The following is a 144179-nucleotide window of genomic DNA, read 5'->3' as shown; positions in this document are numbered from 1 at the left end:
CACATACAAACTACTACGAGTCCATTTGAGGCTCCAACTACTCCGGACTCCTGCTACAATTCTACTACAAAGCTGCTGTGTCCGACGACTGCTCCGAGGACTTCCGATTGTGACCAACAAATTGACTTCGACACACGAGTGCCTTCACATAAATTCCTAAAGTGTCGGTAACGAGATTTCTATTTGTACTTAAATTCTACAAACGGAAAGTGTAGTCGGTTACACTTCTCCGAACTCTCTTTGTACTCGATTCCCTCTTCCGGAGGTACCGAAAGAGGCTTTTAGTGGATTACCCATCAATAGGTCCGCGGGACCTGGGTCTTGGAATAGGAGTCGTCGAAGACTCCGAACCAAGTAAAATCGCCTGCGTTTTCTGGTGATTGGATTTTCATTTTTTAAGTTTTTCGCTGCGTACTTTACTTTGATTTCAAAACACGGAAAGAATGAGTTTTTGAAAACCACGTGATCCACCCCCCCCCCCCCCCCCCCCCCCCCCCTCTCACGTGCATAATCGATCTAACAAGTGATATCAGAGCAGGTTATGCTCTGAATTGGTGCAACCACTAATCAAGCTGAGAGAATCATTTTTAGATTTTTTTTATTATTTTCGCATTCCATTTTAATCGTTTTAAATATATCTCAAACACTGCTAATCCAAGACCAAGTCTTGGTACTCCGTTTTAGTTTTTCTTCTACAGTTGTCAAATGGCACAACTTGAAGGGTACATCACCGTTCGTCCTCCCCTATTCAACGGTGATGACTTCCCGTACTAGAAGAAGCAGATGGAAGTACATCTGAAGATCGACTTTGACCAGTGGTTCAACATCACCAGAGGTTACAAGGCTCCAGTCAATAACACTAGAATCCCAATAGACCCTGAACATTGGAATCCGAAAATGAAGAAAAAAGCGCAGATCGACTTCAAGGCTCTCAACACAATTCAGTGTGGGCTAACAAAAGAAGAGTTGAACCACGTCAGTCCACATGAAAACACAAAGGAGCTTTGGGACAAGCTAATAGAACTACACTACGGAACCAACGACGCCAAGGTAACAAAGAGAGATTTATTTTTAAATAAATTATTTATTGTAAAAATGTAGGAAGGTGAGATTGCTAGTCAGCTGTACACGAGGATAAAGGACATCCTCAACTGACTCCACACAATCAACCACCAATTAGAGAACCGGGACCTAATAAGGTATGCCTTAAACGCATTTTCTCGAACTAGATGAATTATTCTATGAACTAGAACTGCACGAATAGACTAACATCAAATCCAAGAAAGGTCTTGCTCTTATTGCAGGATCATCAAAAGACAAGTCCAAATCCAACCCGGAACCTGAAGATGAATCTGACCCAGACTCAGATGATGAAGAACACCTGGTGAACTTGATAAGAAAAATGTTCACTGGAAGAAAGAAGAACTTCACCAGTAATGACTTGCAGAAGATCAACACCACCTCCAACTCTAATAATAAGAACGTGACCTGCTTCGGATGCAACAAGAAAGGGCATTACAAGACTGACTGCCCGAATCTAAAAAAGAAGAAGGTCCTCAAAGCGACGTAGGACGAATTGTCCAGAGATGAATCAAACGGCAGAGAATTGAAGCACTCCAATTACCTCGCACTGATGGTGCACGAACCTAAATTGGAAAGTGAATCGAAAGACAGGTCCGAACCTGAATCGAGCCACGAGTCTGCACTTGTTTTCGAAGGTTCCGATGAGATATATTTTAGCTTAAATAAAAAAAATTTTAAAATCATTGTATGCTTAAATAGGAAATTAACTGCTTATGAAAATCAAATAAATGAACTAACAAAAGAAAATAATAAACTTAATGAACAATTAGAATTGAACTCGACAACTGAACCAATTCAAACTGAAATCTCAACTCAAGATGCAAAATTTGAGGAGGATAATTTCAAATTGAAAAATGAAATAGTTAAACTAAAGGAATTACTTGAAAATTTCACATTTAAATCCAAGTACCTCGACATGATACTTGGATCACAACGAGTTGTGTACAACAAGTTCAAACTCAGATATAAGCCCAGCTCAACCAACAAATCCTTTATATCTTTAGTTAACTAAAATAAAAATAAAAATAAAGCTTAGGTTCTGAAAGTGTGTCTAACCATGCAAGTAAGACTCAATCAATATTACATACCTAAAAATAAAATTTATTATATAAATCATAATAAGCCATCTCCCTTAAACTCTAACGTTAAATCTTCAAAAATAAATACAAAACAAAAGAAAAACCTTAAGTTATTCAAACTAACTTAAACAAATACAATATAAACAAAATTATAATCAAGTATACTATAATTATAAAAGTAATCGACATAAACCCAAAACTTAAACTCAAAATGTTCAATAATTTAGGGGGAGACTCCAAATTAGTTGACACCTTGATACGGGCTCTCGTGTCTTACTACGGGAGTTTATCAAATTATAATTAAAGTTATCGAACCCCTCTACACTCGGGTAGTATAGAGATAACTCGGATCGTCTCCCAATGAATGTTACGATAAGAGATAAACTTAGGATCGTATGTTAGTGCATAAGGTTTTTGATATGAAACTGGGGGTTTGGGTTTTAATTGTAAAGCTAACAAATGAAAAGCGAAGCAAGTAGGAAACTAATTTAATGCTAGAATGAAATCTAACTAAGTGCCAACAATTAATCCACAACGCATTGTCACTCTACGTTATGGTTTAACCATCAACACAATTAAACTAAGGAAAGAAATAACAAAGCATTAAATGAAATCTAATCTAGTAAATGAAAGGCAATGCAAGTAAAGGAAAGCTAACCTAATCTAAATTACAATTGCATTAGAATTACAGAAAACATAAAGTGAACAAATAACGAACTAAGCATAGAATGAAACCTAGAGTATGTACGAAACCTAAGCTAATCTATCCTAATTACATTCAATCAAAGGACAACTATCACTAACATTTAACCAAACAAAGCATTGAAATAAATTAAGGAACTAAAATGCATTAATAAAGCTATCAAAGTGTTTAGGGCATTACATCGAACAACTTGTGAGCAACATTCAACTTAAGCCTAATCTAGATGATCTAGAACATGAGAACTTGAATTTAATTACAATCAACAATCAAGAACTCATTCAAAACATAAAAACTAAAGAAGCAATCACAATCAAAGAAATAGACCAATCTTGGTGACAAAGAAGTTGCTGTTGGATGCTTGAAGGGTTGATCGGAACTATAGAGGAACTCGAATGAAGAAGAATGGGAAGTAGCGTGAATTAAGAATGCGGATCTTATCAGAAATCGGAACTTGGTCTGCCCAGATCTAGTCTGGATGAAGGAAGTGGCAGCATCTTCGGTCGTGACGAGCAGGTTGGCATCGGTGCATGGGCGTCGGGTCCGATCATGCGAAGAAGAGATGGAGAGGAGATGACCGGCTGACGACGGTGGAGTGAAGGTGGACAATCGACCCCTTTGGTGGAGTGATGGCGAAGGAGGAAGAAGTGGCGTTTCGACCTTCGGAGCGTGAGAAGCCGAGCAAAGCAGAAGATGCGTGCTTTATGGATTTTATTTCCCCATATCTGATCCAACAATCCTGATCAATTTAGATCTGATAAAGTGGTTGAGATCAAATCTAAATGAATGGTCGAGATCAACTGGAACCCATTTAATGGTCAGGATGGCTAGATCAAGATGAGCGACTCAAATCATGCCAAATCTACACAGATAGACCAGAATCAACCAGATCTTGATGAACGGCTAGAATTAATCAGATCTGAATCATTCATTTATTTTGCTTCCTCAATCCCTAAAAAATAAAAATGCACAATTATAAATAGAAATCCATAAAAATAGGAAGAATTATAACAAACCCCATAATATGAATCCAACTCAATAAACATGACAAGAATCAACAATTAATCATATGAAAGAATTAAAACATGAACATTAACGGCAGAAATAATGCATCAAAATGCCAGTTATCAAACTCCTCCACACTTATTCTTGCACGTCTCGGGCAAGTGAAATAAAACTATGAAGCAACCAAAAGTTCATCTCCCTATCAATTCCTTAGCAATACTCTGAAAACAGTAAAGGAAAGTTACTTAGGATGACCAAGTTTTAAGAATCAAGGTATTCATGGTTCCAATTCTCACATAAGTCAACAAGCATGGTAATTTTAATCAACTTAAATAGACTAAGCATGATAAAGCCTCACAAGGTGAATATATGCACTTATGCTCATATAAATAATAGACATGAAAGTGGAGAGCTCTCTAAAGCAACTCATGACATTGCACTACCATATGTTTGCTTATTTTCTACTTCTCCACTACTGTAAACATAAGTACACATAAATCAATAGGACTTATCATGAATAATAATGAAACCACACATGTAAACAATAGGACAAGTAGGATAGACAACAAAGGAATTCAAAGAGAATATGAGAGCATTGGGGTAATCAACATGAAGAATACAATCAAATACTATACTCAAAAACTCATTCAAACATCCAACATTCAACTCTCCTTGAACATTCTCAATGCGATATACATCAACCACTATTAACATCTCCAAAATACATGTATATATTAACAACTTAACTCATGAGAATCTCTCAATAATAATGACAAATGAGTATACATCAATCTTTTCATGGAGATGTTCCTTATTCATCATTAACAAAACAACAAATGCTTGGGAAATTTTTTTTCCCTCTTTTTTTATTCTTTTTCAACTTTTTTTTCTTCTTTGTTTTTTTTATTTTTTTTTTGTGAGTACATAGAGAGATTTTCTTTCGATAAACATTCGTCCATACAAATTTGCCTCCCCCCACGTTTAAACTTGTTTGTCTCGGATAATATAAATAATCATTTAAAACTTATAACAATAGGGAGCTAAAAGTAAATCAATAAAGATGTGATAAAGAAAATATAACTCATCATACAATCACCCAATGCTCTCATCACATGACTAAGGAAAGAATGAATCGATAAAGATATGATAGTGAAAATATAATGACAATGAAAAGATATGACAAGGGAGGTATAATGAAACATGGAAGCAATAAATGGAATGTTTACTAGTAATAACAACAAAGTTTTGTTGAGGAACAACTAAGAGATCAACAAGAAAATTTGCCTTTATCATATTCATGCAAGCTTATGTTACTGTAATTTCAAAAAGAATCAAAGCAAGTTCTAGAGTGTCAAGTATCACAAGTGCTATCATACACAAGAGGATTAAGGATAAGCATGGCAACAACCTCACCAGGTGAATAACAAAATATCATGCATAATTTAACAAGATAGAGTCCATCACCATAACAAATGACTACATGCAATTAATGTACCCAACTATACCAAGGAAACCAAAACTTGATAGTCCAACTTAACTATTTTTATGATTCTCAAAGCATTATAAAGGGATATGTAGGGAGATATGACTCAAAATCAAGCAAGGTATAAACAAGACCAAAGAAAATGCAAATTAAGAAAGTAAAATATGAAAGCAAAGTATAGAAGCAAACAAACATGCAAGTATAAAGATAAAGGAAAGCAAGAAAAGGAAAAGAAAGGAACGAACTCCCCTTTATTCCTGGCGGCTGAAGATGATTCAGAAGTAGAAGCCATGTCGGTAGTAGGGTGGTACGAGTAGAGGTGAGGACCTTCTTTATGTGATCAGTGTAATGAAGCATCCCTCCCACACTTTGAACTCCCATCAATGACACTCCCAAGTGGTTGGAGACGGTTTAGGTGCAGAATCCACTTTGGAAGTGGAATTACCTGAGTTGGGGTCAACACTTCTCCTACCACCACTTGCTTTTTAAAAATTCTTCCGGGAGGTCGAAGACGGTTCAAATGGAGCAACCAATTTGGAAGCCTACGACGACCTACAAAGTCAAAGAAAGAGAGCACCTCCCACACGCAAGTGGAGTAAGAAACAGATGAAATAATACCAGTCCCTACAAAGCATGTATCGAAAAATACATCACATCCAATAAAATCAATAATAGATACCTAAATGAAATTTTCTAAAAGATCACAAAACTTACTAACCTTGAAATGCTGAAAGATACCTGAAGGTTTAAGAAGAGTGGATGTGACTTCCTCTTTAGGTTCTGGCTCTAGTGATTTTGTTACCAAAGGAAGTGATTCTTGGGGCTCTGCTTCTACAGCACCAATCCCTACACTCTAATCATCAGGTGGTCGTGCAATAAAACTAGGTGATTCTTGGGGCATTGCTTCCACCATGCAAGTCCCTACACTTTCCTCATCAATAGATGTGTAATCAAGCTCAGTTGGCTCCTCAACATCACCAACAACACCTGCATCAACAATATCTACAACAATAATATCATCATAGTTAGGATCAACTACAACTATATCATCACAACACATAAAATCAGAGGAGTCATGTAGAGCTTTAGGATTAGGATCAAGGTTGTCACAAGCTCTATAATCCATCTCCTCACTAGATAGTTGTGTTTGTCGCTAGCTGATGGATGTTGCAATTTGATCTAGATACATCTGGCAATTCTGTAGTGATGCTTCATTTCTTTGTTGAGACTGGATATATGCCTCTTATTGTTGCTGCATTTGCTGCATTAACTCCTTCAGATCTTGAAATCCTGATTGACTAGGGGCATGAACTTCTTCAGTGAACCCTTGAAATGTTCCCCAAGGTACTGGATCAATCTGTTGGACCAAATGTGACCATGTGGGCATAAAATCATCATGAAATCCTTGTGGCCTCTGATATGATAGAAAAGATTAATCCAATTATTATTGCTCATTCCCATACATGAAATTTTTATGGTCCATCCAGTCTGAATTGTAACACTGAGGATGATCAATAGTCTGTTGATGTGTATTCCCATACAGCTCAGGAATGATTGATTGAAAGTATCCATGCTGTTCTAGAATCTGGAGTTGAAAGTACTGAGTCAAATAATTGCCCCAGTCATGACTATAGGTACTAGGAGCTAGATCATATGCCTCTTGATATTGATGTTGAAAATACTGGAGTTCCATAGGAAATCTAGCAGTCTTTTGAATGAGATGACATATAGCAACTAGATGCGATGGACTGCCACAATTAGTGCATATGTGTCTCACTTGTCCAGTATCCAAATTATGATATTCATTGAAACCCCCCATATTGCTAAGAATAAAGATTCATGTTGAACTGAAAGAATTATCTTGGTCTTACACTAAAACACTAACAGACAAGATTAGAAACATAGGAGTATATGATATCAAATACATTGATATATGAACATTAAAACTGTAAAATACGGTACCAATTAATAATTAAATAATAAGGTTATTTAAGGGATAACCTTAAGAGAATTTTTAGGAATTTTTAGAAATTTCCTGGGATTTTATCGAAGCTCGTATGCAACGTTTTAAAGGGATCAATTAATGGACTGCGAGAAAGCCTGTTTGGAATACCTATTTAGTTAGGAGTTGATTGAGAAAAGAACTTAGGCCTTAATTAAACAAACCTAAGTCTAAAGCTATTTATTTTAATCCTCCTCGTGCCCTGGCCAACACCACCGCCCGAACTCCCCTCCCGATTCCTCCTTGCTCCGACGTCGGTTCTTCTCCCGAGCCCTCACCTCGCAACGCCGCCCTCTCCATCCTTGGCCCTCAGCACGGGATCACGCCGGCGTTACTCATCTCGGCGTCGGCCGAGTCTTCTTCTCTCCTCCTCGCGCGCAAGCACCATAGCCGTCGTTGGTATCCTCTTGTCGAGCTTCACCCTAACGGTTTCGGTAGGTGGATCTTCCCTTGTAGGTATGAGATAGGGTTTTCATTAGGTAGACTAGAATAAGGGTTTGGATGTTCTCCTATTCGGCGCTAGAAATTTCTGATCATTTTTTTCTATGCTTTGCTCCGAATTTATCTTGTTTCTTCATAAAGGATTTGTTTCAGATCTTGTTGAATAGATTGGGGATTCGATTCAATGTCATTCTTGCTACTCTATGTTGTGTTCGGATGTTAGAACAGGTTGAAGCATATTGAGAGTTGATTTGGTGTTATTTGTTTTCCTATTTTCCATAAACTAGCTGTGGTTGCGGGGATAGATTTAGGGGGTAGGTAGCAAGAACCCAATGTGGGTTTGCTTTATGTGATGACTGTAGTTGGTTTGAATAGATTGAAGATGGTGAACTTTTGTTTACATGTTCTTGCTTATTGTAATAATTTCGGATCTGGACGAAGTTAAGGTTGTGTTTAAAATGGTTTTTCATTGTGCTTTTGGTTGGGATCTGTGGAGATTTAGGTTCTCCAAGCTATCTATAATATTGTGGGCATAATAAAAAGGTTGATCGTATTAGGACTAGGCGATGATCGTGTTCCGAATGGGGCTAGCATAATTGGTTTAGAGATTGGTTTAGTTACTTGATTCATATGAGAGTAACTAAATAATATCGATTGATGCAGGACTCTGATTTGGGGTGAGCAGTACGACGTGGATTTTATTCTGATATGATCAACAAGTAAAGGCGGGTACTTCTTGCTTTATTTTTTTAGTTATTTGAACTTAGTGCATGAGTTAATTTGGATAAGAACTGTTTTACCTTGACTCCACTCATAATTTTTTCCTGTGCTTGATACTTCCACTCAAAACCTTCGAGACATTCATTTTTGTATCCATACAGTCTCTTGTTGCTATCAATGATATTTAGCAGATACTAGATATCAATCTTGTATGTTTTGTTTGTTGTTTACTTATGTACTGTATAGAGCATGCTGGCTTCATGTAGTATACCTTATATATGATTTTTTTTTTCTTATGTTTATATGATAACTGATGCATTGTACGCATCATGTCATTGCATGCATGCAGGCGACCACTTCTTCCTTGTGGGGGAGTGAGCCGTCGGGCCGCGCCGCACACTCGGCTACTCATGGGTAGTGGTAGCTAGAGGAGATGTCGCTTGTCCTGTCGTACCGCACTCGGCCACTCTTGGGTAGTGGTAGCTGGAGTTGTGAGTAGCAGGGATTCCCCCTTCGCTTGGTAGCTAGATAGCTACTTAGCACCTGTCCATCCGGTCACTCGAGAGGAGTGGCGGCTTTTGGGTGGTACAGTTGTCATCGATCTGGCCTCTCGACCATACAAGGGTCATGGACCAGAGAGGTGGGCGGGATGACCATCCGTACATACGTTGTTATTGTTATACCTGCTGTTATTGTTGCTTATCTATGTTTACTGCTATTAGCTTATGTTGTTGTTGCTAGTTTATACTGCTGTTGTTTCTTATGCTGATAGGCTTATAGCAGTACTGTAGCGGGCTTATGCCACCTCTGACCTTCTATTGTTAGCCTAGGATATGACTTCAGGTATGGACATTTATGTTGACACCATGGTAGTATCTGCTAGCTTTTCCTTATGAGACTGTATTTCTTTTGGCATTCTCTATTTGTTTATATATGTTCATACACTATCTTTCCTTACCCGCTGAGTTCCAATACTCACCACCCCACAAATGATTTTTCTTTGCCCAGGTAACAGGTAGATGAGTCATGGATGCTTGGAGGGATGTCGGCTGCCAGTCCTAGGTCCCGCGTTACATCGGTTTTATTTCTACTTTACTTGTATTTTTAATATACAGCAATTTTGGTATTCTATGAATTGGTCTGTGTTTGGAATTTGATTCATAGTGTTTTGTTTTCGTGCTCTTGTAGTTGTGTAAGCTTAATTGGCTAGTAAATTTTGGTTGTGGATTGTGTAAGCTTAATATATTCCAGCCAAATGTGGTTGATGTATATTTTGTATGTAGAAATGTTTCAGATTGTCACCCGAACAGGGGAGATGTTGTCAAAATTTCTTCGGGCAGAGACTCCTCTAGGGGCGTGACAATTTTATGATATCAGAGCCTGTTTCAATTTATGGGATTTTGGTGTTTTGGGATTTCGACCTTGTTTCGATTTATGGTTTTTCAAGTTAATTTTGTGTTTTGGGTTTTACGTTTTTGAGATTTCGATTTTGGTTTCAATTCCTTGATGTGACTTTCGAGTTTTGGGACCAGGCAGTGGCGGAACCTCTCCAAGTTATAGGATGTAAGTTTTATAAGCATAATTATATGTATTGATAGTATTTATTAGTTGTTTATAGCAGGTATGAGACACGGTCGATCAGCTGCTAGTTATCACCGTGGTCCGGGACGACCACAGAAACAACCTAATGAGACAGAGGCACCGGAAGAGGTTGTTCAGGAAGCGGATTCCTCCAAGGATCCTACTAACGTCGAGACTATTAGCCGAGGGCAAACCCATCAAACTCCTAGTAGAGATCAAGGACGTCAGCCGGGGATTCCTCCTATGGTACCACCGGTGCTGGATCCGGGATTCCAGCCGCAGAGGACCCCTTCTGCGATACCGACTGTAGTACCAGCACCTACCACTACTGGGTGGGTGATGGATTGAGCTCGTATACTATTGTTGGCGAGGTCGGTGAAGGACAGATTTACTCTATTCTAGGGAGGTGCGGATCCTTGGGTGGCTCGTAGTTGGTTATAGAATCTGGAGGGCACATTCGGGTACATGAATTGTACGGATGAGGAGAAAGTGGAACTGGCGGCATATCATCTCAGGGATCAAGCCATTACTTGGTGGGACATGCAGAAGATGATTTTTGGGGAGCAGCACGTCACTTGGCCGATGTTTCGATATGCTTTCGAGAGGCAGTATTTTCCTGCTACATTTTGTCTAGCTTGACGCCAGGAATTTCTGAACCTCAAGCAGGGCGACCGTTCCGTGATGGAGTACAACGCAGAATTTAGTAGACTGGCTGAATTTTATCCTCATCTGGTGGTTCAGGATTATGATCGGATGCAGCAGTTTACTCAGGGCCTTGCGACATATATATGGATCAGGATGTCACGATTTCCAGGCAGTTCATATCGAGAGGTACTGGATCGGGCATTATTCATTGAGATGACTCAACAGCAAGTGACTCAGGAGAAAAGTAATGATAAGCAGTTGTCACGAACGAGAGAGAATAAGGGTCAAGACTTGCAGGCTACTTCTGGAGGATCTTCTCAGCCTCAGAAATCAAGGCGAACAACGGATGGGTCTTCTTATTCCCCTCAGCGAGACCGGAAGAGTGACATTAGTGAAACTAGGTGTTTTCAGTGTGGCTCGAAAAGTCATCTCAAACCCAATTGTCCATTGGATCACTCTATATGCTTTTATTGTAAGCTTCCAGGCCATGGTAGTCTAGATTGTGCCCTGAAGGCTCAGTTGGAGACGACTAAAGGTACCACCCATCCACGTCAGCAGAAAGAACCACAGAGGACACAGAATGCTTCACGTCAGTCGCAACCGCTGGCCCCCCAGGGAAAGGTATGTCATATCCAGAGTCAGGAGTATCCAGTCATGCCCGCGGCCACACAGTTCTCTACAACAGCATCTTTCCATCAGGCGTACCCTATACAACAAAACCTTTCTCCTCCATCTCAGCCTTACTCAGCAATTCAGCCACACCTTCAGTACCAGCATCAGCAGTTAATTGTCACACCTCCAGTTCCACCTCAGACTGTTCCAGCAATGCCACCACTGCGCCCAGATGTGGGACATGCTTATGCAGGCACACGGGAAGAGGCGCAGCGGGCCGAGGAATCAGTTTTCCGGGATAAGATCTCAGTTTATATCTTTATTACACACTTATTGATACATACGGGTAATTCTTACATAGTTATATCTATAGTATTGTGGAGTAGAATTAGTAGACTACCTGTGCACCGAACGCATGGGTTAGTAGTATCGTTACCATTTAGAAGGTACTCGCATGTACCGGGATTTGAAACGATTTTACTGTGGGGGTAGCGGAAGCATGGTGAGCTCATAACCCATAGAGTCGTCTCTTACGGTTGGAGGTTTGATCATGATAATTGGATGGGACGGTATATGAGTATGTAATTGGGTTGTGATCCTTGGATGAGGATTCCTGAGTTGAGCAGTAAATTTGGGGATCAAATTTTTATTAGTGGGGGAGAATGTAAAATACAGTACCAATTAATAATTAAATAATAAGGTTATTTGAGGGATAACCTTAAGGGAATTTTTAGAAATTTTCTGGGATTTTATCGGAGCTCGTATAACACGTTTTAAAGGGATCAATTGATGGGCTGCGAGAAAGCCTGTTTGGAATACCTATTTTAGTTAGGAGTTGATTGAGAAAAGAACTTAGGCCTTAATTAAACAAACCTAAGTCTAAAGCTGTTTATTTTAATCCTCCTCGTGCCCTAGCCAACACCGCCGCCCGAACTCCCCTCCCGATTCCTCCTTGCTCCGACGTCGATTCTTCTCCCGAGCCCTCACCTCGCAACGCCGCCCTCTCCATCCTTGGCCCTCAGCATGGGATCATGCCGGCGTTACTCATCTCGGCGTCGGCCGAGTCTTCTTCTCCTCCTCGCGCGCAAGAACCATAGCCGTCGCCAGTCTCCTCTTGTCGAGCTTCACCCTAACGGTTCCGGTAGGTGGATCTTCCCTTGTAGGTATGAGATAGGGTTTTCATTAGGTAGACAAGAATAAGGGTTTGGATGTTCTCCTATTCGGCGCTAGAAATTTCTGATCATTTTTTTCTATGCTTTTCTCCGAATTTATCTTGTTTCTTCATAAAGGATTTGTTTCAGATCTTGTTGAATAGATTGGGGATTCGATTCAATCTCATTTTTGCTACTCTATGTTGTGTTCGGATGTTAGAACAGGTTGAAGCATATTGAGAGTTGATTTGGTGTTATTTGTTTTCCTATTTTCCATAAGCTAGCTGTGATTGCGGGGATAGATTTAGGGGGTAGGTAGCAAGAACCCAATGTGGGTTTGCTTTAAGTGATGACTGCAGTTGGTTTGAATAGATTGAAGATGGTGAACTTTTGTTTATGTGTTCTTGCTTATTGTAATAATTTCGGATCTGGACGAAGTTAAGGTTGTGTTTAAAATGGTTTTTCATTGTGCTTTTGGTTGGGCTCTGTGGAGATTAAGGTTCTCCAAGCTATCTATAATATTGTGGGCATAATAAAAAGGTTGATCGTATTAGGACTAGGCGATGATCGTGTTCCGAATGGGGCTAGCCTAATTGGTTTAGAGATTGGTTTAGTTACTTGATTCATATGAGAGTAACTAAATAATATCGATTGATGCAGGACTCTGATTTGGGGTGAGCAGTACGACGTGGATTTTATTCTGATATGATCAACAAGTAAAGGCGGGTACTTCTTGCTTTGTTTTTTTAGTTCTTTGAACTAGTGCATGAGTTAATTTGGATAAGAACTGCTTTACCTTGACTCCACTCATAATTTTTTCCTGTGCTTGATACTTCCACTCAAAACCTTCGAGACATTCGTTTTTGTATCCATACAGTCTCTTGTTGCTATCAATGATATTTAGCAGATACTAGATACCAATCTTGTATGTTTTGTTTGTTGTTTACTTATGTACCGTATGGAGCATACTAGCTTCATGTAGTATACCTTATATATGATTTTTGCTTATGTTTATATGATGACTGATGCATTGTACGCATCATGTCATTGCATGCATGCAGGCAACCACTTCTTCCTTGTGGGGGAGTGAGCCGTCGGGCCGCGCCGCACACTCAATCACTCATGGGTAGTGGTAGCTGGAGGAGATGCCGCTTGTCCTGTCGTGCCACACTCGGCCACTCTTGGATAGTGGTAGCTGGAGTTGAGAGTAGCAGGGACCCCCCCCCCCTTTCGCTTGCTAGCTAGATAGCTACTTAGCACCTGTCCATCCTGTCACTCGAGAGGAGTGGCGTGTTTTGGATGGTACAGTTGTCATCGATCTGGCCTTTCGACCATACAGGGGTCATGGACCAGAGAGGTGGGCGGGATGACCATCCGTACATACGTTGTTATTGTTATACCTGCTGTTATTGTTGCTTATCTATATTTGCTGCTATTAGCTTATGTTGTTGTTGCTAGTTTATACTGTTGTTGTTTCTTATGCTGATATGCTTATAGCAGTACTGTAGCGGGCTTGTGCCACCTCTGACCTTCTATTGTTAGCCTAGGATATGATTTTAGGTATGGACATTTATGTTGACACCATGGTAGTATCTGCTAGCTTTTCCTTATGAGACTGTATTCCTTTTGGCATTCTCTATTTGTTTATATATGTTCATCCACTATCTTTCCTTATCCGCTGAGTTCCAATACTCACCACCCCACAAATGGTTTTTCTTATGCCAGGTAACAGGTAGATGATTGAGAAGTTTTTTGGAGAGTCCCGGCTGCCGGTCCCACGTCACACTCGAGGACCGTCCCTTTTTGGTTTTTACTTCTGTTTAGTGGTATAGTGACTTTGCGTACTTGTTTTCCAATAAGCTAATGTGGATTTTGGAGTCTGGTCTGGTTGTTACAAATATTTTAGCTAGTGACTTTGTGGATTTTACATTTGTATTATTTTATGGTTTTCCACTACGTTACTTTTAGCCGTGTGGGCTACTTTTTATACTGCGTGGTTGTGTTTTATCTCATTATTGTCCAGCCAAGTATGCTGAGTATATTAAATTACATGGTTATGTTGTTTCTATTATGTATATATTCCAGCCGTATGTGGCTGTGTATATTTTGTATGTAGTAATGCTTCAGATCGTCCCCCATACAGGGGAGATACTGTCGGATTTTTGTTTGGCAAGGACTCCTCTGGGGCGTGACAAAAACACTTGACAATTTTTTTTTTAATTTTTATAGAAATATAAGAAGCAAACCTAAAATTATCAAACACCACTACGATTCCTGATAACGACGCCAAAATTTGATAATTGGCTCTCGTGTCTTACTACGGGAGTTTATCAAATTATAATTAAAGTTATCGAACCCCTCTACACTCGGGTAGTATAGAGATAATTCGGATCGTCTCCCAACGAATGTAACGATAAGAGATAAACTTAGGATCATATGTTATTGCATAAGGTTTTTGATATGAAACTGGGGGTTTGGGTTTTAATTGTAAAACTAACAAATGAAAAGCGAAGCAAATAGGAAACTAATTTAATGCTAGAATGAAATCTAACTAAGTGTCAACAATTAATCCACAACGCATTATCACTCTACGTTATGGTTTAACCATCAACACAATTAAACTAAGGAAAGAAATAACAAAGCATTAAATGAAATCTAATCTAGTAAATGAAAGGCAATACAAGTAAAGGAAAGCTAACCTAATCTAAATTACAATTGCATTAGAATTACAGAAAACATAAAGTGAACAAATAACGAACTAAGCATAGAATGAAACCTAGAGTATGTACGAAACCTAAGCTAATCTATCCTAATTACATTCAATCAAAGGACAACTATCACTAACATTTAACCAAACAAAGCATTGAAATAAATTAAGGAACTAAAATGCATTAATAAAGCTATCAAAGTGTTTAGGGCATTACATCGAACAACTTGTGAGCAACATTCAACTTAAGCCTAATCTAGATGACTAGAACATGAGAACTTGAATTTAATTACAATCAACAATCAAGAACTCATTCAAAACATAAAAACTAAAGAAGCAATCACAATCAAAGAAATAGACCAATCTTGGTGACAAAGAAGTTGCTGTTGGATGCTTGAAGGGTTGATCGGAACTATAGAGGAACTCGAATGAAGAAGAATGGGCAGTAGCGTGAATTAAGAATATGGATCTGATCAAAATTCGGAACTTGGTATGCCCAGATCTGGTCCGGATGAAGGAAGTGGCAGCATCTTCGGCCATGACGAGCCGGTTGGCGTCGATGCATGGGCGTCGGATCCGATCACGCGAAGAAGAGATGAAGAGGAGATGACCGATCTACGGCGGTGGAGTGGAGGTGGACCGCCGACCCCTTTGGTGAGAGATGGCGAAGGAGGAAGAAGTGGCGTACCGACCTTCGGAGCGTGAGCAACCGAGCAAAGCAGAAGATGTGTGTTTTTTTGGATTTTATTTCCCCATATTTAATCCGATGGTCCTGATTAATCCAGATCTGATGAAGCGGCTGAGATCAAATCTGAATGAATGGTTGAGATCACTGGAACCCATTGAATGGTCAGGATGGCTATGTCAAGATGAGCGACTCAGATCATGCCAAATCTACATAGATTGACCAGAATCAACTAGATCTTGATGAACGGCTAGAATTAATCAGATCTGAATCTTTCATTTAATTTGCTTCAGATTGGACTTCTCATTAACTCAAGCCTTTAGGTTCAATTTGGTTCAACTTGAACTCAAACCCTAAAAAATAAAAGTGTACAATTATAAGTAGAAATCCATAAAAATATGAATAATTATAACAAAACCCATAATATGAATCCAACTAAATAAACATGACAAGAATCAACAATTAATCATATGAAAGGACTAAAACATGAACATTAACGGCATAAATAATGCATCAAAATGCTAGTTATCTCACCTCCAAGATAATAACTTACTCGGCAGGGTAATTAGGACTAGCTAAAATAGGTACAACAGTTTAACTTGACAAAAGTACTGGTGAAGTTTTGGATAATAGTAGGTTAGGAAAACTATGTCTATGTATGTCTAGAAAAATATAGGTTCGATTTGGTGCATTTGATTTAGTGGAACTAACTGAAGCTACCCCTTACGGATTTTAACTAATTAGACCAAGATTTTGTACTAAGTTAAATGAATATGGCTATTTGGAAAATCTCAAAGGCATGGTTACTCTAATAATGTATAAGTAACTCACCATAGCCCAGAAGTTTATCCAAAAAATACATGTTTGTTGAACCCAAAGCTAAACCTGAATTTAACACAAAGTTAAATCCAACCCTGAAATTGAACTTAACTCATCTTACAAAATTATATGATTCCTTGATTAAAACGTAGATCAAGTGAGATGACTAAAAATTTAAAATTTAAATTTTAAAATTAAAAATTAAAAATTAAAAATTAAAAATTAAAATTAAAATTTAAAATTAAAATTTAAAATTAAAATTCTAAAATTTAAAATAAAAATTAAATTTAAAATTAAAATTTTAAAATTAAAATTAAAATTAAAATTTAAACTTAAAGATTTAAATTTAAAATTAAAATTAAAATTTAAACTTTGGAATTTAAAATTAAATTTAAACTTATAGATTTAAAAATTAAATTTAAAACTTAAAATTTAAATTAAAATTTAAACTTAAAAATTTTAAATTAAAATTTAACTTAAAAATCTAAAATTAAAATTAAAATTAAAATTTAAACTTAAGAATTTTCAAAATTAAACTAAAAATAAGGCACCTCCAACACCATCGGAGGCGCCCTCAGAAGAGGTGGGAAAATTCCTGCCTAAGCGCTGGAAGGCGCTTTCAGTCGCTTGAAGGCACTTTCCATAACCCATTGAAGGCGCCTTCGATGAAGCTGGAAGGCACCTTCCACCGCTCCTTTTTCAACGAATAGAATCGAGTTCTGTTCGCAAACTCGACAGCAACAAGGCGCCTTCCAGCCCGGATTTCTCAACCTTCTCATCCCCAAAATCTTAAAGATGCCTCCTAGGTATATTTTACTTCAATATATCTCTTCAATCCTTAGTTTATATGTCTTTTTATGCTTATATATGTGTCTAAAATTAGGAAAAGACAACATATTATCCCTAGGCCTAGGAATACTCCACCTACTAATGCTAGATTCCCTACTGAGCAGCTTAGGGTGTCCTTTCTACAGCATACATATATTCCATTGAAATCTAGGTACTTGAATAGGACATTTTTTTACCCAGTATTGCACCCCTATCACACATGTCATTGAGCATTATCAGTTGGATAAACTGATTTACTATAGTCATGCAGTAAATCTCGATTTGTGTGCTCAGTTCTATAACAACTTAGAAAAGCTAGATGACATGACCTACTCCACCAGAGTTGGTGGAAAGGACTTTCGCTTTTCCCCTACCTTATTAGAGCATCCCCAATGGAGTGTTAAATGGACATTATAATGCTCATTTAATATCCCTTCTTCATTGTGAGTGGGCATTATAATGCCCCTCCCACAAGAGAGGGGAGAGAGGGTGTTCAAAGGTTTGAACACCTATTAACACCCTCTCTCTCAATTTTTTTTATTTTCTTTTTTTTAATTGTAAAATTTTTAATATTATTTAAAAAGTAGTAAAATTATTTTTTTATGAGTAAGATTATTATTAAAAAATAATAATAATAATTTAAATATTTTAAAATATATTTATTTAATATGATATAATTTTAAGATGAGAGAGCGGATCGTGGGGCCCATAAATAATGATTGTTAATATTAAAAGAGATGTGAGTGAAAGAGATATGTTGTTATAATAAGTATGTGGCAGTGAACCACATGCTTTTGATGAGGTGATGAGTGTTATAATGGCGATGCATTGTGGATGCTCTTATATGATAGTTTAGGATTTAGGAGTTCAGCATGCTCATGTTTGTGTTATCCTAGTAGGATCTGCCATTTGGCGATCCCTACTCCCATATTACATTAGATATTATCTATATGTATTTTTTTTATGGAGGAGAGACTACCTACAGTAACTAACTTTATGTTACTCTCTCTCAGGGTCCAGGACTATATTCTATATCGAGTCCTGATCACATGCATTTTGTCGATCACATCTCGCGATGTTGTGATGATGCAACCTTCCCACTAGTTTTTGTATGCCCTCTGTCAGCGTCTAGATATTGACATTACATTACATTTGTTTCATAATGTCATGCATGCATCCAGTCTCATCACTAGGCCTTAAGTTCATATGCCCTATTATCACATTTTTTACATACATATTTTCGACCATAGGAGTAGATATGATCGAGGGTACATCCAACTCCCTTAGCACATATGACGAGTTTGCTTAGCGTCAGCTAACCCTAGTGCATATCGACATCACTACTCAGGGGGTTCTAGCCTGGAGAGGTGGGTCGCAGCTAGCTATACCAGTTGAGGTCGGGGATGTCTTTCCTATTCCGGCCGAGGGAGAGGAGTGGCCAGAGTTCACGAATGAGGAGATATTTAGGCATGCTCCGACTTCGGACCAGCCTTCGACCTTGACTTAGCCCACGAATTCTCTATCCATCGAGGATCGATTCGCTAGACTTGAGGAGTCATCCGTGCAGTTTCGACAATCTGTCTCGGATGGATTCAGCACACTCCGGAGGGAGATAACCACTAGATTTAGCTCCCTCCGAGACGACATGACCACCAGATTCGAGCAGATTCTTCAGGCCCTGCGCTCCTGAGCAACCCCTACCACCACCTGCTGACGATGTTATGCATGACCATCAAATCTGATCATGTCACATTATTATGCATTGTATATGACTTGACTTACTATTTTTAGTTAGTTGTTTTTCAGTCTGATTGCTAAAATTAGAAATGTGTTTGATAGACTAGGATCAAAATTTTTAAGATTTTAAAATTCTAGGGCAAAATTCTTTATTTTTCTCAAAATTTCCTTATTTTTAAACTTTTCAAAATCAATTTTAACCTTAGTCTAGATCAAACCCATAGAAAATATGTTCCTATAGAGCTAGGACTTGAGAATCTCACCAACACATTAGGGTTACCTTGTTTGTAATTGTCAAACTTAGAAAGGGGTGAGATGTATAGGCAGATTGTCTGGACTTAAGATGTTTATATCAGTGCATCAAAATAAGTCTGGACATTAAATACCAAACTCATATTAATCAGGCTAAGTAATTTAAGTTAGCCAAACACTAACTGGAAAAAATAACTTAACCTGACTAACCAAGTGAACACTGTTATCTTCTGATAGCCAATTAGTAACTAACAGTTAGACAGTTAAGGACAAGTTATAGCTGATTAGATTATTTTAAAGTAGTCTCAGGTTCAGGAGGAAGACACAATTTTAAAAACATTCCATTTTTTATTTTTAAAATTATTACATGTCTTAAAAAATTATTTTAATTTTGTTAAACTACTTTAAAACAATTTCAAATATTGCAGCACTTAGCATTTTAACCTTTTGTTTTTAAACTTTTAAAGTTTTTTTTTATGGAAAAACTTAGCAAACCTTAAAGTTTCAAAGTTAGTAAATTTTAAAAGTATTTTCAACTTTATCTCTCTTGTAAAAAATACTAACATACAGTGTTTTAAAATTCATTTTGAAAAATATCTTTAAAATATTTTTACTTTTCAAAATAAGTTGAAACAAATTCGTTTTGAACCAGTTCTTTTCAAAACTCATTGCTTTACTTTGAAATTTTTAATACGTTATTTTCTTTATCATTTTGAAAGACTGAGTGGTTTCAAAACTAACTTTAAACATATTTTGTAACATATTTTTTACAAGTTTGTATGGTTATACATTTTTTTCCTCCCTCAAAATACTCCTGAGATGTTTTGTCAAAAAAAAATGTTTTCTTACTTTTCCTAGCAAACCTTTTTCTGTATATTCATGTTTTTTTTATGGATGTCAAAGGGGGTGGGTTATAGGGTTAAGTTGAAACAAATCGAAATCCAAATAACTTAAACCAAATCATGTGTCTATTCATACTTGTATTTTTCCCCTAACTTAACCCAAGTTGTCATTGCATCAAAAATGGAGAGATTGTTGGTGCGGTTCGCACTAACGGTCTATCCAAGTTTTGATGAATGACAAGTAAGTTAGGTTCCGTCGTGATCTAACCACTTGATTGAGTGTGCAGAAAATTCAACTAGGTCGACGGGATGACCGAATAGCTGGTACGAAATCCAGCTAGGTCGACGGGCCGATCGGATAGCTGGTACGAAGTTCAGCTAGGTCAATGGATCGACCGGATAGCTGGCACGAAGTCCAGACAATTCGACAGGCTAACCAGATGTTTGGCAAACTAGTAAGTTAAGGTAAGTCACTGGAAGAGAGTGACCAAGTGAGGACGCGTTCTGGTTGAAGGGACAGTAGGCGTCAGTCTAGTTTAGGTCCATTTGGGATTCCTAAGCTGACCTTAACTAGTTCCTGGTCCTGGGAGGACAGGAACTAATTACTACTTTGTATTATCATTAAAATTGTCGTAACACTTGTTTTGCAGGGTATTTTGGACTAACATTATTTTGCAAAGCTAAGAGAAGAAATTTACCTTCGAATGAACAGTATCCGAAGGCGTCTTCAAGCTTGATGGAAGGCGTCTTCCACGAGATAAAGTTGGCTGAAGTCGTGGATAAGCATCGGGCTGTTCGGGATCGAACTTGTCCCATTGGAGGCGCCTTCCATGCCCTTTATAAGACTATCTCGAGAAGACATTCAACAACAACACACATACGAACTACTACACGTCCATTTGAGCCTCCAACTGCTCCGGGTTTTTGCTACGACTCTGCTGTGAAGCTATTGTGTCCGACGGCTACTCCGAGGACTTCTGATCGTGATCAGCAGACCGACTCCAACACATGAGCGCCTTCACATAAATTCCTAAAGGGTTGGTAACAAGATTTATATTTGTACTTAAATTCTGCAAGCGGAAAGTGTAATCTGTTACACTTCTCTAAACTCTCTCTCTGTACTCGATTCCCTCTTCCGGAGGTACCGAAAGAGGCTTTTAGTGGATTACCCATTGATAGGTCCGCGAGACCTAGGTCTTGAAGTAGAAGTCGTCGAAGGCTCCGAACCAAGTAAAACCGCCTGCGTTTTATGGTGATTGGATTTTCGTTTTTTAAATTTTCCACTGCGTACTTTACTTTGATTTCAAAATACGAAAAAACAAGTTTTTGAAAACCACATGATTCACTTCCCCCCCCCCCCTTAGGTGCGTAATTGATCCAACAATCTTTACATCCATCTAATATTTCTATATTCTATAGAACGGTGATAGCCAGCAATACTCTAATAGATATTATTTTTTACACTGGAGAATACGTATCAAAGACTATAATATACCATATATATATATATATATATATATATATAAGAAATGCTAAAATGGTTAAAATTTGACCTAATTGAATTTATAGATGAAAATATGGATAAAATAATTAATAATAAATAAATAAATATGAAAGTATATATGTAAATTTTAAGAATTTATTGAGATTTTTTTAAATTTAATTAGAATTTAAATTATATTTTTGTGAGGATAAATTGGTTGTGCTATGAAAAAGTCGGTTTAAAATACTCATTTAAAGTGAGAGGTTAACCTAAGTTTCAATTACAAAACCTAAGTTTATCTTACCACACGCATCGCCATCGTCGCGCGCCAGCTGGCTGTGGGTTCTAGCACCTCCGCCTCCTTGTTGCTGGAGCATTACGAAGGAGACAGCGACAACCGCCCCTAAGACCCCGTCGTGAGAAACTAAGGCCTAATGGGTCACTATCGCCACAACTATGGCGCCGTCTCTCGCGAGCGTCTACCACTGCCAACATCGCTGCATCGATTGTTGCAGCCTGTCGCCACTGCTCTTCATGACATCGCAAGTCCAGACCACCACCCTAAGCCGTCGAAGAGAAGAGGCCGTGAAACCACCGATAGTGCCCGGCTCTCCTACCTTAAGGTGACCACCCTTGCGGTTTCGTTGCTCGCCATCACGTGCTCCACCCCGAACCCCAACAACGCCAATAGGAAGGCTCCAACGTCGACTGCATTCGCGCTGCGTCCTTGCCATCACGATCTCCATCATCCCCAGACACAAATTTGTGTCACGTTGCCATTGGCAAACCCCCTCGATCAGAATCCCTAATTAAGTACCCAACTGTAACAAGCTTCTGCTACCTGCGTCGCGCAACGTCGTCGTTGTGGGCCACCACTAACTCTCACCTCCCGTCACCGATCGTGTGCCATGGCTAGCTGCCTACCGCTGTGAGTCATCGTCTGGGAAGAAGATCAATCGCCGGTGAATTCAGGTAAAATTTAATTAATGTAATTATACGTTGAATTAATTACAAATTAGTTGATTAATTAAAGTAAAAACTGATTAATTAATTAGAGTTAATTAATTAATTGAGTTAATTTATTTAAAAATAGTAGTTAGTTTTTTTGTGTGTTTAGATGATTAATTAAGATATTAATTTATCAAATTAGAAATTTATGGGTATGCTAATTAATATATAGCTACTTGAATAACTTATCATACTAATAATTGATCAAATTAGTTAACAAGAGATTAATTAACATATGAATTAATTGATAAGTTGATAAATTGATTCGACCTTATGACTAGGATGACTCTAGTACTTAGAATGATAAGTATGTCATTTACATATAAACATAAGATGACATAGTTATTCTATGTAATTTTTATGTAGACGTATTTATCATATTCATTGATCTTGAATTTACATTCCTTCCTGATATTATTAAAATTTTCATATCACTATTTTGGTGCTTATTTCAAGTTATATAATGACTTCACTAATCTACAAATTTTATTTTTTATCTAAAATGGTTAAAATTTGATCTAATGAAATTTATAGATGAAAATGCGGGTAAAATAATTAATAATAAATAAAGAAATAAATATGAAAGAGTATGAATTTTAGGAATTTACTAAGATTTTTCTAAATTTTATTGTAATTTGAATTATATTTTCATGGGGATAAATTAGCTGTGCTTTAAGAAAATCTGTTTAGAATACTCATTTAAAGTGAGAGTTAATATAAAAAATTAACCTAAGTTTCAATTACAAACCGACGTTTATTTTTTCGGCGTTGTCTCTTCTTCGCACACACGCATCATCATCGTTGTGCGCCAGCTAGCCATGGGTTCCAACACCTCCGCCTCCTTATTGCTAGAGCATTATAGAGGAGACAACAGCAACTGCCCCTAAGACCTCGCCGTGAGAAACTGATGCCTAACGGGTCGCTATCACCACAACCATGGCGCAATCTCCCGCAAGCGTCTACCACTGCCAACGTCACCGCATTGATTATCGCAGCCTGTCGCCACTGCTCTTCACAGCATCGTAAGTCTGGACCACCACCCTAAGCCATCGAAGAGAAGAGGTCGTGAAACCGCCAACACTGCCCAACTCTCCTGCCTTGTGGTAACCGCCCTTGCGGTTTCGTTGCTCACCGTTGCGTGCTCCACCCTGGACCCCAACACTGCCAACAGGAAGGCTCCAACATCGACTACATTCGCGCTGCGTCCTTGCCCTCACAATCTCCATCATCCCCGAACACAAACTCATGTCCCATTGCTACCGACGAACCCCCTCGATTAGAATCCCCGATTAAGTACCCAACTTCAACAAGCTTTTGCTGCTAGCGTCGTGCAACTTTGCCATTGTGGGCCACCACCAACTCTCACCTCCTGTTACCGATTGTGTGCCACGACTAGCCACTTGCCGCCATAAGTAACCACCGGGAAGAAGATCAGCCGCTGATGAATTCAGGTAAAATTTAATTAATGCAATTATATGTTAGATTAATTACAAATTGATTGATTAATTAAAATAATAACGGATTAATTAATTAATTGAGTTAATTTATTTAAAAACAATAGCTAGTCTTTTGTGTTTAGATGATTAATTAAGCCATTAATTTATCAAATTAGAAATTTATGGAATCATGCATGAGTTAATTAACATGATAGCTACTTGAATACCTCATCATACTTAGTAATTAATTGATTAGTTGACAGTTTAATTAACAAATTAATTAACAAGAGATTAATTAACATATGAATTATAAGTTGATAAACTGATTCAGCTTTATGACTAGGATTACTCTAGTATTTAGAATTGTCTTTATATCATGTACCTATAGGATTCAAGTTCAATGCAGCCTGGTTGATAGGGCATTCCATAATAGAGGTGAATAGTTCATATTTGTTGTATTTAGATTTTTTTATCTTAATACATTATTATATTTACTTATATATTGATTAGGTAGTATTTACTTTCTTATACTGACTTCACTCTAATTATTTCTTGAGTTAATATTTAGTTGCTTATACTTAGTTTGATTTATTTGATATTCATACAACCTCGTTGTATCCATGTTATTTATGCTATCTAGACTTGTGCCTTTATATAGTGATACCGTAGTACAGGATATCGGGTGTTTTACTAGACCCTTATTTGTTATTTAGACTCATGCCTATATTTTGATAAGATCATACCATAATATAGGATATTGAGTATCATATTAGACCTTTGTTTATTATTTAGATTTGTACCTATATGCTAATGAGATTAAACCGTAGTATAGCTGGTAGATCTTTACTCTTAAATATGGTTATTACTGCATTGCCTAGATTGGTGGATATTTATGCTCATTCCATATGTTAGTGATAACATACCGATGAGTAGTTATAGGGTATTATTATTAGTTGTGATTGTTTATTTTTTTGCTTATCATTACATTGGTATATCCTGTCAACTATTATCTCTCATTTGTAGTTAAGAGAGTCGTCAGTAACTGTTGGTATATCCTATCAACTATTGTCTTTCATTCGTCGTTGAGAGAGTCGTCAATGACTGTTGGTATATTCTATTGATTATTATCTCTCATTCGTGGTTGAGAAAATCATAAGTGACTGTTGGTATATGCTATCGACTATTGTCTATCATTCGTACTTAAGAGAGTCATCAGTGATCATAATACATATGACTACCCATGAGACATTCATAGTAGCGAGTTCATGTGTAGTCCATGTTGGTGCAGGGAGCATCATTCGATTGAACCTGAGTTTTGATTATGACAAAGAGTTTAAAAGTTAAGTTGACTTGTTATCTAACAAGTGTGGATGAGCTTGCAGGAAAGTCCTAAGTGCTCTTAGGCAAAAGTCCTACTGATTCTAGACAGGTGGAAAACCCTAGAGGAAGATAATCCTAGGTCCTAGGGGGTGGTAACCTTAGGTTATGGAAAACCCTAGGGGGAGGTAACCCTAGGTCCTAGGGGGTGGTAACCCCAGGCAAGCGAAGTCCTGGTCTGAGGGACTGGGCGAAATCTTGACGGGTCGAGCACTTTCAGTGAAATCCTAGAGTCGGGGACTCTAGGTGAAAATCCTAGTGGGGTCACGGACTAGGTGAAAGTCTGGACGGATTGTGGAGCGGACGTCCAGCATGAAGATCTGAAGTCTCAAGCGCTGAGCAAAAGACCAGTCGGTTTGGAGGACCAGTCTGGCAAAAGGTAACTCTCGTGAGAGGAGTAGGTAAGGATGTGTTCTTCAAAGAGGGAACAGTAGACGTCGGTTCAACCTAAGGTTTCTGGTGAAATCCGAAAGCCAGAACCAGACAGTCCAGATACTGTCAAAAGTTATCGTTTATATTGCTTTATTATTTTCTATTATTCTAACTTTATTTTGCATGAGACTAACACCTTTTTTAGGGCTAGATTCGACCTTGATCAGTCGATCGAACGTCCGGATCGGTCGATCGAACCTCCAAGCAAGCAGAGTAGATTTCTAGCCAGCTGATCGATCAACAGAACCTCGGGATCGGTTGACCGAACAGTGGATATGCGATGACCGAGATCGGGATGGATTGATTGGATCAAACCAAATAAGTCAGCGAGGATAGCGAGATCGGTCGACCGAACGAAAACTCATCTAAAGCTAAATCTGGACGGGAAGATTGACCGATTCAAGCAGGATCGATCAACCGAATTGTGGGATCGATCGACCGATCAGTGATGAGTCAAACTTGATCCCAAGATCAGTGGATCTGGATCAGGTCTGGGTTGGCTATTTAAGGAGAGCTCGACCAGTTGCTTCAACAACAATTCCAAAATCAAGAACGAACAACTGCTGCTCTCTCTTACACTACTCCGACAATCGACGAACAACTTTTATTTCTAGTATTGTCGGTAACTTTATTATATTGCAATTGTACTTAATATATGTACTTAGGGGTGTAATCAAGCCGAGCCGAGCCGAACTCTTGAATGTTTAAGCTTGGCTCGTTTATAATCGAGCCGAGCTCGAGCTTTATTTAACGAATATATTCATGGCTCACGAGCTTATTCGAGCTTTTATCGAGCCTAAACGAGCTTAATAAATATAAATCATAAATTTAAATATTCATTAAAAACTAAATTATATATTTAAAGAAAATTATAATATTATTATTAAAATTTATAATTTTATTCTAATAAATAAATTTAATATATTTGTCTATATTTTTCATAAGTAGAGTGTAAAATCTATAAATTCAATATCAAAACTATTATTTTTTTATTTAAAAGTTGCTTAATGAGCTTAACGAACGTGTTCACGAGCTAACGAGCCAAATATTGCGAAGCTTGAGCTTGGTTCGTTTATCTTAACGAGCCTCATTAAACGAGCTTAAACGAACTTTTATCGAATCGAGCTTCGAATAGCTCGCGAGCGGCTTGGTTCATTTAGATCCCTATATTCCGTGTGTCCCAGAGCCCAAAGTCAACAGAAGTTGAAGTTGTCGTCCGGGACCTCTTCTCAAGTTCAGTCGTGTTGGCTTTATTTTATTCCATCCGCTCGTTTATCTGTGTTTTTCGAAACGAGTAAATAAACCACAAGTGCTATTCACCCCCCTAACACGTCATCAATCCTACAATCCATAGCTAGATAGCTATGTATATACCTTGTCTGCCCACAATATTATATATGGTAGCGAGTTCATCCGCAGACAATGACTACTTATTTACTCTGACTGCCCATGTGGTCATCCAAGGTAGAGCGCTTCTCTTGTATCAGTGCTTGTTATATGCTTACTATATGTCAGTCATGCATTTATTTGTGCAGGATGAGATATACTGTATGTACTCTCGATTTATTGGTTATACCTAGTTGAGCATGTTGGTGGGTGTTATGTTATTGGTTATGCTTTTAGTTAGTAGATGATTATATTGAAGCTCTTACTTTTGTAGTAAGCATTGTATCTGAGGTTGGTTCCTTTGATCTCCTTATATATAATATTATGCACTATCTTTTTATACCCACTGAGTTATTGTACTCGTTACCCTTTACTTTTCCTTTGTCTTTCAAGTTAACAGATAGAAGATGTATTGTATCGCTCAAAGATCCTGACCGTCGATCCTACTCGAATTTGGATTTCTATTCGAGTTTGAGTTATTTTCTACTGTTTGTATTTATGGTTTTCTTTCTGTATTGAGTGTCTATGTTGGTTCTTAGTTTGTTAAATTAGTAGGTTCACATGTTCATGTATACATACCCACATTGATATTTGTAACTTATTGATATTATATTGCATTAGTGTTTGGGTTGCTTGAATTGATTTGATATCGATCACTTCATATATTGTCACTAGTGGGTACCGTCCAGTTTGACGGACAAATATACCATCGGGGCATGACAATTACCAATCTGACCTTATTATACTTATCAATCGTGTTAATTTTATTTTCTTCTTGAAGATCCACTTGCAACCTAATGGTGTGCCTCCCTAAAAAATATTCATAAGTTTTTACAAGATAAAGTCTATCTCAGATGCAATTCTCTTTCCAATGAAGTCCATCAGAAAAGTTTACTGCTTCTGAGTAACTGTGGGGCTCACTTTTCAACATGAAAATAATAAAATCTATTCCATTGGATTTTTTCACCCGAGCCCTTTTACTTCGTCTGAGCTCAATCTCAATTGGTTCATCATCATCTTCTTCTTATATTTCATATGCCTATTTGTAGGAGTTAACTTCCTCTCGGATCTTATACAGAAACATATGCTCGAAGAACGAAACATTTCTTAATTATATTATCGAGTTTTTATGAATATCCGATATTTGTGACTCATACACAAAGAACAATTACGCACTATTGTTATTGCATATCTAATAAATATACAATCAACAATTTTTGGTCCTATCTTAATCCTTTTCGGATCAGGCACCAAAACTTTGGTAAGGCAACCCTCATATTTGTAAATATTTGTAGGATGGTTGTTTTTCATTCAACAACTCATGAGGACTCTTATCTATATTCATTCGGGACACCTTATTTAAAAAGTAATTAGTTGTTAATACAACTTCCCTCACATGAACTCTGGCAGTCCATATCTCAATAAAAGAACATTCATCATCTACTTTAGAGTTTGATTCTTTCATTCAACAACTCCATTTTGCTGGGGAGTACAAGGAGTTGTTGTTTCGTGTCTGATTCCATGTTCAGCACATAACTCAATGAACGGTGAAACATATTCATCGCCATGATTACTTTGAACCATCTTAATCTTCTTATCAAGTTGGTTTTCAACCTTATTCTTATAAAGACCGAATTTCTCTATAGTTTCATCCTTACTTTTGAGAAGATATACATAACAATATCTTGTGTTATCATAGACAAAAGTGATGAAGTATTTATTTTCACTACGTGTCAATTGTTGGTGCAGCGAGCTGACAAGAGGGGAGGGGTAAATTGCCTGAAATAAAAAAAATATCCTCCTCATTCTTTCAACTCTTAAGGTGCAACAATAATAAATAAAAATAAAAGAACAGAATTAAAGAAGAGACTTAGGGATTAACTTGGTTACAACCTAGGTGATTGTTAATCCAAAACAGTTGAAAAACTCAGTCAGAATCTCTTTCTCTGAAGGCGGAGAAGCCTTTTACACAATAAAAACTTAAGTAGTTGCTAGAAAGTTAGTACAAGAGTTGATGATTAATTCTCTAGCTCCAGGGCCCTTTTTATAGGACCTGGAAACTCTATCTTCGGCTTGAGGGCGTCTCCCATAAGCATAGAGGGTGCATCTAGTGTGACATTTGGATAAAGTTTTATCCAAATGCGAAATGGCCACTTTGACTGGTTTGAGGGCGCCCTCAACGTTATGGAGGGTGCCCTCAATGCTGCAGCATATAAATAGCTCTAGCTTTCCTTTGAATCTTCTTTTTCTTCTTTCGAAGCTCCGATCGCTTGGGTGATTGTGGCCAACCGAAATAGGACTCACCCGAACCCAATTTCCGGTCTTCTCCTTGAGCAAGCTTCTGCTCCGGCTTCTTGTCCCTCGAACGTCGCATGGGTTCTTCTCCCTTCCCGTGTCGTCCTTCTCGCCAGCTGCGTCTTCCGCTCGACTTCCTGTGTTCCTAAGCTTCTGCACACTTAGATACAGGGATTAAAACAAAATAGGACTCAACCTAACTTGGTTGATCACATCAAAACAACCACGGGGTCCAACAATCTCCCCCTTTTTGATATGCATCAACTTAAGTTCAAGTTAGGGTAAAACAAACAAGTAATAATTTAAAGAAATTACCATACTAATAATTTAAGCATAAAATTTCAATAAAAGAAATTGTAACATTTAAATTAAAAAAATTTTAAGCTAAAATAAAAATATTCTCCGAAGTTATAATAATTTTCTCCCCCTAAACTTGTACCTATTTCTCCCCCTTTGATCACATAAAAAATATCAATGTAAAAAATTCCGAATAAAAATTTTCAAGTTAAACAAAATTTGAAATAATTTCCAAGTTAGAAATTTCCAAAAAGAATTTGAAACATTTAAATAGTTGACAAGAATTTAAAAGCATTATCTTAATTGCTTATTAGTTTGTTAATTAAACATTTAATTTGATAATCGACTTCCACGTTGTGACGAGGCACTAGGCCTTCTTGGTTATTAGATCATCAACCACTTCTAGGCAAAGCCTTTTAAGGAATTTAAACATTTAATTTCTTCTAAAAGCCTTGATTAACAGAAGGTTTAATCTAGATATGATTTTAGAACCCAATAGAAGTTTCTTCTTACTGGGTTAGTTAGATATCTAGGGGGTACATATCCTTTAGGTATTCTTCTAAGTTGTCCTTGATGTTTTCTAATGTACCAGTTTAATTTTTCATAAATCTTAAGTTTTGATTTTTGAAAATTATTTGGTTTTTGACAACATATATCTGTTTTCAAATTTCCAATTTATAATTTTAATTTTTCATTTTCTGATTTCAAGTTATCTAACATTCTGTTCAACTCAGCATTCTCTTTTTCTATTTTTACTAAATCTTTTGAAAGTACTTTAATGAACTTAAAAGAGTGCTCAGGTGAAAGAGTATGTACCTCACTTACCGTAAGTGCTAATGCTCCCTCTTCATTGCTGCTTTCTTCCGATGATCCCCCCCTTTCATCTATGCTCATCTCTGAGCTGATCTCATCTTCTTCTTGATGGATTGCCGTTAGGGCTAGTCTGGCGTATTCTTCGATTTCAGATTTGAAGGGTGATGAATCATCTCACATGGCTTTGAGGTTATGTTTGGACCGAGCTGGTTTCTTGTTCTTTTCTTTATCTTTGCTCTTCAATTTTTGGCAATCGTCTTTAATATGCCCTTCTTAATTGCAGTTGTAGCAACGAATGATCCTTTTATTTCGCTGATACCTTCTTGATTGCGATTTAAACTTATTAGATTTAAGAAATTTATTGAACCTTTTTACCAATAGAGTCATTTCGTCTTCATCGATGGATGTCTCAGACTCTTGATCTTCCGTTCTTGCCTTTAGGGCAATGTTGAGGTTTATCTTTTCTATGTCTTTTGAATCTGTGATTCGAGATTCGTGAAGTTCGAAAGTAGAAAATAGATTTTCTAGTGTACTTACCTCAAAGTTCTTAGAGATGTAGTATGCATCTACTAAGGGCGCCCATTCTGAAGTTCTCAGGAAGGCGTTGAGCGCATATCGGATCGAATCTCGGTTTGTTAATGATTTTTCGAGATTGTTTAGCTGAGTTATCAGCTCCTTGATTCGTGCTTGGAGTTGCGCTACCTTTTCTCCATTGTTCATCCGGAGATTTGTTAGCTGAGTTCGGAGGATGTCCCGCCTTGCTAACTTCGCTTCTGAAGTGCCTTCGTGGAGCTCCAGGAACTTCTCCCAGAGATCTTTGGTGGAGACGTAGTTGCCGATTCGGTTGACCTCCTGGAGCGGAAGGACTAAGCAGATGGAACTCTGCTTTACCGTTCGGCACGAAATTGGCTTGCTCTTTCTTCGTCCACTAATGTTCTTCTTTCTCGGCTCCTTGCTGATCCATAGGTGCTACAAAACCGTATTTTATTATTAATAGAATATCAAAATCTGTTTTAAAAAATACCTCCATTCGACGTTTTCATGTTGCAAAGTCTCCATCGAATTTTGGGGGGTGAATACTTGCACCAGTCATTGTCTTGATCTTTATTGCTTCAGACAACGATTAGTCCTTCTGAGGTTGTTGGCCTCTGATACCAATTGTTGGTGCAGCGGACCGGCAAGAGGGGAGGGGTGAATTGCCTGAAACAAAAAAAAAATACCCTTCTCGTTCTTTTAACTCTTAAGGTGCAACAATAATAAATAAAAATAAAAGAACATAATTAAAGAAAAGACTCAGGGATTAACTTGGTTACAACCTAGCTAGGTGGTTGTTAATCCAAAACGGTTGAAAAACTCAGTCAGAATCTCTTTCTCTGAAGGCGGAGAAGCCTTTTACACAATAAAAACTTAAGTAGTTGCTAGAAAGTTAGTACAAGAGTTGATGATTAATTCTCTAGCTCCAGGGCCCTTTTTATAGGGTCTGGAAACTCTATCTTCGGCTTGAGGGCGCCTCCCATAAGCATAGAGGGTGCATCTAGCGTGACATTTGGATAAAGTTTTATCCAAATGCGAAATGGTCACTTTGACTGGTTTGAGGGTTCCTTCAACGCTATGGAGGGTGCCCTCAATGTGGAGGGCACCCTCAATGCTGCAGCGTATAAATAGCTCCAACTTTCCTTTGGATCTTCCTTTTCTTCTTCCGAAGCTCCGATCGCTTGGGTTCCTTTTCTTCTTCCGAAGCTCCGATCGCTTGGGTGATTGCGGTCAACCGAAGTAGGGCTCACCTGAACCCAATTTCCAGCCTTCTCCTCGAGCAAGCTTCCGCTCCGGCTTCTCGTCCCTCGAACGTCACGTACGTCCTTCTCGCCCACCGGTGTACTCTTCCGCAGCTCTTTCGTCCCTCAGATGCACCGAGCCCTTCGGCTCCCTTCCCGTGCCGTCCTTCTCGCCAGTTGCGTCTTCCGCTCGACTTCCTACGTTCCTAAGCTCCTGCACACTTAGACACAGGGATTAAAACAAAACAGGACCCAACCTAACTTGGTTGATCACATCAAAATAACCACAGGGTCCAACATCAGTGTATCTTTTAGGTCACATACGTCGGTGTGAATTAGGTCGAGTGGTTCGTTACTTATTTCAACATGTTGAAAGGATGGCCTTGTCATTTTTGCTTCAACACAAATTTTACACTTATGTTTCAGGTCAAGAAGGGATACAAGTATGCTTTTCATGTTAGTAATCTACGTAGTGGAAGAGTTTGTAATTTTATTAACCTTAGGTGTAATCGTCATTATACTGATCCTAAACAACCCATCAGTTACATAACTCTTTTCTAAAAATATTTCATTTTTAGACAAAACAACTCTGTCTGACTCAAACACAATGTGGAGGTCATGCTTGCTTAACAGTAATCCGGACACTAGATTCTTTCAAATCTTCGGAACATACAACACGTTATTAAGAGTTAACTCCTTGCTCGAGGTCAGCTTTAGCACCACTTTTCTTTGGCCCATAATGTCCGAGGTTGCTGAGTTCCGCATGAACAATTTTTCTTCGTCTTTGATGTGTTTAAAGTTGTGGAGCAACTTCTTGTTGCAGCAAATATGTTTGGTGGCTCTAGTATTGATCCACCATTACAACAGATTTGAACCCACTAGGTTCAATTCAGAGAGTCATCCATTTCTAGTCCCTGATTCAGGTTGACCTCTTGATTCTTGTTCGATTTTTTGTATTCCAAAGATTTGTGACAGACTCAGTCACAGTTGAAGCACTTCCTAGAGAATTTCTTGCTTATGCCTCATCTGGGTTCCATTTTGGAAGTTATAGAGTTCTTCCGTTTTGAGTTTTGGTTGTGCTAAACCACGTTGGCTTTCACAATAGCATGAGAGAACAGTTTTCTCTTTGAACTATTGTTCGAAGTCTAACAATGAATTCTTCGACGTCCATCTCCTTCCGCTTGTGCGTCAAGTAGTTCTTGAAGTCCTTTCAGTTGGCAGACAGCTTCTCAAAGATAGCAGTCACCTGAAAGGTTTTACTCAAAAACATACCTTCCGAGTAGATCTCGTGTAAGATCACCTAAAACTTATGGACTTGGTTGATCACCGTCAAAGAGTTAACTATCTTGTAGTCCAGGAATCAGCCCATAATGAATTTCTTGACATCCGCATCCTCAGTCTTGTACTTATTGTCCAAAGACTCTCACAACTCCTTAGTCGTTCTCTTCGTGCTATACACTACGTATAATGAGTTGGCAAGACAATTGAGGATGTAGTTTCGATAAAGGAACTCAGAATGAGCCTATGCATCCACTGCACTCCTGGTATGAATATCAGCATCCTCAGCATGTTTGGGAGGGTCCTTGGTCAAGAACCGAATCAAATTGAGCATGGTCAAGTAAAAGAGCATCTTCTGCTGCCACCTCTTGAAGTTCAACCCAATGAACTTCTCTAGCCTTTCCTCGTGGTTGATTGGAACATTTCCAGTCGAGGTAGAGGGGGTCTTCACGTGATGAGTTTGTTGCACCTCAACACTTTCTGTGCTCATCTCAACAAAACAGAATATGTTTTAAGATTGTTGGGCAATCTTGCTAGAGATAGAGTAGTCTTAATTAAAATTACAAATCAAATCAGACTTATCTGTTGAGTTGATTTGAATTGATAATCTCAAACTGCCAACCAAAGAAGAAAAAGCTTCTTGGGATAACTGAGTTGGCTGAAAAATTGGACAGCCTTATATGCCAGAGTGTAGAGTCCCAAGTGCATACTCTTAACTATAGAATCTGAGTTCCAAACTCCCAACTCCCGAGTGCAGATTCTCGAATCTGAGTTGCAAAAAAGAAAATGTCAAGGTCTACTTTCAAGTAGTTTCCTTACACTAGATTTATCCTCCTCCGGTTGTGCTTTGAGGTTATGATGGATGTTTGTTTCACAGGATACAACGGCGGAACTATGTACATAACCAAGCACTGATTGTTCGTGGTAAACTGAGAAGGTAATACAACAACCCCTTGTAGTATTCAATGGCTAAATTAAAGTCATTTACTACTCATTAATCCATCTAGCTCAAACGGCTCAACTTGATTCAATGCAATCCAAACCCTAGATTTGCACCCCCCCCCCTTCCCATGCACACCTACCGTGAGAGAGCCTCTACTAAATATTTGATCATATCATCAATGCATGTATAACAATATAAATCAATCATAGCACCTTGAAACTTTCAATGTAGGACTAAATTTATACAAAAAAAAATCTCCTTCCTCATTTTCCATTTATATATATTCTTTCCACAGGAATATGACCTAAAAAATGGGACTTCAATAAGACGGCATATAATAAACCCTTCTCTAAAACTCCGTCAATTCAATAAGACGACATATAATAGATCCTTTTCTGAAGCTATGTATTAACAAGAATTTTGTGTACCGAGTAGCATTCCTTATTATATATTTACACACTTTAAATAAATTTTTTATTTAGTTAAAATCAAGAAACTTCTCTAACAAAAAAAAAACAAACAAACAAAAAAAAATCTGAATAACAAACCTTCAAAATATGACATGATTGAACATAGTGACTGGATGATGCTCTCTATTACAAAATGAGGATTTCTGGGAAAACTCCACCTATCTCTCTTACTCTCTACCCGTCCATTGTACAAGAAACCTACCATTAAGCCACCACATGAATTTGTTTATTACAACGCTCAATTTTATTTGCGGAGAAACAACAATTCTGGAGGTAAAGGATGACAACGACGCGATCTTCTAAAGCTTAAGTATTATTTTGTTATACCAAATAAAATAATATGGACATAAATTCATTAATGTTCAACATTATGAACAATGAATTTGGCAAGTAATGTAATTGAGCCAATGCATAAGATTCTTTACAATTGTACATCAAATCAAACGTCTAAATTTTCATGTTTCTATAAAATTGGCAATCAATGCGGCACCAATAGTAGTTTTCAAAATTTTGGTCAATCCTTGGAGTGGGACCAGCTGGTAGCGAGATCGAATATTTACTGAAAAACTGGGGACACAAAAAATTTTGTCAAGCAATTATTCAGAAAATCTTTGAATCACATAAACCCCTTTTAAAATCAACTCAAATAGGCTAATAATGCCCAACGTGGACGATTGCTTCTAACATAGCAAGTGGCTGATGCAGAAGCATTGAGACAAACGTGGACGAACACAAGTACCCAACAAGAAGGGAAGATTCTGGCCAGATGCAATCTAAGTGAGGTGATAGCTGAGGTTGATAAGCCGTTGGCCAACCACGATCCATGGACGTGTGAGAGGTGGACGGATATAAGTAATGACATCAGATCTTTTGTTGGTCTTGTTCAACAAACAAAATTTATTCATCCTTTTTCTTTTCATTTTGTATGTTTTTCACCTAAATTATAACTTTTTTTATTGATAGAGCCAATATTGATTTTTCTTTTTTTTTTTATGTGAAACCCGGACCAAGATCGGAACAGATTGCAAACTATGTCTGCAAGTTTATATTACAAAAGTCCTAGTAGAAGACATAGCATAGTTTTATTTTTGGCATATACAAATTACATTTCATAAAACCACCAAAGTGATATAAGAGGAAGCTGAAATGAACTTCATTAGCTTCTGAAAATACCTGCCTTGTGAAATGCTATCCATGTGGAGTTAGCACTGGTAAATCAACAAAAAGAAAACAGAATCAGTGATAGAATTTAGTATAATATGCAGAGGGAAAATGCCATGACAATAATAGCCATACAATTCAAAAAGAGAAAACGTTAAAGATTATTAAAGCCAACCCAATCTAGATAACCAGCAGTAATTGACAAGAAAGCCTGGTTGAAGCAATATATTTTCTTTCTTGAACTTTCCTATTTGCAGTGCAGAAACAGAAAGAGGCCAAGCATACTACAGACAACATAACTGCAAAAGTGTTGAAACTGAATCAAGTATTTTGACTAAGGTCAAAAACTTTACAAATAAAATCGATACCAACAATCAGAATTGGCAAATACGGAAGAATTAGTTCTGAGGTGGAAGCTCAAGGGAAGCTCATTCTAACTCAAAATGTCAAACTCGTGAGAGACTTCTTGATATTTAAATATGCCCTAACCATATAGGACCACACAGAGAAGCTTATTCTCTTTCGTGCTTCCCAATCCCATCATCGCAGGAGTAAGGGATGGACTCTGACACCATGGGGAAGCCCAAGGAAGCTCAGTCAATCCAAAATGTCTAGGCTCTTAGGTACCATCTTACTAGCCACGCAGAACTAAAAGGAGGAACTTATTCTAATATTCTCTTCTTTTTTTTTTGATAATTTAGGTATTCAGCTCTTTGAACTAACTAATCCTAGAGATGACCGACCCAGCCTAACCTCACAGAAGTTTCCCACCAGCCACCGATTCCAATATTCTTTCAGCTCATATGTAAGCAGCTCGATCATGTACTAGCTAGCACTATTGAGTATTATCCAAGAATTGGGTTAGTCGCTTTAATGATGTCATGTAATTAGGTATTGGAATGCTTCTAGGAAAAACAAGCAAAATGAAAATGACAAACAATTAATCACCAGACAAAAAAAATTCGATTTTACAGAGGCTGAACCAATTGCATTTAGGCTGAGGATCCTTCACTATTCATACCCCACTGTTCCTCACCCTCATTCCCGTTGACAAGGACAGCAATGTCTGTAGAATCATCTACATCAACTTCAACAGGTTCCTCTTCAATATCCTCTACCCGATCTTCCTGTGTCACCTGCAAATTATATAACAATGGATAATGTAAGAATTAGGTGTAAGCAAATTGACAGCAGTGCAAATAATCAATAATTTTGTTTCCCTGAGAAATCTTTTGAGCTTTTCTTGAGAATTAGAAGGTAACCTTTTTGTCTTATTTTGTACTCATAAAATTGAACTTTTTTTCACTATCCTAATGTCATCTAACGCTAGTCAAAATAGTGATAGTGCTGCAAGATTTAACATCCCATTCTCCTGAAATTTCATTGTCGCTGATTTTAGATCCTTTTTAATTAGCAAGTAAGACATTCTTCTCCGACTAAATTTTTTCTGCATTTGTACATTGCATTCTTATCTTTGTGCTTCTATACCACAGCTTGTCACTTGTAATTTCATTTCAACATGAAGCTAATTCATGTTTCACCTAGTAATCCAAAAATGAACAATTCTATAATTATCTGGTATAATATGAGCTAGAAATTATGGTATGAGAAACAACAAAAAAAGTTATCATGGTGTAGATACCTCATAATCATAACTCCCATTTTCAAGGGGCATACTCTCTTCATCAACTTGCATTCTTCTAAAGGCTTCCACAAGATTGATATTTGACTTGTCCACATAGCCCAAGTATTTCTCAGCAGGAGGATAATTACCCCTGTTTATTGAAAATATCAAACAAACGTTTGAATACAAGATGTGAGGCAACTGCTCAAGCATTCCAAAAAAAAACATTCAACACAACTTATCTTGGTCCAAGAAGTATTAATTCCAACAAACACTTGTTATATAAAACAAACAAACTGTACAAGCATTCAAAAATAACATGCCACAACAACTTAACTGAGTTCAAAGAAGTATTTATTCAAAAACATTCAAGTCTAGCAAGTAAGGTAACTGCAAAAGCATTCAAAACTAATTGATCAAAGACCTGAGAATCACTTCAATATTACCAACTCATGTGATGCAATCTCCACTTTCATCCATTCAAAATAATGCAAAACGAGTAACTGCAAAGTTTAAAATATTGTTTCTGGTATCAGTGCCTGATTGGAGCAATACTGGATGACTGCTGATTTGTATCAGCACACAATATGGATAGGTAGATCAATCGTAATGACGATGAAGGAAGAGAATGAAGAAGGAAAGAAAGAAGGCAAGGAAGAGGATAAAAACAGTAAATAGACACCAGATTTTTTCTCCACAAAGAAGAAAAACAAATAAGTAACATCTCATCCTTGTTGCATTAGAAAATTTTTATAATCAACTTTTTTCTAATTCAAGTTCCAGACTTAACCAGCACAACCTTAGTAAAAATAAGGCTTTGTTTTGCTCCTTAGGATGCAAATTCACATTATCACAATACATACTTAGGATACATTATATGTAATTTAATTGTATGTTTAATCAAATATATTCAAGTCAATAAATAAATGAGCAAACTCATTAGAATACAAATATATAAGCATAGTAGATTGAGCATATAATGAAAAAGGATGCGAGCAAAAGAAGAAAAACAAATTTGTAGCATCCTAGTCTTGCTGATTAGAAAATAATTTTTATAGCCAAACATCATCAACAAAACCTTTAGGATAAACATAACTTTTCTTCTGATAAGTGTGATGCACAAAATTTAGAACCTATGATCTATTAAAAACCTGTTAGGAGCAAGATTTGCTTCAACAGCCAGAGCAATCTGCCAATCCTCAAACAAATTAGGATACCCTTCAGGATCAGCCAAAGAATCTGCAGCTTTTGGATTGACCTTTAAAATTTTAAGAGTTAGGATAAGAATGAGCGAACTTGATAAGAACATTACTAAGTAAACTTATGCAGATCAAGCAATAAACATCTCCAACTTTTTCCTCAAATATAGCTTAAAACTAAAGGAAAAATAACTTGGAAAAAAGAGATTGGTGAAAAAAAGAAGCATACCTTACTAAGATCCTTTTTCCAAATTGAAACAATCTTTGAGACTTGGCTTGGTAGATATGATCTTGCCATTAGTGCTGCTTCTGGAATGCGATTACTACAAAACATGGGTGTTTAATAGTGTGCAAGAAACTATGATGCAGGAAAAAAAATATATACATAGCAGATTGGTTGCTAACAGCTACAAATTAAATTACCTGTCCACCAATAACTGAAGGCAATCTTCCAATTTACCTAAAATGAATAGGGAAAGAAATGCCACATTATTCTTTCCTTGCTCTTTTGCAAGAGATGAAAGTTCAGTTATCCCTTCAGCATCACCAAGAGCAGAATAAAGGAGCAATAATCCACTTAAATCCATAGCATGCAACAGGCATTCTTCAGCCATCTCTAGCTGTGAACCAAGGAAATCTAGTGAACAATTGCACTATAACAAATTGTCCAAAACAATACTAAGCTAACAAAAAACTTCCAAAATTGTTGCTCTACTTTAGTATGCTGGGAGTAGTCAAATACTTCCAAAATAAATGACTATACCACTAAACATGTAATGTGCACAAGCAGGGAGTACCAGCAAATATAACAATCCTATGCTGGGAGTAGTCAAATACTATCATAGTTGAGTTATGCCATGAGATAAAGCATATAACACGAAATCTGACAGAATCCCAATAGTTTTACGGTATTGTCAAAAAGCTCGCCAGCCAATCTTAGTGAGACGTAAAATAAGAATCATTTTAATGTGAAAAATAAGAAGCATTTTAATGTGAACAAGCTTGATCCTAGAGTCCCAAAAGCTCATCTCAGACAGAACAAGTCATATCAAAAGAAACTAACTAATCAAAATATCTTCGCATTCTTCTCGCATTTGCTTTGACTGGTTTCCACCACACCATAGTCTTCAATAAGCCACTCTTCTCTACTTGCACTCATGTTTATTGCTATGTACGAATAAGATATCCAACACAGGGATGAAACTAAGTGTGTGACATACAATTTCTAAAGAAACTGTAAGAGGGGCTTAGAAGGTTTAATGTATCATTGTCAATTTTGACTAATTGGATTATTTAGGATCATTCAACATGATCAACGTATCTGTGAATACAAGGGGGTCCCTATGAGTACCTACCACTACGAAGAGTAGGTGGAGAGAGAAAAAAGGAAGAAGAATAAGAAGTAAAAGAAAGCTTACCCCAACCCATACACTTCATCCAACCTAGGTTTCATTAATATGCACCAATGATGTCCCTCAACAGCCCATCTCATTACATGTTGGAACTTCCACAAGGCTACCCTCCAAGATAGCCACCACATAATCACCATCAGGCATGATTCCACCGCGTCCATGAACGATTGCCTTGTTACCATTTTAATTCTATTTTGATCTCAGTGATATCTTAAAATGCTCTGTTTAATTTCACATTTTAGGAGATATGAAACTATATCCATGCTTAACAAATAGGATAATGCTTTTAAAAAGCAACCACTTGGGATGCATATGTGGCACTTTGGGCAAATTTTGAAGGGGAATAATGCCAGTCCAAGTGGCACGGATATTGCTATGAACTTGCAGAGGACTAGAGAGGATAAAACAGGCTTAAGAACCATTAGGATACTTCTCAGTAATTTTTATTGCATATATTTCTTTTTACCACTATAGCAATGTGTAAGGGTATCCAATTGGCATTCTGCGAATAGAAACTCATGGTGCCAGTGAACTTTAGTCCATTGTCACCCTAATATTTAATATTCATGATTATTTTATTCAGTAACAAATGTTTTTCTTTTTTTATTTTCTTTTCATCCCTGAAGTAGAGGGTAATATTCCCAACCTATTCATTCCCGACTACCCTGTATATTATTGATTATAACTGACAAATTTACAGAAATATGAGTGTCGGCAGGACCATAACCACCCCCACCACAACATGAAACACCATATCCACAGCAAACTAAAATGCCAGGTAACAAAATTTAGCTAAAATTCTAAAGGTTTCATGATACTTTTCCAGTAGACATAGCCAATTCTCCCAACTGCTTCCACTTTGATTCACTTTGTAATTCAATAGCAATCACCTGCAATGAAAGCAGCAATTCTAGTGTGGATAAGAATTATAGCTAAAAGAAACCAGACACTCAAGGACAGTGAATAAAATGAACAAGTAGGTTAGTACCTTTGCAATTTCCAATCTACCAAGTTGAACAGCTAGATCAAATCTGTAATTAGGATCTGTTGCCACCTCAAGAGCATCCTCCAGCATGCCTCGAGATTCCAAGAAATGAGCCACACTAAATCAAAGATTCTAATTAACAATCCAGTGCCAAACTGAAAACAATTACTCTACCATATTAAACTGATAATACATGACTTTTGAATTAATGCAAATATAAGCAAATTCTAGAGAACTGTATTTCCATATTAAGGAAGCTGGCATCAGAAACACACATCCGCAAGAATTTAGAATTAGAATGAGCTATTTGAGAGAATTATATTAATAGGAGAATGGTCAGTGTCTCTGCAACAACTCTACAAGCATTTCATGTTTCCAATACATGTCAAGAAAAAATGGAAATCTTGGAGAGATTCATCTACCTATTATGTTGTTCCCTTGGTATTGATGGCAGAATTCCATTTGCATGTTCTAAATCCCCACGCATAATGAGAGTTTTGTACTCAATCAAACTGAGCAGTAATGTATAGCCCAAGATACTGAAAAGAACAGAAAATTTTAGGCAAAGTAAACAGTAAAAAAACGAAAATATTTCTTGATACTTAAGCCAACTTACTTGAACTCTTTGTCAATAAGATACACCTGGCTTTGACTAGCAATATATCCCAGCAAATACATAGGACGGTCCAAATGAAACATGGTGGTGACCTAAAGATCAAAAATCAATAACCTTGTACCACAGTGTAAACTATCAAATGACATGGAACTAAAGAAAACAGAGTATAAGATTACCTCTCCACCAACACAATAATTGAGTCGCCAAGAAGAATTGTTATAAATAAAACAATCGCCAACCCACATACCAGAACGAACACGTTCATTTACTTCATGAAGAAGCTCAAATGCATCTTCAACCCCTTCATCATCGATTGGCTTACCATTTTCTAGGTAAGAGAACACAACATCTCTCTAAAAGGAAAACACCATAAATTAGCATACAATGATCACATGGTCCACAACAACTAGCAATGAGTATTACATGACATCACATGTGATCAGCTACATGAGTATTTTCTTGTCATTGAACTCTATATGGGAGGGGAGCCTTGGAGCAACGGTAAAGTTGTTGCTTTGTGACCAAAAGGTCACGGGTTCGAATCCTTGAATCAGCCTCTTGCAAAAAACAAGGTAAGGCTACGTACAATGGATCCTTCCCCGGGACCCCGCATAGCGGGAGCTTCGTGCACTGGGCTGCCCTTTTTTTTTTAACTCTATATGGGTTATTTCACAACTACTGTTAAAATCCATGTTGATAAGGTTATAATATTGTTTAATTCTAGTTGTCAAGGCTAGTGCAACTGTCAACCTTTATCATTAAAGCTTGGGACCAGCATTAGTTTTCATTGAGTTTTAGCATAAATTAGCACACAACAGTTTCAATATACTGTGAGGAAATTAATAGAAAGTAAATGCAGGTAAAAAAGTATATTTATATATTTGTAAAATATTTGTGGAAGGGAAAAAACAGGTATGCTAACTTACATTGTACTTTAGGATGTAGAATGATGTATCACTTGCTATGATCAGAAGGTCACCACTATCAGCCCAGTAAAGTTTCTGCAGCAATCAACAAAGCTAAGAGAGAAACCAGATTAAAGGTAGGAAACATACAAGAAGTGAAGCAATGAACTTACTTTAACACTGACATCAATCCGACGTATTAATCTACACTCAGCCCAATCATAAAAACAAATGAAGTCATTGGAGCACATTGCCAATAGAATACCTCCATAAATATGTTCAGCAGAAAATGTTGGCCGTATACTTTTTCTCTCCTAGAAGAGTTGATCACAGTCAAAAAAAAAAAAAAACAGGGAATAAAAAGTTTAAATACTTCATATAACGCTCTACAGCATGAAGAAACAGGACAGAGGAGGTAGTCATGCAAATCTGAATATGGAACAACATCATGACAAGATAACTAAATAAATTAAATTCCAGAATATGAAAATCAGAGAGAACCATTGTTGAAACTGAGTAAAACTGGAAGAATTTACTAAAACGTATTCTTGACTATCCATGGTAATTTGTGCTGTGTATATGTGCAGGTAAATTTATCTAACGAATGGATTTTTAAAATTCTGACTCATAAGATAAAGGTCAAACCTGGAAGGTTTTACTGAAAATTTTAATTTTTGATGAACTTTCTCTGATTGCATACTCCCCATCAGAAGACCAGACAAACTCCAAAGCAGATCCAAAATATCGATTTCTCCAAGCTAATGCAGTATAGATAATATATTCTCCATCTCCACAGACGACAACAAATCTTCCATTTGGGTTATGTTTCAAAATCTGTAGAAATAAGGGAACAAATACATGCATAAATAATAACAGTTACTTATCATACTAAAGCAATTTATTTAGGTAACTCCAGAAGAATATATTGCACTGAAGATCATCAATTTACCAAAAGATTGTTTGATTAAATGGAAGGCCAAAGACAACATCATTTTTAACCTTTTTGTGGAGTACATTATACAATTGGAATAGAAAAAATTGTAGATTACATTTGAAAAGAATTAATTTAATTCGGAAACTGATAGTAAAGATAAAAGCCAAGAAGGCAGATGGTAGCTGAAGCACGGATTTCTATTGATAAATCAGATTGTGTTGAGATGTGAAAGTGAAATGTGGTCAAAGGCAGCAAATTTGTTTGTGTCAACAATCAACTATGAGTCTCAGAAGGTTCGATACAAAGTGACAATGTTATGAATGAAGATAGAATTTGTTACCCCTCTTATGGAATGTGAAGCTATGCCATCAATTTGAGTTAGTTGGCCATAGTATGTAGCAGAAGCTTCCAATATTTGAAAACCAACTATGATCCATGCAGGGTGTTTGAATTTATGGTCCATTATGTGTGAGATATGTCATTTAGAAGTTGGGGATCATGAGGTTTGGTTTGAGATTTTATAGTATCCCGCACAAGTGATCAAGATTTTTCATATCAATTTTGTTTTTCCATCAATATCCACAAATATTGATCGTTAGGGAATTTGGATCGGCTGATTCTCATTTTCACCTAGTTCTGTTTTCTTGGTTGAATGGAGATCAGATATGTAAAATTGGATTTGGTCCATGTGTTGATTAATATTTTATTTGTCCTATGTTGAGTTAGGCATGTATAATATTAGTCAATATGGTACTTGAGTTTATTGGTTGCAGCATTGGTACTGATGGTAAGGCCTGGGTGTGGTGTGTGATGATGGCCTATCTTGTATGGTTTTCATGTTGTTGTTGTTGAAATGGTGAAGGATTGTTGTGCTTATTGGTAGTTTTTTATGTAGCTATACTGCAAGTGTATTGAACTGAATTATACATGTGTCGGATTTTATACATGACTGAAAATGAAAATATGGAAAGATAACTTGAGTTGTTTGATAGACCTAGTTCATCTTTAGGTTAGGGTAAAGTTCAAGTGATTGAGTTGAGTTATGGTTAACAAACCAAACTCCACAAAAATAAACTGTTAATTTCATTTGTCATTGGATTGGTTTGTTCTGCTACTTTGTATACTGTTATGCCCATTGGCCGCCATATCATAATGTCATTGACTATCACTGATTGCATGGATTGGTTGGAATCATATAATCTATGTAGGTTTTAGTAATCAATGTGAATGTTATTGAATCATGTTATGTTGACTCATATGAAAGATTACATTGATCCATGCCTGTAGCTACTATTACATGAGAATTGTCATTTCTGTTGTTGACTGTCATCATGTTACAGATTCATGATTACATTGTTTGCTACTCTGTTGTAGATTCATGTTCACTACAACTTTTCTTATTATGATCAAAATGATACATAAGTTAGATGTTGCTATATGCCATGTTATACGATTCATGCTAAATAGTTGACATATCATGCATGTCGAGTTAGTGTAAGATACCTTGATATAGTTTCACGTCACATTTAGTGTAAGATACTTTGATATAGTTTGACATCACATTGAGCATGTTGCATAATCAGCTGTACTATCAGGGCCTATGACATATAGATTGAATGTTTAGTTCAAAAGAAAAGGTTGTGAGCAACCATACTGGTAGCCACTCAATTGATAACTGATGAGTGTGGTGTGTTGGACACGATATTATCAGGCTATTGAGGTATTAGGTAGTGGTATCTTTGTGGTAAAGTGCAGGAGAAACCCACTGATTCTTCACACACTGATCTACGAGTTTTCAAATTGGAAATTGCATAGCTATTGGTGCAATTATGTATATGTGATTGCATTTGCGGAATAGTGTTGTTGCATGATGGGAACCAAGTTCCCAATGTGGACCAAGTGCTGGATGATGGGTGAAACGTGTTGGATCACGAGGGAAACAAGCCCAAAAAGGGTCTGAACAGAATTAATATATAGTGACAGTTTATGTTTTAGAGTCAGTTATATCTTTGTGGCAGCTATGTTAGTATGTTTTAGAGTATATGTGGTTATAAGTTTGTGGGAAGTTAGAGGGGAGGGGATCTAAGTATTATTGTGAGAAGAAAGCATTGGCTTTGGGCTGGTGGAGAGAGTTTTCTTTACCAGATTGTTTATGTTAACCTTAATACAATTCCGTGTTTTATGTGTTCCTCCATTTTGAATTTTGGGTTCCTAACATTGGTCTGACTTGCCGGATGTAAGAAGGGTTGTATGCTTAGAAGAAATGCCAAAGATGTCAGATAGGGTAAATGTTTTGGAAGAGAGGATGGTGACACAATAAGTATGGAAGAAATCAGAGGTATTATGCAACGATTGTTGTCTGAAGTACAACAACATGGTTCTCTTTTACAAGAGATCAACAAGCAATTAGGAATCAAGGTTGCAACCACACCATTGAAGGGGGCATCCATTTCTGCTAATCAGTCATCTCAATCTGAGCCTCAAGAACATCAAAGTGATCAATTGGAGGAGTACAAGATGTCTGTTAAGAAAGTGGAATTACCAATGTTTAACGGTCAGGATCCAATAGTGTGGATTACTAGGGCTGAGATTTATTTTGAAGTCCAGAATACTTTTGATGAAGTTAAGGTCAAGTTGGCACAAGTATAAAAGACACTACAATTCATTTGTTTAATCTTCTTAAGGAGACTGAAGTTAATCTAACTTGGGAAAAGCTTAAACACGCTCTCATAGCTCATTATGGAAGGCGTAGACACGAGAATCCTTTTGAAGAATTGGCAATATTAAAACATACTGGAAATGTGGAAGAATAGAAGAATTTATTGAAGCTTTTGAGTTGATTTCTTCACAAGTTTCGCGTCTTCCAGAAGAGCAATATATTGGTTATTTCCTGAGTAGATTACTACCTCATATCAGAAGAAGAGTTCGAACGTTGAATCCACTGTTTAGAGGGCAGTTAATGCACGCATGGCAAAGGATGTTGAAGCGGAATTGCTAGAGGAAGAGGTGATCCCACAAAAGGCATTAGGGAAGGAGAGGTTGTGGAGCAATTTCAGCCAAGGTAGCACTAGTTTGGGGAGTTTTATATAGGGCCTAATTCAATTAAGAAAAAATTGGATTAGTCTTTCCAAATGGGTAGAACAAGTACAACAACAAGATGAGGTTCTAATAAAATTCACGACTCTAAGAAAGCTATTAGAGAGTACAATGTACCAGCATATCTACTTAATGGATTGGAGGTAGCACTAGAAGATGATGTGGAACCAGAATATGTAATTGCTAGTAGAGACATTGTTCATAATGGTGAAGTGATTCGTCAATGACTAGTCAAATGGAAGGGCAAGAGCACGATTGACACAACGTAGGTGGATGATTTCACTCTTAGAACTCAATTCTCTTATCTTAGCCTTGAGGACAAGGCTAGAACTGCAGTAGGCGGTAATGATAGGAACCAAGTTCCAAATGTGGACCAAGTGCTGGATCATGGGTGAAACATGTTGGATCATGAGGGAAATAAACCCAAAAAGGGGTCTGAACAGAATTAATATATAATGTTTTAGAGTCAGTTATATCTTTGTGGTAGTTATGTTAGCATGTTTTAGAATATGTGTGATTATAAGTTTGTGGGAAGTTAGAGGGGAGGGGATCTAAGTATTATTGTGAGAAGAAAGCATTGGCTTTGATGAAAGCATTAGCTTTGGGCTGGTAGAGAGAGTTTTCTTTACCCGATTGTTTGTGTTAACCTTAATACAATTCTGTGTTTTATGAGTTCCTCCATTCTAAATTTTGGGTTCCTAACATTGCACTTGATGGTTCTTGTTGTGCTATAATTAACCGTAATGTCATCGTTCCACTTATATTGCTGAGCTGGGAGTATTTTTCAATGTAATGTTGTTGCACTCATGTTGTTGACTAGAATGCATTTACTTGTATTTTATTCAATATTTTCCTATTCCTTTCCTTGTTTTACCCAATGGTGTAAGAGAATCCATATAGCCGACCTCATCTAGTGGGATAAAGCTTGGTTGTTGTTTCTTTGTTTTGCCTCCATTTTCAAATGTGGATGGATAAGCCTTTGTGCTAGATTAATGAAAATCCTTAAGTTATTAGATGTATTGAATTATATTATTCTATTATATTTTGTTATACAACTAGTAGTTTATAGCTATGTAAAGGCTACTTCAAGCATCAAAATTTTGGCTTCTTCGGTGAATACTTCTTCTCATATAAACTGGAGATCACTGAATGAGCAAGTGATGATGAAATGTCTATCTGTAAAATTGTAGCTTTCAGCTAAAACTTACTTGTGGGTAGAGATCACAGCTTCCCAACTCCTTGACAACTAAAGGCAATCTTTCACCGTCTGTAGCCTGTAGACAGAATAAATTCCATGAACTCAGGATCTTCAAATCTTCCATAAGAACATATTAGAACTAACCTCGAAGTCTGCTCCTATTGACTTGATATTAACTGTTTGAATCTCATTATGTTTTGCCCATATGATTTTTCCACTGCTTTCCATGCTTGCAACTGGTACTTCACGGCCAATCTTTACCATAATGGTTCCTTCATCATATCCTATTACAATTCTGAAACACACTCATGAATATAATTAGTGAGAAAATAATTCTACAAAAGAAAAACAGAATTCCTGGAGTAAATTTAGGAGCTCACAAACCAACCATATTTAATAATTTACTAAGAATTAGGAACGTTGATAAAAATGTATTACTCATAATTCATCAGTCGACCTTGTAATAAAACATCTCCAAAAAGCAATGCATAATAGAACGTGAAGCAAATAATCAAGGCATGAGTCAAAATGCATACCTCCTTGATCCTTTCATGTATCCTACAGCCCAAACTCGTTCCAGACCATAGTTTAGTGTATTTTCAAGTCTGTAAAAGAACAGAACTAGAGATATTAAATAAAGATAAGAAACAAATTCAAACTGATGACCAATTACAGAGTGGTAATGAGCTTCTATGTTTGTAGGTATTATTTACACCTAAAATATTCAGGCCTGCAATTACTACTTGTTTTAAATCAGCTATGTTTAGATTTCAGATGCATTGAAAGACACGCCCAAAAAAAACGTGGCAGAAATCTTAAATGTCCAAAAGTCAAATATGATACTTATTCTGAATTATTTGTTAATTTATTGATACCCAACACAATTAGGTAAAATAACTTATTTGATTCTTATCCAAAACTTTGTTCAAGTAATTTCTTGGTATTCATACTGAATAAAAAGTTAATAATTCCATCCATCCAAATACACACAAAGAGAAAGATTATTTCACAATGTTAATTGCATTTTTTTATCATGCATAAAAGCAAATATTATAGCCATGTCTATATTGTAGCAATTGGAAACCTATTTACAGTGTTTATTATGGATGTAAAAAAAAACAAAGGTTAGTTAAATATCAAACCTGGACTTTAAAGTCTTAACAAATAACATTAACTCTGAATTTTAACAAATCTATGCACCTATTTTTCACGTGCAATGAATCAAACCTACAGAACTTTATAAACAAATTTTTAATTAATCATTCAATAGATTAGTACCATGTGACATTGTGAAATCACTTTGCCATGCTACACTTGCAAATGCTCTAATATGTCATATAGTTTGTTTGTTTTTTGTAAACATTAGTAAATTATAATAATTTACATAATTAAAATTATGAAATTGTGTTTAAAAATATTGAACTAGTGTAGGACATAATAGGGCAACTCATCAAAGAGCTTATGTAATTGAGGGGGGTTAGATTAGTTACACGGTTGGAAATACATGCATATATTTGTTAAAAATGAAAATCTATACTAGATTTATTAAAACTATAAAAGTTGATGCTGCATTTTGGAATTAGCACAAAAAAGAAGAATAGCATCTTTATCAACTACATCTCAATTGGTTAATATACCTGACACCATACAAGCATAGTCAAGATTATGATCCAGATGTTAGGATCTCATGATCTTTTTAGGCTAGTTTGAAAGGTCTAGATCCCAAGGATGATCTAAAATGGGCTATAATCTCACAAACCTATAATCCGATACTATGCATGATCTTAGTCCCACATTAGATAGAGAATACATTTTGATTCAACTAAACATTTTAACGATCAACAGTTACTGCAACAAATAATTTATTCTTGAGTGATATCATTTAAGAAAGTTATCAGTTATATAAATTCTATTTTACTCATGCAGAACAATCTTCTAATTATACTCATGTTAATCCGATTTATAATTATCATTCATTTTATACAAGTTACTACTTGCAATTTGCAAATATAATGATGGAAACATTTAAAGATTGAATAGCATTTTTCATGTATTTACTATATGAATATTTCTGTTTTTATTAGAATGAGTGTTATGTTCATAGTAATATTGTATTTTGAAAGGTAATATATTTGATAAATTATAAAAGTCAAATAAAGATCTAAATATTTTCATTAAATAGTAGGGTCTTACAATCCTATGTGTTGATTCTATAATCTAAACCTATGAACATATTCTCATTCTTAGGTACAATCTCGATCTTAACAGCCTTACACAAGAGTTCTATGTATTTGAGGCCAATCCCTTACCTGTGATAACAAATTAATGCAAGAACTTGAGAATGAATAGAATTTCAAGGGCGGTTCAAGACCAGCTACTAATTTACCCATGTTTAGCATGATGAGATCCGCCATTTGCAATTTACCCATGTTATAGTTAAAATGTTTCTAGTAATTTCATAGCACAATTGTTGACAATTCCAAAAACAACCATTTACAATAATTACCCACATTAGGAGGGAAAAAAATTAGCAGCCTATGACACAATTGTTCTGTTCCAGGGTTTAATTAGAGATTAATTGGACTTTAAGGGCTGAATTTATCACACTAAGAGGCATTGCACAAAACATCTTTCCCTCTCCCTCTCTCACCACACAAAGCTGGCTCTCTGCAACCTCCTTTCATTCCCCCTATTTGGCATCGCACACACTCCCAAAGTCCCCTCTTGCTTATGAGTCACCACTCCCCTTCTCGTTGTCCCTCACTCTCCAGCCAACACACAACCAGTGTCAGTTCTTAGAATCAGCATCACTGGCACAAACTCATCGCCTGGCTGCCTGAACAACCTTGTCACACCACCCACCCTCTTGCATCCAAACTTCCAATGTACTCCTCTTAACACTCATCTCTAGTAGTGCATCAAATTTCTCTTTCTATTCTTTCCCTCTACAGAATCAAGCTGCAGCAGATCTGTTCTAACATCTCAAAGTCAGAAGCAATTCCCCGCATCCCTATAGCAACCTTGATGTCTTTCTCCTACAACAGTAATAGTGTCTCCCCATCAGTAAAAGCTTATGTGTCTCCTCATGTGAGACCGTTTTCCTTGCTGTAGGATGGAGTAGTCCATTTAGTATTGTAACTTGGTGTTTCTCATTATTCTTTGTCACTAGCAACTTTGGATGAACTAGGATTGTCGCAGCAGCAAGGAAGTGTTCTCAATCCACCTACAGTGAACTATTTCTTGATATATTTTTAGTGAAGCACAATATTGGAGGTAGGTTCCTCTTCTTATCTTTTCATCAAGTTGGTAAGATTCATTAGGATGAGTAAATGTAGTGTAGTCTTGAAGCACCTAATTCTACAAAGAATCTCAAATACTTAGTGGACGCTTTTACTTGCTTTATTTGAGCTATTCTATAGCCGAGTTAAGTGAAACAATTTAGAGTTAATATTTATACAGAGATTATTTTGAACAATCGTTTTATTGTTGTACGTAGTGGCACCTAGTGGGATAAAAACTTTGTTGTTGTACTTAATGGTAATTTCAAGTAGTTGCATATGCAAAAATGTGGATGAACCTAATTGCCTGTTTTTTATGCAAGACAGATGTATTCCAGTGTTGATATATATTCGCACTGCTATAGTTAGGCTCATGATCTTAGGATAGGGCATGGTGACTAGGTGGTCAACATAACATTAGATGACTTTGTCGTGAATCTTGATATATATATAGCAAATGATGATTTTATGGTAAATGAGGCCCTTGGCCTATTAGGATGATCTATTGAAAATTTTAACAATTATAAAGATCTTACCACCACAATATATTGGCCATGTTGATGAATATGTGTTGGACCCACCATGCTCAGGCTATCATTGGTAGTCGTGTACCTGTTGGAGCAGATACAAGCATTACTCTTTTCCAAAGAATGGGATAGAGAATAGCTTAACACCTAGAGAATGGGTCCAACTACGAGCGTTCAATTGCTAGCATTAACATGTGAATCACAGTTAGTTGTTATTTTTACAATGCCTAGTAGTTGTTATCATAGCATGTTTTTGTTTCCTACCTCATCATATATTACCTTAATATCATTTCATCTGTTGCATGACCTGCTCAACTTTCTTAGCTCATCCTCATCTTGTGATTTCAAGATTAAAATAAGATGTTAAGGATTTTGGTGCGTTGAGGCTAGATCTTTACTAAGCGGATGCTCTGAGGACACTTTGTTGGATAGAGGATTTCAGGCTTTAAGATTTGATCATTTATTTTCTAACAGGGTAGTTAAGGTTGCATATATCCTATTTACTTGTGTTTCTTTTATTTTGTTGCAAGTAGTGAAAAACTTTATGATTACGAAATTTGAATTAATTTATATTTCGTTTTATAGCTTAGTTTCTAATCATAGAAATTTTGAAAATTATTTATTGTGCATTTCTTATAAGTGTTTTTTGTGGCATAATTGATTGTAACTTAGCAGGTACCAAAACAAACGCCCCCTATGCCTTGAGAATTGAGATAATTCATAAGTTTAGGACCAACCATTACAATAACTAACGTAATGGGAAACATTTAATATGAAGGGCCTATGGTTTTGTTGGTCAAAGGCTAAGCACTTCAATTTTGATTCAAGACACGAAAGTCAAATTAACCATCAAAAGAAAAATATGAAATATCAATAGCTCAACTAGGTGAAGGCATTAAGAAGGGGTAGTAGTTCATTTTGAAGACCACCATTTGCAATTTACCAAGCTAGAGACAGTTATTAAGGGAAAAACTTACATCTAGCTAAGGATTAAGTTCATAAAGGAAATCATAATTCAACAACCACCAAGCCTTATTCTACTAGATGAATCTGTTATATGGATCCTTTTTACATCATTGGACTTTATCCTCTACTATATTATCAACGATACTTAAATAAATTTTATCTTGTTTTATTGTTGCTAACCAAGTCTCTTTTGGTCTTCCTCTTCTTCGTTTGATGTGCATATTTATCATAGTTTCACATGGCTTAACTGAAATATTTATTAGTCATTTAAGTACAGTGTCATCTTAAATGTGTCTCTCAAAGTTTTTTCTCAATAGATGCAACTCTGATTTTCTCTCTAATGTTCTTATTTCTTATTCTGTCCATCCTCGTATGTTCACACATCCACCTTAACATCCTCATCTCTGCAACTCTTATCTTCTGCTTATGTGCTAGAGTCATAGCCCAACATTCAATGACATATAACATAACACGTCTAACCACTATTTTGCAGAAGTTCCCTTTAAGTTTTAGAGGTACTTTACGATCACCTAAAACACCAAACGCTCTCCTCCATTTCAACCCTGCTTATATTGTATGTAAGGCATATCTCTCAATCCCTCCATCATTTTACAAAAATAATCCTAAATACTTAAAGCTCTTAGCTTCAACAACTCGCCATCTCTTATCTTAACCACTGTCTCATTATGTCTAATATTGCTAAATTTAAATTCTATATATTCTGTCTTTACTCTACTAAGCCTATAACCTTTAACTTCAAGATTTTGTCTCATCTACCAAAACAATATCATTTGCAAACAACATACACCATAGTACTCTTTTGTCCTAAATATCATGTTAAGTAATTTTGTAAGTCATTCAGTACCTTGTTTCCCAAGACACTTCCATACCTCTATTGGAATATCATCTGGTCTAATGATTTTTCCATTATACATCCTTTTTAAAGTTTGTTCTACATCTGAAGTTTGAATTCTACGATAAAAATTTAAATTTCTATACTCATTTGACCTACTTAAATTAACTAAGTTAAGTTGGTCACTTAAACTTTCATTTAAAAGTTGATGAAAATACCTTTTCCACCACACTTTTATTTCTCCATTGTTTACTAGTACCCTATTACATTCATCTTTAATACATTTTATTTGGATAAGATCTTTTGTCTTTCTTTCTCTCACTTTAGCTATTCTATAAATGTCTCTTTCCCCTTCTTTTATATCCAATTTTCGATATAACCGTTTAAAAGTTTCATTCTTTACTTCATTCACTACTCTGTTAGCCTCTTTCTTGGTTATTGTATATTTGTTTAAATTTTCCTCGTTTTTACAAATATAGAATTCCTTAAAAGTTGTTTCTTCACTTTATTTTGTACTTTCTCATTTCATCCCCAAGATTCCTTACTTGGTGGTGCATGTCCCTTTGACTCGCCGAGTAGAGTCTTAACTACTACTTTCAACTTTAATATTATCTTATCTCATATCGTATTAGAGTCACCATATATTTCACCTAATATTTGTACTCCTACATTCTCCTTAAATATGTTTCGATTTCCATCCTTTAACTTCCACCACTTAATTCTAGAAGTCGTATATATTTTTCTTTTATTGATATTATGCTTGAAGCGTATATCCAACACTACTTACCTATGTTGAGTAGTTAAGCTTTTTCTAGGTACGACTTTACAATCTTTACAAATCTTTCTATCCCTCTTCCTAACCATAAGAAAGACAATTTACGATTTATTATTCCCACTTTTGAACGTGACCAAGTATTCTTCTCTTTTCTTAAAAAATATATTAGCTAATATAAGGTCTTATGCTATCGCAAAATCCAATATAGTTTTTCCTTCATTTCTTGTTCAAGACCCATAATCCTATATACCTCTCATATTCCTCATTTTTCAGTCTGACATGCTCATTTAGATCACCTCCTATTAAAATCATTTCATTTAACGGAATGTTTTATAATACTTCATCTAGGTCGTCCCAAAACCTTGATTTGGTAGCTTCATTTGATCATACTTTTAATCATCACATCTACTACCTCCATTGATGTACCAGTGAGAGGTCCTATGTTCCATGTTCTAAATCTTAGATTATTAGTTTTCCTATAATATTTGTTCTTATCCAACCTATGTGTGAAAACTCTTGCCTATTTAATACGACATCCAAGTGATCTTGTAATGAGAACTCTTGCATATTTAAAACTACACACGAGTTCTGAAAATATAGCGGTCATTGTCGAGACATTACAGTAAGACCCTGCAATACGTTCCTTCTAGGAAACAACGTAGCATTAGCACAATAATTTAATAGATTTATTCATTGAACATTTTCCTTAGTTAAAACATTGGTCGGTTACCTAACGCAACTTTCTTCCTTTATTCAGCCTTGAGACCGGTCATGACTGGTTCATCATGGGCGGAGTTGTTATGAGTAAATAGTTAAGAATATTAGTTAATTAGAATAAACAAGAGTATATAGGTTCAAGAGCCACTATCTACATTTTGCAATGTATAAGTAACCTTATTGGGAAAGACCCCACAATCCAGTCAAGTTTATGGTTTAAGAATTGAAACTTTCATTTACTCATGTTACGAGTAGAAATAATTTACAAGTTCATGAGATTATAGAAAAAGCTTGGTATTGTTAGGTTGCATAATGTATTGGGCAGTATAGCACGGACACTTCCAAAAATATTTTGTTGGAAGTGTCGGACACGGACACGACACGCAAATACGTGTGTCAGACACAGCAGAAACCATGTCATTGACTTTTTACAAGTTTGACTAGTCAAATACAACTAGGACACGGATGAGATACGTTTTCGGACATGTTTGGGCTAAATTGCAAAAAAATTAAAAATTTTGAGGGTAAAATTAAAAAATAATAAAATTATGAGGACTACTTATTCAAATGAAAAAACCCCTAAATTATTCCCTACTCCCGATTCTCTTTTTTCATCGCGAAGCAACCTTTCTTCATCGCGACTATCGCCTGCGCTCTCTGCTGCTCGCCTGCACTCCCCCAGCGCTCTCCGTCTCTCTTTCTGTTAAGTTTACTTTTTTGTTTTTTCGTATGAGATCACAAATTTATTTTTACTTTTGCTAAGTTTCTGGTAAGTTTAACAATAGACCCCCCCCCCCCCTCCGTTGCTTCTTAATTGTTATTTTCAGCCTATTTGCCATAGAAAGTTTTCAAAATGAGAGTGCACAGGAGGATGTTGATGATTATTCTCCTTTGTGGAAATTTGTAACCAAGGTGGAAAAGGAAGTTGGAGGAGGAAATGTCACTCGGTCATGCATTATATGTAGTAAAGTGTGCAAAGGATCATATTCGAAGGTGAAAGAACACCTGTTAAAATAAAAAGGTGCTAGAATTGCAGGTTGTACGGTTGTTACAATGGATCAAATGAAGCGTATGCAACAGCTTATTGATGATGCGAAATTGAGAAAGAAGAATTCTAAACAGAAAGAAGTTTCGTTGCCTTCGTCATCTGCATCATCAAATATGGCTTCAAAATCCTCACTTTGTTCTAGTGGAATTTTGCAAAATGATGATCCAACAATGAAGAGGAAAGGACCACTTGGCTCGGTTGAAAAAACTTTTAACTTGAATGTCAGATATGAGCTCCACTCTGAAATTGCAAGGTTGTTTTACACCAGGGGATTATCTTTCAATATTGCTAGCAATCCTCATTATGTTCGTGCTTTCAGTTAGGCTACTCAACGAACAATTCCAGGTTATCTTCCACCTGGATACAATTTATTAAGAACTTCACTTCTTTAAAAAGAACAAGCTCATATAGGAAAGCTTTTGGAGCCAACAAAAGTTTCTTGAAAACAAAAGGGAGTTAGTATCATGGGTGGTCGGATGTGCAAAGAAGACCGCTAATTAATATCATAGTTGTGTGTGAAAGTGGTCCTATGTTTTTAAAGGCGATAAATTGTGAAGGTGAGTACAAGGATAAAGCTTTCATCTCTAAGTTGCTCATTAATGCCATAAATGAAGTGGGACATCAGAATGTTGTCCAAGTGGTCATCGATAATGCTCCTGTTTGCAAAGCTGGGTTACTCGTTGAGGCAAAGTACCCGCACATATTTTGGACTCCTTGCGTTGTGCACACATTGAATCTTGCTTTAAAGAATATTTGTCCACCGACTGACTCTCTACAAAACAAAGACTCATTTGATGAGTGCGAGTGGATAGCAGAAGTAGCAAATGATGCTTCAATGATCAAGAATTTTATCATGAATCATAATATGAGATTATCGATGTTCAACGATAACTCAAACTTGAAGATGCTATCACTTGCGGATACTCGATTTGCTTCCACGATCATTATGCTTAAAAGGTTTAAACAAATTAAGAAATATCTTGAAAACATGATGATTAGTGAAAGATGAGATTTGTACAAGGAGGATGATGTAGTGAAGGCTAGAGTAGTGAAGTACAAGATATTGGATGATCAATTTTGGAAAAAATTGATTATATACTTGCTTTCGTAAGTCCAATTTGTGAGATACTAAGGAAAGAAGACACTGATCATCCTTGTCTTCATTAGTTGAGTGGTGGGATGAAATGATAGAAAAAATGAGAGTCGCTATCTCAAAGGGGCCACATAGTGGGGATTCAAAGTTTTATGAGGTTGTTCATAATATTCTAGTGGAGCGATGGAATAAAAGCAATACACCTCTTCATTGTTTGGCGCATTCTTTGAATCCAAGGTAAAGCTCTAAAAATTTAACTTTCTAAGTTTTAGCAAATTAGAAATATTAGTTCATGAATGATGCTAAACTATCAATCTTTTTATGTAGGTATTATAGCCACGAGTGGCTCCAAGAATCTCCCAATCATCTTCCTCCTCATAGGGGCATTGAAATTTCAAGGAAAAGGTGCATTGAAAGATATTACTCCAATTCATCCGAACGAAAAAATGTTAATGAGGACTTTGCCTCTTTTTCAGCTGTCATTGATGATTTTTCTGATAATGATTCAATGTGTGATCGAAGTTTGATGTCTCCAACTAAGTGGTGGGTTATCCATGGTGTTTCTACACCAACTCTTCAAAGTTTAGCTTTAAAGCTACTTGGGCATCCATCTTCTTCTTCTAGTTGTGAGAGAAATTGGAGCACCTACAATTTCATACACTCATTAAAGAGGAACAAGATAACACCACAAAATGCTGAAGATTTGGTATATGTTCACTATAATCTTCGTCTTTTATCTAGGAGGAGTCCACATTATAATGAAGGAGAAAGTAAGATGTGGGATGTTGGAGCAGATAGATTTGATTCCATGGACATAGAGGATGCTGTTATCCTTGAAATTGTCAATTTGTCTCTTGATAAACCTAAATTGGAGTCAGTCTTATTTACTGACGAAGGCGGTGTTGGTGATGAGACCGATTGGATGTTTAATTTTTTTTACTTGTTTATTTAAATGTATTTGGTGTGTTGCATTTTGATATGTTTACTTTTTGTTTGTAATGGATATTATGGTTGATGTAATATGAACATGGCTTTCTATTCTACGATTTTTAATTTTTAATATGATATATATATATATATAATATTATTTTTATTTTTTAATAATCGTCGTATCCTAGCTATATCGTGTCTTATATTTCCAAAAAATTTTGTATCGTCGTATCTAATACGATACCCGTATCCGTATCCATGCAACATAGGTCTTGGGTCACCATTTGTGCAAAAAGGGGAAAAAACATTCATAAACAAATCATTAGTCAATCAATCATTATATATCTAACTGAAAATCAGTTCCAATATAATGTTAGTTTGCTTAGCAGTTTTGTTACCTATCATTGACTTAATTCAGGACCCAATGGATAGGACATATGTGTTGTGCCTCACAGTACTCTCCTCCTCGAGATAGACACCTCATGTGTATGAATAAAATATCAAAGAGAAAGTCCAACAATTCACTTAATTAGCAAACATTTTCATTATTAAGTGTAAGAAATCAGCCTTTCCTCCAAAATCTCCCAGCCTTACTAACCCCACATATGCCAATTCTGTAAGTACCTCGTGTTGATTATAATGTGATCAACCAAGTCAAGTTAAGCTCTGCATTATTTGATGTCTTGCGTCTGAGTGTGCAGAGACTTAAGAATGCAAGAAGTCGAGCAAAAGATGCGACAGATGAGAAGGACGGCACAGGAATTGAGTCGACGGGCTCGGTGCATCCGAGGGATGAAAAGCCGCGGAAGAGTACGCCGGTGGAGTGAGATGGACGCGCGCGGCGCTTTTGAGAGACGAGAAGTCAGAACGGAAGTCTGTTCGAGGAGAAGATCGGAGTTAGGTTCGGGTGAGCTCAACATTGGAAGGCCTGAGCATCACCCAAACAACCGGAGACGAAGACAGTAACCGGAGAAGGCGTCGGGCAGTCAGCACAACACTAATTGATCCAAGCGCCCGGACAAGCTGGTTCAAGCGCCCGTACCATCCGAGTGCCCGGGCCAGCTGGTTCGGGTACCCGTACCGTTCGAGCGCTCAGACCACCAGGGTGCTCGAAAGGTGCCTTATCGCTGCGGATCAAATTTTGGGTCCACATTAGCAACAATTCGGGCGCTCAGAGTGAGTCTAGGCGCCCGGAGATGGATAAAACTTTATCACTTGGCCGTTGCACAACCGTTGCGTGGAGATAGAGTTTTACCATGCTGGGGGTGCTCGGATCATGCCACATTAGCAAACAGTCATATTCGACCAGCAGGCTATAAATAGAGCTCTGGTCATAGTGGTTTTGAGCAACACACTTCTGTACTTCGAATTTCATTCTACTTTCCATTTCTGAGCTTTATTTTCGTGTACGAGGCTTCTCCGCCTCCGACGTTTTGTTCGAGAAGGAGATCTTCATAGTGAGCCTACTTTCCTTGAGTAGAAATCTTCTGATTATAAACCAAATAAATTTATGTGTCTCGTACTCTTCTTATTTTTATTATCTTTTTGTTAAGTGTGTAATTGTTTAAAGCCCAATAGTTTGACAAAGGTATACTTGTTTTTTTGTGCAGGGCAATTCACCCTTTCTTGTCGGCCGCACGGGACTTATAATTGGGATCAAAGTTCAACTACTTCAGAAGGATTAACCGCCGACCGAAGCACAGAAGACGATGGTCGAAACAAGTATCCACCCGCCTAAGTTCGAGGGAGACTTCACCCACTGGAAGAAGAAAATGGGAGTATACTTCAAAACATATTTCGATATTTTTCTAATTTTGAAAAATGATTTTGCAGTACCTACTGACAACAACAGCAAACTAAAGAAAGAGGAGAATTGGATAAAGAAGGAACAAGCCAAATTTGTGGCCAACAGAAAAGCAGAATTACATCGAGTGCGCTGCCACCACAAGAGGTCAACAGGATCGGAGTCTACAAGTCTGCAAAATATCTCTAGAAAAAATTCCTAGAGCTTCACGAAGGATCCTCCGAAGCCAAGCTCGCAAAAAGAAATCTACTTCGGAATCAATTGAAAAATCTTCGACTAAAGAAAGGTGAAATGGTCCCTCAACTGGACGCCAAGCTAAAGGAGCTACTCACCGAACTTACGAATCTCGGAGAAAAGGTAACTAACCGAGATTCGCTAAGGTATGCGCTTAACGCTTTTCCAAGCCTTAGTAGATGCATACTACATCTCTAGGAACTTAGAGGTAAGTAATCTAAAGAATTATTTTCTACCTTGAAATTCATAAATCTAAATGTGCAGATTTAAAATAGCTGAATCAGAACATTGCCTTAAAGGCAAAAATGGACGAACCAGATTCTGAAACATCCCTCGACGACGACGAAACGACATATATGGTAAGAAAATTAAAAAAATAATTAGATATACTAAATTCAATGAAGTGCGGGCCAAGACAAGAAGAAAAAAGAAAGTGAGATGCTATCACTACAATGAAAAAGGGCACCTCAAAGACAACTGTCCAAAACTGAAAAACAAGGACAAGGACAAAAGATCGACCCAGAAAAAACACAAAAACCTAAAGGCGACGTGGCCCGAAATGTCGTCATTAGAGTCGGAGATTGAAGCATACGCTGGACTTATGCTGATGGCAAGTCACCAAAAAGATGACGAAACAAGCTCATCCGAAATGAGCATTGAGAGCATCGATGAAGGGGGAGCAACGTCAAAGGGAAGCAGCACTACAGGGAGCATTAGATAACGAGATCGACAAGGTAAGTCAAGTACGATCTCTACCTCCTGACCAGTTATACAGATTTATTAAAATGCTATCTAAGAATTCCTGTCAATTAGAAAATGAAAATAAAAAATTATTAAAAGAAAACATAGAACTAAAAGGAGCTTTAGCAAAATCTTGTCGATTAGAAGATTTCGACAAGATGAAAATTGAAAATGAAAAATTGAAAGAACAAATAAAAAATTTGAAGAACTTTGTATGTTCGAATTTTGCTACTTTAAATTTAAGAGTTTATCAAGAACTAAATTGGTATTTAAAATATCATAAGGGTCAAATTAGAAAATTGTCAAAAAAAAATCAATTCCTAGAATGTATATGATTAATCCAGTAGGAATAAACCTATATTGGGTTACAAAATTATGCTTGGATTTAAATCTTTATGCATGTTTTAATTTTAATTTGCTTTAATATTTTTTGCATGTTTAAATTTGTCAATTTTTTCAGATAAATTGTTTTGTATGCGTTCTGTTTAAAATTAATTAAATTTTAATTTTTCCGTAAAAAAGGATTTTATTACTTATATGTAGGAAAAATTTTGAAAGTTTTTTACCACTATATTATTTTTTATGAATTTTTCAACAAAAATCATATTTTTAAAATTAAAATTATTTCGCATTGTTTTTGAAGATTTTATTTTTTTTTGTGATGAAACATCATATTCTCTATCAAACAAAATATTTTCGAAATTTTTTGACTGTTATTTAATTTTCTACGAATTTTTTATCAAAATATTAATTTTTAATATTAAAATTCTTGAACATTCAATTTTTGAAAATGTATTTTTTCTGTAAATATACTTCTTATTATACATACTCAGAAAATTTGCAAATATTTTTGAGCTCAAAATTTTTTTTTTTAAACATTTTTTTAAAAAATATATCTATATGTATAGAATAATTAATTCCTGCTTAATTTAATTTTGTTTATTTGTGGAAATTTTCTGCCTGTTTTGGATAAGCATGTTTAAACGTTACAAAAATTTCCAAAATTTTAAAACGATTAAAACTAATTTTAAAATTATTTCTTCTAAAACTGGTTTTTTACATCACAAAAATTCAGTTTTTTGAAAAATAATTCTCAAAATTTTTCTAAGTATAAGTCAGTATTTGCGTAACCCTTAGAATATTTTTACTCCTATTTTTAACGTAATCAAAGGAGGAGATTTATAGATTAAGTCTAGGGGGAGGTAACATTTTTGCATATTAATTGTTTTAATATTGCATATTTATTAATTGCATTGCATGTTTATTAATTGCAATTATTTCACTATTATTTTACTATTTTTTTTAAATTAACTTAACTTGGGTTGATCACATCAAAAGAGGGGAGATTGTAAGTATCCCGTGTTGGTTTTGATGTGATCAACCAAGTCAAGTTAGGCTCTGTGTTATTTGATGTCTTGTGTCTGAGTGTGCAGAGACTTAGGAACGCAAGAAGTCAAGAGAAAGATGCAATGGACGAGAAGGATGGCACAAGAATCAAGTCGACAGGCTCGATGCATCCGAAGGATGAGAAGCTGCGGAAGAGTACGCCGGTGGAGCAAGAAGGACACGCGCAATGCTTCTGAGAAACGAGAAGCCAGAGCAGAAGTCTGCTCGAGGAGAAGACCGAAGTTGGGTTCGGGTGAGCTCAACTCTAGAAGGCTGGAGCATCACCCAAGCGACCGGAGACGAACAGCAAACGAAGAAGGCGCCGGATAGACAACACAACGCTAACTGATTTGAGCGCCCGGACCAGCTGGTCTGGGCGCCCGAACAAGATAGTCTGAGCGCTCGGACCACCAAGGTGCCCGAAGGGCGTCTAGTCGCTACGGATCACCTTTTGGGTCCACATCAACAGCAATACGGGACTCCGAAGATGGATAAAACTTTGGTCTGGGCGCTCGAACAAGATGGTCTGAGCGCCCGGACCACCAAGGTGCCCGAAGGGCGTCTAGTCGCTACGGATCAACTTTTGGGTCCACATCAACGGCAATCTGGGAGTCCGGATAGATAAAACTTTATCACTTGGCCATTACGTAGCTGTTATGTGGAGATAGAGTTTTGTCATGCTAGAGGGGGCGCCCGGAGAGGGTCCGAGCGCCCGGATCATGCCACGTCAGCAAATGGTCATATTTGACTAGCAAGCTATAAATAGAGCTCTGGTCACAGTGGTTTTGAACAACACACTTCTGTACTTCGAATTTCATTCTGCTTTCCATTTCTGAGCTTTACTTTCATGTATGAGGCTTTTTCGCCTCCGACATTTTATTCGAGAAGGAGATCTTCATAGTGAGCCTACTTTCCTTAGAGTAGCAATCTTCTGATTGCAAACCAAGTAAATCTATGTTCCTCGTACTCCTCTTATTTGTATTATCTTTTTGTTAAGTGTATAATTGTTTAAAGCCCAATAGTTTGAGAAAGGTATACTTGTTTTTTTTTTGTAGGGCAATTCACCCCCCTCTTGCTGGCCGCACGAGACCTACAAATTCTTCTTAATGTTTATGTCTAACTACTCCATACAATCTATCAATGCAAGTACATGTCAACAAGACAAATGACATCAAATCATTTCCATCAGGAAGTTCTAAAAGTTAGGGATGAGAAAAACCACAAAAACTGAGAAAGAAGAATTTCTACATAAATGTGATATACCAATTAAACCTAGGAAACCTTCTCTTCTTTCACGAAAGACATTCAAAACACTACGACTGGAAATGAAGGCTAACTATATCTGAAATAGATGAAACTCAAAGACTTGGGAAAATTTCTCAAGCATATAGAAGATTTACTTTTCAAGCCTTTGCTTTGCTACATAACCAAACACTTTCTCTTCAAATCTCCAGGAGAGTTCAATATCAGTTTTATTAATGAAATTGTGCATGGGACCAATCTGAGCTCATGATTGTGGATTATTTGTAAAAACTAATAATTAAGAAGTAACAACTTAGAGTCAAAAGCAAGGGAATAGTTATTAAGTGGTATAACTATAATCTTCATAGTTCAAATGGGTAAGTCATAAGTGCATGTGGAATTAATGCCAGTTCAATCATATAATTTACCTATATGTAGTTGCATGCCAAATTCTAACAGTTCCATCCTCTGAACCAGTTATTATTATTGGAAGCTCAGGATGGAAACAGACAGCTGAGACATTATGTGTATGACCTTCAAGTGTTTGTACACAACTTTTGGTTTGGTAGTCCCAGATCTGTTTCAATGAAGTCCATTAACAGAAAGCTGAGACAGGAGCATGGAAGCAATACTTACACTGCAAAAGAGGCATACTTTTGCAGTCTGATCATCAGAACCAGTAATCAAATATGGCCTATCACCTCCACTAAAATAATCAACACAGTTTACTCCTTTGGAATGAGCATCTAATGTAAAATTTGGATCAGGAGAACCAAGATTCCATATCTGTCAAGAAGAAGTAGTCAGTAATATTTCATAGAAAGACTAAGATAAAATTTCAATTTCAATAATCTAATTGCAACACCTTTACTGTTCGGTCCAAAGAAGCACTTGCAAAAGTATTGGTGTCTTTTGGATTAAAGGTCACTTGCATCACATAGTGAGAATGTCCTTCGAAAATTTGGGTACACATCCAACCCTTCTCCCAGTCCCAAAGCTTTATCAACACATCATCGGATGATGACAACACATATGGCAGGGTTGGATGTACACACACACACCTAATGTAGTCTGTATGCGCCTCAAATACTTTAACTTTGTCCATTGTATTGTAATTGTAGACACGGATGAACATATCATCTGCACCAGCCACAACCCATTGCTTACGTGCTACAAACTTTGCTGATCTCACTGAAATTTCAATATGTAGCTGTTTAGTTCTAACAATGTTTCAGGTTTATAGCCAAATTTGAAAGAAAAAATTGAATCCAACAAAATGTGCAATCTTCACTATACCTGGTAATTCAGTTACTTCGAAGGATTTTACCATGGACTGCCACAAGACAAATTGTTGATCAATTGCAAATTGCAGAACGCGCAATACAGTGTCCTTAAATAAAACTTAATGTATATGCACGGGTAACCATGCAAGGATTAAGGGAAAAAGCCATCATTATTGGATTTAGAATGCTGCATTTACTCAAAGTGGCCCACTCACTTCTCCTTTAAAGAACAATAAGTTCTTCAAATATGTCAAAATGCTAAATACGTCAGCATCAGTGCACAAGAGAGCCTATGAGCAGTAATCTAGGTGGATAGATACAAAACATCATGATTGCAGTCTAAGCATGTTGGAAACAGTACAAACATTACTGGAATAGTATCTAACTCAGTCTATCGAGTAAAATTACCCGCCAAAGATGATTTATGAACAAGGAAAAGATACAAACAATACGTTCAAAACAAGAAACTTGCCTGTGATTGATAGTTCCAGATAACAACCGTTCCAGAATAAAGGCCCGCAAGAATCCTGCAGCGCGAAGATGATTGCAAAGTTGAATAAATAATCTCATACTAGTAACCTCGTGCATCCATGCCATACGATATTAGGAATGTGGCATACATATAAGGAGTTCATTCTTACCATGGTTCAGTTGGATGTAAATCCACAGATTTTACCCTTTCAGACCTTTGAGCAAGTTTCCTCTGATTCAGAGAGAATCGTAAGCAAATTCAACACAAAGCCAATCAAATTAGCCGGTGTTTCAGCCGCAGAACAAGACCCAACCAAAACAAGAGATGTCTACCAAAAAAAATCACTAGAACCAGTAGCACGTACCTTAATTTCTAGTCTGAGAGGCTGCATCCGTCGCCGCAGGTACCAATACGACAAAAAGAATGATAAACAAACTGTGTCAGCGACCAATTAAAACCGAGATCCCACGGCAGTTCATAACTCCGGAAGACGAGACGCACAGCATCCAAATAAAGAAACTACAAACCCAACTACTTCATGCGAATACGTAGCGAATAATCCCAGATCTAGCCTCGCCAAACAAAAATCCGACTGGTAACGCCAAAAACAAGGAGAACGTACCATCTTTCGGGAAGTAGAGAGCGAGAGAGGAATGCGTGTCGAATCGCCGGTACCTCAGCAGGTGAGGTTTTAGCAGAGCAGATCGGAAGCTAGCTGAGATCCGGCGAGCCTACGGCTACGAAGCGATAGATCGGAGACGAGTTTCGCCTGGATCTTGTTGCACTAACGGCGGAGGGGCGCCTAGATAGACAAAATTGCCCTCAGCGAGTTCACCAGCTGGGTTTGGTTCGATCAGGTGTCGTTTGGGTTCGGAAGGATCAACCCAGAGAAGCGTTTGGGCACGACCTTTTCATCATCAGTCGGTATTTATTACAAATCAAATATAAATTTTTTTTTTGAAAGAAAAAAAAAACACATGCGGTCGCATTTCAGTAGATTGTGCTATAAAATCACTTACAAATTGACGTTTATGGAACAACTTGTAGACAACGGCAATACAAATGGTTAATACAAATTATTTATGGAACTGGAACACATGATAATAATGAAAATGTAAGTGAAAATAAAATATTATTATAAAAGGCATAATGTTTTCTATGAATATCATATACATTGAATCTAGATTTCTAAATATCTTTACAAACTTAATTTTATAATTTTAAAATGATAACAAAATCTTTTTAAAAATATTTGAGCAAGTATGCCTAATTAAATAGTGTTGATGATATGTACAGAATTAATATCAACAGTCTTTTTTAAAATTTTACTCAATTTTAATATTCCTATTTATAAATTTATTTCATAAAAAGGTAATTTTAGCCTTAAATTTGTTAAATTCCAAATGATCTTATCATTTAATTATACATTAAACATGTTATATGTTTTTTAAGCAATGTCTAGTGATGTTGCAAAACCTACTAATAAATTGGATGGTGCGGTAGAGGTGATGATTAGGATGGTAAATGAATTGAATGTGTGTGAATAAGTTTGATATTCGATTTGATAAGAACTTATTTATATTAATTCAATACATATAATATTAATTAAATAAATAAGTTTAGACAGCTCATTAAATTAAACGAACAAATTTGAACACATATATATTCAATTCGTTAATATTTATGAACAATGTTCGTAAACAACGTTCATGAATAATATTAATGAATCATGTTCATTAATAAAAATTTTAGCTAAATAAACAAAGAAAATATTAAAATAATTATACAATTTGAATTATGAAATTCAATAATCAATCAAATAAGTTTCAATTGAGAACTCTATAAGACCTAAACGAACTAAGCTTAAGACATGTTTGAATCAAACTCAAGTTCATAAAAAATAAATCAAATTAAGTTTGAAGCTTAAATAATCATTTCAATAACTTGATTAATTTTAAGCTCGACTTGACTCGATTATCTTATCAAATAAGTTTAAACACCTTAAAATTTGACTCGTTTTGATTTATTTATCGTCCTAAAATTTGTTAATGTGATGATGCTAAGGTGGGTTGTTCAACTTAACCAATATGATCAACTTGCTCAAGGTAAAATAAGTATTAGGAGGCATCATAATAAAAGAAAGTATTTAATTTGGTTAACTAAAAGATATTTATCATTCAAAAACATATTTATAAGTTATCTATTAATAAAAAAACATTTAACGGTAAATTAGAGAAAAATCCCTAATCACAATCACAACTTTGCATGCAGTCCTCAATCACAAAAAAACTTTATTTCCACTCCCTGCATGCAAAGTATTACTTGTTTCAACTCACTCGTGTAAATTTTGTTACCTAAATTACCCCTCAGATATTTTAGGTATAAAAAGTTTTAAAACGAATGTAATTTCGGTTAAATTCAATACTTTATAACTATAATTCAGTACTTTATACTATAATTAAGTATATTTTCTATCAAAATTAATACTGATATTTTTTCGATACAAATAGTCTAAAAATGAGTATAATTTTATTAAATTCAGCACATTAAACTAGAATTTGAGTATATTTTCTATTAAATTGAACACGACTTTTTCCTACTTAATATAATTACTTAAAAATTTAGCATCATTTATCATTTAAAGAAAATATAGTAGATTTTTCATCAAATTGAGTGTCATTTAAAAAAAAAATCTAGTATAATTTTCATCTAATTAAGATGGAAAAAAATTGTACTTAATTTGATAGAAAATATATTATATTCTAATTTAATGTACTGAATTTAAGATAAATAATACTAATTTTTAGACTTTTATACCTAAAAATATCATGGGCAATTAGGTAATGTGTTTTGATTATGGAGTGAAAATAAAAATTTTTACCACTAGGGACTGTATATAAAATTTTATTTCCTAATAGGATGGGAGTGTCTGCAAAATTACCCTTAATTTAATCCGAATTAATTACACGGTGCCTATTAATTAGCTGCAAATCATAATATTTTCTATCGTTGCTTCTAGTACTTTCTAGCGCCGAAAGCTCAGGCTCCAGTTCCGTTTCCCGGCGAAACCAGGAGCACCATGAAGTTTCTGGAAGGAGATTCAAAGATCTTTCTGGGGTGCCTTTTAGTTTCAACCACCGTCTATAAATAATGGCCCTGCAGACCGTCTTCCAAAAATCAACAGTTTGAAGCTTCAACCTTCAGATCGCTGTTATTAGCTTCGATGCCGACGCGGACGATGGGGAAACTAAAGCAGGACTGGGAACCAATGGTTCTGAGCCGGCGAAAGCCCACCGCCGGAGCCGTGAAGGACCCCAAGGCTGTGAACCAGGCTTTACGCGCTGGGGCGCAGTCGAGACTGTGAAGAAGTTTGATGCCGGGACGAACAAGAAAGCGGGGGCGGGACCGGCAGTATTCGCGCGGAAGCTGGACGAGTCCACGGAGCCGGCGGTGCTTGAGCGGGTGGGGGCGGAGGTGCGGCAGGCAATCCAACGGGCGCGGCTGGCGAAGAAGATGAGCCAGGCTGAGCTGGCGAAGCTGATCAACGAAAGGACGAAGTTGGTGGGTGACTACGAGAGTGGCTGCGCTGTGCTGAACCAGGCTGTGTTAGCCAAAATGGAGAAGGTTCTCGACGTTAAGCTGCGGGGTAAACATAAGTACTGACCGAGTCGTACGTTTGTATCCTTCGCCCGACCCTACCTCTTATAATTTTTTTAAAAAATATATATAACTGTACGATGGGACCATATAACTGTATGTATGTTATACGAGTGTGCATTGATTCACCGTGGCGATATAAATTAATCCGACATTGAAGAGCAATACTATCGATGCTTTTCCTTCGTCGGTGTTCTCGTGACAGAGTGATAAAAATTAATCCGACATTGAAGAGCAATGATATCGATGCTTTTCCTTCGTCGAGCTTCCAAGTAAGAACATCTCTCACTTAGTTTTGTTTTCAGCTTTCATATCAATTATATGTGCTTTCATGTTTGCTCGCATGTTGGTAGTTAATTAATTCATGTTTACAGTGATAGTATTTAACATGTTACCAGTAGTTAACTATAACATGATAGCCTAGTTATATATATGTGTTCTCTGCTATTTAGAAAATGGTACGAGGACGTCCAGCTAAGCGGCCAGCGGTGAAAGCGGCGGTTGCCTCCCGGACCTTACACTAGTGGCTCGGCTCTGGCAGTTAGGCGAGTCACAGCCGAAGATAGCCTCCTTAAAGGCTAACAGACTACTCCCAGTCACTCGATCGAACCTCACGACTCCGGTAATCAGAGGTAGTACCGGCTCGACTCAAAGACTAAGAAAAAGCTTACCTTATCCGGTGGCAAAGAATTAAGAATTTCTCTGGCACCAGTGAACCATGGGATGCTCGGGCATGGTTTAAACTGGAAAGCACGATGGAGCTTCTAGGCGGGAGCACGAAAAGGTGAAGTGTGCCTCCTTCTATGTGGTGGGAGCGGATTAAATCGAAGTGGCGAGTAAACCGGATGACATGGGCCAACTTCGAGAAAAAGTTCTTCGAGGAATTCTTTCACATGCAAGTCACGAACCGACACTATGACGAGTTTACTGAGTTTCAGGGCAACCTATCGATTCGGAGGCCGTGAAGAAATTCAATGGCCCGTCTGTGTCCAAAACTAGTCACCTCGAGAAGGAACGAATGCGGTTGATGCTCGAGATGCTGAGGCCGGAAATATGGCCACAAACCACGGAGGAGCTAGTGAGTAGTGCTCGATCACCGAGCACTATCGCACAATATCAGTGACGGTTTCAGAGCCCAAGACAAGCTAGCTCGGTACTCGTGAACGTAGCTCAACGGCGGGGCTGGCGGAAGGAAGCGCAAGGGTGACAAAAGGAGGACCGGTGGAAAACATTCCGACATCCAAGTGTGCTACTTGTGGGAAACATCATCCAGAGTTTGCCTGCGAGGTTGTTTTGAATGTGAAGGGCACATGGCTAGCGATGCCGAACAAAACGATCTTCCTCGGCCTCATTATGGAGCTCGGCCATGCAATTACACGGATGTATGCCTTAGATGGTCCGGATCGGGCGATTAGAAGCCCCGGTATCCCAAATGCCGGATTTTCTCACCGACTAGAGGGCGTAGCAAATGCCTCGGCGGTTGTCACAGTCGATTAGTATTTTACTGACATAATGCAACTGTCTTATTCGATGGGACAACCTACTCTTATGTATCCGGGCATGAAATTAGCACCTCGAGTTACTCCACGTCGGTCGACAACACTACCCTCGAGACATTATGGCATCTACGCACTGGTCAGAGCGGTGCCGGTCATTATAGCAGACAGGGAACTTTTGGTGATCCGATAGTGCTAGAAATGACCGACTATGATGTCATCTTTGGAATGGATTTTCCGATCGGATACGGCGCTTCTATAGAGTGTCGTAAACAGAAACCAAAGAGAAAAGCCAGAAAGTTTCTCTCGGCATTGAAAGCACAGCAGCTATTGGATTCGGGATGCATGGGATTTTTAACAAATGTAGTCGGCACCAGCAAGGACAAGAACCAACAGCTATCGAGGTTCGAGTCGTTTGTGACTACTCAGCAGTCTTCCCTGAGGAGATTGTATTTGAGATAGAGCTCATTCCGGCACAAATCCAATTTCCAAGGCACCGTATCGCATGGCGAACTTCAAGAGCAAATACAGGAGCTTCTAGACAAGGGTTTCATACGCCCTAGTCACTCACCATGGGAGCACTGTGTTGTTCGTGAAGAAGAAGGATGGAAGCATGCGCTATGCATAGACTACCGTGCCTTGAACGGTCACAATTAAAAGCAGTACCCTCTCCCGGGATAGATGACTGTTTGATCACTAAAGGAGCCACGTGTTCTCTAAAATTGACCTCGGATCAGGATATCACCAGGTTAGAGTCAAGAAAGGTGATATACCGGATACGGACATTATGAGTTCGTAGTCATGCCTTTCGGCGTGACAAATGCTCCAGCTACTTTCATGGACCTCATGAGCAGAGTATTCAGAGAATACTTAGACAAGTTTGTCATCGTGTTCATCGATGACATTCTTATCTATTCGAGCACTCAGGAGGACCATGCAGAGCATCTGAAACTAGAATCAGCTATACGCCAAATTCACGAAATGTGAATTTTGGCTGTAGCCTTTCTAGGTCACATCATCTCCAGGATGGTGTTATGGTAGATCCCAAAGATAGAAGCGGAAGAGACCGAAACCTCGAAGCTACGGGATTAGCGCTACTCTGAAATGAGAGGACTTCTCGGATAGCCTCCCAGCGGCTCTCACCGGGAAGAACAAGAAATTTCGGTGGATGCGAGAAACGAAACCAATGAACTAAAGCGAGATTGACCGTGCTCTATTTTAGCTATACCGAAAACAGCGACATCTACAGTGACGCCTCTAAATTGGGATTAGGAGCAGTACTGATGCAGCAGGGCAAGGTGATCGCCTATGCCTCCAGACAACTCAAGGATTATGAGAGGAACTATCCTACTCACGACCTTGAGCAAAATCATCGATAATCGAGATTAAAGGGTCATCGAGAGTTCCTTTAGCAAGACCATTCTTATGCCTAAATCATCGATAATCGTATTGTTTCGATAGTGGAGTAAAATAATAAAGAAAGTACGGTATATTATCTTAAATCTCTGGCCACAATGTAACTCTTTCATCAGTCTCCCTTAAGGATAACGAATGAGGTTAATTGGAATTATTATTTTTGTCCCCAGAATATAGTGTCACGATAGGACATCTAAGTTGTCACCCAGGCACCCGCGATTCGATCCCCAGTTATGACGTATTTGTAGACATTTTTCTCCAAATGAGGAGCATAATTAAAGGATGTTGGGCGTGGGTTGGTTGTTGCGTGTGCTTTCCGATTTACCCTGATGGCCGGTGGGAAATTTCCGTGAGGCCGGGCCTGTCACCCCAGGGATAGTCACTGAAACTAACTGGGATTATCATTTTTGTCCCCGGGCATGATGTCGCGGTAGGACATCCAGGTTGGCACCCAGACACCCGCGGTTCGATCCCCAGCTACGACGTATTTGTAAGAATTTTTCTACAAATTGGGAGTGCAATCAAAGGGTGTTGTGCGTCTTGGTTGATTGTCGAACATACTTCCCGATTTACCTGGTGGTCGGTGAGAAATTTCTGTGGGACCAGACCGGTCACCCCCAAAGATAATCAATAAGACTAATTGAGATTATCATTTTTTTTTCCAAGTTAGATAAAATATATCCTCGGTCCCTCCCTGATCAAACTTTTTTTTATTTTTTAATTCCTTAATCTACTTCAATTTCTCAAATTAATCTCTTTCTTTATTTTATTCTCCTCCAACTCATTCCAACTTATTTTATACTTCTGACTTCCAACTAACCCCCTCTTCAACTTTCACCCTAAATGACTTTCACCCTAAATTGTAGACGACGAGTTAAAATAATTTTTTTGATAGTTATGACAAAAATTGGAGAGGCGGTAGAACCCGACTTTCACTTTCAAATGCAAAACTTAAAACTTCGAGTGTAGAACTCGACTATCACCTTCAACCTAGGGATCATCGAGGAAAGTCAGGTCTGAAGAAGTAAAAAGGTGGTAATCTCTGTTAGCGTGAAGAAGTAGTTTGTGTTATATTTCGAAGGTAGAAACAGATGTATTTGAATATAAGGTAAGTTATGTTTTTTTGTCCTAAATTTTGACTGATTTATTATTCTTGTTTGTAGAATAAAATTAAGATTATTATTTGTGTATATTTCTATAAATAATGTGAAAAATCGAAGGTTTAGCTCATGGGTACTGTCGATTTTGTGAGGCTGAATAAAATTAGATTTGTTAGGTTGAATAAAATTAGGTTTCAGTGTTAGAATTGTAATTTTATGAATGAGTTTGTATTACATCTTTTTCGATTTAAGGAATGAATGAAATATATGAATTTTTTATAATGATTATCAATAAACTGAATAATATACCCAATTTAAACACTTTAATGTCCCATAATTTTTAGAGTTTGTAAGTTTCAGTGTTAGAATTGTAATTTTATGAATAAGTTTGTATTACATTTTTTTCGATTTAAGGAATGAATGAAATATGTGAATTTTTTATAATGATTATCAATAAACTGAATATTGTACTCAATTTAAACACTTTAATGTCCCATAATTTTTAGAGTTTGTACTTTATGGTATGAGTGAGTAAATTATTTTAATTTTTTGTCGTGTAAATTCTGCTATTGAAGAATTGAAAGAGATATGATTATCAATACATGAGATCATTCATTAAATCTTTATTGTTTCAATCGTGCCTCAATTATATGTCAAACCTTTAGGTAAAAGAAAAATATTTTTTTTCTCTTCAATTATTCATAGATAATACATACATTATATAATGATACAACATAATATGATAATTATAATAAAGAATTAAATGCTAATTAATGTTGACTACCCTACCATAATTTAGAGATTATATTTCTAACAAATGATACGCTAATTATAGTAAAAATTGAATGCTACCAACTCAATGATTATCTTTCCTAACTCACTCGAACACTCCCCCTCAAGTTGGTAGGTAGATGTCTCGCAATCCCAACTTGTTGATCGAGTCATGAAAATTTCTTCTATATACTGTTTTTGTTAAGTATATTTGCCAGTTGATCTTCAGATTTGACAAAAGTAAATTGAATTATCTTTGCTTTTATATTTTCTTTAATAAAATATTGATCAACTTCCACATGCTTCATCCGATCATGTTGACCTGGATTATGAGCAATAGCAATTGCTATTTTATTATCACAAAATAAATAAATTTCATGATAAAGTGCAAAGTCTACTTTAGTTAATAGATTCCTTTGTCAGAGGAGTTCACACACCCCTTTTGCCATACCTCATAATTCCGCTTCAGTGTTAGATAGAGCCACCACATTCTACTTCTTACTTTTCCAGGTGACTAGATTACCACAAAAAACGTAAAATACCTAGAGGTGACCTTTCTATCCGAAATTGTACCAACCCAATCAGCATCTGTATACCCCTCAATCAACAAATGGTTGTTCTTTGTAAACATAAGTCCCTTTACTGGAAATGACTTTAGATATTGGAGAATACGAACCATCGCTCTCATGTGATCTTTGCTTGGGTTGTGCATGAGGCATATGCAATCTCAGGCCGAGTGTGAGAGAGATAAATTAATTTTTTCATCAATTTTTGATACTTTCCCTTGTCTATTGGAACTTGATCCACGTATTCTCCAAACCTGTGATTTTGGATTATTGGGGTGTCCACAGGTTTACAATCTAGTAGTCCAACTTTTGCTAATAAGTCAAGAACGTATTTTCTTTGAGAAAGAAATATACCATGCTTCCAGCGAACAACTTTAATGCCCAGGAAATATTTTAATCCTCCAAGATTCTTTATTTCAAATTCGACGCCCACTCCTTTCTAAATTAGTCATTCCTTCTAGGTCATCTCCTGTAATGATCATATCATCCACATATACTATTAGAGCAATTATCTTATCCTGATGATGCTCTAAGAATAATGTATGGTCTAAGTGGCTTTGCTTGAACCCATATCTTCTCATGGCAGTAGTTAGACGACTAAACCATACTCTAGGAGATTGTTTCAACCCATACATAGTTCTTTGCAACTTACATACCACTTTAGTTTGAGTATCTATCCGATAACCTGGAGGCACTTCCATGTATATTTCTTCTTTTAGATCACCATGGAGGAAAGCATTCTTTACATCAAACTGATGTAAAGGCCAATCAAGATTTGCTACAAGAGACAATAGTATCTTGACAGTGTTTAATTTTGCTACTAGCGAGAAAGTTTCTTGATAGTCTATACCTATGTCTGTGTATAGCCTTTTGCCACCAGCCTTGCTTTGTATGTTATATTTGATAGAAAATACTCATTTGCATTCCACTATATTTTTATTCTCTGGTAGTGATACTAGCATTCATGTCTTGTTTTTAAGAAACACTGTCATCTCTTCTTCCATTGCTTGAGTCCATCTAGGATTCACCAATGCCTCTTCTACACTTGTAGGAACTTGATTTGAGGATAGTTCAGATACAAAGTGTTTTAGAGGATTAGACAACCTTAGTGTAGATACATAATTTGCAATGGGATATTTAGACTGTCTGTTTTTCCTTCAGGAGAGTTCGGGTTTGGGGGTTTACCCCTATTGTGCCTAAAAGGTAATTCATAGCCAACAATAGTAGTTTTATCGCTAGCATAAGGATGTACCTCAATTATATTCTCAGGAGTTAGGCTAGTGGATACTGGCGAGGGAGGGATCTCGAGCGGTACTTGCATGGTGTTGCTTGGGCTAGAATGAGATTCGTCTGATAGGTTTACTGTGCCGCCCAACAGGGAGTGGTTCCTCCTAGCAATCTTCCATTTGCACCGAACAATTTGTTGTTTCTCTTAAGTTAGAAAGTGGAATGCTTGCTTCATTTAGTTGGTCATACGAGAGCCACATAGTCCCTTCTGATATCGTCTCCCCCTGAAAGGAAGTAATGGGGAGTAAAATAATTCATATTCCATGAAGGTAACATCCAGAGTAACATATGTACGGTGAGCCGACGGGTCATAACATCGATCCCCCTCTGGTGAGTACTATATCCCACAAAAACATAGCGGATGGCACGGGGATCAAGCTTGGTCCGTTGGGTTTCAGGAAGATGGACAAGAGTCACACTTCCAAAAATACGAGGTCGAAGCATCAGAATGGTAGGTAATGAAATTGAGGTTGCCAGAACTTGTAAAGGAGTTTGGAACCCCAATACTTTGGAGAGCATTCGATTAATGAGATATACGCCAATACAGACAGCGTCAACCTAGAGGTGCGACGGGGCATGGACCCCAAGTAGGAGGGCTTGAGTAGTCTCCAGGATATGTCAATTTTTTTGCTCTGTAATACCATTTTGTTGGGGAGTATGGGGGTAGGAGGTCTCATAAATGAGATCATGTGAACTGAAATATTGACAGAAGGATTGATTAACATACTTGCCTCCATTATCGGAGTGAAGTGTCTTGATTTTAGCCCAAACTATGTCTAAATAAAGAGGCTGAAAAGACTGAAATATAGTGAACACTTCCTTTTTATGGTGCAGTAAATAAATCCAAGTCATGAGGGTACAATCATCAATAAAGGTTGCAAACCATCGGTAACCATAATACATGGGATTTGGAGTAGGGCTCCAAACATCAGAATGGACTAATGCAAAAGAAATGCCACATTTATTATGTCATAATGGATAACAGACTGTGGCTTTTTGCTAACAAACAAATTTCACATTTAAGATCCATAGAAGATAAATCCAAAAATAGCACTGGAAACACATGTTGCAAATAACTGAAAGAAGAGTGGTCCGGTTGGCAATGCCATAGAAGAATTTATTGTGCTTGATAATCATTAGATGTATGGGGAGCACTACCGTTGATTAAGTTATCCATCTAATAAAGTCCCCCTCTTATTACCACGCCCAATGATCTCGTTTGTGAGAATATCATGAATGCCACAAAATGTGAGATAAGTCAGTACAATACAATGCAAGTCTTTAGTAAGTTGGCCAACATATAGTAGTCTGTGGGACAAGAAAGGCACTAGTAGGGTATTAGATAAGGATAGGGTAGGGGCAATAATTTAATATTTAATTTACTCTGAAAGCCATAATTTAAAAACATTCGGTCCAAATATGATTTTGGAACCAAATATAGGTTCCTTCCTACTGGGTTAATTAAAAATTTCTTCGGTATGTATTTTTTTAAAAATTTTCTAATTAGCCCTTATGGTAATTAAGGTACCAATTCAATCCACTATATTTTATAATATGTTGAATATTTGAGCATGCGTGATATTTCAAAGTTTCTATCTCTTTTTATAATTTTCATTCTCAATTTTAATTTTATTAAAGTCTTTTAATCGACAAGATTTAGCTAGTATTGATTTTAATTCCTTAACTTCTTTTTCTAATTTACAACAATTTTTTGTTACTAATTTAATAAATTGAAATAATTTGACAGGAGGAAGAGATCGTACCTGACTTACCTTGTCTATCCTGTGATCCGAAGCTCCCCCTGAAGTACTGCTTTCTTCCGATGTCGCTCCCCCTTCATCGATGCTCTCGATGCTCATTTCGGATGAGCTTGCTTCGTCTCCATCTTCTTGGTGACTTGCCACTAGCGCAAGTCCGTCGAGGGCTTCTATCTTCGATTCAGATGACGTTTCTGTTGGAGGATCGGTGGCCGGCTAGAAGGGGGGTTGAATGGACGGCACCCCCAAATCGTTAGCTTCCTACGTATTCGTTAGTGCGCAAGCGGAAATACAAATACTAATTACGAATACGAAAGCTAAAGACAAAGAAAAGAACAAGCAAACCAATACACGTCGATGTAACGTGGTTCGGAGATGATGCTCCTACTCCACGGCTGTCCGTAAGGTGGACGATCCCGATCCTTCGGTGGATTAGCCCCCGGAAACTCCGGCTATCTCAAGTCGCTCCTTGTGGGTGGAGAAACCTCACCACAACACACCAAGACCTCTTGGATTCCACAAACACTTGAGCACTTGTAGACTACTAATTAGACCTTAACCAAGTCTAATTTCGTCAACTTGGACGGCCATACCAAGCTCCTTCTTATAGAGCTTGGAACAAATCAGAACCTGATTTGCGGGTTACCGATCGATTGGTCCTTGCACGAGTCGGTGATGCCACCTAACGGCTATCTCAGCGGCTCTCACGCTTGGTGCATCGTCGGTGGTCCATACACCGATCGAATGCTCGTTTCCTGAGCGCTACGATGCGCTTCGATGGTCTACGCTACAGTAAAACCCTAAAACTAGGATTTTACTCCGAGTACAATCTCTCATGCACTCGTACCCTCACGACTCATTTGACTCTTCTTTGCAGCCTTGACCTCTTGCCTTCAAGCCTACTTCCTTTGGCTCTCGTCCCTCGGATGCATCCAAGCTCGCGGCTCGTCTCCAATGTCATCCTTCGCGTATGCCTCGAAGTCGCTTCCCTCGGCCCTTGTCCTCGCTGCCTTGTCCACAGTCCCTCGGATGCTCCATCCTTCACCGGACCCGAAGCCGTCAACCTGAGTCATATGTGTCACCTGCAGTCCTGCACAACTCAAGTACACATATCAAATAACAAGGGTAAACCTAACTTAAACCCTTTGCCCAAACACCAAAACACATGGTCCCGCGGACCATTGGGATTGCTCCAACAATCTCCCCCTTTTTGGTGTTTGGCAATATGTTTAAGTTAGGGAAAACAAATAGCAAATAAACATGCTAAAACAATGGACTTACGATGCCAAGGCTGCACACTTGGACTTACTCCGCCGAATGGACTTACGATGCCAAGGCTACACACTTGGACTTATAATGCCGAATGGACTTACGTTGCCAAGGCTACACACTTGGCAACCGCCAAAACAAGTATTGGGACCTATCACAAGGCTCCCCCTACACCTACGCTCCCCATTGAGCTAGGATTTTACCACGGGCTTTTTAAGAACCTATCCCAAGGCTCCCCCTGCACCTAAACTCCCCAATGAGCTAGGATTTTACCACGGGCTTTTTAAGAACCTATCCCAAGGCTCCCCCTATACAAAGGCACTTAAGGTTTTCCCTATTTAAACCTTACTTCTCCCCCTTTGCCTAACATCCAAAAAGTTCTCCAACAATATCCCAATTGTTGAAAACTTATCATCTAACTGACCCTAAACTCATGTATTAATCCCCCTTGGATCCCATACATCTAGGTGAGTTGACATGGTCAAGAACAGCGCTGAAAAACACTTTCAGGCTGGTATCAGTCGACTGCCCCAAGTGCCAGTCGACTGCCCCCTTCGACACAACCTTACAGAAACATTCTGTGCTCGAAAAACACTGTTACCAGTCGACTGGTATCGACACCAGTCGACTGGTATCGATAAAATGAGCTTACAGAGACATTCTGTGCTCAAAAACACTGTTACCAGTCGACTGGTATCTGTACCAGTCGACTGGTACCCTATTTCTGAAAAAATCAGCCTTTTCAGGCCAACTTCAGAAATGCACCAGAAATTCCCTAGACCTCCAAAAATTCCCAAATTTTGTGGAGAGGTCTATTGTACCATTGTCTACTTGGGAAAAATATATTAAAAAATATATCTATCACCAATCCCAAGATTGACACAAAATCCAAAACTAGCTAAATGGTTCAATTGAACCTTGACCTAAAGTCCTAGTTTTGGCTTCCTCTTGATGTATTTGCTCATACCAACCCACAATGCATCCCTAGCATTGGTTTACATGACATCTATACATCCAAAACCAATTATCACGCTATATGACCCCAAATGTCATATTTCTTGCATGAAACACAAACCATGTGTGCTAAATCCCTAGGTTTGAGACTCAAATCCATCTCCAAACCTTTTGGCACACTCCATGGCTCCTCTAGACTCCCAAGTAGTACCCACCTGAGATCCATTGGCCATGGGTCCCAAATTGACTCTTGGAGCTCCCCCTAGAGCTCTTTACCTTAGTCACCTCCCTAGGTGACTCATCTATTGTGACCAAACCACAATGATGTCCCTTAGAAGATCTCCTTATCTTCTTGACCTTGAACACATCATCTTTGCCATAATCATATGCAACCCTAGCATATTTCTTCTCATTGGCTTTAGATGACTTTCCCTTGCCCTTATCATGTGCCACCCTAGCACATGGTCTCCTTTTGGCCTTGGAGACACTAGATCGGTATCCCAAACCCGATCTATCATTTTTGGGTTTTTGACTACCCAACACCATACTTAATCCCTTAGATCCAATAGTGAATCTCTTAAGGAATTTCTCTAAACCATCAAGCTTTGCCTTCAAAGCTTGATTCTCCCTTTCTAGGTTCCTAACCCTAGAGTCAACATGTCCACCTTGGACATTCCTAGACCTACCCTTTTTAGGCATGTGTCTCCCCTTCTTAGGATTAATGCCTTGGGCCTCCTTAGGTCTACGATTCCTAGGTTTTTCATGAATTTGCCTCCTAGGGTTATGATCTACATTTACCCTATTCCTATCATGATATTTGAAACCAAAATTTTGCATGGGCATATAATGATTAACATTATTTTCCTAGCATGCATGGAGGAGTTTAAATTTGAATTAACCTTCAAGTTAGGGTATACCTCCCTTACCCTTGAAGCTCCCCCTGACTTGAGCTCCTCTTCTTCTCCCACTTCTTTAGATGCTCCAACTTCTTGAACTCTCCCTTCCTCGAGCATCTTGTGTGGTAGTGTCCAAGTTCTCCACACGTGAAGCATCTAATGTGCTTCTTCTCCTTCTTCTTCCTACAACTCAAATTAGATTCTAAAGGAATTGAATTGAGTTTAGGAGATACCTTTTTCTTGCTCATTGGACACCTACTCTTGTAGTGTCCCTTCTCATTGCACCCGAAGCATACAATGTGATCTTTTGACTTTGCTTCGGTGGAGGTACTTACTATGTTGGCCACTTCCAAAACCTCTTCTTCACTTGTCTTGGAATCTTCTTCAATTCTTAAGGATGTAGATGATAACTCATCTTCCTTCTCCTCCTCGGATATTGAGCGTGACTCAACTTCCGTTTGCTCCACCTCCTCTTCTTGAGCTACTAAACCCAACTCCTTAGGCTCCACATCCGATTGGTCCTTCTTCTCCTCTTGGACCACTTCATCACTTTCTTCGGATTTTTCTTCTACTTCTTGTGTAGGCGAAAATTCCTCCCATGGAAATTTCTTTATTTTGCTCCACAAATCATGGGCATTCTCGTATTTACCTACACGGCTTATCACGTCATTAGGCAAAATATCAATCAAAATAGATATTACCTTATCGTTTGCCTTTGACCGTGTGGTTTGCTCCTCCGTCCAATGTCGTGATCGGAGCTTCTTCCCTTTCTTGTCTTTTGGGACTTCGAACGGTTTCTTGATCATCATCATGATATCCCAATCCGTGTTGAAGAAGACCTCCATCCTCATCATCCAATACGTGATGTCCCCAAGGCTTCCGCCTTCAAATTTTGGAGGGACAATAAACCCGGCCATCTTGTGCTTCCTTGGCGGTTAGTCCAACGGAGAGCAACCTCGCTCTGATACCACTTGTTGGAGGATCGGTGGCCGGCTAGAAGGGGGGTTGAATGGACGGCACCCCCAAATCGTTAGCTTCCTACGTATTCGTTAGTGCGCAAGCGGAAATACAAATACTAATTACGAATACGAAAGCTAAAGACAAAGAAAAGAACAAGCAAACCAATACACGTCGATGTAACGTGGTTCGGAGATGATGCTCCTACTCCACGGCTGTCCGTAAGGTGGACGATCCCGATCCTTCGGTGGATTAGCCCCCGGAAACTCCGGCTATCTCAAGTCGCTCCTTGTGGGTGGAGAAACCTCACCACAACACACCAAGACCTCTTGGATTCCACAAACACTTGAGCACTTGTTGGAGCAATCCCAATGGTCCGCGGGACCATGTGTTTTGGTGTTTGGGCAAAGGGTTTAAGTTAGGTTTACCCTTGTTATTTGATATGTGTACTTGAGTTGTGCAGGACTGCAGGTGACACATATGACTCAGGTTGACGGCTTCGGGTCCGGTGAAGGATGGAGCATCCGAGGGACTGTGGACAAGGCAGCGAGGACAAGGGCCGAGGGAAGCGACTTCGAGGCATACGCGAAGGATGACTTGTGGTTAAGGTCTAATTAGTAGTCTACAAGTGCTCAAGTGTTTGTGGAATCCAAGAGGTCTTGGTGTGTTGTGGTGAGGTTTCTCCACCCACAAGGAGCGACTTGAGATAGCCGGAGTTTCCGGGGGCTAATCCACCGAAGGATCGGGATCGTCCACCTTACGGATAGCCGTGGAGTAGGAGCATCATCTCCGAACCACGTTACATCGACGTGTATTGGTTTGCTTGTTCTTTTCTTTGTCTTTAGCTTTCGTATTCGTAATTAGTATTTGTATTTCCGCTTGCGCACTAACGAATACGTAGGAAGCTAACGATTTGGGGGTGCCGTCCATTCAACCCCCCTTCTAGCCGGCCACCGATCCTCCAACAGTTTCATCCCACGTTGCCTTTAAAGTTCGATGCTTCTTGTTCTGACTCTTGTCCTTGTCTTTCAATTTAGGGCAGTTCTCTTTCACATGCTCTTCTTCATCATAGTGGTAGCATCTTATCCTTCTTCTTCTTCTACCCTGCATTTGATCAAATTTTTTAGTTTTAAATAATTTTTTAAACTTATGTACCATCACCGTTGTTTCATTATTATTGAGAGAAGATTTTAAATCTTGTTTGTCCATCTTTGCTTTTAAGGCAATGTTATGCTCCTTCTTTGGACCTACACATCTCATTTAATGGACTTCAAAAGTTGAAAATAACTAATTTAAAGTAGTGAAATCAAGATCTTTAGATATATAATAAGAATCTACTAATGATCCCCATTCAAGATTTTTAGGGATTGCGTTAAGTGCTTACCTTAGTGAATCTCAGTTGCTTACCTTTTCTCCAAGATTCGTGAGTCCAGTAATGAGCTCCTTGATCCTGGAGTGAAGGTGTGCAACGGTTGTGCCTTCTTCTAATTTGATGTTGCTGATCTGGTTTCTGAGCAGATCCCGTCTCGCGAGTTTCGCCTCCGAGGTTCCTTCGTGTAGTTCCAGGAATTTTTCCCAGAGCTCCTTCGTCGACTCGTAGGCTTCGATCCGGTTGACTTCTTATAGCAGTAAAACGCTTAGCAGATGAAACTCTACTTTGTCATTTGCTATGAAGTCGACTTGCTCCTTTTTAGTCTAGTGGTATTTTTCTTTGCCTTCGGGTGATATAAAACCAAATTCCATTATTAAAAATAAATCGAAATCAGTTTTGAAAAATACCTCTATTTTTTTCTTCCGGTTGGCGAATTCCCCCTCGAACTTTGGTGGGTGGATGCTTGATCCGATCATCTCGTGTGCTTCGTTCGATGGTTAGTTCTCCTGAAGCTGTACCACTTGTTGGCCCAAGTAGGCCGGAAGAAGGGGGGGGGGGGTGAACTGCTGTTAAGAAAAACTTTCCTTGACTCTTAACTCAGATTAGTAGTGTAAAAAAATAAAAAAACAAAAACAGAATAAATGAACAAAAAAAATAAGGCCAAAAGAGTTACTTGATTACAACCGGGAAGGTTGTTAATCCAAGGCAAGTAAACACACTAAAGATCTTCTTCTTTGAAAGTGGAGAAGTCTCTTACACTCGTTGGAAGCTCAGAAAGTAGTTAGGAAATGAATACAAAAGTTGTTGTCTATTTTCTATGTCCAGGGGTCTTTTTATACCGCCTGAAAAATCATATCCGTGCCTTGAAGGCACCTCCCATACGGCTGGAAGGTGCCTCCAGCGAGGCGCCAAAGGATAAAGCTTTATCCTTTGGTAACGACTAAAATCAGCTTGGTCGAAGGTACCTTCCATGGGGCTAGAAGGCGCCTTCCACGGTTGGTTGAAGGCGCCTTCCGCCTCACCCGAATCCAATTTCCGGCCTTCTTCCTTGAGCAGACTTCTGCTTTGACTTCTCGTCCCTCGGACCGTTGCGCGCATCATTCTCGTTCGTCGGTGTACTCTTCCGTAGCACCTCATCCCTTAGATGCACTAAGGCTGTCAGCTCTCTTCTGTGTCATCTTTCTCGCTAGTCGGGTCTTTCGCTCGACTTCCTGTGCTCCTAAGCTCTTGCACACTTAGACATAGGGTTAAACAACAATAGGACCTAACCTGACTTGATTGATCACATCCAAACTATCACGGGGTACCAACATATGACTCAATTGGTTGAGTCAACTTGGTAGGTCAGATCGCTTAAGAAGTTGGCGGGTCAGACCGGTCAGGAAGTTGAGAGGTTGATGAATCGGCTGGTTGAGTTGGCTCGGTAGGTTAGACTGCTCGGGAAGTCAGGAGGTTAATGACTCAACTAGTCGAGTAGGCTTGGCTGGTCAGGTAACGTGAAATTTATCTTGACCAAATCATGAAGCAAGCCACCAGACTCTCTATTGACCGAATCAAGCTTACCTCTGCGTAAGACCCGAATGATAATTTATTTGTGGCAGCTAATCATATTAAAACCAGTAATTGATGAAAATGATATAATTAGGCTAAGTTCGGTAAAGCTGTGTGATTCGGATGAGTTACTCAAGTGGATTTATCAAATTGATAGAAAATGATGTAAATTTTTATCAATATTTTGCTTGTAATTTCTTTTACCAATTCAGGCCTAATTAGCTTTCGATCATTTTTTTAGTAAAATTGAGCATAAATATGTCAACATCTCATAAAAGGAGAAGGGTAAAAATCATCCTGAGGTTAAGGTGCAGCAGTGAGACCTTTTTAATGTCTAACTAGATATTTAAAAAATCGAGTGGAACAATAAATCTAACCTCGACCAATCTTTGTGAGTGTTTTATTTATTATTTTAATAATCGATGTAAAAATTTTATGAGTTAAATTGATCACTTTAAAATTAATTAGTTCGAAAAATTAGATACCTAAATTATAAAAAAAATCAAAATGATATTATTTTCCCCCTTTCTAAATCATCAAAAGAGCATTCTATTTTGATTTTTTTTATCAAAATCATGTCTCACTCCCACATTATTCTTGTTATTATTTCTTATTTATATTTCATAGTTACTATAATTTGAATATTAGATAAATTGGTTGAATCTAAACATTAATCATGCAGATCAAAGAGAGATTTTCTTATATATTTTGCATCCAAAAAAAAACATATCAGCAGCAAAATTTCAAAAATAAAAAATAAAAAGATGAACAATCGACAAAGAATAGAATCAAACATAATGATGCTCAAATAATTAATCAGGTATTTAAAAGTCGAATCTCAATTACGGTGTACTATAAAGATTTTCCTTCAGTAAGATGATAAGTCTAAGAATGCTGGGCGTTTTGGATGGACCTTCATGAGTACTTTTTGATTTACCTTAATGGCTGGTGGGAAACAAATAAAGAAATAATCTTAGCAGCTAGTGAAAAACTTTTGTAAGATCGAATTGATCATCATCTAAATTAGTTAGTTCAAAAAAATTAGATGCCTGGATTAAAAAAAACATACAAGAAGTAGAGTGATACTGCTTTGTGTTTGTGACTCACTTGGTGAACTTATAAAAGGAGAGAAGTTATTTTTGTGCCTATATTTTGGAATAGCTGTTTAGATTTAGCGTGTTTACTTATTCATGTTATAATAATTATAAAATAGTAGTTACTATAACTATGTGATAGATAACTCAAATGTACCAGCTATGAAACAATATATAACTATTATAACTATATAATAGCTACGAGTTTGTAATTATTACAATACATTATCGATTCAAAATTTTGATGAAAAATATAAATATAAATTAATAATAGAAATAAATGATAATCTCAGTTAGTCTTATTAATTATTCCTAAGATGACTGATCTGACCCCACGAAAATTTTCTACCGGTCATTAGAATAAATCAAAAAGCGCACATGACGGTTAACCCAGAAGCCCAATATCCTTTAGTTGCATCTCTTATTTGAAGGAAAAATTTTTATAAATACACTATAATTAAAGATCAAACTAATGAATACGTGAATAATATTTTAAAAATCTTACCATAGTATATTGTCCCGAGAATAGAAATAATATAATAGAAAATAGTTGGGCAGTTGAACATGTGAAGCACCTTTGTTTTTAATTAAAAAAAAATTAAGATGAGACGTGTTTTTGACTATTTAAAAGAAAAAAATCCTAGTAAGTTTTTACCCCAAAGAAAATAGGAATATCATATTTAAAATAGGAAATAAAAAACCACCATCCCATTAATTTAGATGCAAAAATATAAATAAGAAAAATAATTAATATCGATATTAATACAAATTTTATAAAATAAAATTTAATGATTTTTGTAAAAGTATTTTTGATTTCTCGATATAGTAGGCTAAGTTATTGATGCATATAAGATCGCACCAAAATTTATATCCAATTCTAGATTGTGGACAACTTATAATTTACAAATCCGTAAGTTTCATTGTTAGTGCAAAAAGTTAATACTATTAACAGATTTCTAAATCTAACCAAGATTAAAATAAAAGAAACTATTTGACACATTTATTTGAGAAATAAAACTAAACCTCCATAAAAAAAGGAATAGAACCTAGAAATCTTGACATGTTAGTTTTGATCGATTCAGTTTATATATAACTGGAAGGTTAACTCAGATTTAAATTTTACATGTGTTGATCATCCGTTGAAAAGCTAAATCATGGCGACGTTGCCCCGCGGACTCCACTGTTGACCCAGGGCGACATGTGTTTCTTATAAATAAAAGAAATTAATGCTCATCTAAATCGGCATCGGTGCGCTGACGAGCAATTGGGAATATTGCGATATTGGCATCTCCAAGGCTTCCAGCACAAAATCATTAACAGTTGGCGACCCGAACGTTTTGGTACTCTCCCGTTTACCGTCTTTAGTTACCAACCAATTGCGGACCGAGAAAGAGTTGGTTCTGGTACAGGTGAGAATGTGACTGGGTGAGTGCTGACTTTGAATCCGCAATTCCAATTCCAATTCCAATTCCTCATCTTCTCTTCGTCCCAGCTTCGTTCGATCGGATCAAACAAAAAGCAGCGCGGCTTTGAGGAGGAGGAGAAGGCATGGCGAGGTGCGTCGTCCCTGTAGTGGCGGCGTATGCAACCGTAGCCCTTATGTTCTTCCTCCTCCTCTCCCTCCCTCCGCGCCGCCAGCATCGGCCGCACCGCCGCCTCAAGCTCCGAACCGCCGCCATCGCTCGCACCCCTGGCGACCGCCATCGCATCCCTTTCGACCCGATTATCTCTGAGATGGAGATCATCCGCGATGATCGTGAGTGGGAGAGGAATCACTTTGTCTCGATCGGCGGTGCCCCGCCCGCCGAGCCCCAGCCGGAGTGGGAGAAATTCACGGACGCTGAGGACTACATCAACGACGAAGACAAATTCAATGTCACCGACCGCATCAAGATTCTCTTTCCCAAGATCGATGTTTCCCCTCAAGACGGGTTCATCACCCACGAGGAGCTCACTGAGTGGAACTTTAAGCAGGCGGAGAACGAGGTATTGCACCGGACTCGGCGAGACATAGAGCTCCGTGACAAGGACCATGACGGGTGCATTTCATTCCAGGAGTACGAGCCTCCAAACTGGGTCCGCCGAACTCACGGTTAGCGAAATGTCACTCTTTTCAAATATATTTTAGGTTTCTCTCAGATCACACAATTTTTTTTCCCTAGGCCTGATATTTCTGTTCTAGCTCGAGAAATTTAGTCTTTATGTGGAATTATCGTTTAATTTGTTGCTTAATTTGCAACATGGAGTTTACTTTGTTTTTGAGGATAGGATCTGGACCTTGGAACTATCTAACTGAAGTTTGTTTTCAATCTTAAAGTTCGATTGAGGATAAAGCAGTATAATGCATCAGATATACGACATGAACTTAAACTGTCAGGATCTTTTTCCTCCAATCTGTGCTATAAATTCTGTTCTTGACTTCAAACGGCTACTGAAATAAGGTGTACCTGAACTTAACAAGTTTGGAAGAGTGGATAGGAGAAAATATAACAAATTTCAACCTCATCTAACAGATAAGGTGTACCTGAATTTAATATGCAAACATTTTCTATTGTTCACTTTATATATATATATATATATATATATCTGTGTGTGTGTGTCCTGATATTTTATTTTCATCTAAAACACCTTAATGGCCAAGACAACTTGTATTGGTTAGAAATGTCATACATGAGCTTTCCTTGAATAGAGTATTCTAGTATTTTTGAATCGGGAAGAATTATTACTGTGTTAAAAATATCCATAAAAAACATCTTGATGGCCCACAATAACTCATTAACCAAAAATCAAAGGCTTTCTGTGAGTCTAGGTTTTTTTTTTTTTCCAAATTGAAAAGAACCACTTCCGAGTTCAAAGTGTCAATCAAAGTGTTTTTTTTGTATCTTGATGACCTGAAACAATTCATTTGGGCCCAAAACAAAAAATCTATATATATACTGAAGGTTTTCTAGGAGTTCAAAGAGGAATATCTGCAATTTTATTGAGTTGAAGAGAACAAATTTTCGAAGTAAACCCTAAGATGTTTTTGCAAAAAATCTTTGATAACCCAAAAGAATTCATATTTTGCTAAAAATTATACCAAAAGCTTCTTGAGAGTCTCAGGAAGAGCAATGCCATTTTTTTTTTCATTTAAAATTACAATTTTCTAGTTCAAACTACCCATCAATGTGATTACAAAAACTTCTTTATAACCCTTTTTAATTTGCTTCCATTCAAAAATATATAATTTTCTCTCTATATATATTTGGTTTTTACAAATCCACTTTTTTTTTTTGTCAAAATGGTTATGTTTGAGCAATAAAATAATTAAAAAGAAAAAGATGTTAAATTTCATTAAGTAAGTGTATCTTGGGGTAGAAAGAGGAGGTGCAAGAATTTGGAAAAATAGAAACTTAGGTGTGCCTGATGAAAGTGAAAGATCTTGTGAGTCAAATGTTTTCATCAAAGAAACTATGCCATTAATTTTAATTTATCCCTATTTGGATGATAATTCATACGACAATAGTCATATTCAATCATACAACTTACAGCCAACTCCACAACCAAGCTTAAAGCATAATAAACTATCAAGGTCAATCCAAATGCAAATGAAGAACCAATTGCAAACAAGACGAATTAAGGTTTTATTAATAATCTCCTCCTCCATGAACTTTCTTCTCAAAATTTCAATTAAAATGACGTTTTCTCATATTCAATATTTTATTTTACAATTTACAATAAATTTAATCTTTATTTGCTATTATAACAAGCCCTTGATTGGTCCCTTGTCTTAGATTCCTCCTATCTACCCCTAGGTTGTTCTTGTATGAGGTTCACCTTAGTCATTGATCTAAAGATACCTTAAAGCCACATACAATCTTCTAATTTTCTTTTACAGATCAATCTAACTAAAACAAATATGTCTCAACAAAGAATACAAACACTCAATGCACATTCTTTAGGACCTAAGCAAACAAGCAACAAGAGATGATAAAACTAAATGATGAAAGGATTTGAAATTGCTCATACAATGTAGTCAATTCTTAATTCCCCAATGTGTTTGACCTTCATAAATGCCCCTTTTTTAGTCTTGAAGGAATCAATAATAAGTTAGTGTATGGTAATAGATCTTTAAGGTCAAGAAAGGCTTTTAGAGGAGTAAATATTTGAGCATTAGGTTCTTGCAATTTGGAATCAATTGACTGTTATTTAGGAATGGGTAGAGAATGGGAATCCTTTGGAGAAAGACATATCAGTTAGAAAAGAAAGGACACAAGATTAAGCTGAATCAGCCATTTCAAATTGCTTGAAATTGTAAACTCGTAAACAAATCTAAGTAATGCACATGTCTATTAGTTGTGGAATTGGCATTTGCAACTATCCTCCTATCACTTGTAAATCTTCTCAAATTTTGTTTTTTCTTTTGAATCATTGGTTTTCTGGGAGCTTTAAGAACAAGTCTAGGAACATCAACAGGATCACCTAGAGGATTTTAGGATAGGTAGAAAGGTTTTAGGTTGGTTTGGGATTTGATATCTAAAATCAGCTAACACCATGTCTTGGTAGCATGAATTCAATTTGCTCTTCTTCTAACACTCCACTTCAATTATGCTCCCTCTGCTCTAACAGGTGTCCAAGTGGCTTTTGCATGTTGGTAAATTTCATTTATGGATTTCGTAATTGAGCTTCACTAAATTTGCTAGTTTGACCAATAGCTCAATTTGATTCAGTAGTAATAATTTGTTAGTTATCATCAAACTTAAGAATGCATTCTAATATTGTATGGCAATACCCAACATGATATTTTTGGGTCGACATTACTGCCTTTATGATGTTGCTTTGGTCCTTTCCATTGAGTTGATTACACAAGTTACGCTGCATCTTTCATGGTAAGTATAACCTGGCTTTCATAATATAAACTTATAAAGCTTATCACTGAACATTTTAATATATTTATCACAATAGAACTTTTGTAAAGTTGATGGTTGGAGCCCTTCCTAGATCCATGCGCCTCCATATCATTCAGTTGGGTATAGCTCACAAGAACCTACTAGGTCATGTTGGATACCAGAGATGCTGTTTAAACTTTTATTCTGCGCAACTGTCGCTGATCAAATCATTATCTGCATAAACTCTCAAATTTAAGTAGTTTCATTTTTCTAATTCTAAATTTGATTTTCCATTACATGTTTTAATCAACTGTGACTGTACTTCAAGGTATGACATTTGCAATTATCTGTGTTGTACTTTCTGATACCGGAAGCATGGTAATGCATATTAATCAACATTAGACTGTTAATACAAGTTCTATTGCTTGTATCCTTTTCATGAGCCCAGAAATATACAAAAAGGAGTATGTCCGGCATGACAATTAAATATAAATGTTCTTTTTTCTGTGGTTGAACATGAACATTGTATGATTAATCTTCTTCATTCCAATCTTCCTAGATTACAATTTAACCGATGAGAAAGTTGGTTGGTGGAAAGAGGAGCACTTCAATGCCTCTGACATGGATGGCAATGGTTGCCTCAATTTGACAGAGTTCAATGAGTATGTTTTCTGCTTCTTTTGTCTCTGCTCTTTTACTAGTTTATTCTTGCTACTTACTTTCTTTGATTTGTTCCTTCAGCTTCCTTCATCCAGCTGACACTAATAATCCAAAGTTGATTGAGTGGTTATGTCGAGAAGAGATAAGGTGCAAAATTTACCTTGGACCATTATATATAATGCTTATGAATTGTTCTCTTCCATCCTTCATCTCTAGTTAGAAATCTGGGCTATATTGCTCCATAAGCTAGTTTTGCAAATGTCTTACAAGTGCTACTAATGTTAAATATTTTATCCCTGACTTCATGATTATGAATTATTTAGTTTGTATTCGTCCGAGTTTGGCTAGTAATGAAATATCTGGATCATCAGTAATATTATATGTGCTTTCTTCACATGCTTTTGTTAGGACCCTTGGCGGACGGCTAGAGGGGGGTGAATAGCCCTGCAAAGAAAAACAACCTTCCTCGGACTTTATAGCTTAATAATTATCAACACTTGCATAAAATAATTAAAAGTCTAAAAGAGACGACGCACAAAAAAAATTACTTGGTTACAACCAATGAGGTTGTTAATCCAAGGAAGATGTAAAACATGCTAAAATTTTCTTCTGGGCGGAGAAGCCTCTTACAGTAGTTAAATCTCACAACTAGAAAGCTAAATTGAAATTGAATCAATTACAAGTGTTGTTTCTCTTTTTTTTCTTGTTGTGTTTAGCTTCTGGGAGCAGGGCTGCTTTTATAGCCTTGCTCGGGGCGCCTGGAAGGTTTCAGACACCTGGAATGTGATAAAAGTTTATCCTCCATCCATGTGCCTGGAATGGGATAAAAGTTTATCCTCGACGCAGCGGGATGCGCCATGTCGCAAATGGCTAAGTTTTGGTTCCGGGCGCTCGGACCAGGTCCGGGTCTTCCGCTCCAGTCCTGCTCACATTGGTCCGGATCTTCTGCTTCTGCTCCGCTCGCTTGGGTGATCTCGACCATCCGGAATAGGGATCACTCAAACCTAACTTCTGTCCTTCGAGCAATCTTCCGCTCCGGCTTCTAGTCCCTTGGAAACGCTGCACACCTACTTCTCGTTCGCCCGCGTACTCTTCCGCTGCACCCGTCGGCTCTCTCGCGTGTCATTTTCTTGCTAGCTGCGTCTTTTGCTCGACTTCCTGAGCTCCTAAGTTCCTGCATACTTAGACACAAGGTTAAAAACTAACGGGACCTAATCTGACTTAGTTGATCACATCAAAACTACCTTGGGGTATTAATAATCTCCCTCTTTTTGATGTGAGCAAACTCAAGTTAAGTTAGGGTAAAACTAAACAAATAGTAGTTATAATTTTTGCAAAATATTGCAAGTAAAGTACAAAAATAAAAAAAAATAAAATTGTACTACTCTCCCCCTTGACTTAATCTTACTACTCCCCTTTTTGATCATATTTAAAAGTGGGGTACGTTAAACATAGTACTTGGAAGGTCTAAAAAGTCTAAGGGAAAAATAAAATATATAAAAAGTTAAGTTTCAAAAAATTTTGATTAAAAAAAACTTTAGCAATGGTTAAAAAAAAAATTCACAGAAAGTTCATAAGAACTTTAAAGGTTAAAAAAATTGCATTTTGATTACTAATTCATAAAAATTTCAAAAGATTGTTTAGATTAACCCTTAAAAAAAAACTTAAACAAATTTTAATGATTAAAAAAGAACAGTCCGGTGCACGAAGCTCCCGCCATGCGAGTCCCGTGGAAGGATCCATTGTACACATCCTTACCCTACTTTTTGCAAGAGGTTGTTTTCTGGATTCGAACCCGTGACCTTTTGGTCACATGGCAACAACTTTACCGTTGCGCCAAGGCTCCCCTTCACAAATTTTAATGATTAGACCTTTAAATAAAGTTTTCAGCAAAAAGTTAAAGCATTAGTTGAATGCTTCACCAATTAAACATTCAATTCAGTAATTGACTTCTAGGCTGTGGCAAGACATTAGGCCTTCTTGGTTATTGGAGCATCAACCATTTCTAGACAAAGCCTCGTAAAGAATTTAAACATTTAACTTTCTTTCTGAAAGCCCTAAGAAATCAATTAATCTAGATATGATTTTGGAACTCAAAATAGGTTCCTACCTACTAGATTAATCAAGAAATTCTTAGGAATATATTTTTGTGAAATTTTCTGAATTTGTCCCTTATGGTATTTAAAATACCAATTTAAATTATTATATCTCCTAATATTTTGATTATTTGAGCATGCATGATTTTTAAAATTTTCGATTTGTATTTTTAATTTAGCATTTAATCTAAGAGGTATGCATTAGCTAATTGTCTTTTCAAGTCTATATTTTCTTTTTTTAATTTTACTAAATCCTTGGAAAGAATTTTAATAAATTTAAACGACTTTTCAGGAGATAAGGCAACGCACCTGACTTACCTCGTATTCTGATGCTCCCCCTTCATCGTAGTTTTCCTCTGATCCCCCCACCCCCCCCCCCCCTTCATCGATGCTCATCTTGGACGAACTTTTATTGTTTTCAAGTAGGTACTCGGCTATAAGAGTTGTTCTGGCAAGTTCCTCAGTTTCTGATTCTTCTGATGACGATTTGGTGTCCATTGAAGAGTTGGATTCGGCTTCTTTCGATTCTTCGTGGAGCTTCAAGAACTTTTCCCGAAGTTCTTTTGCACTTTGGTAGTTGTCGATTCTGTCGAGATCCTCAACCGGTAGTACGCTTATAAGATGAAATTCAACCTTACCGTTTGACGTAAAATTGTCGCGCTGCTTTTTGGTTCAGAGGTGTTCTTCGAGTTCTTCTTCGTTCGTGTTCTTTGGTGCTTCATAATTATATTTCATTATTAATAAAATATTAAAATATGTTTTAAGAAATACCTCCATTCGTTGCTTCTAAAACACGAACTCCCCCTCAAACGTTGATGGGTAGATGCTAGCTCTGGCATTTCTTGTTTGCTTCAGTCGGCGGTTAGTCCTTTTGAGGCGTCCTTGCTCTGATACCACTTGTTAGGACCCTTGGCGGCCAGCTAGAGGGGGTGAATAGCCTTGCAAAGAAAAACAACCTTCCTTGGACTTTATAGCTTAATAATTATCAACACTTGCATGAAATAATTAAAAGACTAAAAGAGACGAGGAACAAAGAAATTACTTGGTTACAATCGAGGAGGTTGTTAATCAAGTAAGATGTAAAGCTCACTAAAATTTTTCTCTAGGCGGAGAAGCCCCTTACAGTAGTTAAATCTCATAACTAGAAAGCTAAACTGAAACTAAATCAATTACAAGTGTTGTTTCTCTCTTTTTCTTGTTGTGTTTAGCTTCTGGGAGCTGCTTTTATAGCCCTGCTCGGGGCGCCTGGAAGGGTTCCAGACGCCTGGAAGGGTTCCAGACGCCTAGAATGAGATAAAAGTTTATCCCCGACGCAGCGGGGCGCGCCACGTTGCAAATGGCTAAGTTTTGGTTCCGGACGCTCGGAAGGGTTCCAAGTTTTCCACTCCGGTCCCGCTCGCATTGGTTCGGATCTTCTACTCCGGCTCCGCTCGCTTGAGTGATCAAGGCCATCCGGAATAGGGCTCACCCGAACCCAACTTTCGCCCTTCAGGCAATCTTCCGCTTCCGCTTCTCGTCCAAAATGTCGTGCGCCTCCTTCTCGTCCGCCTGCGTACTCTTCCGCAACAGCTCGTCCCTCAGATGCACTGAGCCCGTCAGCTCTCTCCCATGCTATCCTTTTCGCTAGCCGCGTCTTTTGCTCGACTTCCTGTGCTCCTAAGTTCCTGCACACTTAAACACAGGGTTAAAAACCAACAGGACCTAACCTGACTTGGTTGATCACATCAAAACTACCTTAGGGTACTAATAGTTTTTTCTTCCCTTCTTGAGTTTATAAAAACAACTATTTACTCTTTACTAGAAGAAATGCAACTGTGCATTTCTATTTGGTATAATGTGCCATTATATATATATTTTTTGTTTGGTATGGTCCTCACACCTGAGCTTTGCATCTCTTGCAACTACTGGAGACAGTAATTTTTTTGTTTGGTGTTCTCAAAATCAGTGTTGTGTCAGGATTGGTCAAAAAATTTAAGTGTCCATCGTATTGGACTAGTAACGGAAAATGGAAATGCCGGAAAAATTAAAGAAAGATAAAAAAAATATTTTGTTATAAAAATGATGTTCATAGCGAAGATACATATTATGCATTATGAAATTGCATAGTAACGGGATTTTGATAATGAAATTAGTTAATTAGATTATTCATATTAGAAATGATTTCATGGTGTTGTTATTATTAGGTTAACAGTATCACATTATTATTGTTGTTATTTAATAAAAATAAAAATTATCTTGCATTATTAATAGATAATTAATTATATTTTATTAATATAGAACAAAGATTTAATACTATCACATTCATTAACACAAAGCTATAAATGATATTTTTATGCTAATATGTTATTTACTAGAATATATTATTATCTAATATTCTATATTATTGGGTTGAATTGGGATGGTGTTTTGACACAATATTGATTGAAGAGGAACTATATTCTCTCTTAATCAATGATATTATTTAATATTTGCAATAAATACTAAATAAAGAAGAGATGGATGAGACACTTGGTTTACTTTGTTGTAGATCATATGCAACAATGGTTTTCTGGTTTCTCATGAGGATGTGAGGGATTTAAGTTAGAATTCAAGAGAAAACGGACTATCTTATGCATGTCTTTCCATGTAGAAAAAGTTGGCCCCATTCATCGAGTTTGGCAAAATCAATTTAGTTAGACAAAATTCCAACTTATTTCATCTTTTTTCCCCCATGATTTGATGGATTTTCAAGCAATTTAATTTATTATACTGTTTACCTACAGATCATGTTGAAGAAAGTTTGATCAAATAAAAAATCCTGAAAATTTCCCAATAAAAAGGGCATCCCGAAGGTACCCTAGAATGTTGGTTTATTGTAGAATGGGATAGGTTCATTTGCAGCCTCATCACGGGTGCCATTTTCATCACTGATTTATCATCTTGTCTGGAGGATTAATGGGAGTAGCAGAATCTGAGTTGTGGAGCCTATTACTACTGAAATGTGAAGAACAATATTTCATGAATAGTAGAATTGTTGAATTTGTTTTAATTTGTTGTATCCAAGGGGAATTAACAGGTCTCAGTTGTGTCACTCAATCAGCATGTTAGCCACGCAGGGGTGTCTTTATCTTAAATGGGCAAAGTAGCCATCATGGCCAACATATAAAAGATGGTATACTCATTGTTATACAATTTCACATTTGAAATAGCAATATTACTTGTAGTTTATTTAAAATTTGAAGCATCAGCCTTAATTTTTTTATTTTTTATTTGAACCTTGTCACCTAGTGACAAAGGATCACCTTTACAAAATCAGTGACGGAAACCTTATTTAACTTTTCAAAATCTAACTGGACAATTTAATCAAGCATATGATCTGGCCAAGGTCTTTTTTAGGGAACGAAATAAAGACAAAAATGGAAGAAGGCTTCTAAAGTTAACATTTGATGTTGCTAATAAGGTCTGTTTTGTCTTCTCACAGGGAAAGAGATAAAGATGATGATGGAAGGCTCAATTATCATGAATACTTAACCAGTTTATTTCGCTTGATAAGAAATTATGATGAATTTTCTAGCTCAACTCATGGGGCAGGCAGTTCAAGTGAGACACAAGCTAAACAATTATTTGCACAACTTGACTTGGACCATGATGGGTATGTCTTTAATAGATTAACTGCAATAAAAATATTATGAAGTCATACTCTATTGTGAATATTGACCATATCAGTTTTTCAGTTTTCTATCGGCAAATGAACTGAAGCCAATCATTAACGATCTGCACCCATCAGAACGATTCTTTGCAAAGCAGCAAGCTGATTATGTAATTTCCCAGGTATTGTTAAAACTGCATAATACTAATAATAGTAAAATGCTAAAAATTTAATAGCTCATGAATGACATTTTTTTCTGTATCAAATGATTGTATTTTTCTCATAAATTGTTTTTTCTTCATTATAAGCAATTCTTTAATTAGACATGACGCCACAAAAATTGGTGAGTAATGTTGTATATCTGGTTTCTGTAGAGCTGGATTGCCCCCTTTCACTTGCCATACAAATGATGCTTCAATTTTTTTTTTTTTTTAAATGCTCTATAGTGGCTTTGATCCTTTGATGTTTACCAGTTGCTTCCTTTTGAATATGCTGTCATGATTTGCTGGACTGATGTCTCATTCAATTCAACACTGCCTCATCTCTTTTTTCTTAATATATTTGGTAAATTGTAGAAAGGAGTAAAGGACACAATGCCAAGCTGAACTTTCATATAGTTGGTTTAATCTTTCATTCTATTGAAACATATTTTGTCATGGAGTTAGTCAATCTATATGCAAAATGCTCACCACAATTGTGATGTAGGAAAGAGGACCTATAATTTATTGAGGGCGCACTTTTTTTCATTTTCTGTCCTAATATTTTCCTTTTCAAATTTGAATAAGATCATTGTGGCATTTCTCTTGGTTTTGAATTATATAATTTTGCTATGCATATTAAGGAATTTTCTTATGTCAACTACTTCTCTGAAGAATTGAGGTGTTGCAGCTTTATTTTTGAAATAAATAGAATTGCTATTTACTAAAAAAAGAGAATAAGTTGTACTTTTTTTTTCACTAATCCGTTAATAATCATGACAACTTCAGGCTGATACAGATAAAGATGGTCGTTTAAGTTTGAAAGAGATGATTGACAACCCTTATGTATTTTATAGCGTTATCTTCAGCGAGGAAAATGATTATATTTATCATGACGAATTCCGTTAATTCTATAGGTGTGTATGCCTTTCAGTACTGATCTACTTTTTGCAATTTGTAACTAGTGAATGAATAAGTTTTTGCTTTCCACAGGGATGAAGTGCAGCAGATGTAAACGATTTAGGTTAGTTTTTGTGAATTTTATTGCAATTAGATAATTCTTTGGCAAAATTAAAATGGTGCCTTTTTTATTAGAATTTTCAGTATATTTTTATTTTTGAAACTACTCAAATAAAAAAAGTCATCCTTTTTCATTTTTGCCAATAATTCTTTATGTTTCTTCAGAAAGGTTTTTGCCAGAAGTACTTTCTGCTTTCTACAGGGTTGAAGTGCAGCAGATGTAAAGGATTCAGATTAATTTTCTGTGAATTTTATTGCCATTAGATAATTCTTTTTGTTTCTTCAGAAAGGTTTTTGCCAGTAAGTATTCTACTTTTTATACTCAATCTCGGTGTTAATGCTTTTAGCCATCGGATTATGAATTCGTTTTACATCATCTTTTTGGCAGGTTGTGGATTTGGGACACTCCGAGTGAATCAACAGCAAACTTATTTGATATGCATTTATGCACCAGAATATCAATTTTCCTTTTATTAAATTATATTGATTATATTATAGAAAAATTCAACCATACATACTCTTGATGACTTGGTATGCCACAAAATGCCACGTTTAATGAAGTTTCCATGAACTATGATACAACTTTTCTCTTAATGAAGCAGCATTATCCTCTTACCTCTGCATCTGATATTCACCCTGATGTGTATGTTATTGTTTCATTGGTCAAGCTTGCTTTTCAAAGCCCCGATGTTCGAGTGGTTTACTTAAATATCAATTAATATTGTAACAGCATTCTATAGTTAATAGAATTATACAATTATAACTCTATAGTTGGTACAATATAATATCAATTAGGGTTGATCATAAATAAATTATGTTATAGTTGATTCATAGTCCTACAACAATAATCAATGTTATGACTATCATAAAATACCGTAATTATTATAATATAATATTGACAAAAATAAACACCATCTAGTTATGATTTATAATTGTTAAATATAAGATTTATAATTATTACAATATAATATTAATTAAAGATAAAATATCTATAAAAGGTAGTTAAAATATTAATCAAAGTTAAAGTATCTATATTGTTATAGTTATGATCTTGTAGTTACAATAATAATATAAAAGTAAAGATATTTTTAAAAATAAAAATATATTAAGGCCAGATAGGTATTGTTTTAATTATAAATAAATAAATTGTTTTCTTCTATGATTTAATAAAAAAAGATTTTCTTTTTTTATTTCCACCCAAAATAACTTTATAAAGCACCAAAAAAAAAAAGTAAAGTAAATGAAAATTTCTATAGTTGGAGGGCCAACATCAACTAGTGAAATCGGGTCCAATTTAAAAGAAAAATGATATGTTCAAGTAAACAAATTTAAGGAAAAGCTCAAGATAGACATAAAGTGATGGGGTTCACAAAAAGTGAAATGGTGGGCCATGACTTTATGTGCCTATCTTTGAGTTTTTTTCCTTGAGCATATCATTGCTCAATTTAAAATTTACCCTCACTTAAATAGGTTTCGTATCAGTTTCTTTCTTCTAAAAGGAAGGTTCGTCTGTCCTGTTCTTTTCCCAATGGGAGTGGAATGATTGATGACTAGCGAGCGACTGAGAGAGAGAGATGGAAAATAGGAGCGAGGGAGGGAGCAAAGAGATTTGCTCATGTTCCATCGTCATCGTCGTTCTCATTGTGGAAGTGGTTTGAATTGGACGATATCAGATTGGCCAGATAGCTGACGACGCAAGAATAACGGGTCGATCCCACAGGTAACCTGGTCGGAAGATGAAGGTCAACTGCAATGTGGACGCTGGGACTGTTGATTCTAAGATGTATGAAATCTAATTGCGAAAGAAAGAAAAACTATAAACAATTACAGTAATCCCCTTAAAGAAATCGGAGAAGAAAGCCTTACAATGATCTTGTGTTCTTCATTCTTGTTGTTAAAAGACGAATTACGAATGAAAAACTCTTCACAAATCAAATCCCTTTGCTTTCGTGAATGAACCCCCTCCAATGATATAAAATCGGCCCAACCTTTTGATTTTCTTGGACGCTTTATAGGGAGAAGAGTGATCACCTCTTGCCCACTCTCTCGACAACATGTGTCATTCACTTGGCAACGTGTGTAGTAACTGCACACGTCCAAGCACACGTCTAACATTTCTCACTCATCCAAGTCAATCCCCAAAGGTCGTCTAGTCACAAAAACTATACAAGAACATCTAGTCATTTTATACATTAGGAAAAATGGTTCGTGCGACAACAAGCACACTGAGCGATAGTTGCTAAGAAGATTGTTATACCTTACATAGCCGCTCTTTGAGCAATCAATGCTAACAAAATTGTTACATTTTACTTAGCCACTCTTCTAAATGAATTAGAGATATTCTCATAATGACACATAGCCTCTCTCTCTCCTGGTGGCACATAGCTTTTATCCATGAAATATCCGATCTCCCGGTAGCACACAGTCATTATCTTGAAGATATTCATATCTTATTATTTATGCAATTTAATAATCTTTATTTACATTAATATGAACATCTCTAATCTCTTATAATGATTATTATGTCAAGAACATGTTCTATATTCAATATTCACAATCATTTCTATACATAATAGAAATGGATTGACCAGTGAATAACATCAAAAGATTTAAACCTATTTAATCTTCATTTTTAGCTAGAATTTATTTATTCTAATAAGTCGTTTTCCTAGTTATGCTCTATAGACCAAATCATCCATAGCCATAGGATATACGCTAAAGTAGCAGACACTAATTAAAACTTTAAGTAAATAGCTAAATAATTACTAAGGACAAAACTGAGATTAACTTATAATCTCAAAAGTCTCACATAGTAGAGAAACAGGGATTTATTCTCCTACTACCTTTATTGTCATAATAGCACATGTGGTATGAATCATATGCTACGATATTATTCTCCTTACTAAAAAGAGTGCATGTTTTCCTCAAATTTAACATCGTATAGATTTTGATCTAGATATACCTAATGTCTAATTCTGAATTCAACATATGAATTCCAATTTGACTTTCAACAAGTTCAATAAATGGTGGTTCATTTACTTCGATCATTATTCAACATAAATGAACTCATCTTAACACAATTATTAAGGTGACCTTAACTTATGAATATATCTCTAATCACAGCTACGTAAGCTATCCCATAAGTAACGGTCTTACCTTTATTTGTACTTAATAAATAGAGATGATTGTCCATGTGAGTGGACCAATCTCAACTTGCCAACATGCTCACCGAGATCTTATATGAATATGACATAATCATATACACTGAATAAATTATGACAAATTACTCAATCAAATCACAATATCTGATTGTTATTATAATATTATTACATTCTATGAAGTTCCAAAGACTTTACATGTTCTTTAAATGACTCTCCAGTCATTGGCTTAGTAAAAAGATATGCAAGCATAACACGTGTAGGGGCATACTTAAGAATTACTTTTCTTTTAGCTACATATCCCTCATAAAGTTATATTTTATAGTTATATGTGCCTTTACTATGATATTTGGGATCCTTGAAAAAAACTATTACAGCTTGATTGTTACAGTAGACAGTTACTGGACTCTCATTGTCCTCAGCAATCTTCAGATGGTTCATGAACCTTCTTAACCAGACTGCTTCTTGTACAACCGTTGAACATGCCACATATTTAGCTTCCATAGTTGACAAAGCTATACAAGCTTGTTTCTTGCTGTTCCATCAGATGACGCCACCATTCAACAAGAACGCATAGCCTGATGTGGATTTTCTATCATCTAGGTCCCCAACCCAATCTACATCTGAATAACCTTTTAGACTTATATCTGATCTTTGAAAACAGAGACAATAATCTATTTTCGTCTTTAGATCTAAATATCCTTTACTGCCTTTCAGTGTCTCGGCCCTGGATTTGACTGGAAACGACTGACTAAGCCAACAATATAGCTATATCAGGATGTGTACACAATATAATGTACATCAAACTACCAATAGCATTGACATATGATTTTTTATTCATCTCAGCTATTTCCTCTGAAGTTTTGGGACACATACTCTTGCTCAAAATAATATCTTTCACAATATGTGTATGTTCTACGTTACAATTAGACATGCTAAAATGATGTAACATTTTATTTATATAAAACTCTTGTGACAAACCCAAAAGTCTTTTAGGATAATCTCTAATGATCTTCACCCCTAAGATGTACTCAGCTTCTCCCATATTCGTTGTATCAAATTATGATGACAGTCACTTCTTGACTTCATTCACATACTCAATGTCATTTCTAGCAATCAGCATACCATCAGCATATAATGATAAAATGACATTTTTTTTCTCTTTTCTAGAAAACACAATGATCCTCATTGATCATTTGGAAACTATAAGATAAAATGACTTCGTTAAATCTTATATTCCATTATCTTGACTCTCGCTTTAGCCCATATATAGACTTTTTAAGTCTACATACTTTCTCCTCTTGGCTTTTAGTAATGAAACTTTTTAGCTGAACCATATAGATTTTCTCATCAAACTCACCATTATGGAAAACGATTTTTACATCTATTTGATGTAATTCCAAGTCATAATGTGCCACAAAGGCCAAAATAACTCGTATTGATACAAATTTCACTACGGGAGAAAATGTCTCTTTAAAGTCAATACCCTCCATTTGGGTATATCCTTTTGCAACTAAATGAACTTTGTATCTGTTAATCAATCTATCAACTTTTCTCTTTATTTTGAGAATCCACTTATTCCCAATAGCCTTTTGACTCGGAGGAAGATCAACTAAGTCCTAAATATGATTTTGAATCGTAGACTTCATTTCTTCAATCATTGCAGCTTTCCATTTTTATTTAACTTTATATCCCAATGCTTCCTCAATGGATTGAGGTTCATCATTGTCAACTGGAAGTGTTATCAATGCCTCATTTTCAATATCAAACTTCTTCTTACGTTTAATTTTACGAACACTTCTTCGTAAGTTGGGTTGTTAAAAAGTCAACTCATGACTTGGCATACCACTCCCACTCAATTGACTAGACTCAGGCATCCCTTTTAATCTCTCTTGTTGATAATATCTCATCTTCCTCAAATAGAGGAACTCTTTTATCAACATTACCTCTGGTTGGGAACTCTGTTTCGAAAAAAGTCGCATCTCTCGAATATGTTTCAGATATGGTTCCATCTAGTTGCTCACCTATGAAAACATAACCTTTGGAGGTCTCATAATATCTAATAAAGATACATTTCTTACCTTAGGTCTCAGTTTTCCATACTTGTGAGAACTATCATGAACATAAGAAGCTGAGCCCCACGGTCTCAGATTACTTAAATTTGATTTTCTGCTTGTCCAATGTTCATATGGGGTAAATGGAACTGACTTTGAAGGCATCTTATTAAGTATATAGGCCGTAGTTAATAATGCATTTCTCTAATAGGAGATGGGAAAATTAGCCTGCGCCATCATAGATCTAACCATTTCAAGAAGAGTCCTATTTCTTCTTTCAGCTATCCCATTTTGCCCTGAAGTTTCAGGCATTGTCAGTTGTCTTATAATCCCTCTATCATTATATATTGTCTTGGATATATCAGGCAAATATTCCCCTTTATGGTTAGTACGTAAAGTCTTAACTTTATGTTCCGTTTGATTCTCAACTTCATTCACATAATGAATGAAGCAATTCAATGCTTTAGATTTATGAGATATCAAATACACATGACCAAAATGAAGAAATCGTCAATAAATGTAATGAAATAGGAAGCTCTATGTCTAGTCTTCACATTCATTGGATCACAAATATCTGAATGAATTAACTGCAATGGTGATTCAACGTATAGCCTTGCCAAATAGTTTTCTAGTTGCTTTTTCAGCAAGATAATGCTCACATATAAACAAGTAAATCTTAGCCTGAGTGTCTAATAGACTCTCTCTAGTCAATTGATTCATACGTTTTTATCCTATGTGTCCTAATATAGCATACCAAATCTCATAGTTATATATGCATCACTAGTTAAAGCAATATTGAAAAACAACCTTCAATTGCATAATTGACATATGGTTTTATATCAAGAACCATAAAAATATTTGTTAAAAAAATATATCTGATTGACATTAAGTCAATCTTAAATTCACCATAAAAACTAATATAATATCCTAAATCAAGAAGACACTTAACGTAAATAAGATTCCATCAAATTTCATGAGCATACAAGATATCATGTAGAAACAAAACACTACCACCACGAAGGTTAAGTTTGCAAGTACCGACTCCTTTGACTTCAACTCTTGCATTGTTTCCTACATAGATCCATTTGTTGTCAGTTGGTATCCGACGGTACTCAACAAATGTAACTCGCTTCCGAACTACATGGTTGGTTGCTCCCGAATCTATAATCCACAAAGGATAAGAATAACTAACAACATTGAACTAGCAATAAAATATTCAGGAAAAGAAGACACACTTGGATTTACCTTTTTCAGCTCAGTGCACTCCTGAGCGAAGTGATCCTTTTTGCCGCAGTTAAAATAAGTCAACTTATTTTAGGTTTTTTTCCAGTCTTTTTTCCTATCTTCTTGATTGAGCCCTGCCCCACAGCAACAACTTCTTTATTTATTCCCTTCCCTTTCTTGAACCATTTCTTTTTCATGGATCCAGATGATCCAATAGAATCGACAGCCACATAGGCTAGTCTAGAAATCCTTGTGGATTCAATTCTCTCCGCCTCCAATTCTACATGATGTGAGATGTCAATGAAAGTCTTGATACTTTTACTGTGAGTTAGGGTTTGCTTCATGGTCTCCCAAGAATCTAAAAGGGAACGAATAACTGCTTGAACCTATTGTTCATCGGTCAACTCATGACCAACAATTTTAAGCTCACGAATCATGTTCAACATCTCCTTGAGATGTTGAACCATTAATACATTCGGACACTTCTTGTAGCTATCAAACTTGATCGTCAACTGTCGAAGTTTGCTCAGACTCACTCCAATATATTTCTCCTTAAGGGCTACCCAGACTGCATGAGCCATAAGATACGACGCATACTCAAAACCTAGATCATCTATCATTAACCTAATCAATATACCCTTTGTAGTGGAATCCTTTTTCTTCTATGCCTTATAGGCATCAAGATCTCGTCTGTACTATGCAGTGGAATCATCTACAAGTTCTACCATAACCTGATTTACAGCCTCCAGAACTTCTTGTTCCTCAAGTACATACTGTATCCTAAGGTGCCAGATCTTATAGCTATCCCCATTAAGTTTTTCACCCTTGTTGAGTTTAACTATAATGTTTTTTGTTACCATAATCTATCATAAATAAACACATTACTTAGTACTCAGTGTAATTCATATGCATACAATTTATGATTGACTCAATATTAATTTAAGTTTGTTTATAAAATCAAGTGATAACTATGTTTTCACTCATCATTCGTATGATCAATCAAATCAATATTGATTAATTCTATTACACACATTCCAACAAATAAACTAATCATTTATTATATCATGATTTCTTTAATTAAATAAATTAATCATTTAATAAAATGAACTAATCATTTATCATGCATCATGTAGAGTAAACAACATAAATAAGCATATGAATGAACATATCATTAATATAAAAATATGTTGCATATTATTAACATATAATAAATTGATATAAACTAAATGGACTACTACTATTCATACATAATGACAGTAACAATAATATAACTCTAATAAACTAGATATACTAATGTCACTCCCACTAGGACAGACACTAGTGAAGTGGCCAAAATTATCCCTTTCAACCTGTACTTATTTGGGGTAATCTCAGGTGGGACAACTTCAGGATTCTCTACCGGATCCACAATCGAATCCTCTTCTGGATCTTCCTCGATCATTTCCGGGTCCTCTTTGAACTCTTCAGGATCTCCTTCAGCCATATGGTGAAGTAGTTCCTCACATAATTCTAAATATGTGATGCATCCTTTATGACGCCCCCAAACATAGTATGTTATCACCTTAGAATACTCTGGCAATGAACGCATTAAAGCCCAGATCATATAACTATCCAGGACTGGAAACTCTTCTCACTCAAGTTTCCAAAATAGGTCATCAAGTCGTCCAACATGTCCGTTGACTCCATAAGCAGAGTTATACTCTATCTATTTCCTCTCTGAGCTTGTTCCGCCGCACTTCGTGACAAGCCAATGTTGTAATCGTCCATGTCATCTAAAAAATTGAAATTAAATAAGTTAATACAAAATCGACTAATCAGTACAAAATCGGATTAATTCAATTTACACAGACATAGAACCAATATAATAAATCAAGAAAAATAATTCTTATTAATTTTAAGAAGTCTAAATCAACTGACCCATTGGACCGTTCGATCGGGAATCCATATCCTAAGCTCCATCCATTGTCTTCATTAGAACTAATATAATTGGACAGAGATTTTCTATACCTATATTCTGTTATTGTTTAATCTAAACTTATTTCAAGCTAATCTTAGACTTATTGATATCCGTTTAATTAAACTAATATCTATTAATTTAAGTTTAACTAATTACAACAAATCTAATTTAATTGATCAAATTAAACCTAATAGAATAAATTTGATTATTTGATCATGTCTGATTTAAGCCCAATTAATCAATTTCAAATCAAATTAATTCTTATTTAGATCAAATTGATTTAATTAAAATTGAACTAACCGATTAATTGAGGCAATTATAATTTATTCTAACGTGCCTGATATATTTATATGTTTAAATACGTAATACGTCAGCTTTATAAAATTATGCATGCAAAAAAAAAAAAAATTCTTTTACTAATTTGAAAACAAATAAATGTTTCATTTTTTTTAATCTCACTTTTCCTCACCAACAAATTTTTTAATCGATTAAATCAATCTATTAAATAAATTTAATCGATTATACTTTCTTTCGCCACTTTCTTCGCCGCACGCTATCCGCCACCTACGTCGCCTCAATTGTACAACTACGACAGACACAATCGTTGGCCACGCCAACCAATTACCGATCTACTGGAGCGATCGCCGGTCCTACTCTTCACGACTCTGTGCCGCCAAGGACTACCGTGAGTTCCTCGCAGCCAGGTAGAAATCACGACTTTGCAATGTTGTTGGCTCTGGGAAAAACAACCACACGCAGTTGCTATTTCCCAACGACTGCGCTTGACGCGTGGCCGAAAGGGTTCGGGTTGTCGTTCTTTTCCTCCGTGGCAACTCGTATTTCCCAGCACCCGACGATGGTGGCAGATCATAATACTGTTACAATCTCGCTTGGCAAAAATAAAAACGTGACGAAGATGAACTCCGTACTGATAAATTTTGATAGTGAACAGAAGACAAGGAGGCATACAACGGGATAAATTCAATTCTCTTATAACTCAAATTTGATCCTGATACCATTGTCGATTCTAAGATGTATGAAATATACTTGCAAATGAAAGAAAAACTATAAACACTTAAAGTGATCCGTTGAAGAAATCGGAGAACAGAGCCGACCCTGAGGTGGTCAACATGGGGCTGACACAGGGCCCCATTTTCTGGTGGGCCCTTTTTTTTTAGATTTTATAGCAAAGTTGACCTATATTAAAAATTTAATTAAAAGGGCCTATTTGTAAATTATAAACTATTATGGACTTTTTTTGTAAAAGTGCCAAAAAAAATTTAACAGCGCAGTGAATATTTCTTCCTCCACCGTTTCACAAAACCTAATGGTTCCGCCTCTTGCAGTTTTGCTCTTCGCCGAAGGCTCAACAGGGACGTTCTCTTGGAATCTTCCCTAAACGGCTAAACTTTAAGAATTTCCACAAGAGAATCAAAGGTAAATTCTCTAATCTGCAATTCTTCCAGTTTCCCCTCTAATTGGAGTATTGGACTATCGTATTCATATTCCTTTTTTTTCTTCTCATACGTTTTACTTAGTAAGGACTTTATATGTGGAAATTGCATATTCCTTCCGTCCTTCTTAATTCTTATGTGGAATATTCCTTCTTTTTCTTGCCGTGGATTTCAATCAAACTCTGAAAATGATCTATTGATCTGATCCCATATAAAAACACTGCTTCTCTAGTTCTTCTATTGCACCTCAGTTTCTGAAGCAGAGTGATGGCCATGAATTCCTCTGTTTCCACTGAAAACTTTTGCCAAACTGATGAACCTGCATTGAGCCTTTGTTTATTATAAGTTTATAACTATTACAGTATGATTTTTTTTTGAATGTTTCTTCCAAAAAAATTATATATATAGCGAAAAGGAATAGAAAAGAACCATGGCATATATTTATTATATAGATTCAGCGCAATTAAAGTGAGATGTCTAGGACTAGAGAAGGAACCTACATAATAATAGGAGAAGCAATTCAATAACAAAGGCTGCCAAAAGTTTATGTCCTTTATATAATTGTATTAGTTAGCATTGATGGTCCCCTTCAATTAGATTGGTTGCAAAATGAACATTTTATAATAAATGCTTGTCTAATATCTATAATAAGTGGTTGTTTGAGAGTTTGATTTTTTTTTTTTGTAGAAAATTAGAATGTCTGATACTATGAAGTATCTATCAGGACATGATAAGCGGAAAAAAAGAAAAAAAGTTGAAGAATTTATTGAGACTCAAAGAGGGGCAATCGACAGATTTGTTGTCAAAGAATCGAAAAATTCATCACTTGAAGATTTGGTTAATGAAGAAAAACAAGAAAACAATAGTAATGAATTAGATGAAGGCTTAGCCATTGAAAATGATATAGAGGGAGATGTGAATGAGATTGAAGGCAATGAAAGTGGTGATGACTTAGACTTTAAAAATAATTATTCTAAAAGTGATGATGATGCTATTAATGAAGTGAATGAAGAACCAAGTTCATCAATTCGACTTGACATTTTTGATCCTAAAAATTGGGAGAATTTAGATCCCAAGTGGAAGGATCAATTAGTGGAAAAGGGTCCTATAAGAAATGTATTAACAGGGAAAGGTCCCAAAGACAGATCAAATAGATGATTCTCTTCAGATTTCTATACTCGTATTTTGCCAAATGGTCAAAAACACCATAGAGATTGGTTGGTCTATTCAAAAGCACTTGATAAAGCATTTTATTTTTGTTGCAAGTTGTTCAAAAGGGGGCCTCAATCAAGTCAACTAGCAAATGAGGGATACTGCGATTGGGGACATCTTAGTAGCAGACTTAAGGAATATGAGACAAATATTGAGCATATCAATTATTATGCTAGTTGGTCTGAGTTGTGTATCAGGTTAATGAAGGGTACAACAATTGATCATGCTATTCAAGTTCAAATCATGAAGGCAAAAGAGCATTGGAGGAAGGTATTACACCGATTAATTTCACTTGTGAAATTTTTGGCTAAACAAAATATAGCATTTCGTGGTAGTAATGAGAAACTTTATGATGATAACAATGGAAATTTTATGGCTGCTGTTGAGATGATTGCTGAGTGGGACTCAGTGATGAAGGAGCATATTGAAAGAAATACACATCATCATTATCTTAGCCACAAAATTCAGAATGAATTGATATGCTTGTTAGCTTCTCAAATAAAGAGTTCTATTCTTGAAAACATTAAAAAAGCTAAGTTCTTTTCTGTAATACTTGATTGCACTCCTGATGTTAGTAACTAAGAGCAAATGACTTTGGTTATAAGATGTGTTGATGTTTCTATAAGCCCAATGAAAGTAGAAGAATACTTTTTGAGAATTTTAAAAGTGGATGATACAACAGGACAAGGGTTGTTTGAAGAATTGCAAAATATGTTGAAAAGTTTTAATCTTGATATTGATAATGTGAGAGGGCAGGGATATGATAATGGGGCAAATATGAAAGGGAAGCACCAAGGCGCACAAAAAAAATTGTTGGATATAAATCCTAGAGCATTATATACTCCATGTGGTTGTCATTGTTTGAATTTAACACTTTGTGATATTGCAAATTCCTGTGGAAAAGCGAAAGATTTTTTTGGAGTAGTACAACGAATTTATACAATATTTTCTCATTCTAAAAAGAGGTGGAAGATTTTGATAGATCATGTAAAAGTAAAAGGTTTAACTCTCAAGCTATTGTCAATCACTCGATGGGAAAGTCGTACTGAAAGTGTAAAAGCAGTGGTACTTCAAGCTCAATAAATCAGAGAAGCTTTACTTCAAGTTGCAGAAGAAAACGACACTGACTCTAAAATAAGAAGTGATACTAAGTCTTTAGCAACATTTGAACTCGGAAATTTTAAATTTTTAGTGGGTATAATTATTTGGTATGATATATTGGGTAAAGTTAATATTGTTAGCAAAAGCTTACGATATGAAAACATGCTTATTGACGTTGCTATGACCAAGATTAAGGAGTTAATTGCTTCTTTTGAAGAGTAGAGAGAATCTGGATTTGGACAAGCTATCAATACAACAAAAGAACTTGCTTCAACAATGGAGATTGATCTTGTTTTTCCTGAAAAAAAGACAAATATATAGAAAAAGACATTTTGATGAGGTTACATGTGAGTCTTCAAAACTACCTCAAGAATCTGTCGAGGAAGTTTTTAAAGTTCATTATTTCTTATTCATAGTAGATCAAACAATTGGGTCATTGAAGAAAAGGTTTGAGCAATATGAGGAATATGAAAATATTTTTGGATTTCTTTTCATAGTTGAAAAGTTGAGTTCATTGATTGATGAGGACTTGAAAGCTCGTTGCAAGAATCTTGAAAGGAAACTACAAAGAAAAAATGGTACAAGACAAGATGTTTCAGATTTGGATGGAGATGACTTATATCAAGAACTGAAAATCATACAACATATTCTACCAAAAGAAACAAAAACAGCAAGTGAAATACTAATTTTTTTGCAAAGAATGAATTATTTCCCGAATTCATTCATTGCATACAGGATATATTAACTATTCCGGTGACTATCGCATCTACAGAAAGAAATTTTTCTAAATTGAAGTTGTTGAAATCTTATTTGAAATCAACCATGACCCAAACAAGATTGAATGCATTAGCTATGATTTCGATTGAGAGTGAGATTTTAGAAAAACTCAATTATGAAAAATTGATCGATGACTTTACAGATAAAATTACAGGAAGATCAATTTTTCATAGTTAATTGTAATAGTTCTTTTTCATTTCCTAATACCGAGTATTAGCAACATTGAATATAATGTTTTCATTATTATGAATTTTAGTTTATGTGCTCTGTTGAAGAATTATTATATAGTATCCATTTTATTATTTTTTATCTGAATTTTAAAAAACTCAATTATGGCTTTTTTTTTTTTTTTTTGTACCGGACCCTTCAAAATCTAGGACCGATCCTCTCGGAGAAGAAAGTTTTCCGATGATCTTGTGTTCTTTGTTCATGTTGTCGGAAGAGCGATTACGAACGAAAAGCTCTTCACAAATTCATAAACGAAATCCCTTTGCTTCCGTGAATGATCCTCCTCCAATGATACAAAATCAGCCCAACGTTTTGATTTGCTTGGACTTTACAGGGAGAAGAGTGAACACCTCTTGCCCTTGTCAACGTGTGTCATTCACTTGGCAACGTGTGCTGTAACTGCACACGTCCAACAGGGACCACGGCGAACTGGTTCCTTCCGCCATCGCTGGAATGAAATTTTCTCACGTTTTTCAGGTCCCAGGAAGGTATGGTGGCGTTAGGTGAGATTAGGGCTTCTTGGGGATTTTATGTTCGTCGGCGCTGGCATTTTGAAAACGCAAGAAATCAAATGCCACTATTTAATGTTCGTGTAAGTCAAAATAATGATAATACAAGAAAACATTATTTTACAATCTATGTAATATATCTTTGTGAAAACGCAAATGCCACTATTTAATAGGAAATCAAATGAATTAACTCATTAGTGATAACAACTTATAGAAAAATGCACATGTAAAGAATTGAATCCTTGACATGCCGATAAAAAAAATGAAGTCCCATTGTACTTGTTTCTCATGTGTTTTTGTTGTTTGTTCAACAGTTGTGGGCCATGAACATGGAATCTGGTCCCGTTACAACTTTTCGGGCCCATGAGCATTTAAGACCGAAGGTAAATTCTTGGTTTCAAGTAGTTTAGATTTTCTGTCACCCAAATAATATTATTGCCTATATTCTGAGATGGAACTATTCCGGTGACTATAATTTGCACTTCTCTGCAGCTTTGTGACCTTTATGCAATTGATTTAATCTTTTACAAATTTGATTGCTGCTTTATAGTGGCGACGGATTGCATGTCGCAACCGGATGTTATTGTCACGCTCCGGAGGAGTCCCTATCTGAGAAAATTTCGGCAGCATCTCCCCTGTACGATGGACAATCTGAAACTTTTCTACATCCTCATATACCTCAGCCACATGCGGCTGGAATAATAACAGGTAAATAAAACATCACCACGCAGTTTATATAAATATAAGCAAACCAAAGCAGTAATACCATGACTCAAAATCAACCCTACTCAACTACACTCGTAAAGCTCAAATCCGATGAACTCACCTCTTCTGCCGTCTAAGCAGGCATATAGTAGAATAAATCCAAATCATACCAAAAATCCATCAAACGATAAGAATCCATACAATATCATAAGTAAAACAATACAAGACTAAAAACAAAGTCTGATAGAGAAACTAAGAATAAATAACAACTCAAGACCCGCAAAGGACTAGCACTACGTGCAGATGGGGACTAGCGACTGGAACTGCTCCGGACAGGCTCAACCTGAAAATATAACAACAATGGAGGCGGGGTGAGTCCAACACTCAGCAGGTACAACTGATATGCAAAGTAAGGAAATAACACCTAGCACTAATCATGTGCACAGTCTTCTGATAAAAATAAAGGTAAATGCAAACCGAAGTAAACAGAAGAGAAACTGTACTAACCAAGACTTGGGTATAAGGACAAACAGTCCGAAAGGTATAGAAGACCTATATGCATGTCAAACATAGGTATCCAAACAATATGCAGCATATAAATGCAGCAAACACAAACACAAGCAATAAATGCATCATGCATATGAAGCGTCATGGTCACCCCGACACCAGTCAGCCGACTCACAACCAAAAGTGGGACCGAGTGGGTGTGACGTACCAACTACTCGATGGTGGCACGGGCCGGGATTGTCGAGATACACATACTCCTACCCCAAATCATAAATGGGGAGGCGATGCTCTCATCTCTCCCACTATGACGGGAGGGATCTCTAACGTGCATGCACGTCACACTACCCTACCAGCGGACCAACCGGAGCAACGAGAAGCAAGCCGTACACTCTGCACCACCATGAACACGCTACAACTGAGCACAACAGGAGCGCGATGAACGGTAATGTCGAGCTCGATAATGGAGCAATCTATCACACATCATGCTATCATGCAAATGGTGCATGACACTAAGCATGATATTATACTAAACCGATCTATGGACATATAATGATGTGCACCATAGAAAACAAATCATATCAAAGTACACTGATCAAATAAGGTATCAAACCTAGGTCCTGAACATGGGAAACATGGTTATATCACTACTCCTATGAGCATGTGTAATCAGGTACATAACAACACGAAATGCAAAACAAACAATCAATCAAGCAGGTAACAGGTAATCGGGTAGTGATTAACCGAAACAAATGAGGAACATAATTAATGCAACTTGTTAATTTCATTACTATGCATATCAAAGACAATAAGTCAAAAGTACCCGCCTCCGACAAAAGAAAGGTCCAATTCCGACTCCGAGATATACGTCTCGCGTCAAAGTCCTGTAATACCAAACATACATTTTTTATTTAGCTACAAATTAAACGAATAGCCAAACAAAAATCTTTAAGAACAATTTTAGGGAAAACCCCTAGACCATAAATCTCAATCTACCTAAAACAAATCCAACTAATCAACACAACACAATTAACTAACCCTAATCAAGACATAATCTACCACAAGGATACCATTCTCTACTCCTTACCTCACTGCTCTAAAGCTTCTGTCGATAGCACCACTGGAGATCGTCTTGTTACTGCTAGATCAAGATTTGCAGCCGATATCGCTGTCGGCTGCTGGAACAACAGTAAGTGGCTGTAGAACACTCCCTCACTGCCTGGACTACAAGATCAGGAAGAACATGAACTGAGACCTTGCCACAACCCAAATTTCCGAAGCTAGGTATGGCCCTTACCTTCAAGATTTGGCTAGGGCAGAGAAATTATGGATCGACACTAGGGTTGAGAAGTTGTTAACTTGATCGTCACTGCTCGGGGCGGTGGCCGGCGGTAAGAGGAGAGGAGATGGGTCGGCGACGGTGTTGAGTGAGTCTAGGGCAGAGGATGGATCGGATGGTGGCCATGGCTTGGCTGAGGCGGGAGGAGAAGAGAAAGCGTGGTGGCGTCCGGTGTGCTCGGGAGGAGCGGCGATGTCGGCCTCGTGTGAGCTGGGGTGGATCTAGGGCACGCTAAGTTCGGGCGGAGTGAGAGAAACTCCGTTCGGTGGTGGAAGAAATTCGGCGGGAGAAGGAGAGAAAGGCGTGGCGCACTTGCCCAGCTAGGGCCACAAGGAGGTCACTTGGCTGGGAGAGGGAAAGTGCCGACTTCCCTTGGTCCGAGGCTTATTCACGCGTGGGAGAGGAGGAGGAACGAGTGGCGGTTAGGGCTCCTGACAAGGCGTCGACTCGGAGGGAAAGAAGAAGAGCAGCTGGGAAAGAAATAAGAGAAAAGAAAAAAAGAAAAGAAAAGGAAAAGGAAATAAAACTTTTCCTCATTAAAACAGGGTAGCCTAAACAGTATCCCTTCAAAATAAGTCATACGGACTCCGTAAAATTCTAAAAAAATTTCAAAAATTCAAAAAATCTTATAAAGATTATTTCTTTATTTTACATTCTCCCCACTAAAATAAAATTTGGTCCCCAAATTTCGTTATCTACCATCGCAAGTACTAACAACAGATATAGAGTATAAATCTGAGCGATAAATAAATCACATACCTCAAGTAAAAGATTGGGATATCGAGCTTGGATAGTATCCTCGAGCTCCCAAGTAGCCTCCTCGTCCGAATGATCTTGCCATCCTACTTTAACCAATTGGATAGTCTTGTTCCAGCGACGCTCTTTTCCCGGAATCTTTAACCTCCTAAGTAATGAGGGGTGGAATATCGCCAACACATGCGTAGTCGTATCTCAGGCGAAGATACGTGGAATACATCGTGAGCGCGATAGGGGACGGTGGTAGTGCCCGTCGGTAGCTACCGCTCCGATCCTTTCCAAGATCTCGAAGGACCAATGTACCGTGCTAGCTTACCTCAGAGGCTAAATCTCTTCACCCCTTTCGTGGGTGAAACTTGCGAAACATGGTGCGGAGAAACTCTAGTGGTGCTCGCGTCTCCGATCACATAACCCTTGGACGGTCCTGCGCGCATCCTCCGTCGTCAAAGTGCGGACCAACTCTGCATCCCATCGAACTCTATGAGGTCCCAACAATGGGCCTCTCCAACCTCAACCGGAGGACGGGTGTCAGGTCTACCATACAGCCTCAGCGGTGCCATCTGATAGCCGAATGGAAGCATGTTGTTGTAGGCAAACTCTACTAATGGCGGATGGTCCTCCCAGCGCCTCAACCATAACATATGACCTCAGGTCCTCTAAAGTCAGATGGTCCGCTCACATCCGCCCATCGCGTCTGGATGGAAGGTGCACTCGAAGCGGCTCGTGTGCCCAAGGCACTTGGACGCTTCGGGAAATGAGACGTAAACCGTGGATCTCTATCCGAAATGATACTCAACGGAACACCATGTAGTCTGATAATCTCCCGACAATACAGATCTGCCAATCGATCCAGAGGATCAGTCCTCCGGATCGCTAAGAAGTGCGCGGATTTGGTTAATCGATCAACGATTACCCAAATCGCGTCATGGCTTTGTTGTGTCCTCGGCAACCCTACCACAAAGTCCATGGTAATGTGATCCCACTTCCACTCAGGAATAGGAATCCGCTGAAGTAACCCTGCAGGTCTCTGGTGCTCAGCCTTCACCTGCTGAAAAACAAGACATCTAGCTACAAAATCCACGATGTCTTTCTTCATACCTTTCCACCAATAGGAACGCCTCAAGTCTCGATACATACGGGTCCCGCCTGGATGAATAGCAAATTGAGAACGACGAGCCTCCTGAAGTAGCTCCTGTAAGACCGGATGAGACTGAGGTACGCACAATCTGCCTCGGAAGTATATAACACCCTCCTCGTCTCGTGTAAACTCGGTCTGCTGCCCAGAAACTATCTGACTGCTAATGAACTGCAAATGCTGATCACCAGCCTGTGCCTCTCGGATCTTCGTCTTGATCGATGATTGAGCAACCATAGTAACAAGAATACCCTGCTCTGTAGTGTTAGAGTGTATACTAAAAGCCTAGCTTTTGGTATAAACATTTATCTAGAAATAAGAATCACATTGGTCAAATGTCTACATTTGTGATAAATGTAGTTGTTCAATTAATTTATATTGTAGATAACATGGTGTGTGGTGTCACACACAGAGGATCATGTTATCAGTACCTTATAAATTATAAACAGTAGCTCACGACCAAGATGGAAAGGAACAAACCATTTGAAGGTCGTAGTGTAATTAGGTATTAGTTTATCTTAACTATATAATTACACTAGTACACTTAGAGTGTATTGAGTAGGACCATTAGAGGTCGTTTCTTTTATACTGACTTTATAAAGAAACAAAGACCTCAGTTATTATGGAAGTGTGCTCTTAATCCTAATATAATAACAAGCATATATTTGATATTTATTTCTTTAATTTGTCGATGGGTGAGATTTAGTTGATGAATCAATAAGCCCGATAAGTTGGGAAATGATATCACTTATAGTGTGTTGTTGATTATAGAAGGAAACTGTGTCCTAGAGATACTAGGTTGAGAATGTCCCAAGAGGAGCTCAAAAATTGTCATGTTAAACCCCGCGGTGGACTTAGTCGACATGACGATGAAGTTGAGTGGTACTACTTGAGCTAGATATTAATTAAGTGAGTTGTCAGAACTTACTTAATTAGTGGACATTGTTATCTTAAACACGGGAGACTAACACACTCATAATAAGAAGGAGCCCAAAATGTAATTTGGGATTGGTGCGGTAGTAATAATTCTCTAGTGGAATGAATTATTATCGATAAAATCAAGTTGGGGCGAACACGGATGCTTAATTTTATCGGAGACCAAACCAATTCCTCCTCTGGTCCCTATCGTAGCCTCTTATTTATAGAGTTCTATACCCACCTATACCCACCCTATACCCACGATAAGGGGGAGAGCTTGGGAACCGAAGCTTGCCTAGGTATAAAATTGGTGGCCCTAGGCTAGCTTGAACCCAAGCTAGTGTGGACAATTAAATTAAAAAGAGATTTTAATTTTAATTTTTATTATGGAAGAAATAATTTATTAAAGAGAATTAAAATTAAAATATCTCTCTTGTAAAAGATCTACAAAAGATTAAAGAAAGAGATTAAATCTCTTTCCTTATTTGTAGATTGGTGAGATATTTATTTTCTCTTTAAAATTATCCACATGTTGATAAAATTAAAATTATAGAAATTTCCTTTTTATCAACCATGAAGAGATTTTTAAAGAGAAATTTTATTTTTAAAATTTCCGGAAACAAATTAGGAAGTTTTAATTTGTTGATTAAAACTTGTCTAATTTATTTCCTCTTGATGTGGCTGGCCATTAGAGATTAATTGGGAAATATTTTATTTTTCTCAATTAAATCATGTCAAGGAATTAAGGAAATTTTATTGTAATTAAATTTCCTAATTTGCCTAGGCCAAGGAATATAAAAGAAGGGGTGAGGGTGCCTTCACGAGACACAACCTCTATTATTTTCTCTCCCCTTTTGGTTCCTTGGTGTGGCCGGCCATCCTCTCCGAACCTCTCTCTTCCCTTGGAGCTCTTGTGGTGGCCGGATACTACTTGGAGAAGAAGAAGAAGAAGGAGAGGAGCATCTCTTGGAGCTTGGTTAGTGTTTTGATTTTCTTCCTTGGTGAAGCTTTTTGGCCGAACCTAGCTAGGAGGAGAAGAAGGTGGTTGGTGGTTTCTCATCTCGGAAGATCGTTGCCCACACAACGTCCGGGTTAGAAGAGGAATATGGTAGAAGATCAAGAGGTTTTCTTAAAGGTATAACTAGTAATTTTTCTTTCCGCATCATACTAGTTATTTTGGAAATAATACTAAATACAAGAGGCATATGATTCTAGAGTTTCAATTTGTTTTCGATATAGTGTTCTTTTGTTTTTTTTTCCTTGTGATTTGATTGTTCTTTTCGGTTAACCTAAAGTTATTTTAGGAAATTAAATATTAGCTTTCTATAAAAGGTTTTGTCTAGTCGTGGTGGTTGCTCCCATATCCAAGAAGCCATGTGCCTCGCCATGCAGCAATTATGGAATTAATATTTAATGGAATTAATAACTTAGGTGACTTGAGTCACGTGTTAAGTTCCGCAGGAGATCCAAGTCAAAACCTAAAAGAACAAATAGATTAAGTTTTGATCAAACGTGTTAAGTTCATGCAGATCCAAAATTTAATTTAAAGAACACATGGTAGCTAGGAAAAGGTTCGGACACCTTTGTACAAAAATTTTGTACAATGGAACCTCTAGGCTTTTCGAGTAGCAACCAACAATTGGTATCGAGCTAGGGTTTTGCCTCTCGTATTTGGTATTAGTTTAATTATGCACACATAATTTAGGTAGGATAATAGTAGGATGTGCTAACTTTGTGGATGCAGGATCCAACTATTATGGCTTATAGTTTTATGTGTGTGATTGGACATGTCAAGGGCATTTATATGTGCATGATTGTATTATAAAATACGGCAGTTATATTTAGTTTTATTAGGATTTTATTTTGATCTAGATACATGTACATTCCTTTTATGGAATATAGGATCAAAATTGTAAAATTCTATTTATGTCATGGATCGAATCTCAAAGCGTGGAACCTTCTAGGGACACGCAGCAAGAGAGCAGATGGATGCACTGGACGATGGCGGTGCCCCAAATATGGCGACTTGGGATGACAACACAATCTAAAGATAAAGCCATAATAGTTGAAAATTAGATTTTCTATTTATTGCTTTTATATTGTCTTGTGTGTTAGTTTACAAGTTTAGTAGGCTAGCATAGTTAAAATTCCTCATTAATAAATAACTAAGTGGGAGAGGATTTAAGTAAATCCCATGGTCTCCATTCTCGGTTTGTAAGTGATGCAAACAAGGCTCGTTGGCCTTGTCATGTTCCTCCATATGCGCTAACGGTTGGGATCACTGAAACGGACCACTTTTTGGATGATTATAGGAAGTTAATTAGGCGTGTGTTCGGAAGGGCATAATCTTATTAATGGACTTAGTGTCAAGTAATGGTATACTTAGACACATCTAATAGTATCCTCCCATCGAGTCACTGCTATTATTGTTGTGTGAAATGAAACCAACTATTAAATAAACTAGGTTGACAAGATAATAAAATTAAAGGGTTAAAACCCTCTTACAAATGATTGATTTTGTATCGTCCACAAAAAAACAAGATTTTTGAGATAATTTTATTTGTCAAGTTACGTTGACAAGATAGTTAATGGGTAAGACCCTCCTCTTACAAATGTTGATTTTATCGTCCACACCTACGCACAAAATTCTGATTGTTTAGGTGTTGGTAAATTTAAATAGTATTGTTAGAGGAATCAATATTATTTTAAAGTCTTGACCAAATATTTGATTAAAGATAGACCAACTATTAATTTTATTCATTATAAAGTAAGGTTGACGAGATAATAAAATTAAAATTTCCTCTAATTTGTATCGTCCTAGCGTTACATCTGAAATTCATGGGGATTTTAAGGAGTTGGTCTTAACCAAATATTTTGTGATTCTTAGGATGATGGTCAATCCCTAGATATACTTTAGGATAGACTTATTGGTCCCAATTATAATTGATTGGAAATAGGACTTGGACATTAAGGTAGGTATCTTCTTAGAACTAAGAACAATTTAGGTGTATTTAATTCATTAGTTGAAACATGTCTAGTGGTGTTATCTACCGGAACACGGAGTGTAGATACAAGATGCCATTAATCATGTCCGCAATCTATGCGAGGTTAGAAAACCAGACTAAATGAAAGGTAAATCACAAACCTCTCGTAAAGTGGTAGTACATTGCGGTTGGGAGATGTTTATCTTTTGATAAGAATAAAATATGGATTTTAAGTAATTATCTTTACGTACCAAGTTTAGATTTGGTTTCTAAACTATTATAGATATTTTGTCTATTTTGATAACAAAGTTGTTATCAAGAAAATAGGAAAGTTATCTATTACGGTATGATGGTTGACAATCCAAAAACTCCCACAATGCAACAAATGGAAATTAGTTTTCTAATTTTAAGAGAAAGCAACCTTGAAATGAATCAATTATATCTTTGGCATCTAAAGCTAGGTTATACTTGAGTAGGATTCATATGTAGTGATGAACTTTTGGGTTCATTGGTGTGAAATCTTTCAACTTATCAAGTCTTACTTGGAAGAAAAATAACCAAGAAGTTTTTAAGTCCAAGGGGTATGGAGTCAAAGATATGTTGAAATCGGTTCATTCTGTTTTGTGTGATCCTGACTATCCGGACAAGAGGTAGTATTGAATATTTTGTCTAATTTATAGACAACTATTCAAGATACAAATATATTTGCCAGACTAAGTACTTTGATTAGTTCGAAAGTCGAGGTCGGGAATAAAGTAAAAGTCACTATGGAAGATCGTAGTGAGTACCTCTTGAGAGATTTTAGAGGTTATCGTCGAGGTTTCAATCCCAACTAATCTGGTACACCCCGGTGTGGTGTAGTAAGAGTAAAAGGACTCTTATGGAATAATTAGATAGATGATGAATTATTGTAAAATTACCAATTTGTTTTAAGGATAAACTCGAACAGCAGTGAACATAGTGCCTTCCAAGTCATAACTCTCTGCTCATATAGAATGATTTGAAGCATGACAGAGATCATTGATTCGATTAATCCAAATGTTAAAGAGAGATAATGATAAGATAGAGGTTCACTTGTTTGTAGTTATCCTAGATAAACAAAAGTAGGTTTATAGTCTTAAAATCATCAACATCGTGCATATGACATGAGCGATAGAAAAGGACTATATAATGAACCCATAATGTAAAATTTGTTCTTAAGGAAATAATAAAGACATAGTACAATCTAGTACCAATGCATCAAGATGAGATACCCCAGAAAATCGCATCACGTATCACAAATGATACACTAGAGTAGTCGAGATAGTGTCGGAGGAGGGTTGTTAGGCACCTTAAAAGATTCATGTTTTGGGAGAGTTTATGGACTCGATCCCTGGACAACGACGAACGATGGCACTTAGAGATAAAGCGCATCTTGGCGAGTAATGAATAAAAATTAGAATATATGTATTCTAATAAAATCTGGAAGCTTATAGAACCACGAAATGGTATAAAAGCCTTTGGGTAAAAGGTCTATATTAGGAAAAGAGGGATGAGCGGGAAAAACTCTCAAGCGAGGCTAGATGAAAAAAACTTTTTCTGGTAGTCATGCTTAAGTCTATCAGATTCTTTTATCTATTTGGCAAGTGGATGTCAAGACGGCATTCCTTAATGGAAGTCTTGAAGAAAACATCCATATAAAGCAACGGAAGGGTTCATTCGCAAAAGGCTAAGAGCATCTTGAAGCTTAACAATCGGTGACGAGCATGCTTGGTCTCTGAACATCCGGTTTATCAAAGTAATCCGATCTATGGATTTAAGGATAAGTCTTATATCTAGTTGTGATGGAAGCGTGATGGTATTTCTTCTTATACTTAGATAACATTTTTGGTAGTTGAAACAATATCAAAATGTTGTCGATAAGTAAGGGTATGGTTGTCCAATTCGATATAAAGGACTTGGGAGAATGTATATATTCTTGAGATCAAGTAATAAGGGATCGTGAAGAAAATATTTACTTATATCCCAAGCTTCATACATGAAAATCCTTGCTCGTTTTAAGCACAAAACTCAAGAAAGGTTTCTTACCTTTTAGGATGGAGTAACTTTATCTAAAGATATGTCTCTGTAGAGAATAAAAAATAAAAGGCAGCTTTTCTTGCTACTACATTGTTGGAAGCCTAATGTATGCTATATGATGATCTGAAACTGCCAGGCGTAGTTAGCGAATATCAAAGTAACCACGACGAGGATAGTGAGTGAGTGTAAAGCATATTTATAGTGAGGCACTAGAGTTTATATGCTAGCTAGCGGATTAATTTAGTCCTTGGGTATGGATTTTGACTTCAATCGAGATAGGGACAATAATAAGTCAACCTCGGGGTTTTGTGTTTACTTTAGGAGGTAAAGTCATAACTATGGAAGAGTGATAAGCATAGGTGTTTTCTGAACTCCACCATTAGTATATGTAGCCCTATGGGTAGCCATAAAAGGCTGAAAGACTAATAACCTCAAGATAGACTTAGATATGATTTCTGGTTTGTCGAAAAATTATTACAATTCATTGTAATAATGTTGATGAGCAATGACTCGAAGAAACCATAAGTCCATAAGGCGATAAACATAATAGAAGCATACCACGATCGAGGAATCGTATAAGCGAGGAGAAGTTGTTGCCGCGCTAGATTGCGGTGATGACTATAGATCTTTTCACTAAGGTCCTTAAGGCAAGAGCTTATGTGATGGGCAATTGAAGGATGGGAATCGAACAGGCGACTAGTCTTTTAGTATAAGTGGGAGATTGTTAGAGTGTATACTAAAGCCTAGCTTTTGGTATAAACATTTATCTAAATAAGAATCACATTGGTCAAATGACTATTTGTGATAAATGTAGTTGTTCAATTAATTTATATTGTAGATAACATGGTGTGTGGTGCACGTGATCATGTTATCGGTACCTATAAATTATAAGCAGTAGTCCACAGATGGAAAAGGCAAACCATTTGAAGGTCGTAGTGTAATTAGGTATTAGTTTATCTTAACTATATAATTACACTAAGTTAGAGTGAGTATGAGTGGACATAGAGTTTTATCTTTTGACTTTATAAAGAAGCAAAGACCTCGGTTATTATGGAAGTGTGTGCTCTTAATCCTAATATAATAACAAGCACGTATATTTGATATTTATTTCTTTAATTCGATGGGTGAGATTTAGTTCGATGAATCAATAAGCGAGATAAGTTGGAAATGATATCACTTATAGTGTGTTGTTGATTATAGAAGCAGCGTGTCCTAGAGATACTAGGTTGAGAATGTCCCCAAGAGGGCTCGAAAAGAATTGTCGTGTTAAACCTCGCGGTGGACTTAGTCAGCCGTCGTGAAGTTGAGTGGTACTACTCCTTGGGCTAGATATTAATTAAGTGAGTTGTGATAACTTAATTAGTGGACATTGTTATCTTAAACACGGGAGACTAACACTTAATAAGCCCAAGGTGTAATTTGGGATTGGTCTAGTTGAATAATAATTCTCTAGTGGAATGAATATTATTGATAAAATTAAGTTATGTGTGTTAGCGAACGGATGTAATTTTATCGGAGACCAAAACCAATTTTCCTCTCCCTATCATAGCCTCTTATTTATAGAGTTCATACCTTATACCCACACTATACCACCGATTAAAGGGTAGGGAACTAATAAGCTAGAGGAACATTGGATCTTAGCTAGGTCTGGAAGAGTGGCAGAGTGCAAGGTGCAGGCAGTCAGTTAAAAAAAAGAGATTTTAATTTTAATTTTTATTATGTGGAAGAAATAATTTATTAAAGAGAATTAAAATTAAAATATCGCTCTTGTAAAAGATTTACAAAGATTAAAGAAAGAGATTAAATCTCTTTCCTTATTTATAGATTAAATTATTTTATTTTCTTTAAAATTATCCATGTTGATAAAATTAAAATTATAAAATTTCCTTTTATCAACCATGAAGAGATTTTTAAAGAGAAATTTTATTTTATTTCCGAAAATAAATTAGGAAGTTTTAATTTGTTGATTAAAACTTGTCTAATTTATTTCCTCTTATAATGAGCCATTTAGAGATTGGGGAAATATTATTTTATTTTCTCGATTAAATCATCAGAGGAATTAAGGAAATTTTATTGTAATTAAATTTCCTAATTTGCCTAGGCGAGGAATATAAAAGAAGGGGTGAGGGTGCCTTCATGAGATACCTATTATTTTCTCTCCTTTTCCTTGGTGTGGCCGGCCATCCCTTTCCTCTCTTCTTCTTGTGGTGGCAGACCTTCTCTTTCCTTGGAGCTCTTGTGGTGGCGGATGACTACTTGGAGAGAAGAAGAAGAAGGAGAGGCGAGGCATCTCTTGGAGCTTGGTTAGTGTTTTGATTTTCTTCCTTGGTGAAGCTTTTTCTTTTGTGGCGAACCTAGCTAGGAGGAGAAGAAGGTGGTTGGTGGTTTCTCATCTCGAAAGATCGTTGCCCACACAACGTCCGAGGTTAGAAGAGGAATACGGTAGAAGATCAAGAGGTATAACTAGTAAAAAAAAGTAATTTTCTTCCGCATCATACTAGTTATTTTTGGAAATAATACTAAATACAAGAGGCATATGATTCTAGAGTTTGAATTTGTTTTCGATATAGTGTTCTTTTGTTTTTTTCCTTGTGATTTGATTGTTCTTTTCGGTTAACCTAAAGTTATTTTAGGAAATTAAATATTAGCTTTACATAAAAGGTTTTGTCTAGTCGGTGGTGGTTGCTCCATATCGAAGGCATGGCCTCGCCGCGTCGATCTTGGGGAGATTGGATTAAATTAATATTTAATGGAATTAATAACTTAGGTGACAGGTCGAACGTGTTAAGTTCCGCGGGAGATCCAAGTCAAAACCTAAAAGAACAAATAGATTAAGTTTTGGATCAAGCGTGTTAAGTTCCGCAGGCGATCCAAAATTTAATTTAAAAGAACACAGTGGTAGCTAGGAAAAGGTTCGGACCTTTGTTTTTGTACAATGGAACCTCTAGGCTTTAGTAGCAACCAACATGTAGATCCTGCTCCTCAGTCTAACTCGAAAAACTCTGAATCAGTCAGTGAAGTCAAGTCGGGTGTGACAAAGTCCCTCCGGACTTCTATGCTAAAAATATGGCATATTAGCTTTCCTCGGGTGGTAGCTAATGGTACAATTGTAGTCCTTCAGGAACTCCATCCATCTCCTCAGTCGGATTAAGCTCATACAGGGTAAAAATGTATTTGAGACTCTTATGATCGGTGAGAATCTCAAATGTAATGTCGTCTGAGATGATGGCCAAATCTTTAAAGCATATATGATGGCGGCTAACTCCGAGTCATGAATTGGGTAGTTCTTCTCATGCTCCTTAGTGTAGCATGAGACTACTCTTGTCTTGCCGAGCAGCGCCCAAACCAGACCTGAGTGAGCCGTCATAGCAATCATCCGGGTAAAATAACTAGAGCCGTAATCCTCTAAGTCTAGGACCACCAAGAATTTCACGCCTTTGCTTATGACGGTAGCATGATACGATGAAAAACCCGACAAAACGCTTTAATGTCGATCAGCGATCTCGGAGGATGCGCTCGAATACGGTGCTGAAACCTTCCGATCTTCGAGGATCGTGAAATACCTCGACTAGAGACCCGGTGTCCCTGAAAATCGTTGAAGATAACGGAATACACTGCGAACCTGGTGATGTCGTCTAAGGTCTCGAACTATACGAAGATACGGCATGCTCCTCCTCGCGTCTAGTGTAGACGATATATCATCGATGAAAATGATAACGCTACTCAAGCATCAAGTCCGCAAATACCGGAGCATTGGTAAGCCAAATGGCATTACCAAAACTTGCATGATGCGGCAGGCATCTACGAATATATCGTCGAGTCTCGACTCTCGGTGATATCCGGATCGTGATTCGATCTTAGAATACTGTGATGTACCTCGCAGGCCGATCAAACAAATCCTCGATCCGTGGTAAGGATATTTATTTACACGTTGATCCTTTGGTGTCGTGATCAACCTCGTGATGCGTCTTTTTCTTGACAAATAACCTTTGGAGAACCCATGGAGAAACACTAGGGCGAATGATCACAATGTCTAAAAGCTCCTAGAGTTGAACCTTCATCGACTCTTTTGTGTGTATCTCAGACTTTCAAGTGCGATCGGAATCGTCCCTAACGATAACTCCACTTGCCTTGGGAGGCGACGTGACTCCTGCGGAAATACATCTGGTACTCCGGGGACTACGAGAGGGAGGCTGCACTGCATCTTTGTCGTCTATCTTAATCAAGAATGTGACAAAACCAGGCGACGCGTATGACCCGAAATGAATCGCAGAGCCGGATGTCATCTCTCGATGCGGTGAAATCCACGAGGTTGGTTCGGAGGAGGCAAGTGACCACCCTCGATCGGCAATCAGCGGTAGCATGATATCACGGCGACGATCCATGCGAGAATAATATCAAACTCGACCATCTCGATACTAGAAGATATAGTAAGTATCATGTTGCCAAAGTCTAGCAGGCGAACATCGACCTCTGGTGGCGTCAGAAGTATCGGGACGGTGAGGTGATGTTGCATTGATCTGTATCTAACGATGGGTAATCTACCCGATCTCCACATAAAGATGAGATATAAAAGAATCGCGAACTATCGATCCATCAATATATCGTTGGAAAAATGGATAATAAATCATCTGGCGGAAAGCGGTCAAATGGCTCATTTGTACATCCTCACTGGTAATCGCTGAACAACGTCCGATCTCTGGCGGAGGAGTGTGCTTATTTGCCGGTATTTCTTCTTAATTTCAGGCGGCTTGCCAGCGAGGTAGTCTTTGGATAATGTGGCGAAGGCGGGAAGGGCGGTGGTGATGCGTGCGGTGGTGGGGCTGAGTATCTGCTTTGCGTCGGATAATAAGGTCTGCGGAGCGTAACTACGGGGTCTTATGGAAGCGCCTTTGGAGTACTCCTATCATGCATGCCAATCTGCTGCTGCGGAGTGAAACATCCCTAGCGATGATGTGAGCTAGAATCTAGCCCTCCTCGTGAAGACCACATTGTTGTCTTTGTCCTCACGGCGACGCCGGATAGCGTCTTGAGCCAACCGGTGGCACTCTCGACTCACGGTGCCAGGCGGGTTTCTTGATAAAAAGCAAGCGGCTGCTCAATAATCTGGTGGTGATGTGATCTACGGACCCCTTGTCCCGAAACCTGAGATGTCGTTGGCGGGTTGTTTAGGTTACTGTTGTGGAGGCCAGGAAGCATCTGAAGAAACACGATTTACGGGCCTCTGAGTACCCGAAGTACCACGATCGTGAAGCTGGCGCACCTTTCCTAGCATGGTGTGGCACGAGGGCTGGCGGATGCATCGGGATGTGCGACTGGGGTTGCTTCCTTTCTGTCAGAAAAACTCTCTGTGGTGGGCTCGATAATGAGGCTCATCCGACATCTCAGCGTAGATGTGATACCAAGACCGACCAGTCTTGGTTGCAGATGTCCATCATTACTAAATGGGCTACTGCGTCGTGAGCGTCACCAGTGACTAGCTCTACAGATGAAATCGGCGATGTAAAACTACGTATTATGCTATCACTTAAATGGGTTGATGCATCGCAAACTGGAAAATCCTACTGCGAGCCATCGATAAGCTGGGTGGAAAGCGACTCTCAAGCCTCTTGAATCGGCCCAGTGATGTTACGCTCACAGGTGATGGAACCTTGGAGTAATCCACGGTGTCGGCGCGTACCGTAAATGAAAAGCGACCCGGCTCTGCCTTCTCCAGCTTCGGAGCAAGCCGTATAGAAAGTCAGCTCGTAGTCTCAATCCAAGGCAGACCACACTCGGGATCCATTCTCCTCGGAAGAGTGTAAATCAACTCTTCATCGACTACGCCGCAACATATCAATCCTCGCACTGGCAGTGCCGTAAAAAAAATGTCGCCTAGTGGATCCTTTGCTGTCGAGGTTTGTCTCTTCCAGATGAGTCACTTGTGTGCAGCAGTGCCGCTGGTATCTGTTCGTTCCAAGCAGAGAAGGGCAATCGGTGCCGTGTGCAGAATGCTGATGATCTGCTATGCAGGCAATAGGGGTGTATCTAATCCTATCACGGCATGTGCCATGTCTTGGGATGAGCGTCGGTACGCAGTCGTGATGGTACATCCGAGGGGCACACTGTCAGTAGGTGAGCTCTGGAGGCGGTGCACTGCGACTCTTGTACTTGCGTGCCACGAGATCGCGGTAAATAGTGAGATAGAGATCACCAAAATTGACGATACGGAGTCGGCCTGGCCTGAGGCGAAAGCCTGCCACCCGTAAGACAGCCACGACGGTCGAAAGATGCTGACAGGTAGGCTCGCGGACTGACGCAGAGAGGAGGAGGATCCGGAAGAGATCCATCTCGACGGCTCTACCGGCAGCGGCGGCAGAGATCGCCAGATCATATTAAATTATAATCTATATTACTCCACTGATATAACAGTGCCAATATAACATCGTACACAATTGCACATGGAGATGTTGCATCGCCTTAAATTCCTTCGCAATCCTATCGGGTCCTCAATGTGTGCAGTATAAACAGAGACCTAATCAATAAACACATAACGAATGGTGGAAAACGTTGACGAAAAATAATATACGGTTGAAAATGGCAGCAACATGATTTCATACTTCGCAATAGCTTATGACAGCCGCGACATCTGCCCGAATGTAATGCTCGTATCACACAGAGCAACTCATCATACATGGGAAACCAAGTATCGGGATGGAACGTGACGCGAACTTCGGTGCTAATATCAATGCTCAATCAATAGGTATCGAGGTTATCGAATATCTAAAAATACTAGCACAAGATCGTAAAACCTAGCTCCGATGCGAATAAATTGTCTTAGCAGGAGTCCCTGTCAGAAAATTTGGTCTACGATCTCCCAGACTCGTCGGTGGAACAAGAGAGCTTTTCTACGTATCGATCGCCATTATGCACCCACACGTGGAATAATACAGTGATAAATAAAACATCATGCAGTTGGTTTATATAAATATAAGCACCCAAGAAGCAAAGTTACACTGGCCAATCAGCAACAATCGTAGATGTACGTCGTTGCGCCCGCGGGGAGTATGAGAATAAATCAATCGTAATCCAGTGAGACGATATAAGAATCCATACTGAATATAAGAAAACATCTGAGCTACTAACAAGTCCGTTATGAAACTAAGAATAAATTCGACCTTCGACTAGATTCGTGCACGAATTGATTCGAACCGGGATGTGACCAGCGACAGGCTCACGAAAATATATGTGAAAGGCGGTGAGGCGCAAGGCGACTAGCACTGAGAAATAACCTGAAATAACACTTATGTTGGAAATCTGGGTCTTGATCTGTTCGTATGCAAGGTCTTGACTGCTTAAAGGTAAATAGCAAGACCGCGATGCCAAACATGCGTTGAGAGAGAATGAGTCGAGCGGATATGTCCACGTAAGAATGAATGACCAAGAGGTAGAAGAAGGTATTCAACAATCACGTATCGACGGATGGACGACCTGAAACCGTGACAGTACACACGAAGAATCAAATATGTCTTAGTGCTACGACACCCACGGTAGGTTGCTTTCGTTGACGATAAAAAGGACCCCCACGCTCTCTCTGCAGACTCACAACCATGGATGGCGGGTGTGTAGGGTGGGCGGTGGACACTTATACGTTACCTACTACGAACTATGTGCGGCGGAGGCACGGAGCCCCGTCACCATGACGGAGGGATCTCTACAGCACAGCTCTGTGCCACTACAGGGGCAACACTGGCGAAGCCAACTGAAACAATGACGGTGATCACATACCGTCACGTACCCACGTAGGAAAAACGCAAGTGATAATGTGCTCGACAATAATGGAGCAATCTATCACACAGCATGTTATCATGCGAATGGTGCATAACACTAAGCATGGTATTATACTAAACCGATCTATGGACATATAATGATGTGCACCATAGAAAACAAATCATATCAAAGTACACTGATCAAATAAGGTATCAAACCTAGGTCCTGAACATGGGAAACATGGTTATATCACTACCCCTATGAGCATGTGTAATCAGGTACATAACAACACGAAATTCAAAACAAACAATCAATCAAGCAGGTAACAGGTAATCGAGTAGTGATTAACCGAAACAAACGAGAAACATAATTAATGCAACTTATTAATTTCATTACTATGCATATCAAAGACAATAAGTCAAAAGTAACCGCCTCCGACAAAAGAAAGGTCCAATTCCGACTCCGAGATATACGTCTCGCGTCAAAGTCCTGTAATACCAAACATACATTTTTTATTTAGCTACAAATTAAACGAATAGCCAAACAAAAATCTTTAAGAACAATTTTAGGAAAAACCCCTAGACCATAAATCTCAATCTACCTAAAACAAATCCAACTAATCAACACAATACAATTAACTAACCCTAATCAAGACATAATCTACCACAAGGATACCATTCTCATCGATAGCACCACTGGAGATCATCTTGTTACTGCTACATCAAGATTTGCAGCCGATATCGCTGTCGGCTGCTGGAACAACAGTAAGTGGCTGTAGAACACTCCCTCACTGCCTGGACTACAAGATCAGGAAGAACATGAACTGAGACCTTGCCACAACCCAAATTTCCGAAGCTAGGTATGACCCTTACCTTCAAGATTCGGCTAGGGCAGAGAAATTATGGATCGGCACTAGGGTTGAGAAGTTGTTAACTTGATCGTCACTGCTCGGGGTGGTGGCCGGCGGTAAGAGGAGAGGAGATGGGTCGGTGGCGGTGCTGAGTGAGTCTAGGGCAGAGGATGGATCGCCGGCAATGGCTTGCGCTCGCCGGCGCTTGGGCAGGGCCGGAGGAGAAGAGAAAGCGTGCGCGTTGGCGTCGGGTGTGCGGCTCGGGAGGAGCGGCGATGTCGGCTCTGTGAGTTGCGGCCGGCGGTGGATCTAGGGCACGCAAGTTCGGCGGCTGGTGAGAGAAACTCGGCTGCCGGCGGTGGAAGAAATTTGGCCAGGGCAGAAGGGAGAAAGGCGCGGCTCCGTACGTCGCCGACGGCTAGGGCACGAAGGAGGTCACTTGGCTGTGGAGAGGGAGAAAGGAAGTGCCGACTTCCCTTGGTCCGAGGCTTATTCACGCGTGGGAGAGGAGGAGGGAACCGCCGAGTGGCGGTTAGGGCTCGGAGGACAAGGCGTCGACTCGGGTGCGCGAGGGAGAAGAACAGAAACGGCGTCGGGGAAAGAAATAAGAGAAAAAGAAAAAAAAAAGAAAAGGAAATAAAACTTTTCCTCATTAAAATAGGGTAGCCTAAACAGGATTTTCCGGACCCCGTTTTTATCCCTGTTAACTCGTCCATACGAGCTCCGAAAAATTCCCGAAAAATTTCCAAAAATTTCGGAAAATTCCCTTATTAAGATTCACCTATTTTCTGGTATTTTACAGTTATAGATATAATCCAACAGCTATTTAGTGTTGATTCTGCATTCTCTCCTGTTTCTCATAATATTATCGGTGAGTTAGAGCAATCTTTTTCGTGTATTTGATTCTGTTCCTGGCAGCAATGAAGCAACCAATTTGGAAGCCAGCAAAAATCCAATGAGGTACAGCCATACAGTAACCACAAACTAAAACATGTTTCTTCTGTTCTAGCCTTTAGTCCTGACTTAGCAAGGTTACCTGTTATCCCGATTGCATTGGTACGAGGCAGAAAAATTTGAACATTGGAGTTAAAAATGTGTTATGGTAAAAAACATTGGAGTTAAAAATGTGTTATGGTAAAATGTTACTCATTTTATATGTTCATAGAGAAAGTGAGATTGTTGGCAGTTGATTGACTTGATGACCAACCTCAGTTATAGCTACCAATTTGTAGTGTTGTATTTTGAATCTTTTTAGGATACTTTGGATGTTATGGTCCTTCCAGATTTGAGATATTTGTTTCAGTTATTGGTTCTGGTAACATTCTATGGCCAATTGCAAAGATTAGACAAGTGCTATTATTATTGAGGCACACTTATTGTGTGTTAGTGTGCAAGGTAATATTTTGTTTATTCGATTTGTCCATTCTTCATTTCTTTGATGAGCTAAGCGAAGAGAGTTCTGCCTAATGGAATTTAATGTGCCTTGGATAGCAGCTGTTTTCTCTCCCCTCTCTCCAAAAGTTGATATTTAATGTACATTGTCACATTTGTGCGTTGTCTGTAATTTAGCAAAAGGATATGGAATTAAGTTTCAGTTGATCATATTAGTTCGTATTATTTTATGAAGCATCAGGTATGGGCTGTGTTCTTTTCATGTGACTATAGGCTGCGAGTAGGGAAGACAATTTTTTCAACGGATTCGAGGTATCATGGAAAAGACTTCAAATGGTGATGAGTTCGGAGAAAATTTTTCGGATTTGAGATCGGAAAATTTTTTCGGATTCAGGCAGGTATGGGAATGTTATTCCCAATCCGAATCCGTCCCGATACGGCATGATGGGGGAAGGGATGAGGATGTGGATTCCTTAATATTCTTTTAAATTTATTCTTAAGGATGAGAACGGGTATGAGGATTTAATCCCCGTAAGATCGGGATAAAGATTTCTTGGTTAAATATAACCGAAGATGAGGGCTGGGATGTAATTCTATATGAACTTTTTTTTTGTAGTCTTCAATAAGTCACTCAATACCACATGAAAAATATAAAAACTTATTATTTTTTTTTCACAATAAAAAAAATCTTATAACATTTTTATGAATCCTATATTATCAATTTTTTTTTATGCATTATTAATTATTGATCCATCCATATTATTAATTTTTAGATGAAAAGGTATATTTGAAATATTACTATAGTTCTTAAACTATAAATCTTAAATCTAACCTCCATAATAATTAGAGTTTTTTAAAAAAATTTTATTTCACACATCTCTTTAAAAATTTATTACTGGAGATGCCCTTATTAGACAAGGTAGGTGACCTCTTTATTATATTTGTTTTCAGCCCTGCAATCTCCTGATCTATGCTATTTAGCTTAAATGCCACAGCAGCCTATATATACTCAGTTGCTAATGGGAATTCTTATGATTTCACATCCAAAATGCTCCATTTAGCGTGGCACCTGACAGAAAATGCGATTACTTGCGCTGCCAGGAACAGTTTGCACATGTATTATGTCACGGAAAAGTTCCACAGCAATAGTGAGTCTCTTACGCAGTTACGCTGTTCAGCACCACTGACGCCCATTAGTGCTGTAAGTACTCCTGGCCTTAAACATCCACTTATACCCTTGAGGAGCATCAAACGATTTTCTTCCACACCTTGACTTTTCATTTCCTGAGGCATGTCCACAATGGAAAGTGGAGTGAAGGGAAGGATCATGCGTGCCCCTTTTATTTATATCACTAGATGCGTTTGTGCTATCTTTCCTAATAATTCCATCAGCCTTGGATGAAGAGGGTTGACTAGATTTCTTCCCTCTAGCTAGATGATTGGTCCAACACTTCACCAGTTAGATTGGTATGCTTTTCCTTTAAAGTCTCCTCAGATATGGGTGGATGACATTTGCCAAATGGTTTGAGATATGTAAGAGCCATTGTGAAAAGAGCATTGAACAGAAATACGTAACCAACCATGGCCCCCAAACCGATCCAATACCATTTTGCTTCAGGGAAAATTCCCCGTGTAGTCAAAACATGTTTTCCAAACATGACTCCAAGTGTGACCCAAAAAATTATTCACTGAAATTGCATTTTGTGCATACATAAGATGTGAGATCTAATAACCCCATATCTACCATTTCTTCACGTCATTTCGTGAAATAATAAAGCCACCTAGCTGAAGCCAAATTAGTAGAGGAAAAGACCCAAGGTATTTGCGACTATCATGTTTCTACCCACCGTCCCATTTAAACAGAATAGCTCAGATGCCATTTGATTCAGGGCCGTCTCAAGATTCTATGAGGCCCTATAGGTAAGAAAAAAAAATATTTAGGTCTTTAATGTTTTTTTTTTAAAAAATTCTCTCACCCTTTTTCATTCAGACTTGGGATGACAACGGTGGATTTATTTTTTTTTTTAAAATAAAATATTAATTTAAAATAATTTTTTATGTAAAATTTAGTTTTCTAATTTTTTGAGATGTAAAATTATTAATTAAATTTTTATATTCGAGTTTTTGATAATATTTTTTTCAATTGATAAAATTGCTAGATTATTTAATCTTTCTTAAGACATTGTTGAACGTAAATAAGACTTTATTAATTTTAATTTTGAAAAACTTCTTTCTACACTAACAGGTATAGTTAATAATATTCTATAAGTTATCCATGCATTAGGAAAAGAATTTAATTTTTTTATAAGGTTCAATACCTCAAGTGCTGTTTTAAATTCTGGATTTATTATTTCTCTTAAAACTTTTAATTCTAAAAATAAATATAAACCATCAATATCAGATAACATGTCATGTGTTAAAAAGTTTTCAAGATTTAAACATTTTATTTTTAAAAACTAATCATCAAACAATTTTAACTTTTCTACATCATATAAAAAATTAAAATTATCTTCATATATTTTAAATTGTTCAAATCTACTTTGAAGTGAAGAAATGACATGGTCAATAATATAATTAAAGTAATTAATTTTAAAAGATTCTTCAGGTGAAAGCTTCACTTCATTAATTTTATTCTCATCAAATCGTTTATTTCTTCTAATTACACGTTTTTCACAAAATTTTTGTTCTATATTCATTTAATTTGCAATCTCTTTAGTAGAAATCACAACAAATATAAATTCATTTTCTCTATAATCATTAAAAAAAGAAATAAGGCCTTTTAACTGATCTAATGCAATAGCAATGTTCATATCTTTATATTGTAAAAATTTATTAACAGTGTTAACTGCAAATAATATATCATACCAAATAACCATACCTAATAAATATTTAAAATTTTCAAACTCATATGTTGCTAAAGAATTTGCTTCACTTTTTGTTTTAGGATCATCATTAGTTTCTGCAAGTTTATATAAAGCTTCTTTTATCTGTGGAGCTTGATATTTTATTGCTTTAACGCTTTCAAGATGGCTTTCCCAACGTGTTTGTGATAATGGTTTAAGAGTTAAATTAGAAATATGGTCTTGTAAAATTTTCCATCATTTTGTAGAAGAAGAAAATAATGAGTAAATACGTTGTATCACACCAAAAAATGTTAAAGCACTAGGACAAGAATTAGCCATATCACATAGTACTAAATTAAGACTATGACAACCACATAGTGTATAAAAAGCCTTAGAATTTATATCTAACAATCTCTTTTGTACACCTTGTTATTTACCTTTCATATTAGCTCTATTATCATATCCTTGTCCTCTTATGTCATTCACATCCAGTTCAATTTTCTTTATTATATTAATAAGCGTATCAAAAAGACCTTTTCCTGATGTATCATCTACTTTTAAAAATTCTATAAAATATTCTTCTATTTTGATTGGACTTGTTGAAATATCTACACATTTTAATATAAGAGACATTTGTTCTTGATGACTTACATCAAGAGTACAATCAAGTATAACTGAAAAGTATTTTGCTTCTTTTATTTTTTAATTATAATATTATTTACTTCTTTTCCTAATATATTTATTAACTCATTTTGTATATTATGACCAAGATACTGATTATGAATTTTACCATTTTGAATAGTTTAAGGTGTTCTTGTATTATAGGATCAATTTCTGCTATCATTTCAATTAAACTTAAAAAATTTTCATTGTTATCTTGATAAATTTTCTCATTTGTGCCACAGAATGCCAAATTATTTTTTGCAAGATTTTTAACTATAGCAATAATTCTTATTAATACATTCTTCCAATGTTCTTTTTCCTTATTTATTTTTTCCTATAAATTTTGATCAATGGCTTTATTTTTAAGTAATCTCATTTCAATATCAAACTAAATATTCATATTTATAATATGTTCACTGCTTGTTTCATGACTTTTAAGCTTGACACTAAGATTTTTCCAATCACGACACCTTTCGTCTTTTAATTGAATTGTAATTGATTTTTGACTAAATAATTTACAACAAAAACAAAATACTTTATCTAATTCTTTTGAATATATTAACCATTTTCTATCATGTTTTTCTCCATTTGGTAATTTTCGGATGTAATGAATCATAGAAAAATGTGTAGAATTTTCATCATTTGGAAAAAAATATTGATTTCTCTAATTGGACCCCTTTCAACTAATAAATCTATTAAATTTGTATTTATATTTTTCCATTGTGCTGGATCATATATATTTTGAATAATGGTTTCATCAATATTATTAAAAAAATTATTTTCATGATTTATTAAGTCATCTTTTTCTTCTACTAAATTATAATTATTTTCTTCAATATATTAATATTTGATGAATTTGTTTTGTGATCATTAGAAAATTCTTGATAGATTTCTTTTTTGTCCTAAAGTATTATCTTCCGGTGAAAATTCAATTAGTTTTTCATTTAAATTTTCAATTATATTATTTTCTGAGTTTTGATTTTGATTATTAATAATAAATCTATCGAGTGCCCCTTTTTGAGATTGAATAAATTCTTATATTTTTTTTTTCATATGTTTCATATATCCAGAATCATATTTTTTTCATAGACATATTTATATTAAAATAATATTAGAAAAGAAAATATAAATCTCTATTATTTTATCAAAATAAAATTACTTAGAATTAAATGAACAATAAAACCTGATTTACGTCGTGTAGTTTTAATTTGATGATATTTCAAACTGATTACTGAGTATTATTTGCATACCTATAATAAAAAATATAAAATATTAAATTCGATTTGAATCGGTTAATTTAAGCCATTTATATTTTATAATAAACTATACTTAACAAATATATAATAAATGAGATAAGTGCATAAATCAAGTTTGCGATGGTAGTAATTTGTTTGCGAGAGAGGAAAAATGAGAAAAAAATTTTCATACAACTGCTAATAATCTATTTTTTCAACCATATTTCATATTTGGGTTCATTTCATCAATAATTTATCATTTATACAGAACAATAAAGAACATTTCAAGAATGAAGAAAAAATTAAAAAAATATTACAGAATCACCGTCGAGATGATGAGGGACAAAAAATACAGATGACAGAGGATGAAATTTAGAGGATGAAAATATGAGTAGTATGAGATTTAGAGAATGAAAACATGAGTAAATCAAATTCTGTAGTGGTTTTATATAGAATTTTAGGAGAATTATTTTATATAATTAATTGAAGTTTTGTTTTTCGTTGGAATAGGTGGTTGCACAGTGCATTACTGTGCATGAAAATCGAAGTGGCGGTCTTCAAAAATGGTTGTACAATGTGATCGAAGCGGCTGCGGTACAATATATATTACTGTGCACACCTACACGGAAATTGAAGCGCCGAAGCAACATTCTTGAAATGAAACGTCCAGTTCTAATTAAAATTAAATTTCTATTATTAAATATATTTTAAAAAAATATAATATTAATAGGTCCCAATTATATTGAGGCCTTAAGCATAGGCCTTATTGGCCTATGCCTTCAGCACGATCTTATTGACCTATGCCTTCATCTGATTGACCACTAGTACCCAAATCCAATGACATAACAAGTTGTCAAAACCCACACTGCAACTTCAATAAATGTATTTGGAGTCTTTAAGAATCCGTGATGGAATTGCCTATGATCATGCAGGGAAGAAAAGGAGGTCCCTTTGACCCATTGAACATGATCATGACCACTCCAAAGAAAAGTGCACCCATATATATATCCACATCGCCTGCATCATCCCGGTGCATATTTGTGCGCAAGAAGACTGTCATTGCAATGATTCAGCATGCACTGTACAGCCTGCAGCCACCTATTCAAATTTCAAACTTCAATTAATTATATAATTCTCATATAATTCTATATAAAACCACTACAAAATGTTTTCATTCTATAAGTCTCGTACTCTCAACTCTCAAGTCTCATACTGCTCATAGCCTTATATTTTCATCCTTTAAGTTTCATCCTCTGTAATTTGCATTTTTTGTCTCTCATCATCTCGACGGTGACTCGATACTTAATACAACAAAACATCCTTCCCATTCCTTAATCGTCAGGTAATATTTTTTTAAAATTTTCTTCATTCTTGAAATGTTCTTTATTGTTCTGTATGAATAATAAATTATTGATGTCTTGATGAAATGGATCCAAATATGAAATATGGTTGGAAAATAGATTATTAGCAGTTGTATGAAAATTTTTTTTCTCATTTTTCCTCTCTCGCAAACAAATTACTATTTATGCACTTATCTCATTTATTATATATTTGTTAAGTATAATTTATTATAAAATATAAACTGCTTAAATTAACCGATTCAAATCAAATTTAATATTTTATATTTTTTTATTATATTTGTGCAGGTATTAAAACTACACGGCGTAAATCAGATTTTATTGTTCATTTAATTCTAAGTAATTTTATTTTGATAAAATAATAGAGACTTATATTTTCTTTTCTAATATTATTTTAATATAAATATGTCTATGAAAAAAATATGATTCTGGATATACGAAACGTATGAAAAAAAAGAAAAATAGAAGAATTTATTCAATCTCAAAAAGGCGTACTCTATAGATTTATTATTAATAATCAAAATCAAAACTCAGAAAATAATATAATTGAAAATTTAAATGAAAAACTAATTGAATTTTCATTGGAAGATAATACTTTAGGACAAAAAAGAAATCTATCAAGAACTTTCTAATGATCAAACAACAAATTCATCAAATATTAATATTAATATTAATGAAGAAAATAATTATAATTTAGAAGAAGAAAAAGATGACTTAATAATCATGAAAATATTTTTTTTAATAATATTGATGAAACTATTATTCAAAATATATATGATCCAACACAATGGAAAAATATAAATACAAATTTAATAGATTTATTAGTTGAAAAGGGTCCAATTAGAGAAATTAATATTTCTTTTTCAAATGATGAAAATTCTAGACATTTTTCTATGATTCATTACATTCGAAAATTACCAAATGGAGAAAAACATGATAGAAAATGGTTAATATATTCAAAAGAATTAGATAAAGTATTTTGTTTTTGTTGTAAATTATTTAGTCAAAAATCAATTACAATTCAATTAGCAAACGAAGGGTGTCGTGATTGGAAAAATCTTAGTGCCAAGCTTAAAAGTCATGAAACAAGCAGTGAACATATTATAAGTATGAATATTTGGTTTGATATTGAAATGAGATTGCTTCAAAATAAAACCATTGATCAAAATTTACAAGAAAAAATAAATAAGGAAAAAGAACATTGGAAGAATGTATTAATAAGAATTATTGCTATAGTTAAAAATCTTGCAAAAAATAATTTGGCATTCGGTGGCACAAATGAGAAAATTTATCAAGATAACAATGGAAATTTTTTAGGTTTAATTGAAATGATAGCAGAATTTGATCCTATAATACAAGAACACCTTAAACGTATTCGTAAAATTCATAATCATTATCTTGGTCATAATATACAAAATGAGTTAATAAATATATTAGGAAAAGAAGTAAATAATATTATAATTAAAAAAAATAAAAGAAGCAAAATACTTTTCCGTTATACTTGATTGTACTCATGATGTAAGTCATCAAGAACAAATGTCTCTTATATTAAGATGTGTAGATATTTCAACAAGTCCAATCAAAATAGAAGAATATTTTATAGAATTTTTAAAAGTAGATGATACATCAGGAAAAGGTCTTTTTGATACGCTTATTAATATAATAAAGAAAATTGAACTGGATGTGAATGACATAAGAGGACAAGGATAATGGAGCTAATATGAAAGGTAAACAACAAGGTGTACAAAAGAGATTGTTAGATATAAATTCTAAGGCTTTTTATACACCATGTGGTTGTCATAGTCTTAATTTAGTACTATGTGATATGGCTAATTCTTGTCCTAGTGCTTTAACATTTTTTGGTGTGATACAATGTATTTACTCATTATTTTCTTCTTCTACAAAAAGATGGAAAATTTTACAAGACTATGTTTCTAATTTAACTCTTAAACCATTATCACAAACACATTGGGAAAGTCATCTTGAAAGCGTTAAAGCAATAAAATATCAAGCTCCACAGATAAAAGAAGTTTTATATAAACTTGCAGAAACTAGTGATGATCCTAAAACAACAAGTGAAGTAAATTCTTTAGCAACATATGAGTTTGAAAATTTTGAATTTCTATTAGGTATGGTTATTTGGTATGATATATTATTTGCAGTTAACACTGTTAGTAAATTTTTACAATATAAAGATATGAACATTGCTATTGCATTAGATCAGTTAAAAGGTCTTGTTTCTTTTTTTAATGATTATAGAGAAAATGGATTTATATCTGCTATGATTTCTGCTAAAGAGATTGCAAATGAAATGAATATAGAACCAAAATTTCGTGAAAAACTGTGTAATTAGAAGAAATAAACGATTTGATGAGAATAAAATTAATGAAGTGAAGCTTTCACCTGAAGAATATTTTAAAATTAATTACTTTAATTATATTATTGACCATGTCATTTCTTCACTTCAAAGTAGATTTGAACAATTTAAAATATATGAAGATAATTTTAATTTTTTATATGATGTAGAAAAGTTAAAATTGCTTGATGATGAGTTTTTAAAAATAAAGTGTTTAAATCTTGAAAACTTTTTAAAACATGACATGTTATCTGATATTGATGGTTTAGATTTATTTTTAGAATTAAAAGTTTTAAGAGAAATAATAAATCCAGAATTAAAAACCGCACTTGAGGTATTGAACCTTATAAAAAAATTAAATTCTTTTCCAAATGCATGGATAACTTATAGAATATTATTAACTATACCTGTTAGTGTAGCTTCAGCAGAAAGAAGTTTTTCAAAATTAAAATTAATAAAGTCTTATTTACATTCAACAATGTCTCAAGAAAGATTAAATAATCTAGCAATTTTATCAATTGAAAAAAAAATATTATCAAAACTCGAATATAAAGATTTAATTACTAATTTTGCATCTCAAAAAGTTAGAAAACTAAATTTTACATAAAAAGTTATTTTAAATTAATAGTTTATTTTTTTTTAAAAAAAATTTTAAACACGCCATTGTCGGTCCCAAGTCCGAATGAAAAAGGGTGAGGGAATTTTTTTTTTAAAAAAATATTAAAGGCCTAAATATTTTTTTTTTTTTTGGCCTAGGGTCTCATAGAACCTTGAGACGACCCTGGCAATGAATGCCATGAGAGTAAGTTGGCAAGCCTTGAAGACATAGAAGAATGAGTTCCTCTTCATTAGCAATAGTTCTCTGTCAATGTTTGCTTTTAAGAGTTCCTTATTGCTAACACCATATTTTGTTGCTGTAAGTGCAGCAGGGGTGGCCCTTGGTCTTATCAAATGGAATGGAGAGTTCATTTGCCATAGCTCGACCAACATGGAATGACCGGAAAGATTCAGCAAATTCTCTGACAGACACATATATGTAGGGATCCTCATGGCATGCCCTGTACTATCATAGTGCACCTTGTGTTACCTCCTATTTCTTCTAGCAAGTTGATATCAGAACTTTGGTTCCCAATTACTAGTCTTAGAAGACAAAGGCCAAATGGTGATGATTCTATAGCTCGTCAAACATACTTTTGTGATATCTAGTTAGATGATTTTAGGAGATAAGTGAAACAATTCGTGCAATGTCTTGCATGTGGCGCAAAATATCCAATATTGCATTGATTTAGTCTCCGGTGCTTCAATTCCAAATAAGATAGCCTATAGAATGAGTTCTTAAGCGCATGAAAAGTTGAAAAGGCAAGTTGAGGACCTTTTGGTTAAAGGTCTTGTTCAAGAAAGTAAGATACCTTGTGTTGTCCTAACCCTTCTTGTGTCAAAGAAAAATTGTTCATGGTGCATGCCCAAAATTGACCTTTGAAGTTGCTATCACACAATTGCAAAAAGATCAGTGATAATGCTTATAAAGTTAAGTTGTTGAGTGATTATAGGGTTTCCACAACTTTTAATGTTGTCAACATTTCTCCTTATATTGAATCTCATTTTGATTCAAGAGCAAATATTTTTCAACCAAGGGAGAATGATACGGAAAAGTTCCAAAAGCTATCAAATTTTTGTGTTAATCTGCTTTTTTTTAGGAACAAATTATAGGACAAGACGCATCATTGGAAAACTATGGATGTCTATTTTCTAACTGTGCTCAAAAATAATATTTCTACAGAAAGTTATGATCATTTTAATTGAAGTCTGTTAGACTAAAAATATTACTCGGAAAAGATTGCTCAGGAAGGATATATTGCTCAGGAAAGATTGCTCAAGAAGAATATATTGCTCGGGAAAGACATATTGCTCAGGAAGTGGAAAGAGTTCATCTACATTTTTAGTATTCTTGATGATCTTCTTGGTACTTAAAGAGGTTGATAAACCTTTAATACCTCTAGATACTCTTTTATTAGTAAACTCACTTTTATTCTCAAGGCTTAGGAATAAAACTAGGTGACATTTGATTTGGGATGCAGGAATAGGAATGAGAATAGATTTGATAGTAGACAGGAATGAGAATGAGTTTAGTCATTCGAATACTGCTGTTTGGTTTATAAGCTGGGATTAAGTATGATTGTTAATACTGCTGTTTAGTTTGACAGTGGTTTGGAAATACAAATGAAACAAATATCATATTTACCCTTAAAACAAATCATAATATTCCTATAAGATTTCTATACATTTTGTCTCCAAAATTGCTTCTATGGTATTTTATAATTATTTTCTTATTTCTTATTCCTAATAACTTGAAACATTTTTTATTATTATTATTTTGAAATAAAATTAGTTTTAATAATTCTGATCTACTAACTTCTATACAAACCGAAAGAAAATTAAGTGGAGTGGACCGAATTCTTCTAAAATAGAACTTAAGATAGGGCAGCTGAGCCAAATTGTGAGTAATAGAATTTAGCATTCTACTAACTCAGTACAAATGAGCTTTAGCATAATATTTTATAGGGATGGGTCGATATGGTATACTGATATCGAATTCCCATACCATATACTATACTAAAAAAGTTGGTATAAAAAAACTTATACCGATGTCGTATCAAAATTTTGGTATGCCGAATTTTTGATATGGTATGAGTTTCATACCGAAAATTTTGGTATAACAAAATTTGGTACGGCATACCATCTTTTGGTACAACATTATCTCCTATATAGTTATAGCAACTACAAAACTGTAGCTGCTACAAATGTGTACCTGCTACAACATGTGAAGCTGCTATAATTATGTAGTAAATTTCTAAATACCATAACTTTTGATTCGGATATCAAAATTAAACAATCTTTTTTTAATTGAAGTTCTTTCAGAGATTTATAATTAAAAAAAGATCATCTCATTCTGATATCTAATTCAAAAGTTATAGTTTTTGAAAGTTTACTATATAATTGTAGCAGCTACTCAGTTGTAGCAACTATAGACCTGTAGCTGCTACACAGTTGTAGTAGTTACAAAATCGTAATTGCTACAATTGTGTAACAGCTACGGGTTCATAGCTAATACAACTGTGTAATAAACTTTCGAAGGTTGTAGTTGTAGTAGCTACACAACCATAGCTACTACTGTTAGGACCAAAAGTAGCTAGAGGGAATAGC

At 36.6% G+C, this 144179-nt stretch overlaps 3 protein-coding genes, 1 long non-coding RNA gene and 1 pseudogene across 8 annotated transcripts; 3 read left to right on the top strand and 2 right to left on the bottom strand.

The window, feature by feature from the left end:
• Positions 1-36385: 36385 nt before the first annotated feature.
• On the bottom strand, positions 36386-66646 carry LOC122031840 (coatomer subunit beta'-1-like). 4 transcript variants are annotated; one of them, XM_042591018.1, is made up of 25 exons: positions 66467-66646; positions 66209-66229; positions 66014-66075; positions 65845-65899; positions 65386-65422; positions 64955-65280; positions 64744-64875; positions 64518-64666; positions 49032-49100; positions 48640-48790; positions 48506-48571; positions 43913-44101; positions 43441-43581; positions 43289-43363; positions 42539-42715; positions 42363-42454; positions 42169-42285; positions 41750-41864; positions 41580-41651; positions 39773-39969; positions 39579-39672; positions 39302-39408; positions 38169-38301; positions 37475-37662; positions 36386-36573 (listed from the first exon to the last, which is right to left on the bottom strand). In XM_042591018.1, the coding sequence occupies exons 1-24, from the start codon at positions 66467-66469 to the stop codon at positions 37519-37521; spliced, it is 2724 nt and encodes a 907-aa protein (XP_042446952.1). In that variant the 5' UTR covers positions 66470-66646; the 3' UTR covers positions 36386-36573; positions 37475-37518. The 4 variants fall into 4 exon arrangements, with proteins under 4 accessions (XP_042446952.1, XP_042446953.1, XP_042446954.1 ...); XM_042591019.1 differs by having other exon boundaries at positions 37548-37662; XM_042591020.1 differs by having other exon boundaries at positions 37563-37662.
• A 2124-nt stretch (positions 66647-68770) lies between these two features.
• LOC122032425 lies at positions 68771-69683 on the top strand (annotated as a pseudogene).
• Positions 69684-87479: 17796 nt separating this feature from the next.
• On the top strand, positions 87480-99071 carry LOC122032011 (reticulocalbin-2-like). Of its 2 annotated transcripts, none has more exons than XM_042591253.1 (9): positions 87480-88079; positions 91415-91517; positions 91597-91662; positions 97072-97242; positions 97325-97421; positions 98226-98353; positions 98430-98460; positions 98659-98756; positions 98845-99071. In XM_042591253.1, exons 1-6 carry the CDS (start codon positions 87536-87538, stop codon positions 98343-98345), a joined length of 1101 nt encoding a protein of 366 aa, XP_042447187.1. In that variant the 5' UTR covers positions 87480-87535; the 3' UTR covers positions 98346-98353; positions 98430-98460; positions 98659-98756; positions 98845-99071. The 2 variants fall into 2 exon arrangements, with proteins under 2 accessions (XP_042447187.1, XP_042447188.1); XM_042591254.1 differs by having other exon boundaries at positions 98622-98756.
• A 9940-nt stretch (positions 99072-109011) lies between these two features.
• On the top strand, positions 109012-112743 carry LOC122031461. Its single transcript, XM_042590576.1, has 4 exons — positions 109012-109435; positions 109838-110085; positions 112445-112513; positions 112681-112743. The coding sequence occupies exons 1-4, from the start codon at positions 109012-109014 to the stop codon at positions 112741-112743; spliced, it is 804 nt and encodes a 267-aa protein (XP_042446510.1).
• Positions 112744-130706: 17963 nt separating this feature from the next.
• On the bottom strand, positions 130707-131580 carry LOC122032550. Its single transcript, XR_006126129.1, has 3 exons — positions 131151-131580; positions 130954-131077; positions 130707-130767 (listed from the first exon to the last, which is right to left on the bottom strand). It is a non-coding gene; the product is annotated as an uncharacterized LOC122032550 (long non-coding RNA).
• Positions 131581-144179: the final 12599 nt, after the last annotated feature.

Source organism: Zingiber officinale, chromosome 11A (genome assembly GCF_018446385.1).
Source record: "Zingiber officinale cultivar Zhangliang chromosome 11A, Zo_v1.1, whole genome shotgun sequence".
NCBI lineage: Eukaryota > Viridiplantae > Streptophyta > Magnoliopsida > Zingiberales > Zingiberaceae > Zingiber > Zingiber officinale.
Note: the sequence above shows the minus strand (reverse complement) of the source record. Positions and strands in the feature narration are given on the sequence as shown.

Bases quoted from the DNA above. Each gene is read 5' to 3' on its own strand.
- LOC122031840 (XM_042591018.1), bottom strand. The intron at 48,572-48,639 runs GTTAGTTCTAAT...TTCTGTCTACAG, and splicing joins CAATAGGAGCAGACTTCGAG to GCTACAGACGGTGAAAGATT. The intron at 41,865-42,168 runs GTAGATGAATCT...TCTTTGATTTAG, and splicing joins CCAAGGGAACAACATAATAG to TGTGGCTCATTTCTTGGAAT.
- LOC122032011 (XM_042591253.1), top strand. From the start codon at position 87,536: ATGGCGAGGTGCGTCGTCCCTGTAGTGGCGGCGTATGCAACCGTAGCC. The intron at 91,663-97,071 runs GTGCAAAATTTA...GTCTTCTCACAG, and splicing joins TTATGTCGAGAAGAGATAAG to GGAAAGAGATAAAGATGATG. The intron at 97,422-98,225 runs GTATTGTTAAAA...TGACAACTTCAG, and splicing joins CTGATTATGTAATTTCCCAG to GCTGATACAGATAAAGATGG.
- LOC122031461 (XM_042590576.1), top strand. From the start codon at position 109,012: ATGAAGTATCTATCAGGACATGATAAGCGGAAAAAAAGAAAAAAAGTT. The intron at 110,086-112,444 runs GTTAGTAACTAA...TTTGTTCAACAG, and splicing joins TACTTGATTGCACTCCTGAT to TTGTGGGCCATGAACATGGA. The intron at 112,514-112,680 runs GTAAATTCTTGG...GCTGCTTTATAG, and splicing joins ATGAGCATTTAAGACCGAAG to TGGCGACGGATTGCATGTCG.